The sequence below is a fragment of the Schistocerca americana genome, chromosome 4 (assembly GCF_021461395.2).
Source record: "Schistocerca americana isolate TAMUIC-IGC-003095 chromosome 4, iqSchAmer2.1, whole genome shotgun sequence".
Classification (NCBI taxonomy): Eukaryota; Metazoa; Arthropoda; class Insecta; order Orthoptera; family Acrididae; genus Schistocerca; species Schistocerca americana.
Window position 1 is genome coordinate 328,615,861 of NC_060122.1, and position 144,179 is coordinate 328,760,039.

The 144,179-nt window shown below is 41.6% G+C and overlaps 1 pseudogene; it reads right to left on the reverse strand.

Annotated features, from left to right (window-relative positions):
* Positions 1–90,175: 90,175 nt before the first annotated feature.
* LOC124614454 lies at positions 90,176–90,294 on the reverse strand (annotated as a pseudogene).
* Between the last annotated feature and the right edge of the window lie 53,885 nt (positions 90,295–144,179).

Sequence of the window (144,179 nt, forward strand, 5' to 3'; positions counted from 1 at the left end):
GGTATCAGATCAATTCTGAGTCCGCCGCGAAAAATTAAAGAAATGACCTTTCAGGAAAAAACCTAGTTGGTATAAAAGAACTTGTTGGTCACAGTGTGCCATACGAACGTGGCGGAAACTACGTATAGCAGACAGTCCGCACAGCTTCGAAAACTGTACTGAACATAAATGTCTAACCAAGTACAGAATTCTGTGAAAAATGAGAGAACAGCGGAATGTAACCTTCGAAACGACAAAACATCTCCTGTGATGATAAGATGATTTAATTTTATAGTTCGACGTGCTTGTACACTCTAACAAAAAATAAACGATCGAAACACAGATAGCCGTCACTTCCATCAACTAAGTAACTGTAAGTGGAGCCCTGTGTTGGGCTTAGAAACGGATCGTTCACAGGTAAGTGACTTAGCTATGCATGGCATCGTTCACCATGTGTCAGTATGGTTTGTGTACTGTGTATCTAGAAGAACCAAAATAAAAAAACTGATTTCAAAAGTAGGTTGTGATGCTTGTGAAGGGTCTTCTTTCTGGGTTCTGGAATCTGGTTTAGATTACTGGGTAAGAACCCAGTTCTAAGACAACGCACATTCTGCCACAGGTTGAAATATTCATTCTGATCAATGTTCACCGTAACTAAGAGTGCTGGATGTAGACTGGATTTTTTATTTATTTTATTTTTTTGAGTCTTCATTCTTCCGACTAATTTTATGAAGCCAGTCATAAATTCCTATCCTATGCTAATGTCTTCATCTCAGAGTAGCACTTGCAACCTACGTCCTCAATTATTTACTGGATCATGTATTACAATCTCTGTCTTCTTCTATAGTTTTGGCCTTCTACAGCTCCCTCTAGTACACTGGAAGTCATACTCTGATGCCTTAAAAGAAATCCTTCCTTCTTCTGTTTTCCACGTATTCCTTTCCGATTATTCGCAGAATCTTCTCATTCCTTACCTTATCAGCAAACCTAATCTTCAACATTCGTCTGTAGCGGACATCTCGAATGCTTTGATTCTTTTGTGTTCCGGTTTCGCCAAACTGTATGTCTCATTACTTACAATTCTGTGCTACAAACGTACATTATCAGAAATTTCTTCCTCAAATTAAGACCTATGGTTGATTCTAGTAAACTTCCCTTGTCCAGGAATGCCCTTTTTGGCAGTGCTAGTCTGCTTTCGATGTCCACCTTGCTTTGTCCGTCTTGGTCATTTTGCTGCCTAGGTAGTAGAATTGTTTCACTTCACCTACTTCATAACCATCACTGCAGATGTTAAGATTCTCGCTGTTCTCATTTCTGCTACTTCTCATTACTTTCGTATTTCTTCGATGTATTCTCAGTCCATATTCTTTACTCATTAGACTGTTCATTCCATTCAGCAGATCATGTAATTCTTCTTCATTTTCACTCAGGATAGCAATGTCATCATTAGTATCCTCTCATCTTCAGTTTTAATTCCACTGCTGAACCTTTCTTTTATTTCCATCATTGCTTCTTCGATGAACAGATTGAACAGTATGGGCGAATGACTACATCCCTGTCTTACACCCTTTTTAATCCGAGCTCTTCGTTCTTGGTCGTCCACTCTTATTATTCCCTCTTGGCTCTTGTACGTATTATGTGTGGTGTCACCGCCAGACACCACACTTGCTAGGTGGTAGCCTTTTAAATCGGCCGCGGTCCGCTAGTATACGACGGACCCGCGTGTCGCCACTGTCAGTAATTGCAGACCGAGCGCCGCCACACGGCAGGTCTAGAGAGACTTACTAGCACTCGCCCCAGTTGTACAGCCGACGTTGCTAGGAAAGGTTCACTGAGAATTACGCTCTCATTTGCCGAGACGATAGTTAGCATAGCCTTCAGCTAAGTCAATTGCTACGACCTAGCAAGGCACCATTTATCCTTTGCTATGTATCTAATGAAGCATGTACAGTAAAATGTTCACCAATTGTGGATTAAAGTTAAGTATTCCAGCAGCTACGTACTTTTCTTTATAGCATTCATTACATATACTGTTTCAGACCTCACGCCAGCCCGCGTGAGTTTAAGCGCGTGCCTTTCGGTTACCCGTCACTGTGGATTGGCTGTCTTGCCAGTCCACAACATTATGTACTACCTGTCCCTCTCTACGGCTTACCCCTATTGTTCTCAGAAGTGTTATTTTTTCAACTACTGTGGTTGCCCATTTTAGAGATGTCCATTCTTCTTCAACTGTACTGCCTACTAAGCTATATCTTATTGCTGTATCTATAGCCTTCTAGAACTCCAAGCGCATCTCATCATTCCTTAGAAGTTCCGTATCCCACTTCTTTACGTATTGATTCTTCCTAACTAATCTCTTAAACTTCAGCCTGCTCTTCAACACTAGTATATTGTTATTGAGTCTATATCTGCTTCTAAGTGCGCCTTACAATCCACTATCTGATTTCGGAATCTCTGTCTGATTATGATGTAATCTAATTGAAAACTTCGTGTATCACCCGCCCTTCTCCAAGTATACCTCCTCCTCTTGTGATTCTTGAACAGAGTATTCGCTATTACTAGCTGAAACTTGTTACAGAACTCAATTAGTCTTTCCCCTCGCTCATTCCTTGTCCCAACCCCTATTCTCCTATATGCTTTTCTTCTACTCTTTTCCCTACAACTGCATTCCAGTCCCCCATCGCTGTTAGATTTCCATCTCTCTTTAAGTACTGAACCCTTTCAATATCCTCATATACTTCTCTGTCTTGTCTTCTTCCGCTAGAGACGTCGGCATGTATAGCTGGACTATCGTTGTCATTGTTGGTTTGCCGTCGATTCCGATAAGGACAATCCTATCACTGAACTGTTCACAGTAATACACTCTCTGCCCTATCTTCTTATTTGTAACGAATCCTACACCAGTTACACCATTTTCTGCTGCTATTGCTATTACCCTATACTCATCTGACCAGAAATCCTTGTCTTCTTTTCATTTCTCTTGACTGACCCCCACTTTATCTAGACTGTGGCTTTTCAGATTTTCTAGCTTCCCTCCTCGCTCAAGCTTCTGACGTTCCATGCCCGACTCGTAGAATGTTATGCTTTCATTGGGTATTTAATCTTTTTCTCATGATGGATATGGGAGTGCTAAGGGGGCGGGAGCGGGATACGATGGGGAGAAGCACTGTACTCTCTTCATTTCCTAGCTCGATAAACAGTAAGCCACAGCCTTAGTAACCTACCAGTGAAAAGCTTTAGATCAGGTATCGCAACTATGGATTTGTGGTTAAAACAATGATTTCGGTTTGAACATTCTAGCGTACCCTCGTTCTGATAATGAAACAAGTATAAACACGTAAAGACTAAGCGCCTCTGTCGCATATTTTACTGACTGTTATCAGAGACCGGCTCTGACGAGTATCCACGACGACACTGGCATGCCTTTATCTAAGACGGTTCCATTCGAAGACGCCTCATTCCTTCAGCTGCCTGCCCGGTAACCAGATCGTTTTAGTTTACAGTACACTATGTGAATCCAGCAGAGCGCTTGTATGTGTGACAAAGTTCATATTAGCTCGTAACTGGATGGGAGCAGGAGACTGGGACTGGAAAAACGTGCTGTAATTGTAGCTCCGTATCAGGAAAGCGATTCTAGTAAGACACCAGCAACAAGCCTCTCCATATCCCTCTTTACCGCGGTATATAAATTGCAGTCGTTCAAACAAACTTGTGTCAATGCAAGTGTTTCGCTATTTGGATAACCCTGAGTAACATCATACAGGAGGATCAGTTCATATGTTACAGAATAAATATCAGATGACTCGTACAGCACCTGAAACACGCGAACAAGTAAATAGTATGCGATCGGGAGGACGACGGTTCAATCCTACGTCCAGTCATCCTGATTTAGGTTTTCCGTGATTTCCCTAAAATCGCTCCAGGCAAATGCCGGGATGGTTCCTTTGAAAGGGCACGGCCGACTTCCTTCCCTAATCCGATGAGACCGATGACCTCGCTGTTTGGTCTCCTTCCTGATACAACCGAACCGAAATAGTATGCGAGCTGCTCCAATCTCAACATCAACAGCACAACGCCGTCTTCATGATAAAGATTTTAAGGGGTACATACCGGCGAGAATCTTGCATTATGCAAACAAAAGAAGGTGAAATATTTCAGTGGACGCAGCAACATACAAGCTGGAACGTGCAATAATGGTCTAAAATTTTATGCAAAGATGAATCTAAATTTGAAGTATTTAGGAACAAAGAACCATATCACACAGTAGTGATGAGGAATGCTGTTCAGTCTTTTTGCGAGAGACTTATTGGTCGCGTGTTTGTTCTGCACCAGGACGACGCTCACAAACATGCTTCTAAATTTTTCAGAGAGTATGTCAACAGAACAGAGAAATGTGAGGAACTGAAGAATTTGATTTAGCCTAGTCAGTCATCTGACTTGCATCCCATTGAACAAATGAGGTGAGCGTCACAAGGAGTTCAGAAAACTTAGGTCTTCTAATCTTTAAGACCTACAGAATAATTTATAGGTGTGATGGACTGAAATATCTACGAAAACACAACAAAATCCTCTCTCCGGAATGCCAAAAGGTTCTACAGCTGTTCTGAGGGAAAAGGGTGGATACTTGGAAGGGACTACTATGCAAAGCGTATTGTATCGTACTTAATGATGGAGCGACAGTATTTATTTTATTGGTCCATTTAGTGTGTATGACGTGCTTGTACACTAAAGTAAAGTATACTGCATTTATCGTGGGAGATCGAAACCTTTTGGCCGGTAGTGTGTATAAGAAACACGTTCACACTGGTGAGTCAGCACCTGAAGCCTGTGATATTTTAACTCGTACATGACCCTCTTTGAACCCCAAGAAATTTTTTTCATTCCTACTATTTGACTTAAGTCAGTGTCCGAATAGTTCAAGTCTTACATTAACATCGGACTACCTATTCGTTACTGTACCTAGCGGCATAGTAATTTCCTCCTGGAACATTCTGGACTATCCACTCCATACAGGCACATCTTACATACTATTAATACTACACGTATACTGCAATAAACAAACAAAATCGCTACGTACAATATAAACCCGTTCCTGGAGAATGATCCCTCAGAAATAAAATATTAAGTTTGAAGTTTAGACCTAAACCCAGGAGCTTCCTCCCTCGTGTAAGCTTAATGTTAAGTTTCATGTCAATCTCAGTAATTGCAGACCGTGAAACAAGGTAGATACGTCAGAGAAGTGGTGGTACTAGGGGCAGTAGTTAAAAGGTACACAATGTTCTCCGTGAAATACACTGATGACCCAAAACATTGTGTCCACTGCCCATCGCAGTGTTTACTGCCATCAGGTGGCGTTGCGGACACTGGGGTGGTGTGGAAAGCGTGTATACAGTCCAAAGGCGAATGAGGAATCATTCTACTGACGATACGAGCCACAAATGTGGAGATCTATTGACATAAGCGATTTTGACAAACGAACGAATGTTCTCGTGTGACGACTGGTATCTCACATCTCGGAAACGGCGATGCTGCACCACTGTTCGCGTGCCACTGTCTTGAGCATCGATGTAAATTTGTTGAAATACGTGAGAAGACGACTAGGTGTTGGACGTACTCGGATCATCGCAGAACATGGAGGTCTGAGGCTAGACCTCATTGTAAAGTAGAACAGGTGGCGGTCTGAGGCAGATCTGAAGACGGACTACAATTCTGGGGTGGCACAAGCATTTCGGGCACACGGCTCAGGGCACGTTGTCGGACATGGAGCACCACAGCAGACAACGCGCATTTGTTCCCATGCTGACCCAATGACGTCATAAGTTACGATTGAAGTTGACACGAAATCATCGAGACTGAATAGTGAAAAAGTAGAAACGCGTTGCCTGGCCGTATGAATCACCTTTCTTATAACCAGGGCAGAATTCAGAGTGTCATACGCAATAAAAAAGGATTGTGAATAACGCAATGAGATGAACTTGTCCGTCTAGTAGGAACGCACCGTCTGACTGGTCCACTGCGGAAAGCGCGGGAGCGGCGCAAATGATGAAGATCTGATTGCTGCTCACTGTATAAACACGTTTGGCAATGCGTTGCTCGATGGTTCTGTGAACCACACACGGCTCAGATTGCATTGGGCACATGACGACATAGCTGTGGTGCTGAGAAGCAAGATGTAGTGATTTCCTCATGAAAATGGCACACACAGAGGGCTGCATGCGCGTTAGACACTTCCGCTCGACACCAAACTCCCCAGCCATGAACATTATTGAGCAATCTGCGATGCCTTGCAACATGTGCATCAGAAGAGATCTCCAACCCCTCGTACTGTTAGGGATTTATGGTCAGCCCTGCAGGATTCATTGTGTCAATTGCCTCCAGCACTACTTCAGATATTAGTCGAGTCCATACCAAGCTGCGTTGCGGCACCCCTGCGTGCTCGTGGCGGCCCTGCACGATATTAGGCAGTTGTACCAGTTTCTTTTGCTCTTCAGTGTATGTATGACGCAGTTTGTTGAAGTGCAAAAGGCCTTGACACTGTGGTAACATCGGTTCTCGTTAGATCACCGAAGTTAATCGCTGTCAGGCTTGACCAGCACTTGGTTGGGTGACCACCCGGGTCGGCTGAGTGCTGTTGACAAGCGGGGTCACTCTACCCTAATGAGGCCAACTGAAGAGCTACCTGATTGAGAAGTAGCGGCACGAAAACAGACCACGGCCGGGAGAGCGTGCTCGTTGACCACGATGGCACCGAAACAGAGGACGACCGAAGAAAGGCAGAAATACTGAATTCAGTGTTCCGAAACTGTTTCACTGCGGAAAATCGTAACACGGTCCCTGACTTCAGCCGTCGCACGGACGCCAAAATGGAAAATATTGAAATAAACGATATCGGAATTGAAAAACAACTGCTATCACTTAGTAGCGGAAAAGCATCCGGACCAGACGAGATACCCTTGAGATTCTACAGTGATTATGCTAAAGAACTTGCCCCCTTTCTATCAGCAATTTATCGTAGATCGCTGGAAGAACGTAAAGTACCTAGCGACTGGAAGAAAGCGCAGGTCGTTCCCATTTTCAAGAAGGGTCATAAATCAGATGCGAATAATTATAGGCCTGTTTCGCTTACGTCAATCTGTTGTAGAATAATGGAGCATGTTTTGTGTTCTCGTATTATGACGTTCTTAGATAATACAAATCTCCTTCATCATAACCAACATGGATTCCGCAAACAGAGATCATGTGAAACTCAGCTCGCCCTATTTGCCCAAGAAATTCACAGTGCCGTAGACACTGGCGAGCAGATTGATGCCGTATTCCTGGACTTCAGGAAGGCATTTGATACGGTTCCGCACTTACGTTTAGTGAAAAAAATACGAGCTTACGGAATATCGGACCAGGTTTGTGATTGGATTCAGGATTTCCTAGAAGAAAGAACACAACATGTCATTCTTAACGGTTCAAAATCTGCAGATGTAGAGGTAATTTCGGGAGTACCGCAGGGAAGCGTGATAGGACCTTTATTGTTTACAATATACATAAATGACTTAGTTGACAACATCGGTAGCTCCGTGAGGCTATTTGCAGATGACACGGTTGTCTACAAGAAAGTAGCAACATCAGAAGACTCGTACGTACTCCAGGAGGACCTGCAGAGGATTAATGCATGGTGCGACAGCTGGCAGCTTTCCCTAAACGTAGATAAATGTAATATAATGCGCATACATAGGGGCAGAAATCCATTCCAGTACGATTATGCCATAGGTGGTAAATCATTGGAAGCGGTAACGACCGTAAAATACTTAGGAGTTACTATCCGGAGCGATCTGAAGTGGAATGATCACATAAAACAAATAGTGGGAAAAGCAGGCGCCAGGTTGAGATTCATAGGAAGAATTCTAAGAAAATGTGACTCATCGACGAAAGAAGTAGCTTACAAAACGCTTGTTCGTCCGATTCTTGAGTATTGCTCATCAGTATGGGACCCTTACCAGGTTGGATTAATAGAAGAGATAGACATGATCCAGCGAAAAGCAGCGCGATTCGTCATGGGGACATTTAGTCAGCGCGAGAGCGTTACGGAGATGCTGAACAAGCTCCAGTGGCGGACACTTCAAGAAAGGCGTTACGCAATACGGAGAGGTTTATTATCGAAATTACGAGAGAGCACATTCCGGGAAGAGATGGGCAACATATTACTACCGCCCACATATATCTCGCGTAATGATCACAACGAAAAGATCCGAGAAATTAGAGCAAATACGGAGACTTACAAGCAGTCGTTCTTCCCACGCACAATTCGTGAATGGAACAGGGAAGGGGGGATCAGATAGTGGTACAATAAGTACCCTCCGCCACACACCGTAAGGTGGCTCGCGGAGTATAGATGTAGATGTAGATGTAGATCAGCATCGAATAATGCCTATTATCTGAGGATGACGTGCCGGTCTGTCGGTGCCATTGGCTATTCTGAGACCTGTTCGGACGGACTTAAATTTTAGTTTATATGCTCATGTCTCCAGTTTGCACCGTTCTTCTTTGTTCCCAAATATCTGAACCTTTCTTGTCGTACCGATGAAGTTTTACCTGCATTGCAGGGGTTGTCCTACCAGTTCACTGCCAACGTCAGACTGAGGAAATCCCACATATCGTCTACATGTCGACAAGTAAATATGTGAGTTGTTGAGGAAAAATTCCTATATATAATGTATTCTGACTAAGGTGTATTTTGCAGTTTTTCATTGGTCGGAAAATTCGTCATTGGCGATGGTGTCCAACGAGATTTCACTGCCGCCGTGAGATGAAAACTGTGCACATTCCTCCAGATGATTTTCCATTTCAATCGAGAATATTTTTCTTTGATTCAGTTTCAATGGACTCTAGCTGTCAGAAAATTGTAAATGTCTGTCTTGATACGGAGTTCGGATGTACTGCCTGGTGTGTCAGTTCAGCTAAGTTTATCGGTGTCTTGGTGCTTCCTGTCTTATGCCTACTAGATGTTTAATTAGATTTGGATTTTCATTCCTGACTTCCCCTTTTTATGCTATCATCTAAAAGAGTTGGCCACTTACGTCTCACGCACACAAGATTAAGGGCCCCTTTCCTGGTGCTAGAGTAAACATGTTGAACTGTACTTTAAAGACGTTGCCCTTCGATAAGACGTTGTTTGCAAGTGGACTTGGGAAAGCCTGGTGCCATGTACAACAGTTTAATTGCTGTGCATACGTCTGTCATCTACAGTTTTTTTAGTAAGCCGATCTCCCCGTTTGAGTGAATTTTCAAGATGGCTCTTATTTTGTTAATATTTCGCTCCAGTTGTAGATTATCGTCGGAGCTGGAAGTGCATTGAAGTCGAGACCAAGTTACGTATGCGATGTGCCGGATTTGCACCAGTCTGTGCTGCAAGCTTTTGTGATGTCTGTAGCGTGAAATTATAAAAAATAAAGGCTGTTTACACTGGCGTGGTTTGTTATGACTGTCAGTATGGCATGAAAAACACTTGGTGAATGATACCTCTGTCTTAAACACGTTGTAGGTTAAAAATGCATATTGTAAAAGTAATGACTTCACTTTTAAATAAACTTTGCGTAGAATTACTTTCAATAATACCGTTAAATGCCGTTGATGTGGAATTGTTAAGTTACACGCAATCCTTTTTCCTGATATCAGGAACTGAAATTTCTTTAAAACACGAGCTCTGTTATTTATCTCAGGTATATGGTTCGATGTGTATGTAGACGTTACACATTTTATTTGGTTAGGCTCATTGAATATCATTTACTGAACGTAGTGTAAAATTAACCGTTGCAGCTGCTATTAGGTGACGAACTCGACATATGCAGCCCGGTACGAGTGAAAGTTGAAGGAAAATCTGAAAATTCTTACGACTATTATTCAGTATTTCATAAGACGTTAAGAATTTATCACTTCCTTTTAACAAAACTTCGCTCTCCGGGCCGTATTTTACAAAATTAGTATTATTTTCCGGAAAGGCGGCCAACGATGGGAATAATCCACTAATCTTACTACTTTTACACAAACAAAAAGAAAATATTACTTTAAACTTTAAAATAGTAAATCTATTTTGAAACACAAATTATTAATTGTAAAAGACCTTGAGAGATATTCATCGAGTATTCAGTATAACGTCTTTGGTTGAATACGCCTAGCGGATTAGACATGAATATTTTTAACCTAGATTTAACGTATTTACTGACGTCAGTTTCAGGAGATGGTACAATGCCCCCTGAAAAATTTAAGGCAGAAAACAAAGTGTTGGGGCTCAAACGTATCGTCGAGTTAGTAACACATAGTTACATAAAGAGAATATCTCATTTTTGCCCTTTCACTAATAGACAATTCGTTCATATTGCTACGATAAGTATATAAGTAATTAGCTGAAGCATGTGTTATAGATCATTTCCTATTCTAAAATGGTTACGAAGTTGTCTTTGAAAATGTGGGGTAAACTACTGTGTGCTGTGTGCCAGAACGGATTTAGTTCAGAAAAGACTTTGGCTACTTCTCGGGATGTAAGTAAATTAATTCTTCCCAATTTGGATTACAAGCCATGTAAAAACCTGGGATGGAAAACCTGCCTGGATCCCTCAGACTACACCACCTAATTTGTGTAAGGTGTTGAGACCTGTATGTCTGTGATTCAGATTACCTTAATATTAATGACACATATACTATCACAGATAAAATTATGGCCATTGTAACGTTCCCTGGCAGCACACACGCTATTAATAAACTAAAATTTAATTGTACTATATACGCCGCTAAGAACCAATTCGTATAAACTGTAATTGTTTAACAAAAAATATTATTTAATTTTGTATAAAGGACGTTGGTTATTATTGTAATATTTTCTGTAATAATATTCTCGATGTATTTATGATTGTAATATTTCTATACTCATAATGTAATTACGAAATATGTTAATATCTGCGATGAAAAAAATGTAAAATACAGCCACAGAGGAAAATAATGTTGTAAGATTACAAAGAGACATTCACAATCAGCAATAGTATAAATAGGAATACATAATGTGCATTCTTTGTCGTCTTCCTCGAGAGCTGAGAGGGAGAGGAACCTGTGACGTAGCATTATATGAATGAGTAGACTTCTTTTGTCTGTATCTATCTTTAGCCGCCATTAGAGGAGAAATTATAAAGGTGTGTAATTTTAATTATTGTTATGGTCTAAATACATTATATCAAAATTGTGTATTACTAATGTAAATTAGCTTGCCCATGTCATCTATAATATTTCTTTAAAGAATTTTCAGCATTTTTAGCGATTATCGTTGATGTTGCTGGGCTGTGCCGCGACCGAACGATTTGCAGCGGCGGCACATTTAAAAAATTGTTCCGCTATAAAATTAACCAAACCCGTAAATCGGGAGCAGGTAAAATTAGCAGTGAATTACGAAATATTTTTCTTTTACAGCGCTCCTGAGGCTGACAGAATTAATTACTGGTTTTACATTTGTGCATTTATAGGCGGATAATTAACGTTGAAGTTGTTAATCTGTTGGTTCTTTCAATTTCTAAAGCAAATAACTTAAACGTATAGTGAAGTGTGTTTTGTCAATAATAATTAAACGTTCAGGTCGGCTTGGCAATATTTAACCATTTTATGCTAACAGAGACAGTCTTGTGTTCCATAGCTAACGCCCGGAAAGAATTTAGTAAACATTTAAAACCCACTGAATCTAGAAAATATGTGCCAAGGCCGAAATACATAAAAAATATAATTTAAATAATTTTCAAAGTCATAAATGTTATTATTCAGTTAGTTTGAATTTATCAGCATGAGAGGGTTGCTAAAGTTCACGTAATTTTAAATGTGCTTAATTCTGTCTAAATGAATTTTTATTACCACACGTAAAAAAAGGGTTTTACAACAAAGTTCGTACTGAAAGAGTAAATAACAAAAATATTTAAAGACATTTCTTCCCCATTTTCATCCATTCATTTTTTACGTAATAAATATATATTTTTTTCATTAAACCATGACTTGGGAAACACATTGATTACGGCTGAAAATTTCAATTTGTAAAATATCTAGAACATTTACGCAGATGTTGCTTAAACACTTGTAAATTTCAGTGTTAATTGACAATTTGAAAACATTCCGTACAGTGGAACTGTATTCTTTTTTTTACGTTACCTAGGTTGTTTTGTCCTTGTGTAAAGCCTACATCCTTCGGTACTGAAGACATCGTTTGGCTTACAAAGCCGTAGGTCTTTGGTGTGCGACGCACGCCTGGCCGGTCCATTCAGTGAATTAGCTGCGAGACAGAAGGGCTGAAACTTGCGTCACCGATAAGGACACAACGGCAGTAGCGCATCTTAACCACATCATATCGGCATGTTCCAAGTACACTTCTGCCCAATTAGACATGTATAGGAAAGTGGTTGCGGGACAATACCCCCCCCCCCTGCCAGTACTCCTGAATTACTCCACCGTTTTGTTAAATATAAGATGCTCACAGAACATTCGAAAGCCACCGGCATCCAAATTTAATTTATGAGTGGCCGTGGTCTCCATTTTCAAATGGCATCATCCCTGTTAGCAATCAGACTCGTAATTTTGTGTTTTAATTTGCGTGCAGTCCTGTATTTGTACATTAAATTTTCATTGTTGCTCTCTTGTGCATTTTATGTCTCTGTTCTACTGGCACTATTGAACGTACCGTTGGTTGTATTGTTTCTAATTTTCGGTTTATCTTGTAAGTACGTCTATCTGTATGTGATAATTCTCACATTGTTATATGATAGTATTTGCAATTCTGTTCTTCAGCTATTGTTGTAGTTACTATATGATGTACGGTGTTTGCCCTTTAATGTGTTGTCCTTTCTCTAAGGGCATATGTATGTTTGTCATAATGTTGCTGTATAGTACTGTTTGTAACTCTGCTCCAATGTCACTGTCATCACTGCCGTCGGATCTCTGGCGTCTGTCTAATTGCTCTTTTATTTTACTTTAAGAGCGTGTTTGTATACTAATTTTGTCATTTTGAGCTCTTCTGCTTTTTTGCGATTGTGTTTCTTTGGCACTTCATAACCGTTCCTAGCTGTATGGTCCTCATAACCCATAGCGAAAGTAAAGAAATAAAAAGAAACCTTGTGTCCCTCTCCTGACTGCGAATTTCAGGCTCAAGCTCCTAACACTTATGAACTCGCCGAGTGGTCATGAAAAGTAAAGGCTAGCATCAGATCACAAAATACACACTTAATAGCACCTGTAAAGAAGTGGTTAATGTTGGCCAGTCACATTACTTTCAACTTTTATTGTAGTAACCCTTTTTTTGCATTGTAAAATGCAGCCTCTATTCGGCATACTGCTATTCATTTGCCGCTAATCATAGTCTCGATTCTTTTGCACCACGATTTTTCACGTAAATCAGTATACCTAGCGATGCACGAGCCTGTTTGTTTATTTACATTTTGCTTTGTCACCTTCCACGGTGCTAGCCGCTTCCGAGTTACCGTTTGGAATGTCAGTTGTTGAGCACTGCACCGACACAGTCTATCCCACAATTTTCGACACCGCATTTACTTTTACACACGGAATATCACATCTCTCACGTCTGACTGTACCGGCTTATTATTTATTTACACAGGTATTATGCGGACGTCCTTCCTTTAAATTTACTTACTTCGGCTGTCACGACTGTTAAAATTTGGTTAGCCAATCCCTTAAAATCATCACTAAAATAATGGCATAAAAGTTAGAATAGCAAGAATAATCTCGGCGCTCATTTAAAGGTCAGACTAAAATAATGATATAACAGGTAGAACGGGAAAAATAATTCAGCGCAGCTTGCAACGCCAAACACAGACTTACGCACCACTTAGTTACACTTCTAGCTACGTGTTTAGCCACGCTTCGTGTCTGTTTGGTGGGCGTCGTTGCACTTCCTTAACTGCTGTCAAAATATCAAGTTACGACACCAAAGTCAGTGATAAGCAACAGGAACAACTCCAAATGTTTTTAGTACTCTAGACTATTTAGTTAATATGAACACCACCCTCCTAAGCAACTCGACGATTCCAATTCAATCGGCCCGTGTAACTTGTAACCAACTCGATGGAACTTGTCCTTTCAACCTCGAGGAAGTCCCCATCACCATGGACAGAATATCTGCACTGTAACGGTTAAACTCGCTATAGCGGCTGGCCACGCTCCTTCGTCATGCCGACTCGGTCTCTCGCCGTGCTGCATACAAACACAGTCCCACGTCATTCCACCTCACACCGCGGATACCCGCACACCAGCCCTCAGAAAAGCGCGCACACTGCGGTTAAAATCCCCCACCGCCAAAGATGTGAAGAAGACAAATAAGCATCGAAGTCGACTCAACGATGAAAAGACAATTGATGGAAACTGGCGCCAGCAACGCACCAGCTCAGTATGCATGCACTTCTGTTCTTCACACTGAAAAACAAACTCGAGAGCGAGGGTAAATGGCGATCTTACCATGTACAACAACAACCCAAGAAAGCAAATAGACAAATACGGGCCGATATTCGTAAGTTTGATTATGACATTGAAGCAGTACCTGGAAGTTTACGCTGCATGCATTTAAACGTCAGTGATACGTTGTCTTGTATTTGTTTGTTAACTTCCATGACATATTTTAATAAACAAGTACTACTCTGGGTTCTGGACATCAAGAAATGAGATGTGCACAAAATGAATACTTCCATAGAAATAACACTAATTACTATAAGAATAACGCCGGCCGCGGTGGCCGAGCGGTTCGAGGCGCTTCAGTCCGGAACCGCGCGACTGCTACGGTCGCAGGTTCAAATCCTGCCTCGGGCATGGGTGTGTGTGATGTCCTTAGGTTAGTTAGGTTTGAGTAGTTCTACGTTCTAGGGGACTGATGACCTCAGGTGTTAAGTCTCATAGTGCTCAGAGCCATTTGAACTATAAGGATATACGAAAAAACTATTTAGACTTACCATCAAGAAGTTTTTCTGCCTCCTTCAGTACTCTCCTTAACGTAGTATCTTTTCTCAAGGGCACACTCCTTAACATTTATGAAAAATCTTAACATTCACCTTAATTATGTACATCCATCCATGCACTTATTTATTACACATATAAGTAACATACACAAGGAATAAATTCCAACTACTGAAAGAAAGGAATCGTTACAACTACTATTATCTGAGAAAACATTTTTTTCTGATCTCCTTCATCATGACTTCCTTCGGGATCCACGGTTCAGTATAGGCAGCACAATAGGTTTGTTGTTTATAAACGTGCTTATGATAGGCGTGTCCTCGAATAACATCTGGTTTCTCCGAAGATACGTCTCGACAATCATTCAAAAACTTAGAAAGTTCTTGCTGCTATGGGAGACTCAAGTAGTCAGATTCGACTACTTTTGGTTCTGTATACTTAGTAATGGAGTGTGCTTCGTCGTTGTGGTTAATTTTTACATCACAGTTACCCTTCTTATGAACAAAACATTTGATCTGGTACATTTCACTCTAATTTCATAACAGTATTTTGCTATGTACGTCAATAGCCCTGACCATTTCCAGTGCTCTCTCTTCTCCTTTGTTTACCAGTCAACAAGGTCTTCGACTCAAATCACTACTGGCCGTTAGTGTTGAATTAAAAGTTGAGAAAATCAAAACACATCATGTCATCTAACTTGTCTTTAGTGTCACATTCAGATATCCTTAGCCTGTTTGTCAGATGGATCCTGGTCATGGTCTCCCAGCAACACTGCTGAATGTACATTTTGGATCTGATTCACCAGTGCTTTGGATCCATTGGCAGCTAGACAACGCTGGCGCTAGGAAAAGTGTACCGGTTGTATTCATGTTCCTGTCCGTAAAGGCAGCGCATTTTTATTGACCTACGACAGCCATGGTGATATCCTTCACGTAAATTAACTCTTTGACCCGTTAAATGACATTTTCATTCGAACCCAGTTGCATTAGTGAGCGTTTTCACTTTGAAACACAATGCCTTGCTTCACAAGTAACTGTGTATCCCTAGTTCCCTTTATAGTAATGAAAATTAGGTGATTTAAAACATTTTTGGGCAATTATTATGTACAAAAAAGAAAATAACGTAGTCTTGTAGCAGCCGGTCTCAGGTATCAGTTAAGAGAGCAGGATCATCAATAAGATTTAGCACTTAACAGCAGAAGCCTGTTCAATTAACACACAGGAAAGTACACACAGAAATGAAACGCCTGCATCAGCAGACAGGGCTACTAATTTTTCAAACATAGAAATATCTAGGAATGTACAGTTTTGTATATATTGGCAAGTCCCAGAAATCACAAACGTTAAGTAACTGAAGGACAATGTAGTGGTTCCACCACGGCTGTTGTTTACATGCATTATGAATTATTGTCAATGACTGAAGCGATTTCATAAATTCACTGTAGTTACATTAATTGACATATTGTCACAAAACCGGACCCTGATATAGAGAGACTCATAAGATTTTGTACTGCTGCAGCTGTACTTCAGATTTCTGCAACGGGGGTGCAGCAGTGAGCAGGTAGGCAAGATGGCGACATGCTCCGAGAAAAGCTCTGATGTGCTTGAAATGCATTCTCATCCGTCTGCCGTAACAGTGCAAAGACACTTCAAAACGAAGTTCAACAAAGGCCGACCAACGGCCTACTCCATTCTGCGATGGTATGCGCTGCAGGACGCCTCTGCAAGGGGAAATCAACTGGTAGGCCTTGCAGTGAATGAAGAAGCGATTGACCGCGTGCAGGCGAGTCTCGAATGTAGCCATAGAAGCAAGCAGAGAGCTGAATATACCACAACCGACCATTGGGAAGGTCTTAAGGAAACGAATGAAGCTGAAGCCTTATCGCTTGCATTTCTTGCAAATCCTGAGCCCCGATGACTATTTGAGATGTTTTTAATTTTCGGCACAATAGCAACAGCTTATAAAAGAGGATGGGTTTTACGAGAAATTGATTTTCAGTAATGAAAGATCATCTTTAGTGAATGACACAATGAACTGGCACAGTGTTCGAATTTGGGAGACAGAGAATCCCCACGCTACCGTGCAGCACATACGCGATTCACCAGAAATTTATATGTTCCGTGCAGTCAATTTTTTCTTTTGTGAAAAGATCGTTATGGGACACATGTATCTGGACATGCTGGAGAACTGGTTCATGGCACAGCTGAAAACTGATAGTGCTGACTTCATCTACGAACAAGATGGTGCTCCACTTCACAATAATGATTTTGCTGAATTCTTAAACAGGAAACTGAGAAAGGAGTGGTCGGTGTGGAGTTGATGATTACCTCGACGCTGTCCTGACCTAACTCGATGTTAAAGAATCAGTGTCGAAGCCTCCCCTAGCGACAAACCAACCAAAACTGAGAGCTCGCATCAACAGGGCATTTGAACACACTGATAGGCACATACTGCGCCCAAAATGGGAAGAACTTGATTAATGACTTGATATCAGCAGAATCAGCAAGGGGGAAGGGTCATACATGTAGCACTATGTAAAAAGCTTTCTGAGTATTTATGTGTGTGTGCAAAGCGCTGTGACAGTATGTCGAGTAATATAGCTGCACCTAATGTATGAGGTCATTTCAATCACTTATAATAACCTCGTATGTACATAGTTAATTTTGCACTCTACGACAAATTCGGCCATATTATCCGTTCTGAAGTACTGTAGGTGCCAACGTATAACAGATCCGATTATATAGCAATGGACACGGCAGTTTTGAAAGCAAGCGAAAATACACTTTAATTATTGCTTGCAGTGTAATAGATTGTCGAAAAGATTAATACCAAGGTATACATAAAGAAGAAAGCAAAAATGGCGAGTTAAGAGAGTAACGCATCCTAGTCATGAAAACCGCTGCACACGTGACAGCTATTTATATGAGGTACAATAGTGCCTGCTACAGTCAATGGTCAGTTTTTTTTTCAAATACGGAGCGGGTAGAAGCAACTGTTTGCGTTCCTTCGGTATAGGATCCAGTACGTCTTTTCGAAATTTCTTAGAGTAACCCTATAAAAATGCAATAATGCTCATGCGCAGTGTCAGAAACTGGGAGACAACACGAAGAGATCGAAACTCATGTTGTAAAAGGCGTCAGTGGCTTGTGTGATAACCATCCGATGAACGATGTATCACGATTTACAGCACAAACAGCCAGCGTTAGACCAATGAACGACCATTTGCCTTGTTGTTTGGTTTAGAGTTTACGAATAACATGCTGTAAGTGTTACGATCTGACGAAACTACAATCGTCCGGTTTAACTCGGAATTCATTGATTGCTATGCAAGATGATGGAGAGGAACTAGAGCATATGAAATATTACCTCACTTTATTACAAGAGATAAAAATATTTGCTTATCCTTATAGAAACCATTGCCACAGGAATGTAGTGAATATTTACAACTGTTGCGATCTTAGAACATCACTTGATGCACACCTTTACTAAACACTTCTCTTGAAATACAAGGTTCACGAAGTTCAGAATGACATTTCAGTCTAAAACATCAGTAGCAAATGTGTCCTAATTAGACAATGTCGACTATGTTGTCCATATGATCGGATGTCACGAACATTGCCGAACGTTCCTCAGTATGTCAGCACAGAGTATATCCTTGTCTGTGAATTCGGCCTCCTCGCATAGCGCTACGTAGCTGCGAGAGAGGGCGTGTTTCCCTAGCGCCTCCCATTCATCGTTACGGAAAGCGGCGAGGCGTCGTTAACTTCAGTGGTATCGATGCGAGGTGCCGACTTTTTTGTTGCGCCAAGACCTTTGGGCAATACCACAGTAAGAGTGTTTTAGGTTGTATCTCATGTAAACAATCGGTGAAAGTGTGACGTCTAGAGCCATTTCCACGGAAACCATGACTGGCATTGTAGAGCATCTGTAAATTACAAAGCGCTAGGATTTGTCGGGGAACAGTTCACAACAGACGCAGCTGCAAGCAGGAAGTTACAAGCGCTTTATCGGAAGAATCTGTTGACGTCGCGGAGGCGTTATTAGTTAGCAGGAAGAGGAGAGAGAGAGAGGAAGGGGTCGTCATTGCAGGCACGCGTGAAGACAAACTACGTTCTGCCGGCACCGTTTCGCAGCTGCGTAGAGGATGCCGTCTCCGTAGTTGCAGAATATTTGTCGCTGAAGCTGCTGGAACCACAGACGTTACGGTAGGAGTTTCAGATGCCACAGCTGCATTTTTTTTTAATATTTACCAAATATTTTTGTGCTTTTATGTTCAGATAATGTTTGTATTTGTGTGTCAGTGTCTGCATTTGCTTAAGTTTCCGACTTGTAATTTGTCTGTACCGTGATCTATATCTTTTTGTGTTAGTATATTATATCAGTGTATCTGGATCTCTAACTGCCCATCTTTTTTCTTGTATCTGTGTTTCTGGACTTTTACCTATTCGTGTTTGTGCTTTGCATCTGCGTATCTGGAACTGCATTTATTTGTATTTTGTGATTTGTATCTGTGTACTTATTTATTGGGTTTGTGCTTTGTACGTTTTTCGATGTATGTCTATCTATACTTTTGTTGGTGTACGTATCTGTGTCTGTAAGTGGTGACTCAGAAGATAAGGCGAAACCTTAATGAGCTACAGAACTCAAATTAATTACGATATCCAGATTATATTTGGCTTAAGTGACACATTATCTCACAAAGTTTTTATGCCGTTCAATCACTATCAACAAACTCAACATCCAGTTGTACTCAAGCTCTATCCACACTCGGAGCAACGCATCTACATCCACTGTAGCATAATGGCAGCAACGATTCGGTTTTTTAAATCACTGATGTGGTTGACGCGCTCTATCATTGATATAAACACACAGAAAGACGTCCATCCGTGTTATGTCCAGCGACCTAGGACCTCAGGGAATTGTACCGATCTGGAAAAACCTGGTGCAAAACATCTCGCACCGTCTGAGCCCACAGCGGCAGCGTAGCATCTTGCTGAAAAACGACTGTTTATTGGCAATCAGCTGGTTGTGGTAAAGCCGACAGCTCGAACATATCAATATTATTGTCAGAATTAACTGTTCTTTCTGAGAAAAATTTGTACCACAGTGAAATCAGTCATCAAACAACACTACACATTCTCTACCGGAATAAAACGTTTGTCTTCGGTCACAGTACGAGAATTGGTTGTGCTCCAGATGAGAACTTTGTTTTCGCTTACCTTACCATACACGTGGAATGTTACTTCGTCAGAATATTCTAGGTAGTCTGGAAAATTTCCATCCTCCTCTAAACTATGATAAACTTCCACAGCGAATTTAGTAAGTTGTGGCTTGCAATCTGGTGTCAGTGCAAGAAACAGTTCCATTAGATATGGACACATCTGTACTTGTTTCCGAAGAACCTCGTGCACGTTCACCATAGGGATTTGCAGCTCCTGCGGCTATCTTCTAACACACGTCTGAAGTGAAAGTTGAGAAGCCAATAGTATCCATACTCTATCAGCTTCATATGTTCCAGATCGTCCAGTACGATGCTTCACATCTACTGATTTTCCTGTACCACCAACGTATCGACGTCCGTGAGTGTGGGTGCTTCCCATATCGTGTTTAGAAGTTAATTTAACCTGTGTGTCCAATTTAGTTTGAATAAACCATTCCAGACAATGAGCCTTTGCTTGAACCGTTGTCATTATGTTTCAGCCACTAAACCTAGAACACTCACAAACAAAACTTTGAGAATATGTCTGTCCCTTATGCCAAACATGGTATGGTTATCTTAATTATTTTGAGTGCATTAACGCACAGACATTCTAGCGTATTGATTAAGCCATCCTGCGTTTTATTTTATCTATTTGATGTGTGTTTACTTATTTGTGTTTTGCACTGCACTTTCGTTGTTGTTAATAAAGTTTCAGTGAGGAGTTTGCCAGCCTAAGCGACGTACAGGGGAGGCCTCATCAGTTATGAAAAGAAAACCCCAATCTCAGATCGCTGGTCTATAGTTTCGTGCTTTTTGATGGACTATCACCCTACTATTTCAAATTTCAAGGCCGACGAACACGCAATGAGAATCTGGAAAAATATGATGGTAATGATTGATGAAATAGCAGTGCATGAGTTTCAATACGACGTTTGAAAAACATGAAGTCTGTGAGTATATTTACGTGATAGTTTCACAGTCCGTTCATATTGATGTGACCCTCTATCAAATGCCTTTATTAAGGACCTTTCGTAGAGCGGACCACCTCGAGACGTGAAGAAAGAGAGTCAGTGACGTCCTGGAAGATACCGAAGATATGAGAAGTCATGCCGACTCCAGTGCTGTGGCTATCTGCAATAGGTTTCTCTGTAGAGGACCCCCCAGCTCGATAGAGGTGGTATCACAGGTGCCAGATTGGTTTTAATTCCAGGGAGTTTGGTGGCTATGGGATTACTGTAAACTCATCCTGTGCTCTTCGAACAACGCACGCGCACGGCGAGCTGTGTGACACTTTGCATTGTCGTTCTGGTAGATGCCATCCTGCCGATGAGAAACAAACTGCATGTAGTGGTGTACATGGCTCTTAACGATAGTAAACACTTGTGTTAGTCCATCGTGCCTTCCAAAATGACAAGGCCATCCGGAAATACCATGAAAACATTCCGGAGACCGTAAAGTTCCCTCCTGCGGCTTGGACCCTTCCGACAATTCTTGCAAGGTGTTTGCTTTCAGACGTTTCACGCCGTACACGCCAACGGCCGTCCGTCGACTTAAAAAGCCGATTTTCGCCACTCAGTTGACTTCCAATTGCGATACTGGCGTGTAAATTCCAGCTTTCGTCGCCGACGAGCAGCAGTCAGCGTGGGAGCATGAACCAGGTGGCTCCTGCGGAGGCCCATACGCAGCAGCTCTCGCTGAAAGGTCGCTGAGGAGACGCTATTGGTAGCACATTGATTCATCTGGGCGGTCATCTGGTCAACAGTTGCACGTCTATTCGGCCGCGCGCATCTCCGCAGCTGTCGTTCACCCCTGTGATCTAAGGTTCATGTTGCACTGCAGTGGCCTTGGCGACAGTTTTGGTTGACATTATTTTTCCAGGCACAGTATACTTTATCCCCGCCGGTATGCCATTTCGTAAATGGTTCTACCCTTGGCTCGAACACCAATAATCATCTAATGAAATTGCAATGAAATCTTGATCATGAGCTGCTTACAGGCGTTGATGAATATCAACGGAGACCCTTGAAAATGTGTGGCCCGACTGTGACTCGAACCTGGAATCTCCTACTTACATGGTAAACGCTCTGTCCGACTGAGCCATCGAGGACACAGAGGATACTGTGGCTGCAGGGACTTATCTCAGGTACGCTCCCCTTAGATCCACATTTTCAACTTACTGTCCGCACACTACATATGTAGTGCGCCTACCCACTATACTCAATACTCGTGGCAGTCAGTCTACCGATTTGCGTAAGAGTTTGAGCAATGTGAGTGCATCCGCACTGAAGAAGATCATTGGCCAGTACACCTTATCTATATGAAGTGGTATCTGTTCTATCGTATCTTCATAATAATCATCTAATCTAACCTCCAGTAGGTCAGATAAATCGCTCTGTTTAAGTATTACGAGGACGACTGCACTATTTCATCATACCTTCGATACGCTTTATAAGCCCTGCGCTGCTAGTGCTGCCAACCGTCGTCTGTGAGTGGTTATTGCGCGTTGACGTCGAACAGAGGCGGTGTTTACATTAATGTGACTGGACAGTGCAGCTTTTTGATGTGCTGGAATATTTACCAAAAAAATTTCTCAACTGGGACGGTCAAAAGTGGACAAGTTCTCATGCAGGATCGTGTTGCACAAACTCACGTACGTCGCTTTTACACGACCCCTCTCCCCTACGTAGAATGCAGAATGAATTTATGCATGTGCAGTTATATCGTTTATATACAGGAACTTGTGCCATCTCTTTTCGTAACAATGCGCTAATGTGCGCCCAAAAACGTATTGGTAGATAAGATTAAAAATTAGGCGTTTCTCCACAGAATCGGCGAGATATGTGGTAAGCTTTGACAAGACAAAGAAATAGGCTGCAGGATAAGAGTCAATACCTCAGGAAATAACTGCCATGGCACTAGAGGACACCGCCAAAGATAAAAAATTTAGGGAACGAGAGACATTAGAATATTTTCAAGTGAGCGAGTTGGACACACTTTACATTCTGAGTAGTAGCAGAAGAGGTAGTGTTTGGCCGTACCAAACGAGTCAGGAGATTGAGTACCCTCCCAAGAGTCCCTTCACCCCACCCGCCTACCCCCCCATCCCAAAGAAAAAGCAAAAGCGGAATGAGCACTGAATATTGCCACAGAAACACAAGTGCATGCTGATAAAATGACATAGCAGATCACATTCACGAAAATGAGCTTGGAATTATATTTCACAAGCTATTGTCGTCGATGGCCATGAGCCCTGGAAGTGAAGTGTTCAGTCCCGCTTGCGGGTGGGGATATTTTTTCATTCCAGTCCTTACAGGACGGTCCGAGGTCAACTCAACCTCCTATAAAAAAAGTACCGGGGAACTTCCTTGGGAGTGGAGGGCACCTGGAGTGCACGGGCAGCCACCCACCGACTGCAAGTACCGCGGGGAAGTAGGGTTAATAACAACCCAGTCAATGTCTTGCGTGACAGATTTTACCTTTTCTTACTGTCGACAGGCTCAGCAGTCTTGTTTGGAGTATTATCATAAACTGAAGTACAAAATTTAAAACACTATTCCATACAGTGGCTTGAAACTTAGTATCAGCTCGGATCCATTCATCGTGAGGTCGAAGCAGGCGGAGGGGACGTGGCGTCGGAGAAAATACCTACGTGAGAACTGATTAGGTATCAGTGATGTAGCACACCGACCAAAGGATACCGTTGACAGCCACACGGTATTCTGCTTTGCCACTTGACGATGGTAACGAAGTTCTCACTGAAGGTTTTGTATCACAAGACACATTTAGTGCCCGAGAATATTATTTCTGGGAAAAACTGTCAAGAGCCGAAAATACACAAAAAAGAGGTTACATGTTTCGTGAGCTTTCTGAGATTTCTGTGGCATCGGGAGGAACATAGTGTTGTAAAGGCATCCATCATTTTCACAGGTGCCTAATACGCATCATGTTAGAACCCTGCAATGAGAAACTGTAACGAAATATTGATAGTTATCAGATTAGTATTCTCTGATTTCGAAACAAGTGAGTCTGAATCATTACAAACCATATTTTGCACAGCAAGCGTGTATAGTTGTTTGTAGGCCTAATTTCGTCTGTTGCGATAGTCCTGATAATTATACAGTTTCGAGTTGAAAATTTCTCAAAACTAATAGCAGTAGCAAAAATCAGAAAATCTGTTTCACACATAATGAGTTTTCCAATATTTGTGCTCAGATGAAATAACTTTCAAAGTTTTGATTTAGTTGTTTACTTTATCTACATTGTCAGGAAATTTAATTTCATGTTTGTCTCAATTTTGAAGGATTCACTAACTTAAAATTGTGGTTTTTATGCTTTTATCTGAGTAATAGCTCGTATGTCTGCCACACAAAGATGAGAAATGTTGATAGTCTACGTTTCAAGATATTTTCTTCAATTTTGTGGTGCAAACTGGTTTAATATTAAGCAATACCGTTGCTGCGATAAACTGATACAGGAAAATGTAGTCCTATGAATGTGCACTAACGAGAAGTGTGGTAGCAACAAGGATGAATGGATATATACCTACCAGTTTGAGTGAAACCCTAAACGTCACCGACATGTAGGCAACCGCGCAAGCGGCTCTGCTGTGCGGGCTCGTATCGACAGGCGTATTCAAGACAACTGTATCCGCTGGAACAGGAAGCGAACTGACACCGTGGACGAATCTGGCCGGCCATAACAAGAATAACTAGAAGAGGTACCTCTCGTAACTCCTGGAAATAAAGTGTTGAGTCGTGGAACTCGTCGAAATTTTAATATTAATAGCTGTTCCCATTTCACAGCAGTACCCGCATGGACCTCCCAGCCAGCAATGCCATACGATCAGTTCATTTCATTTTTTACGTAACAGATGGATTATTTCACAGCAAATTCATTATGTACTATTTAACGCTAAGATCTTACACACAACTAACTTACATTTACTTGCTGTTAAGAATACGAACGATAGCAAGTAACAAGTAGTTGTCTGGGGACTGTATTATTATAGCTACTGATAGTTCACTTGTGCCTAAGCTTAGCATATGCTTTTAATGTGCTTAAGTGGTGATATACGGATGTGAACTCACTGTTCATAAACCTACTGATAAAGTTTTGTTAAATTTCACTTACGTGTGACTAATCTTCATTACAGCTGTTCCATGGCGTTTTTTCTACCCTGAAGTGTTTGTTACATGACATCAAGACCGAGTCTTTATATCGTGTCTGGAAGACTTAATTCTTGACAATTTCAGTCCGCTATAATCTAGAGGTGTAAACAAACGTTTCAAGAATGTGCCGACTTGTATAAGTCTCTTTTTTCTTTGTTTTTTCAGGATACAAACATAATCTTCCTTCACCAGTAAAGTCCTAAGCTGTTCAGCAAATGGTTGGAAAAAGTTAATCCAGTTTCATTCATTCGATTCAAGCGGCTTAAAATCAAGCAAAGCAAGACACAAACTAGGAAAATTTGGCACCAGGCAGAGCCTCCGTCCGCCACGAAAAACTAAAGAAACGATCTTTTCAGAAAAAAGCAAGTTGGTTTAAAAATACTTGGTGTTCGCAATGTAGCATACGATTCCGGCGGAAAGCAGGACAAGCGTCGATTTAATTCAGATCTGACGACAGACTACAACTGTGGTGGTAGCACAGGCGTTTTGGGCAAGCCGTTCAGCGCACGTTGTGGGACATGGGGTCCCACAGCACATGACTCTTATATTTTCCCATGCTGATCTAATGGCATCTCAAGTTACGATTGTAGTTGACACGGGATCATTGATACTGGATGATGGAGCAATGGAAACGTGTTGCCTGGTCGTAAGAATCACATTCCTTTAACTATGTCGACGGTCGTGTCTCGATAGGTCGTCAATTAGGATATTGGCTGCTCAAAACTTGCTCGCGCTTAATACGCTACCTGGGTGGAAATTATATACTACGGAGGACATTCACCTGGACTTACATGGATGCTGTGGCGGTAATCGGAGGCACAAAATCATGCAACAGCGCTTTGAGGAGCGTGATACCGAACTCACGTCGATGTCATGGCCACCAAATTCGTCTGGTCTGAGGTCATGCTGACATATCTAGGCCCAATCGAGGAGCAGTTACACACCTAAAAACCACAGGCGCATAACTTACGGGAATTGCATGACATGAGCATAGGCAACTGATGGCACATACATCTGGAAACCTGCCAGAGATTTGTCAAGTCCAAGTCACCTGGAATCGCTCCTTTCGGCGTTTCAGAAACGGACCAGCACCTTACCAAGCCGGTGGTCACAGTGTTTTGGTTCGTTAGATTGGCTTTGTTATACAGGGAATTTCGGACCCTACAAGACGCTGTGCTAAGACATGTCAGTCTTATCCTTAAGTTTTGGCCATTACCTTTTTTCTCTAATAAGGTAGTACTGCACACGTAGGGCACACATATGACATTGTATAAAAGAGCTTAAAACTAAACACAAATATACACAGAAATTGCCTGGCTGGAAGCGGATTGTATTGAAATAGTTGAAGACTGTATTTACTACAGGTGCTTTTGACGTGATCCTTGCAGCAACTGTTACTGCCAGTTTAAATCGACTATTGATAAATAAACAATGCATGCACCGCAGGCTCACTACTACACGTCCTGGAATTTCTCAATACATGCTCATAAGTTCTTACCTTGAGTAGATTCTGTATGTTATTGTTGTCGTGTGGCTTTTAGCTGAGTTTTTCTTCACGTATCGTTCAGTACAGTGTGTACCTCAAGCGCTTGCTTCATCGTCAGTCTCACTTAATTCTTTTTCCAAATACATGGAAAAGAAAACATAATTGCCTTGATAAACCCATAGATTATGTACATCTACATACACATGAATCTGATAAATGTATCCAACAATGTTTATTTATCGAAGTCCAACGTTATGGGGTGCCATTGTAGCGTGAAATAATAAAAAATAAACCCTCTCTACTGAGGTGTGCTTTGTTATGACTGTCAGTATACCATGAAACATACTTGGTGAATATTGCCTTTTCTTTAAACACGTGTATTAAAAATCCGAATGGTAACTTTGATTATTTCACTTTTAAATAAACTTTGAGCAAAGTCGTTGAAACATATGCTCTGTTATTCAGCTCAGGTATCTGGTTCGATGTGTATGTAGACCATACATATTTTATTTGGTTAACCTCATGAATACCATTTACTTAACGTAACGTAAAATTTCCTCGTAGTAGCTGCTATTAGGTGACGTCGTCAGCACATGCAGTCCGGTACTCACGAATGAAGGTTAAAGGAAACTCTGAAAATTCTTACCACTGTTATTCGATATTTCAGAAGGTGTTAAGAATTTATCACTTCTCTTTAGCAAAACTTGCCTCTGTGGACTGTGTTTAACACAATTAATGTTATGCAAGATAAAGGCGGCCGACGATGGGAACAGCCCACTAATCTTAACATCGGACTACTCAGGAAATGTCGCTACTTTTACACAAAAAATAGAATATTGTTTTAACCTCTACTATATTAGATAAATTTTCAAACAAAAACCAAGAAATTATTAACTGTTACAGACTTTGAGAGATATACATCGAGCAAAATGTTAGAGTGTGTATTCAGTTCAGCGGTACAAGCCAGAGAGGTGAAACATTTTATCAAACAAAACATTTACCACCTACTTTTCGTAATGTCTTGGTCTTTTACGTAACACACATTCACGCTACTCAGTACTATGTCTTGGGTTCAATTCGCGTTGCGTTTTGGGCATAAGTACTTTTAACGCACATGTAATGTCTTTACTAAAGTCAGTTCCAGCAGACCGTAAATGACTTTTCCTATGTTTAACGGAGTCGTTTTTTTTGTACTGAGCTTGCCACTTGTCGCTGTTGTGAAGTTTTTGAGAATATGTGCCGCCTTCCTAAGATCTCTAGGCGATGACATTGTTACACAGATGTCGTGAGCGTGCGGCATCTCGATATTTTGATGCGTTGGACTATCTGAGAGCATAAATCGTCACTGAGAAAGAACTCCCCTTCCCCAAACAATCGTAGATGCCGACACACTCGACCTGCTGACCACCCATTGCGTCGCATCAACGTGTGGCAAGTAACGAGTCACCAATGCAGTATTGCACCTGTTGTCCGTACGCGCCTTGGCCGCCTGGAGGCAAAACAGCTTGATGCAGGAAAACTATAAATAGGCCGGAACTATGATCCACACAGCAACGAAGAGTTCGACAACAGATCCCAGCAGACCTATGTATCAGTTTAGACAGTCTTCGTTTGACAGCCACCGGCCACGCTTTTTAGTTTCCGTACCGTCAGTGGAATCCTGTGAACGCAGCAGACTTTCGCCAAGTCGCCACCTGTCTCGCTAACCACAGCCGAGCCAGTTTGCAAGCTATGTTGGCACCAGCTGGCCGCTGCCCCAGCGCATCGCCTGTGCGCGACCTCAGAGGTACGAAGACGCCGTGGGACGCCAACAGACAGCAGGCAATGACATGGTCCGACTTCTTGTAGGAATAAAGAGTTCTGCTGTAGACAACTCTGTAGATTACATCGAGAAAACAAGGGCCACACATTAGGTATCCTGGAGGAGATCGAAATTATGGGACCCAATCGTTTTCCACATCAAACCCTTAATGGCCAAACGGAGTTGAGACACCATAGCATTTTGGTAAATTTCGACTGCCCAAGTTAGTTGACTTAGTGTACTTTCTTTACCTAGTGCCCCTTTGTTTGTCCTTGGTCTTTTCATTTTCCTCCCCCCCTTCCCCCCTTTTCACCTCACCTCCCCATCTCCTATGCATCCGCCTTGTTATCTTAGGTTTTTCACGTCTTCCTTTCAAGGATGTTTTAAAACCTTTATAGATTTGTTAATTTTTATCTACTCTTCATAAGCATTAAAATTCAGTGTTGGGTCTTTTTAACTGTCAAAGTGAAGAATTTTTTAAAACATTTTTATGAAATAATAATATTTAGAATTTTAATGTACTTAAAGTTTTTTAAAGTTGTAAGGTCTATTCAGTGGACTCTGCCGGCAGATCTGTTTCTTTGCCGTAATACATGCATATGATATTTCTCTTTTATGCTCTAACTTTAGCATAACTTACCAGCGTTAGTAACGAAAAATATGTCAACTGTCACCATCTCAGTGCTATTCTACAGGTTGTTTTTCAAAAAAAGATTTTGTACTTTTTTCCTAATATTCCTTGTTCTCATTCACCATTCGTGTAATCCGCAAAAGACCACCAATCATTCGGTCGAGCCCGCTCAGAGCATGCGCGAGCCGTCCGCAGACTAGTTATTTACTTCCCTGCCGTTAGCGTCACAAGACACGCGACCGCGTCACTTGATCGCGATTCCGTATAGGCCGGAGAAGCTGTAAGTGCGGTTTTTAGTTTCGGTTTTTCCGCCAATAGCTACTTACTTGACGATTTTGTCTATGTACAACATCTCTCCATTTTGTGCAAGCACTTCTTGGTTTTTCATTCTTGATCCAAAATTTTCATTTATTTTCTCCTTACCAATGAATCACGATGGTTTGATTTGTTAAGGACCCATCCACTATATTGGAATTCAGCTGTTTTATTCCACGAAATACCCCCCTTTAGCGGTGTTTCGTTCTGATAGACAACATATGTTGGGTAAAAAGTTTCCGACCTTTTCCACCTTAATGTTTTAGTCATGTGAATGGCCACAGTTTGGTATTCTCTTGTAAAAGTTTTTAACATTTTTAATTTCTTTTTAAATCTTGATAATTTACCATACCAGTGTATATATCAGGTTTATTATCGCTTCTGGATTCATCGTTATGCAGATCTTCACTTGAAGATGTCGCTTATAGTGCCATGAAACCGACAGTGATCCGATAATAAAGGACTAAATACAGCTGAAGCGATTATTAATACCCGAGATGAGTTTTACTGTAGTTCATCTGTCCTCACATTCGATGGAATCCCATGCCCACCGATCGAACTTACTTTGGAAGCACCCATTACATCTGCGACAACTTTTAGAGGGCCTGAGATATCAATATCAGATGCAAAATCTAGAGAATCGGGATTCTAATAGCCTTGACTGGCCATTGCTTTTACAATTTCCATGATTTCCTTGCATCACTGCAGAGTAATGCAGGCGTGGTTTCTTTAATCAAGAGCGTTTTTGATTCCTTTCACAGTCCTTGTCCACTTTGTGGTTATGATCCGTCAGCTTGTATTCTAGCAACTCACTGCTGACACTCCTGAAGCATCTACTTAAAACCCCTCTCGCTAATTTGCCTTCTGTATAAAGTTGCTGGAAGCTTTATACACTGACTATAGTATTACTCTCTTCTCCTTCAAAACGGTTACTTTGGTTTTGTAGTTTACTGGTGAAATGCAGTGTGTTTTATAAACAGGATTATGTATGCAAAAGAATGGCAAGTATAACTGCAGAACCGTTCGCATTTCGAAAAGAGAAAGCACAAAAAAAAAGGGCTCTGAGATCTATGGGACTTAACACCTAAGGTCATCAGTCCCCTAGAACTTTGAACTACTTAAACCTAACCAACCTAAGGGCATCACACACATCCATGCCGAGAGAGGATTCGTACCTGCAACCGTAGCAGCAGCGCGGTTCGGTACTGAAGCGCCTAGAACCGCTCGGCCACAACGGCCGGCAGAAAGCGCAATACAGGCAGTTCTGACGCTGCGTTTAATAATGAAAGTAACACTGTAGCCAATTTAAGACAGTTTCAGAGGAATCGTCGAGATGAGAATAACAACGTAAAATAGTGTGACATTTATAATCTCAGGAAAATACAGATAGGAAAAGGCGAGTAACGTACAGTGCGTGGAAGAATCAACAGGGAACAATAACAATGAAAGACCGGAAGAGATGAGCTCGGGTTAAAAGGGTTTTAGTTAGGGATGCTTTGTTTATCCTTCATTATTCGTCCTCTACATTGAAGACATAACCAAATATGATTCGTGAATGGGATTAAATAAAGGGAAAACGTCATCAGTGATAACATGCGCTGATGTTGTTATCCTCTGTGAAAATGAGGAAGAATGGGTTTGTTGAAAGTAATGAAGAATCAACTGAACATGAATAAATAGTGAATAAAAGAAGGGCGAAAGTCATGAGAAGCAGCAGAAGTGGGACTGATAGCGAACTTAGTATTATACATTTGAAAAAAAAAATGCAGACCCAAGATCAAATTTAAATATTTATTTTGAATGACCACTTTCAATAGTACTTTGCTGTCATATTCGGGTTTTCAATACGACGTTGTCACACATTGCTTTTGTAAACATATTTTCTATACCAGTCGTAATCAAATTCATAAGTGTCGTAACTCATCTTTTTCATCATTACTCTCTATGTTTTGACAACATTGAAAATTGAAATAGAAACGCAAGCTCTAGCAGCAGGTAGATCGCTACCAATCAGCAAATTATTAACAAAAATATTGTTTACAGTCATGTTGTCCCATAACATCCACCGATTACGTGCGGCCATACACAAGCTCGTCTGGAGCCGTACTGAGTCGCGCATCGTGACAGGCAAGCTACCTCACATGTCCGCTAGGCGGCAGTGTGGTAACAGGTGTTACTGCTTGCATTTACATTAGATAAATTATATAATTCGCTTATCAGAAACCTGTACTGTAATTAAAGTTGAACAAATCTGAAGTTAAAAAAATATTACGGACTGCTGAGAACTTCCTCATTCCTTGGCGTAACAGTGAATCTCATTTTCGTCATTCGTCGGTAGCATCACATCTCAAATGATTCGATTCTGTTCTGTTCTGGTTTTCCCACAGTCAGTGTTTCATTAGCATACCGTAAGGAGCTCCAAACGTATTTTGTCAGAAATTTCTTCCTTAGATTAGGACGAATGTTCGATACCAATTGACTTCTATTAGCCATAAATGTATACAACAGATTACTGACGAAGTTGAGTGTAAGTTCCACACTGAAGAGGGGAGGTTGCCCAGGCGCTGAATTTGCTGCGAGCAGCACTAAATCAGTCGGAAAAAAAATGGTTTCCAGTCGTAAGTCCTCGGATTTTTCTTTATTGTTCAAAAGTTAGTTTCCTGCGTGGGGCACGAGGTTGCTTATCCTCTGAACAGAAAATATTGCTGTTCTCCCCTTCCTCTTATAACGCGCCAACAACAAGATCTAAGTGAGTATGAACGTGAGTCTGAACGTGACTCACGAATGACGGGACACAGCATCTCCGAGGTCGCGATGAAGTGGGGATATCCCCATAATACCATTTCACGAGTGTACCGTGAATGTCAGGAATCCGGTAAAATATCAAATCTCCAACATCGATGCCGCCGGAAAATATGCTGCAAGAACGGGACAAACGACGACTGAAGAGAATCTTTCAACGTGACAGAAGTGCAATCCTTTCGCAAAATTGCTACAGATTTCATGCTGGGCCAACGACAAGTGTCAGTGTGCGAGCCATTCAACGAAACATCATCGATATGGGCTTTCGGAGCCGAAGGCCGACTCCTGCACACTCGCTGACTGCACGACACAAAGCTGTAGGCCTCGCCTGCGCCCATCAACGCCGACGTTGGAATGTTGATCACTGGAAACATCTTTCCTAGTTGGACGAGTGTCGTTTCAAATTATATCGAGCGAATGGACGTGTAGGTTGTGGAGATAACCTCATGAATCCATGGACCCTGCTTGTCAGCAGGGGACTGTTCAAGCTAGTGGAGGCTCTGTAATGATGTGGGGCGTGTGCATTTGGAGTGATATGGGGCTTCTGATACGTTTAATTACGACTCTGACAGGTGATCGTACGTAAGCATCCTGTCTGATCGCATGCATCCACTCATATCAATTATGCATTCCGACGGACTTGGACAATTCCAGCAGGACAATGCGACACTTCTTACGTTGAGAATTGCTACAGAATGGTTCCAGGGATAATTTCCTGAGTTTAAACACTTCCTCTGGCCACCAAACCTTCCAGACATGAACATTATTGTGCACATCTGGGATGCATTATAACGTCCTGTTTAATTTCCTCGTTATCTTACGGATTTATGGACGGCCCTGCAGGATTCATATTGTCATTTCCCTCCAGCTCTACTTCAGACATTAGTCGAGTCTATACCAGGTCGTGTTGCAGCACTTCTGCGTGCTTTCGGGGTCCTACACGATTTTAGGCAGGTGTTCCAGTTTCTTTGGTCTTCAGTGTACAGTCAGTATCTCTTCGTAGCACTGATGCGTCAGGTACTACTTGCGCAGTAAACTATTGTATATATTCTCGGTCTCCACATTTAACCTAGTTTCATTACGGCTCTGTGTTAACTTGCTTCTAATTACCTTTTACTAATGTAAATTCGGCCGGTGTATATTCCAGTCCGCAGTCGTACACCCTGCCGTAAGGTTTTGTATGCGAGGGCCCATGCTGCATCACGCGTGGGTGGTCACTGTACCGGCGATGCGTGACGCAACTTCACAGCCGTCCGACAATGATCCAGGCCCGTGGGCCCACGCGGCCAGTGACCGCACCCAAGGACACGCCGCCAGCCCACTGACCGAGCATCCACTACCAGCAACCTGCGCCTGCCAGTACCCGCACTGGCGCCATTACAGTCGGCGCTGCGTCTCTTCCCACTGTCTTCGTTTGGTGAGGTCGACCACTCACATAGATGCAGGATTTGGTTCTCAGGGGGGGGGGGGGGGGGGCGGAGATGACAGGTTGCATCTCACCCCCCACCCTCACCTTCGAATGTAGCTTCTTTTCATCACCACTGTGAAAAACAAAACGATGCTTTTTTTTTGAGTCATGAGTCATCTGACAGATCTGATGTACCCCGCCACCAATTCAACTCTTGTGTCAGCCTCTTCATGTCAGAGTAACACTTGCACCTTACATCCTCAGTTATTTGAAGAAATTATCCCAATCTCTGTGTTCCCCCACTGCTGTTATCCTCTACAGTTCCCTCTAGCACCATCAATATTTTCCTGGATGTCGTAACACATGTCCCATCATCCCGTATCGTCGTCTTTAAAGTACTTAGCATGTCTTCCTTTCTTCACCGAGTCTTCAGAGAACCCCCTTATCCCTCATCTTACCAGTCCACCTAATTTTCAAAATCTTTCTACAGTACGTCATCGAAAACTCTTCAAATCTCTTGTTTTCCGATTTTCTCACAGTCCACGACTCACTGCCGTAAAATCCTGTGTTCCAAACGTACATTTCTTTCTCAAATCAAGGTCTATGTTTGATATTAGTCGACTTCTTTTGCCCGTGAACGCCGTATTCGCTTGTACCAGTCTGCTTTTTACGTCGTCCTTGCTTCGTCCGTCTCGTGTTAGATGGCTTGCAAGGTAGCAGAATTGCTGAATTTCGTGTACTTCATGGTGCCCAGTTTTGATGTTAACTTTATCCCGCTTCTGCTACTTTTCATTACTTTCGTCTTTCTTCGACTTACTCTCAATCCATATTCTGTATTCTTTAGACTATTCGTCGCATTCAACAGATCCTGTGTTCTTCCTCGCTTTCACTGACGACAGCAGTGTCATTAGTGAATCTTATAACTGGTATCTTTTAACTCTGTTATTTAATCCCACTCTTAAACCTTTCTTTTATTTCCGTCGTTGTGATTTTGGCGTAGTGGGTGAATTGTAGTCGCAAAAGACTGCATCCCTTTCTGACACTCTTTTAAATTCCGACATTTCTTGGTCTTCCGGTCTTATTCTATTCTCTTGCTTCTTGTACATATTATATATCACTCATATTTCCCTATAGCTTACTCCTATTTTTCTCAGAATTTCGAACTTTTTTTCACTATTTCGCACTGATAAACGCTGTGTTAGGTCGACAATTCTTAAGTATGTATCTCGATTTCACTTAAGCCTTGCTTCTATTATGAAGCACAATGTGAGAACTGCCTCTCTTGTGCATTTACGTTTCGGAAAGCCAACCTATTTCTCATGTAACAGATACTCAGATTTCTCTCCCATCCATCCGTACATTATTCTTGTCAGTAACGTGGATATACGAGCTATTAAACAGAACGTGCCGTAACTTCCACACTTATTGTACCTGCCCTTGCTATCGTCGAGATTGTGTGGCTGATGCTTTTCCGAAAATCTGATGACATGTGTCCATTCTCATAGATTGTACACATCATGCAGAATAGTTGTTTGGTGATTTAATAATCCCTACTGCCTTTTTTGATCATATGCGTTCCAAATGCCTGTTAAACTCTGTAACACCGGATCTACTATATTCTCCATATTGACTCTGACTTCATCTTCTGTCACGTCTTTAGTTAAGTCTTCCTCTTCCTCGTAGAGGCCTTCAACACCGAACGTTCTTCCGACTCTCCCGGCAACTTTTTCTTTTTCGAGTGCTTCACTGAGTTCCTACAGCCATTTCACCATTGCATCCCTGCACTTCCTACTTATTTCATTCTTGACGACTTATATTGCTGAAGTGTGTCTTTTCGTGATCATTTTTATGTTTCTTTCTTTCGTCAGTCACTTGAATTACTTCTTCTTTTACCTAAAGACTTGTACCCTTTTTGTCAGTTCAACTTCAGTGACTGCTCTTTTTAAAGATGTGACTCCCTCTTCAATAGATTTGTATACTGTTATATTAATTTTCGCAGTTTATACTGGCTTAGACAATTTCAAACATATTTCATCATTCCTCAGTACATTAGTATCCTAGACAAGAATAATATACAGAAGAATGGCAAAGAAAATTGAAGATCTGCAAGATGACGATCAATTTGGCTTCAGGAAAGGTAAAGGCACCAGCGTGGCAGTTCTGACGTTACAACTGATAATGGAAGCAAGACGAGAAATATCAAGATATGTTCACTGGATTTGTCGACCTGGAGAAAGCGTTCCACAATGTCAAATGGTGCAAAATGTTAGAAATTCTGAGAAAAATAGGGGTAAACTGTAGGGCAAGACGGATAATGTAAAATATCTACAAGAACCAAGAGGGAAGACCAAGAACCAAACTCTCGGCTTAAAGAGGGTGTAACAAAGAGACGTTGCCTTTTTTCCTCTACTGTTCACTCTGTACATCGAAGAAGCAATGAGACAAAATAAAAGAAAAGTTCAACAGTGGCATTAAAATTTAGAGTGAAGGGATATCAACAATAAGATTCATAAATGACATTGCTATCCTCAGGGAATGTGATGACCAATTACAGCATCAGTTGAATGGAATGTTCCGTGTAATGGGTACAGAATATGGATCGAGAGTAAATCAAAGAAAGACAAAAGTAATGAGAAGTAGTGGACTTAAGAACAACGAGAAACTTAACATCTGAAATGGAGATTACGAAGTAAACGAAGTTAAGTAATTCTGCTACCTCGACAGCAAAATAATCCATCACGGACGGAGCAAGGAGGATATAGGAAGCGGACAAGCACTATTAAAATGCATTCCTGACCAAGAAAAATCTGCTAGTATCAAACATTGGTCTTCACCTGAGGAAGGAATTTCTGAGAATGTACGTCTGGAGATTCGTGGACTGTGGGAAAATCGGAACAGAAGAGAATCGAAGCATTTGCGAAATGGTACTACAGAAGAATGTTGAAAATTAGGCAGATTGACTAGGTAAGAAATAAGGAGGGTCATCGGCGAGGAAAGGGATATATGGAAAACACTGATGAGAAGAAAGGACAGAATGATGGGACATCTGTTAAGACACAGGGAATAATTTCCATTGTACCAGAGGATAAAAATTGTTAAGGAAGACAGAGATTGGAATACATCCAGTAAATAATTGAGAACGTAAGTTGCAATTGCTATTCTGAGATGAGGATGTGGCACGGGAGAAAGTTCGTGGTGGGCCGAATCAAACCAGTCAGAAAACTCATGACATAAAAAAATAGTAAAAATATGCAGTGGCTGAAGTGAAACGCGGGAACCACAAAGGTTTACTTGTTACAGATACTTGACCGTTTCTTGTACCTCAAACCACGTGACCTTATGATTTATGTAATAATAATAATAATAACAATAAAATTTTAAATGATTCGGAATTAAAACAATAATAACAATTTCTTTACACTAATTGTTAGTACAACACTTTAGCATAATGTCCAAGAAACTGAATTCAGAAGAATACGTTACTTACAAGGCATTCCTCCGAAAAATTTAGAAGTTCACGTGTAATGCAATTGATTTAAGAACTCTGATAGCAACAAAATTGCATAACTTTGGCAGATTCGTAGTTTGCACGAACTAGTATTTGGCACTATGACTCTGAAGACAAACCTGCAAATTATGACTACATGGGTGTGGAAATGGATTGAATGCTATGTTTTTAATCCCAAGTTTGGGAGAGTCAACCTTTCTTTTACTTTTTTCTTCTGTTACTTTTTCATTAGTGAAGGTTATTTCCGTTTCTGTTTTGTCTAATTTTCCTGTAGTTGGTTTTACCACCTCTGGCCTCACGAACCGTGTCGGGTTTGCTTCTGGCTGCACCTATCGTAATCCAGTGAATGGGCGCCTCTTTCTGGAGGGAATGTTTCCTGCAACCGGTCAAGCAGCAAGCTGAGGCATCTACACTCCTGGAAATGGAAAAAAGAACATATTGACACCGGCGTGTCAGACCCACCATACTTGCTCCGGACACTGCGAGAGGGCTATACAAGCAATGATCACACGCGCGGCACAGCGGACAGACCAGGAACCGCGGTGTTGGCCGTCGAATGGCGCTAGCTGCGCAGCATTTGTGCACCGCCGCCGTCAGTGTCAGCCAGATTGCCATGGCATACGGAGCTCCATCGCAGTCTTTAACACTGGTAGCATGCCGCGACAGCGTGGACGTGAACCGTATGTGCAGTTGACGGACTTTGAGCGAGGGCGTATAGTGGGCATGCGGGAGGCCGGGTGGGCGTACCGCCGAATTGCTCAACACGTGGGGCGTGAGGTCTCCACAGTACATCGATGTTGTCGCCAGTGGTCGGCGGAAGGTGCACGTGCCCGTCGACCTGGGACCGGACCGCAGCGACGCACGGATGCACGCCAAGACCGTAGGATCCTACGCAGTGCCGTAGGGGACCGCACCGTCACTTCCTAGCAAATTAGGGACACTGTTGCTCCTGGGGTATCGGCGAGGACCATTCGCAACCGTCTCCATGAAGCTGGGCTACGGTCCCGCACACCGTTAGGCCGTCTTCTGCTCACGCCCCAACATCGTGCAGCCCGCCTCCAGTGGTGTCGCGACAGGCGTGAATGGAGGGACGAATGGAGACGTGTCGTCTTCAGCGATGAGAGTCGCTTCTGCCTTGGTGCCAATGATGGTCGTATGCGCGTTTGGCACCGTGCACGTGAGCGCCACAATCAGGACTGCATACGACCGAGGCACACAGGGCCAACACCCGGGATCATGGTGTGGGGAGCGATCTCCTACACTGGCCGTACACCACTGGTGATCGTCGAGGGGACACTGAATAGTGCACGGTACATCCAAACCGTCATCGAACCCATCGTTCTACCATTCCTAGACCGGCAAGGGAACTTGCTGTTCCAACAGGACAATGCACGTCCGCATGTATCCCGTGCCACCCAACGTGCTCTAGAAGGTGTAAGTCAACTACCCTGGCCAGCAAGATCTCCGGATCTGTCCCCCATTGAGCATGTTTGGGACTGGATGAAGCGTCGTCTCACGCGGTCTGCACGTCCAGCACGAACGCTGGTCCAACTGAGGCGCCAGGTGGAAATGGCATGGCAAGCCGTTCCACAGGACTACATCCAGCATCTCTACGATCGTCTCCATGGGAGAATAGCAGCCTGCATTGCTGCGAAAGGTGGATATACACTGTACTAGTGCCGACATTGTGCATGCTCTGTTGCCTGTGTCTATGTGCCTGTGGTTCTGTCAGTGTGATCATGTGATGTATCTGACCCCAGGAATGTGTCAATAAAGTTTCCCCTTCCTGGGACAATGAATTCACGGTGTTCTTATTTCAATTTCCAGGAGTGTAGGTAGCCCTCAGCCAAGCAATCGTAAACCCTCCTAAGCTAAGTCCCGCTTTTTATTTTTTATATTTCCTTGCCATTATTACCTTATCTTCTTAAATTCAGTCAAGAAATTATAAAATTGTTATACTATATGTAAAAAATATACGCTTTCGGTAAAACATTCTTTGGGTGGGATCATGAACTTCCGGTTGATTCCGCTTCCCTTTGGTTCTGCGGCTGTTGTCTATACATGTCCAAAGCACAACCAGCATTAGGCGATACAGGCGATATGTAGCAGCCATCTGCGTGATTAAGATGTCATTGCCTTCGTATGAGGGGCTTTCAATAAATAATGCAACGCATTCTTTTTCTTGTCCAGTTTCGGTCGAAAGCATGCGGAATTTGTTGTGGGACATAGTGGAATATTCCTGCTTCTGTCCTTAGAGTTTCATGAAGTTTCGACAGGCTGCGGTGCCATACGTAGCCTTCAAAATGGCGTCTGTAACGGAGGTGTGTTCCAAGCAGAGAGCTGTCAATGAGTTTCGTTTGGTGAAAATCAGAGCATCGCAGGTATTCATAGGCGCTTGTAGAATGTCTACGGAGAGATGGCAGTGAATAAAAGCACGGTGAGTCGTTGGGCGAGACGTCTGTCAGCATCGCAACAGGATCACAGGAATCTGTCCTATCCCGCGCGTGTCGGCCGGCCGCACACAGCTATGACTCCTGCAGTGTTGGAGCGTGCACACAGTTTCATTCGAGGTGATCGATGGATCACAACTGAACATCTCGTTGCACAACTACACGTCTTTGTTGGTAGTTCTGACAGAGTCACCCACGTGCTGGAGTACTCAAATGTGTCTGCTCGCTGGGTTCCTCAACGCCTAACAGACCATGAAGAGGAAAGAAGAACAATCTCTGTAGAATTGCTCCGCATTATGGGTTGATCATGATAATTTTGGTCGAACATCGTCACGGGAGATGAAACATGGTTCCCTCACTTCTAATCGCAAACAAAACAGCAATCCATGGAGTGGCGCCAAACCACCTGCCCTGCGAAGAAAAATTTCAAAGTCGCAACCTCTGCCGATAAAGTCACGGCGACGGCCTTCTGGGACCCTGAGGCTGTTTCCTGTTTAATGTCCTCCCTCGTGATGTAGCGAGCAACTCTGAAGTGTATTGTGCTATACTCAGGAAGAAACAACTTCAGCGACTTCGTCGCTATAAAAATGCAAACGAAATTCTCCTTCCGTCACACAAGTGTGCGCGCTCGAGAGGAACTCACAAACCTGAACTGGACTGTTCGTCCTCACTCACCCTACACATCAGATCTCGAATCTTCCGACTTCCATTTGGTTAGACCAGTGAAGGATGCACTCCGCAGGACACTGTACGTGGTTTATGGGGAAGTTATCGTTGCAGCAAGACGGTGACTCCGATGTCGACGAGTAGAGTGGTACCATGCGTTCATACAGGCCCTCCCAGTAAGCTGGCGCAAGGCCGTCACATTGAACGGATATTATGTTGAGAAACACTGTTTTGTAGCCAGAAGAGTGGGGAATAAATAACAAAGAAATGTCGTGTGACTGGGCCTCCCGTCGGGTAGACCGTTCGCCGGGTGCTAGTCTTTGGATTTGACGCCACTTCGGCGACTTGCGAGCCGATGGGAATGAAATGATGATGAGGACAACACAACACCCAGTCCCTGACCGGAGAAAATCTACGACCCTGCCGGGAATCGGACCCGGGCCCCTAGGACTGACATTCTGTCGCGCTAACCACTCAGCTCCCGGGGGCGTTCAGTGGGGAATAATATGGTGTATTGGAACCAACCTGCTTACAGAAAAATGTGTTGCATTAGTATTGAATGCCCCTCATACGTTGCCACAAAACTGAGCCGATGTTGTCTCTAGTACGACATTAAAAATCTTTTGAATGCATAATACAGAATTTAAAGAAAGTTTATCGTGGATGGGATTTGCACCAATCAGGTGACAAACATCTGTCTTCTGTCTGTACGTATACACGGTGTTAAGAGGTGTAAGTGCAGATCATTGATTTGTACCCACTTCAGTGTATTAGATATTTTTCTCTGCGTCTCACAGTCTGCCCACAAACACATCTCATAACCTGCCACTTGACGTGTTCCGCACGGTCTTAACTGCACCACTAAGTGTACTACGGCTGTCAGTGTAAACTCACTGTTTTGCGTCTACGCGTCCACACTATTGTAGTGTGAACCTGACCTGCTGCCCAGGGGAGTATAAGCAGTAATGGCTCGCAGTTGCCGTGTGCACTTGGAGGTACTAACCTACCAAAAAACGAATTACTTGTGTAGCTATAATTATTAGTCTGAAGTAAATACTGATGTACTATCGTTCAGTATACTGTTCCAGTCACCAATAAAAACATCTATAGTTACAGCCATAAAACCCCGTATTAATCTAAGTCCCTTGCTGTGGTTTCCGTCGATATACAAAGTGGTCCAAAAAAATGTATCCACTGTTTAAGAGTCCATAACTTGCAAACTAATTGACGGAGTTGTCTCATTTTTCGTGAAAGTGTAGCTTAAAGTCCAAATTAAAGATATCACTGTAGGTGTTCGAAATGGTTACCATTAACATCCACACACAAACGATGCCGCCGAACTGCAGCAGGAACTACTGACTGCAACGTGTTCAGTTGGATATTTGCACATGAATGTACGATGGATTCTCGAAGTTCATCCAATTTCCGTGGCTTTTGTCGATAAACGGCGTCCTTTAGTGTTCCCCACAGGTAAAATTCCAGAGAAGTTAGGTCTGGGGAACGTGGTGAATACTCCACAGCACCTCTACGGCCTATCCATCTTCCTGGTAGATTTTCGTCGAGATACGACCTAACACGATTTTGGTAGTTGGATGGGGCACCATCTTGTTGAAAGTAAACTCTTCCGTCTCCATACAAGTCTCGGACGGCAGGTAAAATGGATGTCTGAAGCTTCTGAAGGTAAACCTCACCGGTACCTGTGCGTCAAAGAAAAATGGCCCAGTCAACCCCGGTAAGACAACCCACACCACTCCTCGCAAATTCACTGCTTTGTCTACATGGACGTTCGGATTTTAGGCGGCCCAATAGATGCAATTGTGGCGATTTACTGTAACATTGAGTTTGAACTGTTCCTCATCAGACCACACAATCATCTCTGCAAACTCTTCATCGTTGCCCACCATGTTTGTAAACCAGTCGCAGTACTCCATTCTACGATCTGGGTCGTCCTCGTTCATTGCATGTAGCAATCGTAGGATGTAGCACTTATACTTTGCTGTCTTCAAAATTCGCCGAACACTTGAGCGACTGACTCCAGTTTCACGGGCAGACTGTCTCACGGACTTCGGGGGTGAGCGAGTGAATTGTTGTAACACACGACGGGAGTTAGCTGGACTTGTTACTGTTACAGGTCATCCAGATCGTTGTTTGTGTACATTTTTAACACAGCCTTCGGCTTCAAATTCGTCTCGAATGCGACGAATCGTTAAACGTGTGGGTGGCTCTGTTTGATACTCATTTCGCCATTGACGTTGAACCTCATAAATGTTTTCGTACTTAAAATACCACTTCAAAACTGACTTCATTTCATCGAATGTAAGCCTTGCGCCAGCCATGTTTACTCGAGTAACTAGGTGCAACTAAGATGAAAAAAAAAACACTGACTATCTGGCGACTGTCATCTGGCAAAACAAAACAACGCAATACAACGCTTGTGTGGCGAGTGCCGGAACTACAAACTATTACACTACCAAAGACGAGACAACTCCGTCAATTAGTTTGTCAGTTATGGACTTTTAAACAGTGGATACATTTTTTTGGACCACACTGTATTCGGACTAGTCTCAGAAAGTACTGCAGTGATTTTGATATTGTTTTCGTTGATAAATAGAGTGATTCACGAGGTAGGTAGGTAGAGGCCACCTGACTGCAGCGTCAGGCCAGCGCTAGCTGCTGCTACAGTGAGCCCGCCGTGAGCTACAGCCGACTTCCTAAATCACCTGCAATGAAGGACGTATCAGATAGTAAGAACCGATTATGTAGTGTTTAAGAGGTAGGAAGGGGAAATGTGGGAAAATGTCAGGCAGAAAATGTATCTAGCGCCAGACTGGTGCCGGAAAAGAGTGGTTGGGAAGTGATGATAGCTCGTGTTGATTATGTCGTCTTTGGGCAGATCACGCAGTCGGAAGTCCGGTTGTCAGCAAATGAGTAACTGCTGCTGAATTCGAGTTGCAGCGGGATGGTGTGGTACCTCGCAACTCCAGCCATTGCCTAATGGTGTCACGCCTAACACCAGTTACATCTGGAACAGATAATTTTCGTGCCTCCTTGGAGCTTTCCTAACATGCGTTGGTTAAACAGTTTAAGTTATACATCGTCCAATCACGTTAATGTGACTACCGCCTATGTTCGGCGTCAACAGACCACTCACAGACGGCAGGTTTCAGTACCAGCAGCCGAAGCCATACAGGGTGATTAAAAAAGAAACGACAAGTTTCAGTTGGGTATTACATCAAGCTGTAAAAGATGCGAACAGATTGTGAATGTCACTGGATAGAGGAGAATTAAAAGTTTTATGTTCGCACAGACTCTATACCATACATCAACATGAGCAGCATGCGCCGCTCGAGGGCATCGAAACAATAGTCCATTTCATTCCAAACATAAATGAACAGGTTCTTGTTTGTGGAGTCAACAGCTTCAACAATTCGATTTCTCAGCTCTTGAATAGTAGCTGCCACAGATGGAGTAAAGACTATCTTTTATGTGCCCCCACAGAAAAAAATCGCAAGGTATAAGGCATGATGACATGGAAGGCCAAATTCAAAAAATGGTTCAAATGGCTCTAAGCACTATAGGACTTAAGATCTGAGGTCATCGGTCCCCTAGACTTAGAACTACTTAAACCTAACTAACCTAAGAACATCACACACATCCATGCCCGTGGCAGGATTTGAACCTGCGACCGTAGCAGCAGCGAGGTTCCAGACTGAAGCGCCTAGAACCGCTCTGTCACAGCGGCCGGCGAAGGCCAAATTGCTATGAACAAGATTTTGTTGTCCACTTCTTCCAATCCCAAGTTATGGAATGATGTTGATAATATAATGCTGCACCTCGGCGTGAAATGGAAACAGGGTGCCATCGTGCATAAAAATGAAATCATTAGAATCGTCATGAAACTAAGGACACAACCAATTACGCAGCATGCCCAAGTATGACATTCCTGTCACAGTTTCGTCCACAAAAAGGAAAGGTTCATAAGCATTGTGATCAGAAACTGCACAAACCACATTCACTTTTAGTGAAACTCTTTCATGTTCAACGACAACGTCACGATTTTCTAACCTGCAAATTCTTACGTAATGGCGGTTTACTGTACATGAAAGATGAAACGTCTATTCGTCCGAAAATATCAGTCTTTCGGAGAAAGTGTCCTGTGTCATACCCTGGAAATTGAATAGCAAAACTCGTACCTTGTGTTACGGTCGCCGGGATGCTATTTCTGGAGCAACTGCTACATGTAAAGCTTCATACGAATGCGTCGTTTCAGAATACGCCACACAGTTGTTTGAGGAAGGTCATGTTCCTGGCCTGCCAGCCTTTTGGATTCCCGAGGGCTCCGTGTGAATGCGTCTCAGATACCGTTTCTGGATATTTTCATCAGACGTGCATGGTCGACCAGTGCTCTGCCTTTTGGAGATGCAATCAGCTTTCAAGAATATTGTATGTCAGATACGGTGTGTTGAAAAAGTATTTCCGCAGTGCCGTACGATTATTAGCCGCGCGTGCAGTATGCCGCAGTGAATATACCGAAATGAACCGTTCACGTTATAAATGTACCTAAAATTGACAAATTTAACATTGTAAGTACATAAAGTACAATCTCCCCTTAAGCCGGATACTTAGTGTATTCACAGAGGAGGCTGCGCATGTCGTTTCCTATGCCCCATTGAATAACGCTAGCATGTGTTTAATAAACTATAACACCAAAGTTGAAAAATGACTTTTGTGTCCTTAACACACCACCTACAATAACAGTAAACGACTGTCAGAAGAACTTTGGTTTTTTGTTGTCGAAGACACAAGAAGTCTTGTATATAACGTAGACCAGCGGTCCCCAACCTTTCTGAGACTATTACCTCTGCGTGGATCAGGTATAATAAAATAACGACCATCACCCCTTTCCCCTCTCCCCAAATTAAGTAAACCATAAACTGAACGAGAATTTTATTTGAACATTTTTGAGTTTTAAAATGACAAAAGACAAATGATATTTAGGTTTTGTGGATGTTTCGTTACACCAGAAACTTGTCACTCAGAGAGACAAAGGTACGGTTCTTTTTCTGAGAAACTTTGGTATAGGAAGACGAAGTCATTCTCAGTGCATTCCGACTGTTATATGAAACTGGTTCCCCGAAAAGGAAGCTAACTGTCCGTAAGTGCAGGTACCTGCTAACAAAACATGCTTCTTCAGCACCACCTTTCCTCCTAGCGACACTTGCTTCGCCCACACAATGCATTACAGTTTAAAATCACGCAAATTAAAGTGAGGACCCTATACAGTTGCCGACTGTTTGTAAATTACTTAATTACTTGGTTTCTTACGTCTGAATTGGCAGAAATTAAATTATTTCAGGCAACAAATAGTTTTTGTCTGACCACTGCTAATAATAATAACAATTGTTACTATAATCATTAGAATGCGTCACCTTACTAGCCATTACATACTACTGTGCTGTCAGTTAGTTTTTTATTGTCGTAAAGTGAATAATGAAGCAATTTCTACTCTGCTGGGGAATCACCTACATCAAAGGGAAGACATTTTCATGAGATATTTACTCATATGTGTCTCGCGTCCGTCGGCCGTCGTAATTTAATATATTATTATTATTGTTATTATTATTTTTTGATTGTTGCCGACTTACGTGGTGGGCCTTAATAAAAATTATATTTAAGTTGAACAATGTAATAAACTTTTCATATTAATTTCCTCGGCTAGTCAGTTCACTTTAAAGCAAGAAATCTTTAGTTATTAATTAAAATTGCGGCCCACACACGCGCGAGAGTATTTTTCTTACCTCCGTTAACCTTTGTATTGTAGTCGGAGTCCTGGCTCTGGCTCTCGGCTATGGTACTGAAAATAAGAATCTTAAAGCTAAGTATTTTCTGCAACGTCGAGCGGCTGTGGAGAAAAATTAATATTATGCTAATAACGGGCGAGTTTTCCGCTTCCGCTAATTTTTCATAAGTTAATATCGCCACGTAATGGCGTCGTTGGCTGCATCGGTCGCTGCGATTGTTGAGCTGTGAATTACTTGAATGCAGGTTAATTCAAGGAAGGCGGACATGAAATTGGGATCACCTCTTACAAATTAAAAGTGCACAATAATATTAAATCAGTATATTATATGCTTAACTCATACAAATATTCTTACATTTGCCAGCACTCGCAAGATGTCCCTCTACGCACATTCAAGGCAAAAGAGGAAGTGCAGACGACTAAAAAATTAACAAAAGAGCGTATCTTGTCGTCTCTTTAGATCATTCTGTCATAAATTATTTCTTTGCAATCTAAACCTACACAGAGAAATTATTATTTTACGGCTACATGATAAAAATTTGGCACTGGGGACGCTATATTGCCCCCCGAAATGTTTATGTCATAAAAAATGTTCGTGTTTTTTGACATAAATATTTCCACTTTCATGTCCACAGTGTCCACACGCAGATTGTTCTTTCACAGTCTATATATGTCACATCGTATATTGTAATTACTGAGGTGTGTTGCACACAAAGTGTAATACAGATGAAGTTATCTACATAACAATATAATATACAATTGGTTACGTATACAGTCATGTACAAAAGGACATAGAATACAACTAGTTTTATTTCGGCTGCTTCTTCTTAGGGTTGCAACTTTTGCAGTGTTCAAAGGTATACAATCACGAGTTAGTCCCTAAACTTGAGGTCCCAGGGGTGTCAACTGTTCGCTCCCCATTTGGCGCGGTCGTAGGGAAACCTGGGGAAAACCTCGGCGGAGCGACAGACTAACTGCTTTGGTCACTTTCACTTAATTGTTTCTGGAATGTCATTGGAGTACAGGATATGCATACAAATATTTTGTTGCACTATGCAAAAAATGAGGTCATTATAACACTTGATTGCGGTGTCGTTGATGATCTACGCCGCGGCGTTTAGCTCGCGACGGCGTCGTTTGGTGTGCTCGGTGCTCGGCGGTCGCGGCGGCTGCGGAGAGGTCAACGCCCGCTCGACGCCAGCGTGTCTCTTGCCGTCGCGGAACGTCAGAATCAGCTGATCGGCTGCACCGTTGGCGATGCGCTTCTGTCTCGCCCAGGCGTGGCGGAGTGGGATGATATTCGCCCCCCGCTCTTGTTGGCAGGAGTCAGCTCTGCTACGCATCTCCGACGTAGTACATGAAACATACACACAACCAACGTAATATTTGTTTCCCGCTGCAGATGGTTACGCTAGTGGGAAAGAAGCATTTATTAGTGCGGCAGTTGTTGTTAAGTTTTCGCCAGTTTCCGAGTGTCAAGCTAGCACTGTCTTGCAGAATACATGACATGGACTTCTCCCGTGAATGCAGTTTTGATGCAATACTGTTTCCATCACACGTCAGTTTTTGTCTTGACAAAATTATTTGTTTTCGCCGCACTCGCAGGCACTGGTGAGTGTCACAATACGAGCTTAGCACAAACATTCGCCGTTTCTGCGGTCGCTGTTTTGCAACATCCCACGCATCGCATTCCAATCTCGCATTGTTGTACTCACTGAAATTACAGTCTGTCCCAAAAATATTGACTGTGGGTTCACCTCACGTTAACAGTTCACATTTATAAGCAAATTCACAGTTTTTCGTGCGTTATATTGGCGTTTGGCGTCCTTACCGCTGTTGAACGTTCAATACTAGCACTTCACTGTCCATATCACAGTTTCACCTTCACAGTTTTTCACACTGTTTAAAGTAACTGTTTCGATTAGTTCACAAACACTAATGTATTTCATTTAGTCTGAACTGGATTTTGGCTCGTGCTGGATTTTACCAGTCTCTCGCACTAATTATCTCTTTTCATTTTCCACTTAGAGTCGTACTTGCCTTCAGATTTTTTGACTATACAATTGTATTTCCGTCTCATCTGAGGTAAGTCCCCATGTCATGTCTGCCCACTCATTGCGTACTTGCCCTCCAGAGCCAGGCTCGACTTTACAAAACTTTGCCTCTCGCATTATCGTACACATTTTATAATCTAGGCCTAGCGTGCAAGTTCCTAGATTAGTGTTTGATTTGTGACTTTTGTTTACACGATAAATTCGTGTAAATCTCTGCCTTAGCAGATGGCAATATATTTTAACAGTGCTTAGCGGTAGTCGCGTTTACTGATTTGCTTTGTACCTTGTCCACAACACATGAGGTACCTTGGGTGATGTACACCCTGCACTCATATTGTTAAGTAAATTATGCTTGAGCATATTTCAAGATCGGTATAGACATAAATACATGGAACAACATATACATTATAATATTAAATTTTCATAAGTTTCATTACTACTACAGTTCAAAAATATTCATGACACTCTAATGAAAAATTCTGTCATCACTACATGCTATCGATTTTTTTTAAATATTTTTTTTAGCGTTTTTCAACATGAAATTTTTAAAATATTCTTAAATCTACGTTCATTTTTTTTCCTTCAAAATTCAATTGTTTAAAAATACTATTATTCCTTAACATCTACAAAATTGAATCGCACTAATCTTGTGTGCCTCATTGTCTTTAAATGTTACACTAAAATCTGAACATTTACTCACAAAAAAAATACGCTATAAACTTAACCTATTATTCACATATGTAAAAGTTGCTCTACTGAGCGAACAGCTTTAAGTCTTTATATGGATAGAGTCCTTTAATCTCTTCCGATTCTACGTCACCCAACAAATAGCTACATCCATGTGGTATGTCTATGATTTTGTAGGGCCCAGCATACACCGGTTGCCATTTCTTATTCTTTTTCGCTAACAGAGATGTCTTGGGATGAGTCCTTATTAGCACCAAGTCACCTGGTTGATACACTGTTACCTTCTGTATTTTCTTGTCATACTTCTCCTTTCGGCGCTCCGCGCACCTCGTTAAGTTATTTAAAGTCTCAGCTATAATTTGTTCGTGAGGTATAACTTGTCGTGGTACAGTTGGTAATGGTGACAGCCAGCTGTCGGTTTCATTCCTTCCAAACATGACTTCTAGTGGAGTATAACCGGTGGCTGAATGTGGCAATCTATTGTGGAGTTCCTCAAAAGTCGAAACGTATTCTGCCCACTTGGTGTGGCGATTTGGAATGTAAGTTCTCATGAACCTGTTCAACTCTTTAAAGGTACGCTCTACAAGGCTGCTCTCCGGGTGAAATCGAGCTACAAAAATGTGTTTAATATCTTGCTCTTGTAGAAACGTTTTCCATTTGAGACCAGTAAAATAGGTGGCATTATCAGATAATATGATCTGTGGTTTGCCAACATTAACAAAATAATCTGTTCGTAATTTCTGAATGAGGGGTGTGGCCGTTGAAGCTTTTACAGGATACAATTTTAGAAATTTGGAAAAGGCATCATATACAGCAAATACATATTCCACACCACCTCTGCCAGCAGGTAGTGGCCCTAGAATGTCAACAGAAACTAGTCGCAATGGTTTGTTAGGAACAACAGGGTGCAATTCACTTACAGTGGGCAGATTTGTAGGTTTCGTCCTTTGACAAACTACACATGTCCTTATAACATTCTGAATTATTCTTTTCATATTCTTAAAATAACATTGTCTTGCGAGAAGTGCTCTACATTTTTCAATACCCACGTGTCCCCACGAAAGGTGCACGTGCCAGATTAAATCACTGATACATACTTCCGGTACACAGATACACCACAAGTCCTTGTTAACATCCGTCCGGTAATATAATACCCCATTTTGCACAGAATAATGGCTACCTATCTGATTTCCACCCGAAGATAGGAGTTCTTGTTTGACATTTCCCAAGGCGGGATCTTCGTCCTGTAAACTAGGCAGTTGCTTGCACGTCTGCAGGCACTTTTTCGACAAGTAGGGTCTTTCATAACTAAAATTTTGTGCTCTGTTGCCTGTTCTAGTATTGTTGTTAACTCAGGCAGACCTTGCGGCAAGCGTGACAAAGCATCAGGTACTACGTTGTCACTACCTTTTATATACATTATTTGAAATTGATATTCCTGCAGAGCAAGCACCCACCTAGTCAACCTGTCGTGCATTAACTTGCATGTCAGCAAAAAACTTAAGGCCTGATGATCACAGAAAATTTTTACATTTTTTCCGTACACATAGTATCTGAACTTCTTCATGGCCCATACTACTGCTAGTGTTTCGAGTTCGGTGACTGTATATGATCGTTCACAACTTGACAACACTTGGCTTGCGAAACCGATTATTCTTACGTTCTTGTTTCCACCATCCTCATCGATTTGAAACAAACACGCGCCTAGTCCGACAGTGGAGGCGTCTGTAGCAAGGCAAAATTCCTTTGACATGTCAGGATGAGACAGAAGATTAGCATTTATAAGGGCTTGTCGTATTTGCTCAAATGACTGCTGGCACAGTTCATTCCATATCCAGGGTGTATTCTTCCTCAACAAGTTTAACAGGGTATTATCATTTAAAAGCTGGTCAGGTATGAATCGTCTGAAAAATGACACGAGACCTAGAAATGCCTTTAACTGTTTCTTGGTTCTAGGAGGAGGGAAGTTCTCAATTGCTGCCATTTTCTTCGGATCGGGTACAATAGCTGTAGGTGAAATTACATGACCAAGAAATTTTATTCTCTCCCTGCCAAATTTGGATTTTGCGAGGTTTGCTGTTACGCCTACCTCAGTAAATCTTTTTAGTACGCATCTCAGCGTGTCCATGTGGCTTTCCCAATCGGGAGTAGCTATTAATAAGTCATCGACATACAACGTTACTCGGTCCAACAAATCCGGTCCTAATACTTTATCGAGCGCTGCAATGAAGACACCTGCACTAACATTTCAACCAAATGGTAAAACTTTAAATTAGTAACTTCTGCCGGCAAACACAAAGGCAGTGTACTTTCTTGATGATTCAGTTAGTGGGATTTGCCAATACGACGAAGGCATATCGACAGAGGTCAGATATTTAACTCCATAAAACTTCTGTATCTGTTCATCCAGGTTTTCTGGTCGCGTTCTGACAGGTACAATTATTTTGTTAATATCGCGTGCATCAAGCACGAGACGTATACTGCCGTCCGCTTTCGCTACGGCCACGAGCGGACTGCTGTACGGGGATATAGATGGTTCAATTATCCCCCAATCAAGCATTTTTCTTATTTCCTTCGTAACTGCCTCCTTCTTTGACCACGGGATGGTGTAGTTTGCGTGACAGAAAGTATCGTGAGGTACCACTTCGATGTTATAGGTGTAGCCCTCGATAACACCGGATTTTTCCGAAAACACATTCTCATAATCTGTAAGTAGCTGAGTCAATTCGTTTTGTTGTGCTTCAGTCAAATGTTCTGACTCCCTAACCTTCATGGCTATCAGTTTCCTTTTTTTCTCTTTGTCTTCAGTAATAAAATCTTTAAAATATGCTTGTCTTGTACTTAAATCAGAATATAAATTCATTACCTGTATTCCTTCGAATCTCGACTGAAAGTTCCGGCAATATTTACCGTGCACTTCCCGTGTCCTCAACAATGGCAAAATTACACGTCTATCCTCATTCATAAGGCTTACTTCCCCGCACAAGAGGTCGATTTTTGCGTCCCTCTGGCGTAAAAATTCCATCCCCAGGATGCAAGCAAGACCTAATCCCTTAACTACTAGGAACGAGCTTTTCATTGCTTCATTTCCTACCGTAAACTCGACTTGCACCTGGTGCTTTATGATATGAGATTGTGCACCTATTGCACCTGTAACACGACAATTCTTCACTGGCAATACTGGTATTCTATTATTTTGACTCAAGTACTTGTAAAAATTTGCACTCATGACATTGGTTGACGCACCGGTATCGACTATTATCTGTATTGGTGCTCCGTACATATCTGCTTGCAATATAGCCTGCACAACACTTTTGTCGGTTCGGTTACATTTCTGCGGTATGTCTACAAGTTCCTTTTCTATTTTTGTTCCTTCGTTGTATCTCAGCATACAAAGTTTATGGCTGTCATCCGTGAATCTGCCCTCACTACACCATCCTGCAGCCAACAACGGAGAGCGTATTGTGGCTGTCTTTAGTTTAACGGATGAGCATTAGTGGGTTGACAGATGTCTGTCACTTCCACTAACCTCACATTGTGGTTCTGGTTGTAGTTGTTGCTACTGTTGGGTTGGCCGCCCTGCCTCCCCGATGGTGTATTTTGATATTGTGTATGGCTCTGGTTTTGCGGTGGTCGGTTGTAACTCCCTGACATATTCTGTGACGGACCTGGGTTGGCGTTCCATTGTGGCGCTGTGTTTTGTTGCCACTGTGGTGTCGGTTCGTTACGACCACGCCACTGGTTTCGGTTGTTCCGCCATTGCGGATTGCCGTTACCATTATATTCATTACTCATGCGTCCATCATGATGTCTCTTTCGATTTTGACGATTATAACCGTTGCCGTTATAACCATTGCCATTGTTTGTGCCTCGATTCTGTTGCCGGTGCTCTTCCCTACTCCCGTTACCATTTGGTACTAAGTTACTACCATTACTGTGGCTGCTATTGTAATCGGCTTTTTGTTGATTACAGCCTGCATGGTTCCACTTGTTTTCGGTTTTCATATCTTCGATCAATAAGTCAACAGAATCCACTATTTCCATGAATTGTTCTATATCGTATTCCGGCACATTGATGAAATATCTTTTAATTTCACTGGGCAACTTCATTTTTATCAATCTGATTATGTCACGATCGGACATTGGCTCGTCCCAGTACCTGGTTTTGTTTATATACTTTTCGAAATATTTGAGTAACGTTCCCATCTTAGGATTGTACATTTCTGGACTGTACAACTCCTTTCGTAGTCTTTCTTGGACGCTATCGGACCAGAATTTTTGCAAGAATGCACCTTCAAACTGTTGCATCGTTAGACATTTTTCGGACACGTCGGTGGCCCACAGTGCCGCGTCACCTTGAATAAAGGAGACCACGAACTGTATTCTTTGTCTTTCCGTCCATGTCCTGGGAAACACATTCCTGAAGCTCTTAATAAATACAACAGGGTGGACATTTCGTTTTTCGCTATTGAAGGGTTGGAATGTCCTGTGTTTTATTACATTGTCCTCTTTTTTGCACGTCTGATTGCTACATTCTGGGACATTCATCACTTCGTGATGTGCGCTGCACGGTATCGCATGTTGTTCGTGCTCAAAATTCGCATTAGGTTGCGGTTGCGCACTCGTACCCTGCCTACCGTCAGTATTATTATAGTAATCAGTGCGCGGAGTCGGATTCATGATCTGTCCGCCACTGTTTACATTGCTTTCCAACGCAGACAGTCTTCGCGCGACCTCCTGTTGCCAATTTGGCAACTCCGCTGTCACACGGGACTTGATCTGTGCTAATTCGGCATGTAGTGCGGCAGCGCTAGCGTCAATATTTACACTCGCGGTCGCAGTCGCTTGTTCTACAGCTGTTTTTACATCGCTTTCAATCTTTGCAGATATCTCGCGATCCTTTACTTCTAGCCATTCATTTAATTCTTTTTCTACTTTTTGAGCTTGTACTTCCAAATATGCGTCAATACTTTTCCGTGCATCTATCTCCAAATTATCCACGCGGTTGGTTAAAGTCTGGACATTATCTTCAAGCCTAGCCTGCGATATCTGTAATTTTTGCATTTCGCCGGCTAAGCTTTGCACAAGATCGGGTATTTCTTTGCACGCGTCCCGCATCTCGGCAAGTTCGCTTTGGATACTGTCTAGTTTTGCTTCACTGCGCTGCTCTTGCTCAATGAGCTTTTGCGTTAATTTTTTCTCCTGCTCATGCAGCATCTAAGCCAGTTTTTCGTCTCTTTGTTTTTCCCTCTCTTCTAACATTCTTTCTTTTTCCCTATCTCTTTCTTCTAACCTGCGCAGAAATTCTGCAAATGGGTCTGCAATCGGTGAGCATACTGGTGCCCCACTTAATCTAGCACTCGATTGGCCCCCCTGCCCAGGCAGTGGAGTTGTTACTCTATTCCCATCCTGCTGTGGAGCGTCATTCACCGTCCACAGATCCTCGCCCCCCGCTCCGGAAATTATGTTATCCGAGGCGGTGGCTTGGGATTCGTTTACGTATTGCAAATGACCCTCACTTTCCATATTAACAGAATTTTGTTCTTATGGTACGGATGCTTTAGGTTGTCCTATCTTACCCATACTAAATTCACTTTAAGCCACTGACAAATCTTTAACACCGATACACACAAAATTAATTATCCCCTCCAAAAATAAAAATATAAATTCACAAAACGAATAATTATCCCCTCCAAAAATAAACACATAAATACACAAAACACCGAAGGTATCTCATGTGCACATGGGTTCGATATTCCGCACAGAGCTACACAGGATGCTTGCACAATAGGCCTTACCTTTATTTTTCTTTATCGTAATCCCTTTTCTTTTCTACACTTTTTCTTCTCCAGCTCTCCTCAGGGTGTGGTTTTGTTGTTGTACGTGTAAAAGAATTCATATAAGCATTAATATTTTACAACAATTAGACACATATATAATTACATTCAATACAATAGAATCATATTAATCGGGCCCCAAAGTTGTGGCGCCAATCTCGCGTCCGTCGGCCGTCGTAATTTAATATATTATTATTATTGTTATTATTATTTTTTGATTGTTGCCGACTTACGTGGTGGGCCTTAATAAAAATTATATTTAAGTTGAACAATGTAATAAACTTTTCATATTAATTTCCTCGGCTAGTCAGTTCACTTTAAAGCAAGAAATCTTTAGTTATTAATTAAAATTGCGGCCCACACACGCGCGAGAGTATTTTTCTTACCTCCGTTAACCTTTGTATTGTAGTCGGAGTCCTGGCTCTGGCTCTCGGCTATGGTACTGAAAATAAGAATCTTAAAGCTAAGTATTTTCTGCAACGTCGGGCGGCTGTGGAGAAAAATTAATATTATGCTAATAGCGGGCGAGTTTTCCGCTTCCGCTAATTTTTCATAAGTTAATATCGCCACGTAATGGCGTCGTTGGCTGCATCGGCCGCTGCGATTGTTGAGCTGTGAATTACTTGAATGCAGGTTAATTCAAGGAAGGCGGACATGAAATTGGGATCACCTCTTACAAATTAAAAGTGCACAATAATATTAAATCAGAATATTATATGCTTAACGCATACAATGATTCTTACATTTGCCAGCACTCGCAATATGTCCCTCTACGCACATTCAAGGCAAAAGAGGAAGTGAAGACGACTAAAAAATTAACAAAAGAGCGTATCTTGTCGTCTCTTTAGATCATTCTGTCATAAATTATTTCTTTGCAATCTAAACCTACACAGAGAAATTATTATTTTATGGCTACATGATAAAAATTTGGCTCTGGGGACGCTATATGTGACATAAATGTCTCTACTTTACTTCATAGATGTGGGATACAGAGTACAAAGTATGTGAGTAGTGGGTGGACTATATGAGGGAGACGTTCATATATCAGTTTCACAAACTGTAACCTCCACAACATTGTGCAATTAATTAATGGCAATATTTGAAAAAAATGTAGTTATCATGAGCATTACGGCCTTGTGAAGTAATAATAACAGTAATGATCTTCTAAAAGAACTTGGTTTATTGAACGAAAAATAATTGAACACCTCGGGGGCTAATTATCCCTAGGCTGCGAACCACTGACGTACACAAAGGAATTAAGGCGGTGGAAGGGAACCCGCAAATTCCACTACTTCAGTTACCAACGCCATTCGGAACTTCAATACATGTAGAGGACTGCACATGAATAAGCAGAATGTAGACGAGCAATGAGTGACATGCCGGAAGAAAGGATGTTTATTCTACATCTTCTCCAATAAGAACAATATGATGCCAAGCGACAGAGCAGAGCAACTGCAAGTGATTCAAATGAAAATGTGAGACCTTAACTGTAGAAAGAGACTGTTGATCGTGATTATCAGTTCCACGGTATGATGTCTCTTTTTAACCAGCTTCGCATCTACTGATGTCTTTCGTTTATACGCACCGGAGACACACTCTTACGTGAGGAAGATTTGACTATGATCAGTCAATAAAATTCTTCTGGGTTTGAGGCCGCATTGTCATCTGCAAAATGCCGACGTTTCGGCGACTGTTTCAAGCCGCGTTCCTCAGATTGTATTGCTAATTGCTGAATGAGCACTAGTTTGGATACTTATGTATCTATCTTATATACTATGGAGGAGTGCTGTCATTGGATGTGAGGGTGAGAAGGAAGGGTACTATGAGTTCATTTTATTGGTCTTTGCATTGCGTGTTGTGTTTGGCGGAAAGGGGCATTTTCCATTGGAGTTTCCTTTACTGCTTGCCATTCATGGAAATCGCCGAATAGGAGACAGAGCGGCGGCTACACCGTAGCATTGTTTACTAACTGCCTAGTATCGACTGGGCCGCGTCAGCGCTCCGTGTACCCTCCACCGCTGTGGCCTGCCGCGCGCCTGTTGCTCTGCGAGAGCTGTCATTCCGCAAAGCTGTCACAGCTGGCAGCCAAGACGCTGGAAGTCGGTACCCGTCTTCTCTATTCATGTTGTCAGGAAACTAACTGCGATTAAAAAATCACTTTGACGCAGCTGTTGCGGTTTTCATCAATTGAAATATGTCATCCCTGCTGTGGCTGCCCTTTATACGAAGTGATTTGAAACGCAAAATAGCTTACGCTTTCTGCGCAGTTAATAACATACGCTACTGGCCATTAAAATTGCTACACCACGAAGATGACGTGGTACAGACGCGAAATTTAACCGACAGGAAGAAGATGCTGTGATATGCAAATGATTAGCTTTTCAGAGCATTCACATAAGATTGGCGCCGGTGGAGACACCTACAACGTGCTGAGATGAGGAACGTTTCCAACCGATTTCTAATACACAAACAGCAGTTGGCGTGCGTTGCCTGATGAATCGTTGTTGTGATGCCTCGTGTAAGGAGGAGAAATGCGTACCATCACGTTTCCGACTTTGATAAAGGTCGGATTGTAGCCTATCGCGATTGCGGTTTATCGTATCGCGACATTGCTGCTCGCGTTGGTCGAGATCCAATGACTGTTAGCAGAATATGGAATCGGTGGGTTCAGAGGGTGGAACGGAACGCCGAGCTGGATCACAACGCCCTCGTATCACTAGCAGTCGAGATGACAGGCATCTTATCCGCATGGCTGTAACGGATCGCCAGCCGCGGTGGCAGAGCGGTTCTAGGCGCTTCAGTCCGGAACCGAGCTGCTGCTACGGTTGCAGGCTCCAATCCTGCCTCGGGCATGGATGTGTGTGATGTCCTTAGGTTAGTCAGGTTTAAGTAGTTCTAAGTCTAGGGGACCGATGACCTCAGATGTTAAGTCCCATAGTGCTCAGAGCCATGGGAACCACTTTTGTAACGGATCGTGCAGCTACGTCTCGAACCCTGAGTCAACAGATGGGGACGTTTGCAAGACAACAACCATCTGCACGAACAGTTCGACGACGTTTGCAGCAGCATGGACTATCGGCTCGGAGACAATGGCTGCGGTTACCCTTGACGCTGCATCACAGACGGGAGCGCCTGCGGTGGTATACTCAACGATGAACCTGGATGCACGAATGGCAAAACGTCATTTTTTCGGATGAATCCAGGTTCTGTTTTCAGCATAATGGTGGTCCCAACCGTGTTTGGCGACATCGCGGTGAACGCACATTGGAAGCGTGTATTCGTCACCGCCATACTAGCGTATCACCTGGCGTGATGGTATGAGGTGCCATAGGTTACACGTCTCGGTCACCTCCTGTTCGAATTGACGGCAGTTTGAACAGTGAACGTTACATTTCAGATGTGTTACGACCTGTGACTATACCCTTCATTCGATCCCTTCGAAACCCCACATTTCAGCAGGATAATGCACGGCCACATGTTGCAGGTCCTGTACGGGCCTTTGTAGATACAGAAAATGTTCGACTGCTGCTCTGGCCAGATCTCTCACCAATTGAGAACGTGTGGTCAATGGTGGCCGAGCAACTGGCTCGTCACATTAGCCCAGTCAGTACTTTTGATGAACTGTGGTATCGTTTTGAAGCTGCATGGGCAGCTGTACATGTACACGCCATTCAAGCTTTGTTTGACTCAATGCCCAGGCGTATCAAGGCCGTTATTACGGCCAGGGGTGGTTGTTCTGGGTACTGATTTCTCGGGATATATGCACCTAAATTGCGTGAAAATGTAATCACATGTCAGTTCTAGTGTAATATATTTGTCCAATGAATACACGTTTATCATCTGCATTTCTTCTTGGTGTAGCAATTTTAATGGCCAGTAGTGTAGTTCATTTAAGTTATTTTCCAGGGAGTTACATCAATGACATATTTTTTACTATGACATCTTTTTTTCTATTATGCAGCTGATGTATTTAAACAAACTGTGTACAGGTAAATTTAAGTGAAATTTCTATCAATTTTAGTTCGTAAGTTGAAACGTTCAAAGTTTTAGAGGAGGAGTAACATGTTGTATATAACTGGCTGTGTTTATCGGGCTGTTTTGTGGCGTAATGTTCGTTTAAGTGAGGTATTCAAAGGAATATCCATTTTCCTGGCTACGTAATGCAGCGCCACGTTTAGAAGAAAATTCAGACGAGACGAAAAGTTTGTAGAGTGACAGAGCGACAAGCTTCTTCGATGCACTGATGGGAGTCGTGTTACAAGAAGTTGCACCAGTCCCCGACATCAGCATTACATCTTTGTGGAAAAAAGTACACGGTCACAATTTCACACGTACCACCTGCCACTGACATAGGAATTGCATTGGAACGACTTCAGTCGGAGAATTCTGTGAAAAGGCTTTTAATAATTTCGCGATGGACACCTTACCAGGGATTATTTCTGTGATGAATTCACGTTCACAAATTACGGCGCAGTAAACCGTCATTAATATGCATTACTGAGCCACAGAACATCCTAGAAATGGGTACCAGTTTGAACGCCTCACTTAAATGAACACTACGCCATCTGTGTACGGCCGATTATGCTGCCGCCGCCCCTAAAAATCTGAACGTTGCTAATGCCACAGCTGAAATTGAAGGAAATTTTATTTACACCGATTGTACACAGTTTGTTTAAATACAATCGGCTATATGTTGAAAGCAATGTTCGTTTTAAAAATTTATAACTCTCTTGAAAGTAACTAAATAAATTATGTTCGTAAATTGTCAGAAATACAAACTTTTCTTACGTTTATCTAGCTAATAATACCGAACGAGAATATATTCACATTTAAATTGTTTTTAACATGCATTTCACATATGCGTGAAAATTTCATTATTGCTGCCACGTTATCTAACAGTGGATAATTCACACGCTTGACGGAAGAGCTGAGAGAGTTGTAATGTCGCAGTATTGTTATCTGTGTGTATATGAATGTCACATGCATGACATGACACGAATGCATGCTTAAGTGAGCCATTTCATTTCCGCGTCCATGGTTCTTTTCAACTGCGTTATGAATACAGCGTTATGCTGCATATCCGTGTTGTTTACAGTGTTGAACAGTTACCATATTGATCTGCGTGTACTTATTGTACTTTAATAATCATTCTAGACATTTCTACTCTCATACATGTACACTGCTAGAGTTGGTGGAGAAGTTATTTCGATTTTCATTGCACCTAATTCGAGAGGAACTATCATACTACAATTAATGCCATTTGTATTCAGTCAATTTTCCATGAGATCTGAACATTAGACCTACTTAATGCCGAAATCAACGCTCATGCATCCTTTATGATACAATCAGACAGCAAAGACGACTTGCAGTGGTCAAGTACAGTGGGGCGTGCATAGCACTAAAATTATCGTGACGGTAAAGTACTGCAAAACTAAGAGGTCGTCCTGTAGTTTGTGCCTATCCTAATTTACTTAAGTAAGAAATCTAAGACCTACCCCGGTACGAATTAAAGAGACAGCCGCAAATCTTCGTTAAATCTAATATTGATGGAACAGGTAATATAGGAACATGTATTAGTAAGCTCCCCGGAACTACGAACGATATTGTGTATAGTATAAGGTATTCGTTTCGTTAGACGCTGGAAAATTCCTATTGGACTTCCGTAAAGCAGAAAGTATATACAGTAGTAGTATATCTGACTCTGTGCAATCGATCTTAGACGGCAGTTAATCTCGGGGGACAATTTCCCTGTCAATGAAGCTGAGCGAAAGAGGTCTCCCAACGTCCCTCGAGCGAATCCCTCGGTTCCAATCACGAAACCGGAAACGAGAATTTATTTCGTGATCAAAGAAACAGTATACGATATGTAACAACGAAAATGAAATGAAAAAGTCAACTGAAAGCTAAAATTTGAGTTTGTATTTTCTCTAACTACTCACTTCTGAATTTCAGCCTTACAAATACTGCATTTTCATCTTACCTCTTTCATTCCCTAAAGGAAAATTACGTTCCTGAGGTCGCGTCAAACGTGTGAAATTTCTGTTGTAGTAGACATGTGCAAGAGTTATTTCATAGAAAATAGTCTCCTATACCACTCTGTGACACCAAAGTGATTGATAACTTTGAGATGAATCAAACGCGAAAGTTTCCAACAGAGTAGACCTAGTTTGACATAAATGTACAGAAAGTCATGTTCACGAAGGAAGTCTTAAATCTCAGTGATTATACTTTACATGGACAGGAGAGCAAGAATCCAAACCCCAGAGATGATTCTCGCTGTTATCCGTATTTCAGCACATAGCGGCTCTTTCTCTTCATTCATCAATAATCTGTGGTAACTTATACTGCACTGAATGCTGATACGAAAATTACTTCATTTAATATTCTCCACAAACTTCAGAAGTTTCATTAAAATATGAAATGTTACATTTACTACCTGCGGATAAAGTGCTTTTCAGTGGAACTGTATTGTTAAAATTCTTGAATCTACAAATGCGGTTTTGTCATCCCTAACGTTCGCTTTGAGGCGGTGTAAGAATGGAAAGGGTTACTGTCTTTTTTTACATTTAAAGCTATGAATTTCCAACACGCACAATACAAACAAGAGATATTTTTTATTATTTATTAATTTTTTTTACGTTTATTGCGGCTACGGAATCAGATGGTCTGATCCCTTGCTGCCTGCATACTTCTAGCATGACAGTTTTAACACCAAACGATGTTTGTGAGACGGAAACTGAGAAGGGGCCTCCTGTAACAGAAGTAAATTTTCAGAGAATCAGAAACGTTTAATAATTTCTAAAACTTTGTTTTCTTTTTTATATATATTGTAGTAATTTACTTCATACTTGACAAGCTCTTATCGATCTGAAAGTTGGTTGAATCCACCAGCAATAAAAACCATCAATAAAATCGATTGATGTCAGTGTTCTGAAGAAGGATCTCATTTCGTTATGGGGAAATAACATTGACCTGACAGAAGCCCACAGAAGCCCCTTTTAAATCTCGCAGCTGCGTATGCAACGTGTTACAAAATAGTATCTCCTAAATTTTGTAGGCATTTTAAGGAGCTCTGAGTAGCTTTGTGTAAAAGAAGAACGTTTAGTGAATACAGTACTGCCGAACAACGAAAGTGGTTCCTTTTTATGCAGGGCTTATAAATGCCTGCAGATGTTAACAGTTTGCAGTTGGTAGCCCTGAAATGCCAACTGACTGCTGACGTAACTGCAGCACCAAAAATCTGTACCTATGTCACATGTTAACTCTGCTGTAGTTGCTAGAAATGAGAAAACTGAAGTTGCTGTGAATACATACGACTGGCTAAATGTCTTGAAAAATAGTAGTTCTAAGGAAGTATCTCACATAATTAAATACATCCACTTCGAGTTAATCGTTAGCCACAAACACGAGTGTACATTTCAAAATCGACATTGTGGGAAAAGAATTTGCGCATCACATTTTTCGGGTAGAAAATGGATATGTAGGGTTTCTGGTGCAGTGATTCCAACAGGGATGACAGCACAACGAAAATATTATCTTTTGAAAACATCAGGAGGTGTTACAAAAATAAATAAAAAGACGTTCTGTATCGCGAAGGAAAAACAGAACCTCAAGACATTGACAGTTAGGATCCTGAGGAAGAATCTTACCAACCAGTTAATCGAGAAACGAAGAGGAAGAGGCGAAAATGGTGTTTGTGAACGACACAAATATTTTAAAAGTATAAACTCAAATTCTTTGGCCACTATAAAATATGGTCCTCAATAATCCATTTTTGGAGGTTTTGTTTATTTCAAATTTTTGGTGGTTTTGGGCCAATTAATGACTTCGAAATCTAATAGTGAATTAAAAATATTCCATAACACAGAGTAAAAATACCAGTAATTGGCCAAAAAGAAAGTGTTGTGAACGGTATGTTGATCTTTTCCAATTTCAAGTTTGTGAACACTATAATGTGCTATAGATCTGATAGGGTTAAACATTTAAAATGTAATTGTAGCTTTATAAAGTCTGCACCATTTGAAAATAACATGTTAAGGGCAATATATGTGCAAAATATGTTTCTTAACCATGTCAAATTAAACAGTTTCAATAATGTGATACTGAAACACATTATCTCAAATCATCTATTTTCCATCCACAGTATTCAACCTGTCAGAAACAGAAATTCTTCTTCTTATTCTTCTCTCTCTCCCTCTCCCCTTCCACTTTTTTAACGAATTGTTGAGAATTTTATGTTGACAGTAAACTGTGTACTGTATTTTCTGTGACGGTTGTTAGGGACTAGATCAGCGTTTGGCTAAATGAGTATGGAAAACCGCTTAAAAGCCACACTCAGGGTGGCTGACATACCAGACCAACAGTCGTTAATCAGCAAGCTAGCAGTTTGCGCGTTCAGCTGTACGACCAGATCAGAAATAAGACAAAATTAAAGAGTAAAATTATTTACTTATTTGCCTTCACCAGTTCTCAAATTAAGTTCAAATGGCTCTGAGCAATATGGGACTTAACATCTGAGGTCATAAGTCCCCTAGAACTTAGAACTACTCAAACCTAACTAACCTAAGGACTTGACACACATCCATGCCCGAGGCAGGATTCGAACCTGCGACCGTAGCGGTCGCGCGGTTCCAGACTGAAGCGCCTAGAATCGCTCGGCCACAGCGGCCGGCTCAAATTAAGCATGAACGGAAAATTGACTCCTCCTCGGCTGTGTGTAGGCATCAGTGAAACTCAAATTAAAGCATGCTATTTGGTAATTTAGATTATGTATCGTCTTTTATGACTTAAGACTTTTTACGAGATAAGTGTTTCGCTTTGTTGTAAAGGTTGTTGAAAGGTCGCTGTAAGAATATGATTTTTTTTTCCAAATCTGCTTGCCAAGATCGTAAACCCATTTCTTGTTTTTAATTAAAACACAGCTGCTTACGACCTTGGCAAAATGAGAACTGTTTACGTTCTGAAAAATCACATTATTGCAGCCATCACTAAAGATGCCTTAAAACAAAGCGAAACGCGTTATGTCTACCAAAGGCTTTTATTACCTTGTCAAAAGATGGTTTATAAACTAAATTATTTGTATAACTGCAGCTGCGCGACCTAAAGACAAAAATGACAACATATGTACCGTTTGGTATTCCAGTACATTCTTTTACGACATATTCCACATTCTACATACAACCCAGCGCTTTTATGGGACTCGGAAGGACTGAAGTCGCTATGTTCCATATTTGTTAGCAACGTCCATTTTTTTATGCACGGTATAAATGAATATTGTGGACTATAGACCACTTGTAAATGCCTAAAATTACAGTAAATTCATTTTAAATTGACATTATCAACTGAGTACCCACTGAAACTTTCAGCGACTACAAGAAATAATGAAGTCGCATTATCGAGAAGATACAAAATTAATGAACCCTGTCTAACGAATCTATCTTCCTCCACTAAAAAGAAAAAAAAATTACAGCAACCTACAGCCATTTGAACTTATTTATTTGTTCAAGCATTGTCTTCTTACACAACTTACACCCCGCATGCCTCCTTCAACTACCAAACTAACAATTTCTTGATGCCTCAGAATGTGTCCAATCAACCATTCCATTCTTTTAATCAAGTTGTGCTATAAATTTCTTTTCCTCCTACTCCGATCCAACACCCCCAATACCCCCCCCCCCTTCCCATTTATCATTCGATATACCCGTGTAATCATTATTCTTCTACACCATCACGTTTCAAAAGTTTCTATTCTCTGATTGTCTGAACTCCTTACCATCCACGTTTCACATCCACAGGAAGCTACACTCCAGAAAAATCTTCAAACAAGACAACGCGCCATTCCCAGAAATGCTTTTCTTTTTTTTTGCTGTTCCCAGTTTGCATTTTCTAATCTCTCTGCATCGTTTATCACCCAGTTATTTTGCTGCCCAAGTAACAAAACTCATTCAGTACTTCTCGTAATCTGTTTCCCTCAGCATTGACTGATTTTATTCAATCCTATCACTCTTGTGTCACTTTTGACGATCTTCACCTTAGAATCTCTTTTCAAGATACCATACACTCCCTTCAGCTGCTGTAGACAAAGTATTTATTCTTTCTTCTAGAACTTTCGCTTTCCAAGTTTCTCCTTGGTTTCCTTCACAGATTTCCTTATGTACAGTCTGAATATCATCGGATAGGCAACAACCTTGTCTCGTTCTCTTCTCAAGTGCAGCTTCCCTTTGATGTTCTTACAATTGCAGTCTACTTTTTCTTCAAGTTGTAAATAACCTTTCGCTTCCAGTATTTTATCCCTGCTACCTTTAGAATTCGAAAGAGATTCGTCCTGTTAACAATTTTAAGAGCTTCATCTAAATAAGAAATTCTCTAATCGTATATTTGCCTTTCTTGAACGCACTGCGCGCTCTTTCCATACTGTTACACCAACATCAGTGGGTCTCTTTCCATTTTTCTCATTTTTTTTTATTTTACTTATTCTTATGTTACTTGCCTGCTGACATGGATGTCTATCTCGAGTAGTGCAATCTTTTTTAAAGTTCTGTGCCTCAATCGGTGAAAACGGAACCCTTATTGGATTGCTTTGTTGTCAGTGTTTCTGTCTTTTCTTCCCTTTTCTCAGGAACGGATAGCAGTGTCAGGATGAAATTTATGTCACATACAAGGTCTATGGCCCCTTGGCAGTATAATGAACTTTAGCTTCTAAGTCAATGCATTGAAGAGGTACGGCCATTTCTGCCACATACTTCGATACTCGCAGATCCACTCATCAAAACCTAAAAGATATTTCCCGTTGATCACCAATTATGAAATTTGGCAAGAAGTATGGTTTCACAGTACAAGCGAAAGAAAAATTACGAAAATTGTTAACTTGTAAATTTATCAGTCGAAGATAATATTTCATTTATCGTTGCTACCACGACTGCACGGAGACAAGTGCGTCGCGTCGGCTCTCTGTCTTTTAGGTTGCCTTCCGATTTAGAGATTGTTGGTGAGGCTGCCTGTCTCGCCTAAACGGTTTTATGTGGGCCGTCACGAATCTCTCTCCTCTACCAACCTCGCCATCTCAGAGTAGCACTTGCAACTTACATCCTCGGTTATTTGCTATATATATTCCAATATCTGTCTTCGCCTACAGCTTTTACTCTCTACAGCTCCCTCTAGTACCATGGAAGATGTTCCATGATGTCTTAATCGATTTCGTATCATCCCTGCCCTTCCTCTTGTCAGTGTTTTCAATATATTCCTTCATTTGTTACTTCAATGATATTCACGGAACGACCTTGATCTGACGAACTGTTGGCAGGCGGATCGGCTGGCACCTGACCATGTCGTGGTTGGTTCTGTTTTGAATTATGTGTTATTACTTCTTTTTGTATTCATCCGGCGATAATCAGATCGTCTCACGTCATACTCGGGGTACGTCGGCTTTGACATCACAAAGAGACCGCAGAAGCAATTAAATCGACCGTTCCTGTAATTCTGCGCGCACGGCTGGTCGTCAGCGGCAAGTTATTTTCTGTAGCCTTACTATTTCTTTTACTGGCCTTCAAATCTTCGTATGTGATTTAAATTTAATTTGAAACCGACATAAGGTGTCCTAGGTCGTCCTTCGGTACGTGAACTAAATGTTAACGATTATCAAATGGCAACTTTTCCTTCAAAATTCTCAGCAAATCTTTGTGTGAGATTGGCTTAATTCTTTAACGGGTCTTGTTTAAACACTGTTAGAAGTAACGACGGAGACAGCATTCCTTTGAGGTGAATTGTTCTGGGTTAAAAACCTGCTTTATAATTTTTTCCTGATAACCTCATGATCAATGTTTCGACAGAAATGCTCGCTCCAACTGTTCATAAGTTTGACAGTACTCAGCCGTTTGTCTCGCTCATCTCCATCTCCTTACATGTATCCTATCCTGAAGCGCATCTTTTGCTGGTCCGACCCGGATGGCGACAACACACCATTAAAGTCTTAATGAGTGCAATCTGATGTAGAAAATTCCTTTGATACATAAAGCTAAAATTGTGTGAATTATAGTACGCTCTCTTGAAGCAAGACTCTGCAACGTAGATGTTGCCAGTTTTTTCTTTTTTTTTTTTTTTTTTTTTTTTTTTTTTTTTTTTTTTTTTTTTTTTTGTATGGTGCAAGTGGCTCTGAGCACTATGGGACTTAACTTCTGAGGTCATCAGTCCCCTAGAACTTAGAACTACTTAAACCTAACTAACGTAAGGACATCACAAACATCCATGCCCGAGGCAGGATTCGAACCTGCGACCGCAGCGGTCGCGCGGTTCCAGACTGTAGCGCCTAAACCGCTCGGCCACTCCGGCCGGCTTTTGTATGGTACCTTACTCGGTAACAAACCACTAGAAGTCATAGCATTACCACACAGCGTAGGAAGAACAGTGGAGTTAGCGCTACCATTACAAATTGTGTTTGCAGTCGGTGCTGCACCTCGAACTAAACCGTTGACTGCAAATATCTCTTGTTGCATGCTAGAAATGTTCGTAGTCATCGGGCACGACATTCTGGTTAATGTTTCCCTATAGTTTGTTTAATGTGTTCGAGCTCTGTTTGAACAGAGTCACCAGAATTGCCAGATTTGACACAGTGGCAGTGATTTCTTCACTCACAACTCGTTCGAGTACGGAATTTAATTTAGCATTGATTTATGTATCTTTCTTTGCCCGTCACTGCACTGATCTTTAAGCCGGTTTTCCATTTTCGCCCCCCTCCCAACTCCCCTCCCCCCCTCCCATCGACGATAATATTTACTTTATTCTCTACTTCCTTTACTCAACCACATATCTGCTTTTGGAGTTTTGTCAAAATGTCAAAACTGATACAACTTGCGGAATATCGCGAAGAGATATTTTCAAGTGTGACACATCATAGGTGAATTGTTTAAATTGGCTGTTAAAGTTGTTATTTAAATGGGCTGTTTTTCTGTTCTGTTTCAAAACTCTTAAGATCTTTATATAACTCTTTTTGTTCAATTGGCAAGTCATTATGTTTGGACAACACTGACATAATAGGTTGATTATTGGTTTGCATATCAGATTCATGGGAAAAATTGTCTATTGGAACATTTGCTTCACCTGAAATGTCATCCATTTCAAAGTCTGCGTTTAGTGTTGTGTTGTCTGCGTGAATATCGTCTTCACACCGATTTCCAGCTAAAACATGTCACTGCGTATCAGTGCTCGATTCTGATTCGGGCTCGGAAACATGAGAATTTTATACATCCACAGTGTCAAGCTCTCTTTGCTCAGCGTTCATCTCAACGGGCTTGCTATGATGTGCAGCTGTTTTGTACTTTTCCTAACTTCACCAAAATAAATATATTCAATATAATAATTTCAAAAAATTTTGAAAGAAATAAAGCCTTGAATAAGTATTTACAGTATTAAGCTGAGAATAATTGCTGGATATCATAGGCAATTTACTTCAGGGCGCACAGATGAAATTTTTCAATCGTCATTACACATAAATTAGGAAAATAGCGACCATATTGTGACACACAGCACGTTAATGATGTATGCATGCAATTTAATTCAATAAAGGGAAATCTACATTTAATAAGAAATTATGGACAAATGTTTTAGTGTTATTTGTTGTACGCAGGGAGCACTTGCTTGCTATATGTAATGACTGTACCTTAAACAGAGACGATGGCACGTCGTCTTTAACAATGCGTTTCACATTTACAGTACCTTTATACATCTGCGCCCAGTTTTGACTGCGAAGTAGCTTCACATATTTCCATGAATGATAATATTTTCGCGCAACACGGTTCAGGCAGAAACGTAGAAGAAAAATGTATAATTTTACAGTTCTTGACTCGCTCTCGCCCGTACAGAGTTAATTATTTAAAATGTTTATTAATGGAATGAAACAGGTGGCATCACAAGAATATGGTAACTAACCCGCTGCAACTATTTTGTAATTTTACCAAGTTTCGACACCGATTATAGGTGTCTTCATAAAAAAACGCCAGTTTATTGCCCTGAAGATAACTGAAAGTGAAATTAAAACTTTCCCAGCGTATAGATTTTTCCATTAAATTTCCCTGATTTCAGCAAATTTAAAATAAAATAATTACAGAAGCATATTTATTAGAAAAAAACTTAAATTCATCTGTAATATCATAATGCTGAAGCCTTGCAAAGTTTTTGGCTGTTTCGTCATGCTTCTAAATGGCGCCCATTTTACCATACTCAAATCTTACGCCATCAGTTTGTGTGAACTCTGTACGCCATCTACACATTCGACCAAATATAGGCCTAGTTAGATTCATCCGTCGGCGTATCCAACGCCTCGGGCGTGCAGCGCGAACCTTCCGGTACATCCTCATCCGACGATATACAGACAATTTCCTCCGGGGTAATTTATCGCAGGAGAGCTTCTGTAAAGCTTGGAAGGTAGGAGACGAGATACTGGCAGAAGTAAATCTGTGACTGCCGGGCGTGAGTCGTGCTTCAGTAGCTCAGATGGTGGAGCACTTGCCCGCGAAAGGCAAAGGCCCCGAGTTCGAGTGTCGGTCGGGCACGCAGTTTTAATCTGCCAGGAAGTTTCATATCAGCGCACTCTCCGCTGCAGAGTGAAAATCTCATTCTGGATTCAGCAAATTTGCTACCATGATAGTTCAGCGCAAAGTCTGACAGATTGGAGGGCACTCTCACTTCTGATTTGGTGTTATGCCACTTCATGTTCTTAGGGAATGTGATCTTTATTGCAATTGACTTCATACATCATGATGAAATGGTGGGCAGTATTTAATGCTCATGCTTGCGTGTTCTAGGGAAGGAATAATGGTAAGCTTTACCTTAACGTATAGGAATAAGGTGCCAATTTAAATGACTGCAGTAAAAGAGCACAGCGACGGTGGGCCAAAGGAAGAGCGTTTTTCCTGCAGAACCTGGGTGAAAACATTTCCAGACGGCCGAGTTCTGCGGTCTCATTGTGCAGATATGTTAGTTGGCACCAGTCAGGAGGTAGCCGCGTCCAGGTAGACTGACTAGCGCCAAGAGGTCGCCGCTGCAATGGCCAGCACGTTGTAGACCGCCAATAAAGCAGAGGTTGCGCCCTTGTCAGGCAGGAAGCAGACAGACCAAATGTGAGCATTCTGCGAATTTCCGTCGGATTGGTCACTGGCGGCCAGACGTCCAGACTCTGTTACAAAACATATTGTGAAAGCAAGAGGCTCTTAGCGAGTTTATGGCCGTTCATTGGAAACTTGGAAATGGATGCAACAGGGGAGATAACAAACTTTTTTATGGAGGAGTGTGGTTCCATCCTGGTCATGTTGTTAGCAAAAGACACAGCATAAATGCTTGGGAAAGTGGCTGCAAAGCTGAATCTTTTTTTTCTTTTCTCCCAATTAACTTTAAAGTCTCTGATTGATGAGATCGGTGTATGCCGTTCTCCAGCTCGTGATTGGCTTGTGCTAAAGTGGGGGAAGTCTCAGATGAAAACAAGTTTTTGCTACCGAGCTGCAGAGGAATGAGGACAGAAAGAAAAGAACTCTTGTACTGGCACTTTGCTAGTAAAGAACTGCAGGTCTCTACCTAAATGGTGAGACTTGTGTCCTTTGCTAGTGTGACACTTAGAGCTTGTGCCAGTCACCTTCTGAGCTGCCAGAGGCACTGCTTCTAGCGTCTCACACAGAATGAGTGATGATTGGGTGTACTTATTTGTCTTGAGTCAGCTGTCTAAACATTTGACATATTCCATCATGCATAGTCATGGCATGGAATAAAATTAGTTTGGCAGACCAGAAAATTGGTCCACCTGCACACTGGAACCCATCGGAGTTTCAGAGGCTCATAGGAAAGTACCTGCGTTTCGAATTAACTGAACGCGAGACCGCATACTTGCATTTATCGGGCGTGCACCATTAATAACAGATTGTGGCCGTCCATGACTTCAGTCGCCGAACGCATCGTGGTGTGCCTCCCTCACCAGCAGGAGGGTAAGTTATTCGCTGCTACGGAGTAGGGCTCCAATATATTTTTCTCAGAACCCTTTTCTTTCGAACCATATTTTTCTTTTTGAAACGGTAGAATATAGATGCTTGATGGTAGCGTAGTTTTTGTGCCATAACCCGGATTCACGTGTATAAAGTAAGATATAGCTCTTAGTGTTCCGGTTAGTGTCGTGTGTCGATCCCCAGCTGATTACTTTGTTCACCATAGACCTCATGTTATTGAAAGCGTTTGTCAAATAAAAATGTTTGTGCGATATTTTTTTAGTCATTTTTGTTTTCTTGTGAATAAATCTATTGCCATTTAGATCACAACTTCTCCCTGAGTTGTGATTAACAATACCTTCCCATTTTATTATTAAAGTCTAGACTTGAAACGCAAGTAGAAGGCTTTCTAGTCTACTAACCATCTTCGGGTATATCCTGCTGAAAGAAGTCTGGTCGCCCCTAATAAGACTCTGTTGACGCATGCATAGTCTGACTGAAATCGAAATTATTATATAAGAATCATTTTCAGCTCTCTTCATTGTGCCTTGGTCCACAATCCGAAGGTAATCCGGCTGCTATTCTGTGCACAATGGATTCGACAAGTCCTTGGTGGGTTTCCAGAGATAATTGGCACCAATGTCTGGCACAGGTCACGTAATTTCCCTAAATTTCCCTAAATTTGTGGGAGTGGAACGTGAAGTAGCTGTCATGCTCCTCAAACCAATGTATTACAATTCTGGCGAACAATCATTACGCTGAAAGATTCCATAACTGTCAGAGAAGGCATCTTACATGAAAGTGTCCAGGTGGTCCACAATAATGTTCACGTAGCCCACAAGTGTCATGATGCCTTCGATTGTTACGAGAGCTGCCACGGGAGGACAACTGATAGTCCCCAATAACATAATACTGCGCCTACCGGCCTGCGTCCATGGCGCGGTGCATGTTTCGAGCAGTACCCTGTCGTTGGATCAGCACTGATCGCTGCCTAGCCTGCTTTACATATCGGACAAGCTTCCTACCTCCTCGTTCTGTTGACAGGCGAGGACCTTCCAACTCTTAAGCCCCTATTACACGATGCGCGTAAGTGGTACACCTATGCACCAGCGCCTGGAGCGTGCATATCTGTAACTATAGGCTGATTCACGTAGACCTATTACGCCATCCACGTAGGATATACCTAGCGCACATGCGCAGTAGAGGGTGATAAAGCGCGAAACGCAAATAGAACTGTCTGATCTTGCGTAAAGTCATTCGTTCTATGGCGCGTAACAGAAGAGGGACCTTGTGACATTTTGGAGCGTCATTCGTTGAAGTTATTTATGTGAGCTCATGATTCCTATTTAATAAGAAATTGTTTTTTATCATTATTTATTAAGTAATTATTATTCTCTAATGTATGTTACTACTGTTATGAATTACAGACTCAACAGTTAGTTTTATATTAAGACATTTGGCTATACAGGTATATGTGTTTATACAGCATTTTGCACACAGAGGACCCACCTGTTTTTGGAGCTATTGCCCTGGCAGTGACAGGAAATCTTCGGATTAGAGAAGCACGAGGACGAAAACAAAAAGCCAGGCGTTGTTGAGTTAGACCCTGCTGAAATGAAGGGATGAAGGCAGGTGATTATATTCGATGCTTATGGAAGAACTGAGGCCTTAAGATCCGCAAGAATTTCGGAACTTCATGAGGAGGGACATGGCCTGTTTCGAGAAGCTGCTGTCTATGATAAAATGTGGAATTAGCAAGTGTGACACAGTCTGTCTCGCATTCCCGAAAGTAAGAATTAAACCATATGTTTACGCGGTTTGTGATCCTACCAGCACAAAAAAATGGCTCTGAGCACTATGGGACTTAACTGCTGTGGTCATCAGTCCCCTAGAACTTAGAACTACTTAAAACTAACCAACCTAAGGACAGCACACACATCCATGCCCGAGGCAGGATTCGAACCTGCGACCGTAGCGGTCACGGGGCTCCAGACTGTAGCGCCTAGAACCGCTCGGCCACCTTGGCCGGCCCTACCAGCACAGATCACGAATAAAATACCAGAAAATGCCCTGTTACGTTGCAGGCTGGTTGTAACATTATGTTTCCTGGTGACTGGGGAATCTTTTAAGAGTCTGGCTTCTAGCCACAGTATATCACAGCCCCCCATTTCGAAAGTTGTCATCGATATAAGAACTGCAATTTGCAACACTTTAAAGGACCAGCACTTAAAGGTGCACTTGTGTTATTTTTCCAAGTTTGGAATATATATATGTGCCACTCAGAGATTTGCAGTCCTCATCTGTCGCAGTGGGCCAAACTACACTGACCTTTGCCCCTATCACTGCCTGTTTCTCTTTTCTGGAATGCTGAAATAAAGCATGAGATGCAATAAAATCAAACGTAATCTTTCGTAAACTAAGCCATTACGATGCAAATTAAAAATCACGGTATAAAGATATATGCATATTACTCAGAATGAAACAAAATAGCCGACGTACCTTATGACACAGCTATATTCCTGAATTAAGACGCTTAACGCCTCTTTGCACCATTTCATTTCTACAATACGAATCAATCAATAGAAAAAATGCTTTCACAATCAGCTTGTATAAAGGAGAGTGTATTGGCAAAAAAAGTTTTTTTCTGCATTTATGAAACCTACTTAGTCAAACAATACGCGAAAAAATCCCCAAGAGAAAATCTGAAATTAGCCACTAGCCACCTAACAATAAGCAAGTAACAAGCAGAAAGCACCGTGGTACCCCTTCTGCGCATGCGCGAGTTATAGTTGCCTAGTGCGCACGGGAGAATCGACGGCAGTTTAGAACTGCTGTCTGTTCTGGCGCGCGGATAATGTGTCTGTTAATTTTCTTAGCTTCACCCTTTCTACCGCTAGATGACTGTCTCGCTGGACTAGTACCGTTCGCGGCGGACCGTGGTGTAATACCCATTTTAGTCTTTCAACCACTTTCCATAGATGCTCTGACTGTAGAAAGCGATGAGACCTTCGTCAAACTCGCTTACGCATCGTCGCTACTCCGCTTAATATACTTACTTTAACAAACCACGGGCGCCCCGAGCCTAACTGGTGACAGAAAAACTATGGGTGGGCAGTGGTCATAATACTTTGGGTTCATGTGTGTGTGTGTGTGTGTGTGTGTGTGTCTATAAGTCCCTCCAGATCCTTGAGCGCCATGCACTCCGACTCGCTTTCCGTCCCCCACGCGGATCCTCTATGACCTCATTCCTTTCCCCCATCTTCTCCCGTTCCTTGAACATATCCGCATACTCTACACCTCCCACCACCTTGATCCCCCTCACCCCCTGGTTGCTCCTCTCCTCTCCAATCCTCACCCCCTGCCACGTCTTCACTGTGTCCCCCCTACCCTCCATCTCCACACCCTTCATCTCCTTTCCCAAGGTGGCTTCCATCAACTTTCCCTCCCGGATGATGCCCTCTCTCCCTCCATTTATCCCTCCTATCAACTGTGATCTGCCGGCCGATGTGGCCGAGCAGTTCTAGGTGCTTCAGTCTGGAACCGCGCGACCGCTACGGTCGCAGGTTCGAATCCTACCTCAAGCATGGATGTGTGTGATGTCCTTAGGTTAGTTAGGTTTAAGTAGTTCTAAGCTCTAGGGGACTGATGACCTCAGATGTTAAGTCCCATAGTGCTCAGAGCCATTTGAACCATTTTTGAACTGTGATACTCACCCCCCCCCCCATCCTTTACTTCGTCCTTTTCCTGGGCTCCCTCTCCCCCCCACCTTTCATCCTCTTTTTTTCCCCACCTACCCACTCTCTGCCCCCCTTCTCTCCCCCAAGTCGTTTTGCATTTCCCTGCTCTGCCTTATCCCATTCCCTCTCGCATCTGCCCTGCCCCTCCCCCCCCCCACCCTTATGAATCCGCTCCCTCCTTTGGTTCCCTCTCTTTCGTTTGTCCTCTCCTCCCTCCTTGCCCCCCCCCCCCCATCTGCCCAGGTCCCCCCCGCAACCTGCCCTCGGCTATGGCGTGTTATCTTTGTGCCCACATTTTAGTACAGTGTTTACAGTGACTGTTCTGTGTTGTGTGTCTTCTGCGAAGTGTTGCGAACGGACATCATATTGTCGCTGGGTGTGATTTTTATATCTCTTGTGAACAGAAACCAGACTGTCGCCATGTTTTTTAATTGGCTGTCTGCTATGTTCCCTGTCTGCTTCCTGTATATTTTATTAGCTTTGCCAACCCTGGCTTTATGTTTTAACTTTTCACAATTTTCCGCCGTTTTACAATTTCAGTCACCGTTTTATCGCCTGCTTTTATTGTTTATTATCTTCTTTCTTACGTTTTAAAAAGTCTGTAGGCCGCAGAGCAGCATAATAAGCTGCTGCTAGCCCGCCCCCTTCGGCGGGAATCGAAATATAATAAAGGAAAAAAAAATGTGTGTGTGTGTGTGTGTTGTGTGTGTGTGTGTGTGCTCTTAGCAACTGTAGCAAAGACATTAGTCGTCACTGGAGGAGAAGATTAATGACGATTCCATTTGTGTGACTCAGATTTATCGTCGCCAGCTACAGTACACGGTATTTCGACTGGGAAACTGCCAGTTATGATCTTTCGAAAATTGACGAGCAAGTCCTCCATTCCGTAATATATGTGAGTATTTCGCTCATGTGTCAATATCATGGTGACAGACGGACCACAATACATAACAGCAGAATTACTGTCAAGTGATTCTACCTACAGGAAAATTGCTTACGATCCTACAGGACGTGTGCAGCGGAAGACTACTGCACTTTTAACTTTTCCTCTTTACCTTAAAAGACCATCAAGAGGTTACGACAACATGTTTGCACACCACCAAGACTGTATGACCTTCCTACAACTCACAAAGAAGGTCCACATTTATGGGCAACATTAAGCAACACTGGTTTCCCACATCTCATTTAGCCGAACATCTTGCTTCCTTGCTGAGACCCTTAGTGGGCAAATGCTCACATCACACACGAAACTTGGCCGATTTTATCTTCAGCCTGCGGACCGGTTAGTTAGCTTTCATGCAGTTCTGTTTCATACAAAGGTTCCTCTCACGTATTCTTTGGCAGTAATTTGCAATAAGTTTCAGGTGGACGCCACTGCTTTGATTCAACATGTTCTTTTCTCAATCTATTTCATGTTCAACCATGAGTACTTTGTGCCTTCTGCCTCCCTGGTAGCCAAACTTTTATGGAGGAATTTGAGAAGAAAGCGCCTGAATCAATGGCCGTAAATAAAATGTATTTTGGAGGTATGTCGACGATACTATCACAGTGTAGGCTCAATGAGGAGATAAATTAATGGAGTTTCTACATCAACCTCAACCCCATTCTTAAGAACAACCCATTCACTATGGAATGAGAGAAAGAAGGCTGGCTTTTCTGGAAGTTTCAGTTCGTCAGAAGAATGATGGCGCTCTAGGGCATTTAGTTTATCATACTACTTGAGCTACATTGCATTTACAATCGTCGATTTGACTCAGAAAATTGTTCACAGAGCTCATACAGTTTCAGTAACAGATAGTTTACCAGAAGAGCTCGCCCTCCTGAATACAATGTTGTGAGACTACCAAGCAGATTAACAGAATGTTACCAGTTGAAACCAAGAACCAAGAAGTGGATGAAGAGGAGTCTACGTTGTCAAATTCTTTGGCTTTTCTCCCATTTGTTGACAACGTCTCATTTGAATAACAACAATTCTCCCTACTTTCCAGGTGAACGTAGTTTTCTGTCCACCGTTTAAGTTTGCCGACCTGCTGAGTCACTGTGGTACGCCTTATGTAGGCCAGACGACAGGCACCGTGGAAGAACGCTGCACTGAACATAAGCGCTGCACTCGCCTTTTGGAATTAAGAAAGTCTGCTGTTGCCAAACATTGAATCTCCACCGGACTTTCACTGCAGTATCATAAAACAATAAATATTATCGCAGTAACAGCATTTTGAGCTCCGTTTTTAATGATTCCGTGGGAATAAGCATGGCGGAAAATCCAATGAACCATAGCACCAGCTATCAGTCGGCTAATGGGCAGAAACTTGTTATGTCCACGATTTGCTCTGATCGAAGACTACAAAGAACGCCGACGTTCAAGCCGAGCAGCAAAGCCAAGGGCAACTGAGTTTCACAGTCCCTCCGGCGAGGACGCTGCCGCCAGGTAATGTAGTCCGTCTGTCACCATTATCTTGATTTACGCGCAAAGTAGTCAAATATCACAACATGCTGCGGAATTGACAACATTTCCGTTGGTCTTCTGTGGCTCACTATGGCTCACATGAGGATGACTTCAGTGCCCAGTTGAAATATCGTGGAGTGTAGCTGACGACCGGCTGCGTGCCCGAAATATATTCGAACATAAACTCACGCGGAAAATTTTAAAATTCAGAATTAATTTACAGCTGGATAGGTTACACGTGTGACTGTTTCGACACCTTCAACTTAGTCGGTCTTTATTATCTCGCGTCTACTGTAAAGCACGTCAAAAATCAATAACAAATCAACCTTAAGCAGTAGATTTAGCGACTACTCCAGAAAGTGAAGCGCATCAACTATTTCGAACGTACTGATGTTTTAAGACTCCCCGTATAGACTTTTCCAAATTTTGCGGCTGCGTGTTTTACAATGTGACCTGGTAACCAAACAAATAATTTCTTTCAGGCAACTACAATCGCCTTTCTGCATGTCCCACTTATTTGCGATTTTTTCATTGAGGTAATAATTACATCTTCTGTCTCTTTCTCGATCAATATATTATTATAGTCAAACTTCAACTTACTTTACTTCTTTATTAACCGGGCTCGAAGTTCAACAAATGAAACCAGAACCTCAGAGATCAGCATCAGTATAAGATTTTTCGTTGACGACGGTGTTATCTTGTAGTGTGACGGAAATTCCGATCAAACCGCTGTCTTTCCCTCTTCAGCGACGTATGTTGTCTACGTGTTAACGCTTCAGAAAGACTGCATGATTCGTTCAAGAGAAGAGGCTTCACAAATTGAGCAAGTGAGCAATGTATTGGTCCACCTCTGGCTCTTAAGCAAGTGGTTCATCAGCTTGACATTGGCTGACAGAGTTGTTGCATGCCCTCCTGAAAGATATCGTGCCAAATTCTGTCCAACTGGAGCGTTAGATCGTCAAAATCCCGAGCTGGTTGGTGGGCTCATAATGTTCCAAATGTTGTTAACTTGTGAGAGGTACGGCGACCTTGCGGGACAAGGTCATTTGACATGCACAAAGACAAGCAGTAGAAATTATCGCCCTTAATGGACGGGCACTACCTAGCTGAAATGTGAGCCCAGCATGGCTTGTCAGTAAGAGCTACAATATGGGATGTAGAATATCGTCGACGTACCACTGTACTGTAAGGCTGTAGAGGAAGACAGCCAAAGGGGTCCTATTATGAAAGGTATTGGCACCCAGGAGCGTCGGTCCTGATTGTGGCTCGTACGGTGGAGGACAATGAAGTTCATATTCGACCTCTGTCTGTGAGCTGTGCTCTCTCCCAACTATGCGTTTTCGTGAACTTCGTTGTCTTTCTGTGTTTGGTTTCCCGCCCTTGTCGCCGTTACGTCGTGGTTCTTCTTCCTTCTACGCCTGGCAGCAGTGATGTGTATCGATCTTTGCGCCGTGTAACATCTTTGATTTGGTGCATATAGTTTCCGGCAAGGGGGTCTGGAGTGAATCGGTCGGCTGTTGAGGACGAGGGAAGTTATCTGCGCGCGGTGCAGTCGGCTGGGGCCGCTGGCAGCCCCTGCGCAGTGTCGGAGCGTGTGTGGAGCTGTCCGATCGCTACGAGCTTCGTGGTTCGCCGACCCAGGACGTCAAAGTTGAGTAGTGGTTTCAGCTACCCAAGCCACGTCTATTCTTGTTGTGGTGGTTCACTTCGGTGGTTTGCTGTTGGGGAGGTTTTCCGGTGAGCAACACCGAGTGGTTCTACTGCTGAGATTTAGAGGCCATGCGCTTGCTATTAACGTTTTGGTCGACTACAATTTGAGTGCACCTGTGGATTTTTTCTATCTTGTGGGCGTTAGTGTTCTAGTTACCTGCCCTGGGCGCTGACGTAAATTCAGTCAGTGTTCTTGTGGGCGAAGTTAACTACAACCGTGTTTCAAATTCTAATGTACTAGTGGAATTTTCTGTATAGTTGCCGTTAGTGTTCCGGTTGCCTGCCCTGGCCACTAACGTGGTTTCAGGCAGCGTCCTTTCCTCACCTGTTGTCGCTGTCAAACATGATGTGTAATTTTGACAGCTAATTAATACTCCATTGTGGATTATCACGTTTGTAACATTGCCGGTTTGAGTCCTCATGCACTGATTGACGGGAAGTAAGACGTTGTGTCGGTCGGTCTGTGTCTGTCCCGTGGTTGGGTTCCGACAGATCAAGTATAGTTGGGCTCACCACCTGTCTCACCTACGTGAATGAGGGCAGACCAACCTCCCTGGAGGCTTTCTGGGTACCACCAGTGTTTAATTATTTGTTGTCAGCTATTTTAAGTTTTAGGCTTATGGTTATATGTTTTGTTTTTTAAACATTTTTCAAAAATAATTTTTAAATTTATCTTTCAAGCTTAAACACTGCGGCTTTCTGTCTTTAAAGATTATGGTAATATATTTTAAAAATTTTGATGTTTAATTGTGGCCCTCAGCCATTGGTATTGCACCTTGCATGTGTTGCTTCTTTAAATTATTTTATTGCTATCTTAATTGGATTTTAAGATGTCTTGTTGTTAAACATGCTGGCCTTCTGCCTTTAAGGGTCTGTGGCAATGTATTCTGAAGTTCTGAAATGTGACTGTGGCCCTCATCCATTTGTGTTGCACCTTGTATATGTTGCTTTTTGGGGTTTAAATTATTTTATTGCTATCTTCGTTGAATTTTTGATATTTTGAGATTTCTTGTTGGGCTTTTGCCTTTAAAGGTCTATGGTAATATATTCTAAAATTTTGGAATTTCATTGTGGCCCTCAGCCATTTTTATTGCACCTTGCGTATGTTTATGAATTATTTTATTGCTATCTTAATTGGATTTTCATCATGTTAAGATTTCTTGTTGGAGGCCTTCAGCCGTGAAAGATTTGCATTTGGTAAAGATTTGGCTTTGATGCCGCTTTGGTTGTAAAGGTTATGTTGTGTACATAGTTCCGTGTAGTCAGCACGTACACAACTTTCCCACTAGAGAGCGCCCCGCTAAGCACAACAGCGTAGGCGCAGCGCTCGTCCGTCTCCGCACTACGAGATGGCGCTGCCTAAGAGACGGACCAAATTCTGCTTCCGCCGGTTTGCGTATTAATATGTATCGCAGCCGATCAGATTGTTGTTAACGTAGAACCTTTTCTCCTCACGGATCACACTCGCGCAGTGATACCTGAACGCACGAGGTATTATAACGAGCGTACAGACCTCCGATTAGTCAGTCTGCATTTGTCTGCACCAGTCTGCACCAGTCTGCATTAGTCGGCATTAGTTTGCATTTGTCTGTTCTAGTCTATAGTCAAGTTTCAGTCTGCACCTAATAAGATTATCATATTCCTGTGCATAGCCATGAAGAGAAATGAATAGACACTTTGTCAAGTATTAGAGATGTGTGAGAATAAGATTAGCGTACCAAGACCAAAGGAACATCAGATTGTCAATTGTAAACAGCATCCAGAATCAAGTTACGTAATATCTATGATTTTTATTATTTTAATAAATGTGTGTGAAAATTAATCAAGTTCTGTTTAAAGTTGGTCACCGTCAATCTACTACTCTAAGTGTACAAGTGGCATTTCTATCGTCTGACCTAACGGCAGAAGATAAAAACGCCACAATAAGGCCACAAGACATATTGCTGACACTCGCCTACTTCGTTAGAGCGACAAGTCAATAATCTGATGGTGTGTGTACCGAAGGTCTTACAGTACGCACACCACAGGTTATTAAGCTAAAATAAATGACAATTAGAAGCAGAAACTGACCTCAATCCTTGGCCCTTTCCTCAATCCTATTACCTGTTCTGCCCAGCGGGTTTAGCAGGCGTCTCAGTCTGGGGTGTATCCACACACGTCTTCGCTGATCATCGGGACTCAGTTGGAGGTGTAACTCATCATCGAAGACAATTATATTCCAGTTAATGAGATTCTACGCCGAAGACGTGTCTGGAAAGCCGCCGGGCAGCGATGGGATATCCACTTGAGCGTCGTCCGCCATACGGTCCGACAACCAGGGATGATGGTCTAGGATGACATTCCTTTTCTTAGCAGGACTCCTTTGGCTATCATCCGCTGCAGCCTTATAGCACAGCGACACGTCGGCGATATTCTACGTCCCGTTTTCTTACCATTGATCGCAAACCATTCTGGGGCTATATTTCATTAAGGTTGTAAGAGATTCACCACCCTGCTGGAGCAAATGTAATTTCGATGTATTGCTCACGCGCTGCCTGCGACACAAAGTATCTTCGCTGCAATAGAGTCGCAGGTCTGAGCACTCTCGGCAGTAGTTGCAGTCGCTCACTGCTACAGTGCAGTTGTAGTCAACCGCTGGTACAGCATACTTCATAACCATGTATTGTAAGGTAAATTTTATTATTTCTATTGGCATGCGTGTAATTAAGTCACTTGTCTCAGTTGTCAATACGAATTTGTTTCAATCTTTTTGTGATTCGTCAGCACCAGTTGACCCAGATTTGTAATGTTCAATTTTTCATATAATGGATTGCACATATTTATCAATAATGTAAAAGATTTTCAGAATATAATTTTTACCAGTCAACCAGAAAAGGAAGTAATAATTTTGCCTTTAGTCATTGCCAGTCCCGATCCAGTCATTTATTTAAATTTATGTATTTCAGAAATTTTCTCATATTTTAATCATGTTTTCTTTAGTAATCAGACGACCAGCTGTGCACCTATGTCAATAAGGAAAGTCATTTTTTTTTCTAATAATCCATATCTCAGACAAACGTTGTCCAGTATGAGTAGATAGGCCAGCATTGCACTAAGCTGTTCCATTTACGAGCAGATATATAGACAGCGTTATCCGGCGACACCATGATGTAAGAATTTTTCAGTTTATTTCTCACGGACGGATTGAGACTGATTTCACAGGGCCATGGCGTAGCGCTGCTTACGTCAAAATTTATCAGTTTTCGTGAGTTAAGATATTAAATATAAAAATCATTTTTATTATTTATACGGGAACGTTACTAGGTAATGTACGCCCGAGCACGGTGAGAATTTCTACCGCTTGTCGTCGTCATCGCAAAACCCGGCCTTGGTCAGTAAGGTCGCCGGATCTCTCTCCAATTGAGAAAGGCTGCGTGTAGTAACCGCGCAGTTTGAGGCGCCATGTCACGTAGAGCGCGGCCCCTCCCGCCGGAGGGTCAAGTCCTCCCTCGGGCATGGGTGTGTGTTTTGTCCTTAGTGTAATAAGTTACTTTAAGTAGTGTGTAAGTCTAGAGGCCGATGATCTCCGCAGTTTGGTCCCTTAGGTATTCACAGACATTTGAACATTTGAATTGAGAACGTTTGGAGGATTTTGGGCAGCACTCTTCAATCATCTCAAGAGTTTGACGATCTGACGCGCTAATTGGATTGAATATGGCACGATATCTCTCGGGTGAACTTCCATCAACTCTTCAATCGATGCCAAGCAAAATACCCTAATTGCTTTCGTATGGGCCAGAGAAGGGCCAATGTTATTTAACTTGCTCAATTTCTGATGCTCTTTCTCCTCAGTAATTCATCCAAACTTCCAGAAACTGTAATCGTTTGTTTGCCTGTTCATGTACATCACAGCACAGATTTCCGTCCCGTTCGAATGATTCTTTCATGGAGAGTAGGTTTTACTTATTTATTTCTCTCTTTGAGTCCGTTTTTTATGAGTCATGTTTGGTAGTGACATGAAATGCTGAGCGGGGAGTGGAGGGGGGCTAAAATTTTGTTGACTGCGGTAAAAAGGCGGGAATACGGTAAACGTGTACAAATGGATGAGTGCGGCGGTAGTTATTCAGAGATGAGAAGGGTTGCACAGGATAGACTAACATGGAGAGATGGAGCAATCCGTTCCTCATACTGAAGACCGCAAGAGAATTCATGTTTATTGAGATTGTAACCATCATGATTTCGGAAATAATTACAAAATGTTTATTGTTTAAGTTTCAAGTTAAAGGAGCGTGAATCGAAGCAACACAGTTTTATATCCTTCGTTGTGAACGGACGAACGCCGCGTCGGTCAAAGCGACGGACTAGGTGACGGCCAGCGGCCGTGACGTGATACGCTGTTTTGTTTTCATTCCCTTTGTTCATTTTTTAATACTGTAACTGTGTCCGCCACGACAGCATGACGGACTGCCGTCCTACGGGTCCGGGTTCGATTCCCGGTTGGATGGTAGATTTTCTCCGCTCAGGGACTGGGTGTTGTGTTGTCTTCATCATCATATCATCCCCATCCGGCGCGTAGGTCGCCCATTGTGGCGTCGAATGTAATAAGACCTGCACCAAGGCGGCTGGCCCTGCCCTGCAAGGGGCCTCCCGGCCAATGACGCCAAATTCTCATTTCTTTCCACTGCAACTGTAAAACGAAAAACGGTACGTAGAACTGAATTTAACGTCTATAAAAAGCAGTTTCATACTGTTTCACACAGGTAGAAAACTGTCTGGATTATGATCTAAGCCGGGCATGAAAGCAACGCCTTGCACTTCGATCTGCTCTACTGCAGAAGGTAGAAATAAATGATTTATTATTGGTGAGAAACAAAATAAACATTTCGTCCTTTGAATAATCTCACGTGAAGGTGTTCTTACTTCAACGGAGCTTAAAATGATAAACGATATTTCAATATTTTTCAAGCAACTATACTTCACATTATTAATGCGAAAGATTTATCGCGATAGACGATAACCAATGTATGAGAGACATGGAGTGTATTTATAGTACGTAAGAAATTCGTAAGAGACATAGATTATATTTATAGTAAGCGAGAAATCCGTAAGAGAAGTGACGTATTTTTACAGTGAGTAAGAAATACGTAAGAGACATCTAAGAACGACGTATATGACTAACTACAACAAAATATAATTTAATACACAGACTACTGAATCTGAGAATTGTCAACTGAAAAGAGCAGAAAGGTCCTCTCTGGTTGCTTCTATAGCAATACGGCAAATAAATAATCAAGAACCGATGTCCTACTTCACCGTACAAATTGTCACGACATCTGAATGCTACTAATTTTTCACGAAAAAACATCCAAGTAAAGGAAAAATACTCATAAGCATGGTGATCAGGAACAGCCTGAAAAGATTTTAAGTATGTTGTAGCGCAGGTAGTGCTGAAACGTAATTGTTAAGACAAAAATATGGTACATAGCGCTGTTTCCGAGTTAATTAACGCTGAACTCAGCCAATGACGCCGTCGCACGCGTAAATTCAAGAGGCTCACCCGATTCAATTAGTATCAATTGTTCTGTTAGCATAGACGATAGTGAACGAGATTGCTCTGCCGTTGACTCAGGTCGATCGTTACTAGCGTCCCATGACCATTTTTTTATTGCTCTCTTATTTGTTTTTAGGAAACCAAACTAAGTACATTTTTGCCCACACAATCTCTGGCGTGCCTCTTCAATTTCAGTGCTAATTAACTCGGAAACGGCGCAACGTATTGAATTTTCGTCTAAACAGTTATTTCTCAGCGCTATCCACCCTGAAACACCCCTACAAGCTATCCAGACTATTTCTAACAACACGGTATAGATCCAATACAGAGTGTAAAAGGTACAAGTGCAGATATTTCTATTGGTGATTGTGGACGGTGTACTGAACAACACTACATCCGTATTTACGTCCACTGCGCACTAATAATTACAGACATTACAAGTCAGATATTTTTAGGTTGGGTAGTACTTCCTAGTACATGTGGCATGTGCAATCCATTGATGGGTATTTTTCCCAAGGCTGCAGGTCAGGTTTACGTGTGGATACGTGAAGGCAAAACAGTTTAGACTATCCTGACAGCAGTAGTCCATTTAACGGTGCAGTTACAACCGTATACAAAAAAATTATCTCCTAAAGTTCCTGACATGTTTGTGAGAAGACTGTTCGACACAGAGAAAAAGCAACTAACACAGTGATGTGTGTACAAATTCAGGTACCACATATGAAAATGTCTGCGGTTATATACGTTACACCCTGTATCTAAATATATGGGGTGCTAGAGAACTCCACCGCGCGAGCCTTTCAGGGGTTGTTCAGCTGGTCGTTACGTTGTAACAGTGTAATCATGATTTATTCGGTTTGTTACCACAGTCAGCCTTGCCCTCGTAAAAATACTTTCACAACGGTGAAGAAGCCTATTATATGGAATTACCAACACGTAAAAAGACACATTGCAGAGTAATACGACAATCCTCGGACAAATGCGGAGGTACTGTTACGCGGTTGCCGTAGGTGCGTAAACTGTTTATCATAGCGTCGTTGTGCCGCTGTTTCTCTGCATTCAGCGAACCCATACAAGGGATGCATATCGTCCAACTAACAATAACCTATACCTTTCATGAATTACTTACCTCACAAAAATCTTCGTTACTCGTACTACTGCAATACAGCGAGCGCCAATACTTCCAACTTCAGCGCACAGCTAACGCAACTGGAAAAGAAAATCCTAGACAGAACAGAGTAGCACAGAATGAAAATCCGAGGGAAACGAGTTAAAAAACAGCGTTACTCTTATCAACAGCAAACACCGCGAGCGAATGGAGACATACAGCCGACAATTTCACTGTTCTGCACTATTTTCAGTGCAGTACAGATACAAAGGTAAGGGGCGAGAAAGCAAACGAAATGCAATAACTCCGGAACAAGTCACAGGAGACAGTTAGTCGCTTACACAAGAACACTCACGCATCCCGGAATAACCTCTGAAAGTATTTCGACAGAGTTCTGGTTCACCCTTTATATGTGTATGAAATACGACGTTCGTGGTGCGTTAGCTCACGTCCATGTATCAGTGAGGCTTATCGTGTCAGTCTACAGAATAGTATCATAATTGGACGAGCGTCAGGAAATGCAGAAAGACACGGAAAAAAATTTTAGGTTGCTGTAAAGAATAGCAGCCTTGTGTAAATATGGATAAATGCAATATAATGCATGTAACATACAGGAAAAGTCCAGTGATACTCTATTACAGGATTAATGGTGAACGTCGTATAGTTTAAGTATGTAGAAGCGATATGAAGTGGAACGATCACGTAAAATCAGTATCAGAGAAGACGAACGGAAATTTAAATTCGTTGAAAGGATTCTAAGAATGTACAACGCATTCATAAAGGAAGTCGGATTTAAGTCGCTAGTGCGACCACTTTCAGAGTAGCTTGGAGTGGGAGTGACGTCAGACATCGGACGAACTCACAGAAACCTTTTAGGGTCATACCTGGCCGGTACAGCCCACACGAAATTACTGCGGGGAATTTTCGGTGAATATAAGTGGGAAACTTTGGAAGAAACATGACGAAGTTCTCATGGATACCTTTTGTGTAACTACAGGAAGAAGACCATAAGTAGAGTACTGTATAGGAATCTCCTGTACAGTCGGAAAGAGATTTCGGGAGATTTTGAATTTATGTGACTTTCAGACTTACTTTAATTCCAAATGGTGCATTTCTGGGCAATGATTCCTTATCAGAACTTTATCTAGTAAGTCCCCCTATAACTCCTAGAAATCTGTAATAAGAATTGTGGAACGCCTTGTATAATTGGAAGGGATTGCAAGAATAAAAGAGATTAGGGCGAGTGCGGAGGAACATGGCAGTACTTTTTCTTTGATCAGTAAGCTAATCGAATAGGACTGAAAATCGATAACGTTGTAAACCATTGCTGTGCACTGTGTAGTGGCTTTCGGACAACGTACATAGACATAGAAAGTAATCGTAATTTGTGATAGGGGGATCGAGTGTTGACTGTCAATCTCCTCTACTGCACAGAGTTTGCAAGTTTAAATGAATTTCTTTGTACACATATGGGATGCGCCGATTTAATGCACCACGAATCCCTATAACGAAAATTTTACAATAATTTTTCAGCAATGAAATTTCTTCACCCACGGAAATTTTTCTTCTTCTCGACTGAAACGTATGTGGTGGATGAAATTGGTAAAATTTTACGGACTGTTTATTCGTGAATACATATGAATTTTAGACGTTGTTCGTCGCTACTTGGCACTTAGATAAGAACCTCCTCATTTTGCTTTAGTACGCTTATATCCGCTATGATCTGCTCCTGCTGTTCTTTACACATGATTAGAGCACTGGTGTGTCATACGCCCTGAATAGAGTTAAAAATATCGCTCGTATGTCGAGGACCTCTTCACAGCGGTGCGAGTGTCATACCCCCCACCCCACTTTCACACCGAAGATCCTGCTTCCAGGCAAACCGCCAAACCACAAGTGCATGGCTCAACACGTTACTCAGATAGCAGCGGGTTCCACATTGCATGCTGCACGCTTCTGCGGCCATTGACTCTAACGGGAGAGAAGAAGAGCCTCTTATATAGTATGAGAATAAGGTAAAATGGAGTAATCAGAGGAGTGATTCAGTAAGCTAAGGTCAGATGCCAATCTTAAATTGAATCAATGTCGAGTTCAATAATTTTCATTCCGTTAACACAGGGGAAGGTGGTTTTCCCGTCACCAATAATCCTTCGGCGATAATGAAGTTGGGAACAACTTTATCAAGTAATTACTCAGAGGCAAAAGTGTTAACATTCGAGAAAACTTTACAGGGGTGATGCGGAAGCCTCGTCTTCCGTGGAGTATGTGACAAGTCCAAAGAAATCACCAAAGTAGTAACAACAAGAAAACGGTTTCATACACAGTTTAGTACCATGGATAAAGAAAATGACATATTAGTGGTAACGGAATCGCCACACGTCAAAGCTTTATCGTCTGTATACTGCTGTGTCAGAAAGGGGGTTTGTTAAATCCGTGCTGGTACAAATGGAAGGCGAAGCACAGATTTAATCTTTAATCCGTTTTGTCGTTGGGTTCGTCATATACCGCAGTTACCCTAATTTCCTACCTAACACTATCAATTGCTCTCTCCGGCCGAATAACGTGTGATAATTTCCCTTTAAATATTATCTCCCAAGATGGTGGTGCTACATGAGAGAAGTGATATCTCAAAAATAAGTTCTTTAATAAAATAATATGATATATACCGAGTATAAAAGAGACGTGTAGGTTGCTTACAATGTTATGTGATGAATTTCAACTGTCATCTGTTAACTGTCAACATTGTATGTAATTCATTCTTTTCAGCTGAGCTGATACATTTTCGGGAATAGTCGGTACATATTCTCTTGTTAAAGCAAAATTTCACCCACAGAAACACACACATGCCTCGAGTTTGCTTAGTGTAATATGCAAGTATAATTACATACCTATAGGCCTATATTAATTTGATCAAAATAAGCGTTTATTATTTCTAGAAATATATAAAATCGCGCACACTTGCAAGCACAACGAGCCCTTCATATTAAATATTTCCCATCTAAATTGCCTGTGTTACTAAAACGTTTGCAGTTTGCATGTTGGTATTATTGATAAAAACTCTTAGATTAAGCACCACCTGTTAACGTACATTCGGTAGCTGTTCAATGCCTTTCGAGTTCTATGAATCTTCAAATCAAGTGTTTACTCATCTAAATTGTCTGTATAACTTATTAAAATATTGCCTATTGAGAACGTCAAATTCACGTAGACCATTACTCCTGACCTAAATTACAAAATACAGTCAGAATTAACAACGTAAACGAACACTAAAAGGGATCTCCGCAGAGCGGGAGAAAAAAGGAAAATACGGAGAACGCGGTAAAGGTAACGGCAAAGGATAATAGAAATGTGTCAAACCAGTCAGAAGGCTGATAGCTCAGTAATGAAATATCAAAAAGAATCCCTTTGTTACAGGAAAGTGAAGAATGAGTCAGTCTTTGGGGGCTCCCTGTTGGGTGAACCTACCTAACTCTATGACATACTTTATTTCATGATAGCAGATACTTTCTCTATCTTCAAGTAAAGTAGGCCTGCTAGACACAGCTACAATAGTCCTCAACAAATGACAGGAGTGTCTTCACACGAGTAAAACACTCGGAGCGGGAATGAACTCTCTGTCAGCAACAGGTAGTTTATTGTTTGTTGAGCTGGGGGAAATACGTCATATGCTGCTCTGATCCTTTAATAGAATTTCGTTAAGGTGAGTTGTTCAAGCAATTAGTTACTTACATGCAGTTGTATTACAAATGTAACATACTTACAATCAAAGTCATAGTTGGATTTAAAATCCTTCTTACTGAATCATTCGCTTGGGAAAATGGCAAAAACTCTTATTAAAGTTTTTGTCTATTTGAGAAACAATTGCTCCATCTCTAAGGAAATGTCTGAAGAAGAAGAAGCCAAAAATGAGATATGTGAACAAGAGAAGATAATCCTACTCAACTGATGACTTTCGTGGAGCGCTTGAGACGGTTTTGGAAGGAAAATGGACGATATACAAAGCAACTGATAATTTGCTAATGCCATGGAGTACTTTCAAAAACCATACATATCGCAGTAATGGTGACAAAACAATGTGGCAATTTGTAAAGTGGATAAACCGGAGCGTTATTACGATTAAGGGAAAATGAAGTTAGTTAATTTCATAACACAAATGTAAGAAATAGGGTTCGACCTGAACGTTAACCGAATAATCCACTAACAATTGTAGCACAGTGGTAACAGTGTACGAGGGAAAACCGAAGTCTAAGAACAAAAGAATAATGATTGAGAGCCACTTGTAAGGAGTTGTGGACGGAATAAAAGTGCCTGGACTCCGTATTGCCTTTGACTACAATGGTTCCATCAATGTGGGCAGTCCGGTTCATCTGATGCGTAATATTTGCCCACATGTTAGTGACAGTGACACCAATGCTGAAAATGAATGAAAAGTGCCTTAAGTTAACTTTAACTGTGGAAAACAAAATTACTGTGGAACCAAGTACATTATCACGAAGTACATAGTGTCACAGAACAAAAAGCACTCCGTCTTCAGGTCACAAGTGGCCCATCGGCGCCATCCGACCGCCGTGTCATCCTCACTGTGGTTCTAGCGCTATAGTCTGTAACCGAGCGACCGCTACGGTCGCAGGTTCGAATCCTGCCTCGGGCATGGATGTGTGTGATGTCCTTAGGTTAGTTAGGTTTATTTAGTTCTAAGTTCTAGGCGACTGATGACCTCAGACGTTAAGTCGCATAGTGCTCAGAGTCATTTGAACCATCACTGAGGATGTGGATAGGAGGGGCGTGTGGTCAGTACACCGCTCTCCCAGTCGTTAGGATGGTTTTATTTGATCGGAGCCGCTACTATTCGATCGAGTAGCTCCTTAATTGGCATCACGAGACTCACGAGACTGAGTACACCCAGAAGAATGGCAACAGCGCACGACGGCCCGGAAGGGTCACCCATCCAAGTGCCGGCCACGCCCGACAGCGCTTAACTTCGGTGATCTGACGGGAACCGGTGTATCCATTGTGGCAAGGCCGTTGCCACAGAATAAGGTATACTATAACGAAATTAGGTAGCATGTCCACTCTGTTTACTACATTTTATAACTTCCACAGTTTTTCATATTTTAAATGTTCTTTATGGGTTGGTAGACCATGTATTGGTCTGTTACACGTAAAATATAAAATTTCCCGATTGAATATTTGGTTTGCTTCATGATTTACGCTCGTTAATATCATGAAGTCAATTAGATTTACCATACATGCCAACATCACGACAAAGTAGAGCTCGTTTTCTACTTATATTTGCGGATAGAAGTGAGTGTCTGGTATAGCACGGCGACCCTACCAAACGTCCCTTGCAGCAGGAGATAAAAGCTCTCAGAAGAAATCCTGAAGAGGAGAGAAAAAGGCGGCGACACGTCTTAGCGGCCATCCGACAACTTTGTAGAAACACGTTGATCAGATAAAAGCCACCTTGTGGGACGTCCGTAACGTCGTTTGTCACTTTAATGCACAGCTCGGCACGGGAGTGGGGACTGGGTCTGAGGCGGCGGACGGCTGTCACATGAAAGACTGGCTACGGCAGCGGCGTCCTCGTGTGACGCACGGTGGGCCCCCCCACCTCTGATGCTGCCCGGGCAGCGACAAATGCCCGCTAGCGCTGTAGCGACAGCCCGCCCGCTGCCAACAGCGGGTCGCCTCTTGCGTCCGAGACAGAACCCTACTTAAGGCTGCGGTCGCAGCGGCACCGGTATCGGCTGATTCCGCCGACGACCGACATCGGCCGAAGACGCCCGATCTTTTCAAATAAGTGCGCTGCTACTTGGGTGGTCACAATACAGCCGGTCTCATCCCCAGAACGTTCATATTTCGGACGACAGGCGGTAAAATTCAGATCAGTTTTGTTTTCTTCGGTCATATCGGGCGACACGACACGAGACATGGAGCGTCAGAAACTGATACGGTTGTGGTATCCTGAGGGTGAAAAATCATAATCGTGGTATACAGAGGGTCCAAAAAAATGTTTCCACTGTTTGAAAGTCCATAACTGGCAAAGTAATTGACGGAGTTCTCTTAACTTTGGTAGTGCAATAGTTTGTAGTTCCGGCAATCGCAACAAAAGGGTTGTATTGCGTTGTTTTGTTTTATCAGATGGCAGTCGCCAGATAGTCAGTGTTTTGTTCTTAGTTGCACCTTGTTACTCGAGTAAACAAGGCTGGCGCAAGGCTTACATTCGATTATAGGAAGTCAGTTTTGAAGTGGTATTTTAAGTACGGAAACATTAACGAGGTTCAACGGCAATGGCGAAATGAGTATCAAACAGAGACACCGACACGTTTAACGATTCATCGCATTCGAGACAAATTGGAAGTCGAAGGCTGTGTTAAAGATTTACACAAACAACGATGTGGACGACCTGTAACAGTAACAAGTCCAGCCAACTCCCGTCGTGTGTTACAACAATTCACTCGCTCACCACAGAAGTCTGTGACACAGTGTGCCCTTGAAACTGGAGTGAGTCGCTCAAGTGTTTGGCGAATTTTGAAGACAGCAAAGTGGAAGTGCTACATCCCACGGTTACGGGGGCATCCGGCCACACCTTCAGTTAACCTTGCCAAATCCGATTAACTATGCCGACCCTGCGTCATTGTGGGAAACAGACTGAAGCGAAAGAAAGAATAATATAACAGAAACACCATCCACTTTCACCACTTACGTAAATCATTATGTGATCATAACCTCATTCGCTAAGTTTTTATACAACGAAGTCACACATCCTACCACTGCAGCATAGTAAACCGTACTCGGAAGAGAGTGTTATGGACAACTCGTTAATGCAACGAATCACTGAAGTTACGTATTTTCACAATACACGCGCATAAATTTCGAAAAACGTTGAACAGAGTATGTTAGCTTCTAAGAGGGTAGCCCTTTTTAACACTCATCGGTTGTGGGAGAAGGAAAGTGGCGTCACTTTGTTCACTTTTGTGCCATGGCATTTTTCCTTTCATCTCTTATAGTCGTAAAACTAGTCTTGTAGTTCCTGTAACTGAGAACAGAGTGTACTGTAACCGCCACGCTCTCCTCGAGACAGATACAGCTCATTCACATGCTTTCGTCACCTTTTTGAAAGCAAACGCCGCAAAGCAGAACTCGAGTCCGAGCACAGATGTGTCGCGGTATCCATACCACCCAGAGCGGCTAAAATCTAACCTACTTCATACATAGAATACATTATAATCTAACGTTACCTCCCTGACCCGGCCAAAAACTGACAAAGAAGTTTGGAGGCACTGTGACCAAACTATCAGTCGATGTTATCGGGCGACCTCTGGCGACGCCATTTGACGGCCCATGTCGGTGACACTGTGAACGCAGCCCAAGGTGCCGCATCTGACGAAACGGGTGACTAACTAATAAAACTTCTTCTGGAAAATGACGGTGAATGTACAAAAAATGGTGTTGAAATGATCGTTTAGAAAAGCAGACAAATGACATGAAAAAACCTTCATTTTGACTAAGGAACTGATTCACTATAGTCTGTTCAAAATGATTTTAGGACTGACATTTCGGAGAGAACACGTGATGTGACACGGCTAAATTGCCACGTCCTGCACAGAACTCTTGCATCGTCTTACACTTAATTCATATAAATGAAACTTGCGAACTCTTCTGGAAGAGCCGAACTGTTTTCACATTAGTTTTACCTGGAGCAACAAATCTGTAAAATGATACACGGGAATATTACGAAAATGAATTTCCTGACTTCGTTACAGAATTTTCAGCATGTCAGAAACTTTTTGTTATTGGGTTTCGGTGGACACATTAGGCTAACGATATCTTAATAATGCATCTTATTCTCAACTGCTCAAAGCAGATAATAATGAAAAGTGGTGGTTAGCCAATTTCATACAGCTAAATGAAATATATCATCTTTGTGTCATGCCAGTGACGCTGTATTGAGTGTGCCATGTAAATTTTGCATCCGGGAGATGGTACCAACAGCATCCTGGAAAGAAGATGGGGCATGAAAGAGTTTTATTTCTGACAGTTTCTGTAATTCCTCACTCCATTTGCGACTGCAGTTGGAAGATGGTATGGGCAGGTCGAATTTAATGCGTCGTAGTGGCAGAGGAAGGAAATATACAATGAGGGCGGAAACGATAGTTTGATTTTCAAATGGAATCAGAAACTTCTCCCACTCCGAAACTTGACGTCACTTTGAGGGTCACAAAGACTTGACTTGAGTGAGGAAGACGGCAAACTTTATTGAAAATCTGTACCCTACAGACGAGTTACTTTGGAAGTGAAGAAAGGCCTTCGTACGAAGGAGAGGATAATACGCGGGACCGCTAAGGAGAGAATTACTGTCGTTTTCTAATTTTAAGGAAAATTTCTCCCCACCGCTCGGCACAGATTGCCAATTTTCGACTGTAGAGAGAAACGCAGAACGGGAAAGAAAAAGAAAAAGAGTGTCCTGTGCGGCCCTTCGTTAAAAGTCGAAGTGTGAGAGAGACAGCGGTATTGCAGAACTGCAGTATTGTAGCCTTCTAATGATTGGCTGTTTCAAAATCTAATGAGTTTTTCCCCCACCTCTCACCCCCCCCCCCACCCCCACCCCCCAAATTGGGTGCGAAAGTAACACTTGCGAAACGATGCGGATGGCGAACGAGAGAGCAAGTTGTACGTTCAGAAGAATATAGAAAATTACCCATAAGGCAATAAAGATAATTATCGTGTCTTTCAGCTTTAACGAATTATCTTCCCCCACTGTTAAGTATCGCAGAATGACTTGACTTTCTCCGGTGTTTGTCGGTCGGGCGAGGAATGGTTCAAAAATGGTTCAAATGGCTCTGAGCACTATGGGACTCAACTGCTGTGGTCATAAGTCCCCTAGAACTTAGAACTACTTAAACCTAACTAACCTAAGGACACCACACAACACCCAGCCATCACGAGGCAGAGAAAATCCCTGACCCCGCCGGGAATCGAACCCGGGAACCCGGGCGTGGGAAGCGAGAACGCTACCGCACGACCACGAGATGCGGGCGAGGAATGGCCTTTATTTTTAGTGTGCAGCAGCTAAGGAGCGCAAACGATAGCTGGTAGTTGTAGGGTGGGTTTTCGAGGTTGGATAAAGTCTTCCGTGGTTCTCAGGAAATATGTATTTGGGTCGCACTCTGTCGCTTTCGAGTTTCGCTCACCTATTTCAGTCAAATATTGGATACGATCAGGGTGTCCTTACGTTTAAAATGACAGTAAAAAAAAAAAGAAAAAAAAGTTATCGTATGTCTATTCCTGCCCCGCTGTATTCTTTCCTCATTCTGGTTCCAGTGTTCGAAACAGTAGTCGGCAGCCAGCAGAGAAGCTTGAATCCTGGGTGTGTCTGCAAGTTATGAGAGAGAACCACCATCTGCAAAACCCAGTGCTGGTTATATTCCCAACCCCTACAAAATAACTGCGGACAAACCTCTCCCTCGAAATCTACCCTTTAAATTTCAGTTGTGCGATAAGGTAAATGAATAACGCGAAATTATGAACCTAGCCATAGATAAAGTGGGGAATCTGCATAAATCTGAATGTGATTAACGCTGTCTGATTATAATAATTTAATGCGAATGATTGACTATGATAAAAAAGATCTCCCTGAACACTGTTTAACGGCATCTAACTTGATGTAGCAGAAGTACCAAACAGAAACGGTGATCAGACAGATATTCAAATTTATCCACACTTTATCCATCACTTAATGACATGTAAATTCAAGTATGAAAATCGTGACAGTTCTGTTTCCAAATTTTGGTTTAAGTTTAAATGGACAGCTGTGTTACTTGCCCATCTAGGGATTTACTACTTGCCGACCTGAGAATTTACACTCAAATAAAGTACAACGATTATTCCAGTGTCTATAATCCTGCAAATTCAGACGGAAACAGTGACATTAAGCAGTCCACACATTCATATACATGTAATGAACTTATGACAATTTTGACTCCGCAAATGTGAAATCAAACTGAACTACTTTTCCAGTGCTGCGAATTTTGCTCACCCTGAGTATGGCGGTGTTGTGCCGCGCTTTACACGACAGAACTGCTAACCCTTTGTGAAGATGATGTTATCAACTCCCTGGCGCAATGCGAAGACGTTGCAGGGCTAACCGCAATACAATACCAAGTCGATCCGTCCTCTGTAGCTACCATCCACAGATTCGATCCAGACACATCCACGACCAAAGTGCAAGACGACGTGGACACCTAAGCCACAAAACGCATTGTGGCTTCTCCGTGACTCTGTCTTACCATCTTCTCATACCCTCCCGACAAAACAGTGCTAGTTGTCAAAAAATGGCTCTAAGCGCTTTGGGTCTTAACATCTGAGGTCGTCAGTCCCCTAGACTTACAACTACTTAAGCCTAACTAACCTAAGGACTTCACACACATCTGTGCCCGAGGCAGGATTCGAACCTGCGACCGTTGCAGCAGCGCGGTTTCGGACTGAAGTGTCCAGAACCGTTCGGCCACAGCGGCCGGCGGCTAGTTGTCAATTGCAAAATTAAGAAGCACTGCTGTCCAACCTGGAGGATTCCCTCCAAGTAGAGAATCCCGCCAAAACTCCTCAACTACAAATAAACGCCTGACATCGGTGCTGGGATCTTGACGTCACACACTATTACGCCTTTGGCGAGTTCTCCCACCTACGCTGTTAATCTCGCACCTCAGAGCTCGAGAAAGAAAGCACACACTATTACGCCTTTGGCGAGTTCTCCCACCTACGCTGTTAATCTCGCACCTCAGAGATCGAGAAAGAAAGCAGCAGCCATACGAGGATAGACTTCTTTTCCTGAAGCCCACAACCGGTAGATGACTATCCTCAAAGAAGGTTCACAAAACACGGAAAGGTGCCCCCGCTTTCTGCAGTATGCGCTTCACTACTCGCCAAACTGACATCAGCCTGTCGCTAGTATGCGCAGCCATATAGGAGGGCAATAGCTTGCCGCTCCTAGGCACGGGCGTTCCGAACTCTGTTCTAAGAGCTCACCACCCAGGTAGCTAGTCCTTGCCCCCGGGTAGGTCCCGTTTGGCTGTCTCCTTCCCCGCTCGCCGTTTCAAACGCAACACGCTGTTTTTCGCATGCGCACTAGAAATTTTCACAACCCCATAAGCCCATCGCCGTTTAAATCTGGAAAAATGGTTCAAATGGCTCTAAGCACTAAGGGACTTCACATCTGAGGCCATTAGTCCCCTAGACTTCTTATTAAACCTAACTTACCTAAGGACATCACACACATCCATGCCCGAAGCAGGATTCGAACCTGCGACCGTAGCAGCCGCGTGGTTCCGGACTGAAGCGCCTAGAACCGCTCGGTCACCGCGGCTGGCTAAATCTTGGAAAGGAATGACAATAACGTAGAGCAGCGTACTCCACTCACCGTGACTCCATTTCATCAACAATTTATCCTATGTATTTGAAAATCACACGCCGTATAGGCTGCCGCATTTCACGTTTTCTCTCTCCTACTTATCAACCTCGTCATTTCCCCTCCACCTGAAGCAATCTCATATCTTTATTCACTGAAGAGCTGTAGAATCTTGTACACCTGTCTAACATCGTGTGGGAAAAACGCGAGCACGGAGAAATGCCGCAACACGACGTGGAATTGACTCGACTAATGCCTGCAGTAACTATGGACGGAATTGACACCAAGAATCCTGCGCGGATGTCCTAAATACGTAAGAGTACGAGGGGGTGGAGATCTCTTCCGAACAGCACGTTGCAAGGCACCCCAGATACGTTCCATACTGTTCGTGTCTGAGGAGTCTGGTGGCCAGCGGAAGTGTTTAAACTCAGAAGAATGTTGCTGGAGCCACTCTAGAGCAATTCTAAACGTGTAGGGTGTCGCATTGTCCTGCTGGAATTGCCCAAGTCCGTCGGACGGCACATTCGATATGAATGGATGCAGGTGATCAGACAGGATGCTTACGCACATTGCACCTGCCAGAGTCGTATCTAGACGTATCAGGGGTCCCATATCACTCCAACTGCACACGTCCCACACCATTTCAGAGCCTCCAGAGCTTGAACAGTCCCCTGCTGACATGCAAACTCCATAGATTCAAGAGGTCGTCTCCATACCCGTATACGTCCACCCGATCAATACAATTTTAAGCGAGACTTGTCCGACCAGGCAACATGTTCCAGTCATCAACAGTCCAATTTTGGTGCTGGCAGGCCCAGGCAAGGCATAAAGCTGCGGGTCGTGCAGTCATCAAGGGTACATGAGAGGACCTTCGGCTCTGAAAGCCCATGTCGATGATGTTTCGTTGAATGATCCGGACGCTGACACTTGTTGTGGCCCTGCATTGAAATCTGCAGCAAGCTGCGGAAGGGTTGCACTTCTGTCACGTTGAAGGATTCTCTTCATTCGTCGTTTGTGCCATTCTTGCATGATCCGGTTGCAGCAATGTCGAATATTTGATGTTTTACCGGATTCCTGATATTCACGGTACAATCGTGAAATGGTCCTACGGGAATATCCCCACTTCATCGATACCTTTGAGATGGCGTGTCCCATCGCACATGCGCTGACTACAACACCACGTTCAGATTCACTTAAATCTTGATAAGCTGCCTTTGTAGCAGCAGTAACCCATCTAAGAACTTGCCCACACACTTCTTGTCTTATATAGGTGTTGCCGATCGCAACGCCGTATTCTGCTTGTTTACACATGTCTGTATTTGAATAAGCATGCTTATGGCAATGATTTTGGCGTTTCAGTGTAGATTAAATATGTTACGTAAAGTTTCACTAAGCATGCTAAAACAATACGACATTCTCAACCGCGCCGCGTTCCATCACCTGCTCATGAGAAGAAGTTTCCGTTGCACGAGAGTTCAAAGATTATTACCTGGGCTGTGATTTAATCGCTCATCCTAATTTATAAAGAGACAGAGACAGAAGCTAATCTGGAGTAGCATATAGAAATTAATATTCCATTGATTGATCGACAAAAATACTCTTAGGTAATCCTTCCTACTAGTATGAATATTAAAGGCGGAACAGTAGGCTTTCAATGTGTCGAAGATCCCTAACACGAGATAATTTAAATGTGAAGCATGAAGCTAAGCTCGCGTGTCAAAACTTCAGCAGCCGACCGGGTATGTTCATTGATGGAAAAAGAGCGGTGTTCATAATCAAGTTTAGTTTTCTGATAAAACTTTCTACTTACTTCTATCATAGGACAAAAAATTAAACCTCTCTTTCAAATTCTAAAGGTGGCAGGAGTAAAATACAGGGAGCGAAAGGCTATTTACAATTTGTACAGAAACCAGATGGCAGTTATAAGAGTCGAGGGACATGAAAGGGAAGCAGTGGTTGGGAAGGGAGTAAGACAGGGTTGTAGCCTCTCCCCGATGTTGTTCAATCTGTATATTGAGCAAGCAGTAAAGGAAACAAAAGAAAATTTCGGAGTAGGTATTAAAATTCATGGAGAAGAAATAAAAACTTTGAGGTTCGCCGATGACATTGTAATTCTGTCAGAGACAGCAAAGGACTTGGAAGAGCAGTTGAATGGAATGGACAGTGTCTTGAAAGGAGGATATAAGATGAACATCAACAAAAGCAAAACAAGGATAATGGAATGTAGTCTAATTAAGTCGGGTGATGCTGAGGGAATTAGATTAGGAAATGAGACACTTAAAGTAGTAAAGGAGTTTTGCTATTTGGGGAGCAAAATAACTGATGATGGTCGAAGTAGAGAGGATATAAAATGTAGGCTGGCAATGGCAAGGAAAGCGTTTCTGAAGAAGAGAAATTTGTTAACATCCAGTATTGATTTAAGTATCAGGAAGTCATTTCTGAAAGTATTCGTATGGAGTGTAGCCATGTATGGAAGTGAAACATGGACGATAAATAGTTTGGACAAGAAGAGAATAGAAGCTTTCGAAATGTGGTGCTACAGAAGAATGCTGAAGATTAGATGGGTAGATCACATAACTAATGAGGAAGTATTGAATAGGATTGGGGAGAAGAGAAGTTTGTGGCACAACTTGACCAGAAGAAGGGATCGGTTGGTAGGACATGTTCTGAGGCATCAAGGGATCACCATTTTAGTATTGGAGGGCAGCGTGGAGGGTAAAAATCGTAGAGGGAGACCAAGAGATGAATACACTAAGCAGATTCAGAAGGATGTAGGTTGCAGTAGGTACTGGGAGATGAAAAAGCTTGCACAGGATAGAGTAGCATGGAGAGCTGCATCAAACCAGTCTCAGGACTGAAGACCACAACAACAACAACAGTCGCCCACCAAAAGTACTCTCAGCTGATTCTTCCTATTACGATGAATATTAAAGGCGGCTCAGTAGGCTTTCAATGAATCGGAGATCCTTAACACGAGATACTTGAAATGTGACGCATGAACCTAAGCTCACGTGTCAAAACTTCTGCAGTCGCCCCCTTATTTCTCTTAAGAGAAAGAGAGAAGTCTTCAAACTCAAGCGAAGTTTTCTGAACAAGCTCAGTTTTCTACTAAGACTTTCTGCTTAATAGTACCACAGGTAAAAAATTAAACCTGAGGAATCTTATCTCATGGATTTTGAGGAAAGAAGGGTAGTGTTTATAAAATGTGCTATCGTATTGGAGTTTTGATCTCAGTTCTCGTGATTGCAGAAAAATAGTAATGAATTAAGGATGAGTCCACTTTTCGCAATTTTATCACCCAAACATGTTTCATGACAGTTGTGACATCCTCAGTGGTTTTTTTTATTGTTTCCTGAAGTAAATACGTTCGGATTATTTTTAGGTTAGGGAGTATGATACATAAGATGCTTTGTCATTTAAATTGTATGTGCACTTTACTTTTTATTTTACATTGTGCTGTCCTGCGGCTGCCAACCTAAATCAGCCGCAGGTGTAAATTAGTACACCATGTCGTCTGCAAACGTGCAGGATGTTACAAAATCGTATGCACTGAATATTTTTGTTTGTTATGCAATCTTAAAAATGCATGTTCTGGTAAAATTTGCGACATATGCTCGTTGTTGGCCATACCATTGTAGTAGTTTGCTAGTCCTTAGCAGTGACAAGTTTGTTTCTTATATATGAAAAGTGTATTTCTGTTGTTGAGTTGAACCTGCACACACAAAATTTCAGCTGGATGCATTTGTGATGAAGACGAACTCTACTGACGTTACTCTCGATGGTATCACACATGGCTCAGGTGACACTGTCACTCTCTTTAATAACGTGTCGTTAGCTGTAACGTTTTTTTTTTTTTTTTTTTTTTACATATCTGCAGTCTGCTACACTCTCCCATGATGCGTTGAGTGACGTTCCAAAAATGTTCGTTGGGGAGTGTGTTGAAACCCATCATCTCTTCTCCCCCCCCCCCCACCCAATAACCACCCCCTTATGCTATGGTAGGAATTTTGTCTAGAGCAGTTGGAGAGTTTGGGGGTTTATCAACAACAGTTTTTGACTTTGTAGGCTCCTAACTATTTTTCTCTCGAATTACATCGGACGACAACATTGTAAACAGTAGAACGATGTTGGGCATTTTCACCAAATAATATTTGACGAACTTGCTTTTGATATCATTGAGTATCACACAACGATACAAAAAACGAGTGGAAACATAAAAAAATTAACCCCGCAGTGCTGAGATGAGAAAAAAAGCTCTAAACGCAAAGAGAACAAGGAAACAAGCCGCCTCGAACTGCAGTAGATGGGGTAGGCAAGAAATAACGATAACTGTGACAAATTACGAGTCGTCGGGATTACCTGTTTTCGTAATGAAGAGTTAATTAGGATCTGGCGATGGTTTTAGTCGCCACTAGTGTGCGCGCCGTCTGTTTCACGTCATCCATACCACCATGCAAGCCACATTTCGACTGTTGTAAAGTTATTTAAACTGTTCTCAAGAACACATTAAGTAAAAACTAAAAGTAGTACTATAACATTCAGCATCGTGTGCCATCTACTGGCCGAAGTTCACACTTCTATGAAACTCCTTTCTGCATCTACATCTACATCTTCATCATAGTCCGCAAGCCACCTAATGGTGTCTGGCGAAGAGTACTTTTTGTACCACTGCCTGAGCCCTCCAACCCTGTTCCACCCGCGAATGGCGCGTGGAAGGAATGATTGTCGGTAAGCACTCATGATCATTATGCAAGACGTATGTGGGGGAAGTAACATGTCGTCCGATTCCTCTTGAAAAGTACTCTCTCAAAATTTCAATAGTAAATCTCCGTGAAGCACGAAGCCTCTCTTTTAACGTCTGCCAATTTGAGCAACTCCATAACGCTCTCGTGCTGACTGAACGATCCCTTGACGAAACGTGCAGCTCTTCATTGGCTCTTCTCTATTTATTGTATCAGTCCTACCTGGTAGGGATCACATATAGATGCACAATACCCGAAAATCGTCCGAAGAAGCGCCCTATAAGCCAATTCTTTCGTGGAGGAGTTACATTTCCTTAACATTCTTCCTATGACTCTGAGTCTAGCCTCTGCTTTTCCCGCTATTTGTTTAATGTGGTCATTCTACTTAAGTTCGCTCTGGATATTTACTCCCAGATATTTTACAGCAGATACTGTTACCAGTTGTTGGTCAACAATAGTGTTTCTATACAGTAGTCGATTTCTCTTCCTGTATATTACGTTCATGGTCAACTGCCAGAGCCTGCACCAATCATCAATTCTCTGGAGATCATTCTGCAAATCGTTACTATCATTTGGCGTTATTACTTTGTTACAGACAACTGCATCATCTGCGAACAGCCTTAAACAGCTTCGGACTCTTTCTATTAGATCATTTATATATATTGTAAACAGTAACGGTCCTATGGAAATTTTCCTTCTCCAAGAACGTCATAATTCTTGACCATAAAATATGTTCCATATTTCTGCAACAGATCGACGTCAACAATATAGATCTATACTTACGTGCATCTGTCTAATGGCCCTTCTTAAAAACGTGAATGACAAACGCTTTCATCCACTCACTAGGTACACTTCGTTGCTCAATCGATCTGTTATAAATTACTGCTGTGTTGGTGGTGGTGGTTGGGAGGGGGGGGGGGGGGGGGTGGAGGAGAGGAGGGGAGGAGGGGAGGAGCAAGTTCTTTCGCATAAACTTTGTAAAATGTAATAGGTCCTAACGCCTTTCCACTACTAAGCGATTGTAGTTGCTTTTCTATTCTGCGATCGGTTATCTGAATATCTGCCAATTTGACGTTCGTACGACGATTAAAAGGAGCGATTGTGTTATGACTGTCGCGATTAAACAATTTCGGAAGACCAAATTCAGTATTTCGGCCTTCTCCCTGTTATCTTCCATTTCGATCTCAGTATGGTCACGGAGTGAATGAACAGACGATTTTGACCCACTTACTGATTTTACATGCGGCCAAACCCCTTAAGGTCTTGCCGGCCGGAGTGGCCGAGCGGTTCTAGGCGCTACAGTCCGGAACCGCGCGACCGCTACGGTCGCAGGTTCGAATCCTGCCTCGGGCATGGATGTGTATGATGTCCTTAGGTTAGTTAGGTTTAAGTAGTTCTAAGTTCTAGGGGACTGATGACCTCAGTAGTTAAGTCCCATAGTGCTCAGAGCCATTTGAACCATATTGAACCTTAAGGTATTTACTCAGATCGGTTGACAAAGATTTTCAAAGTCATCGAACGCTTCTCTTATTGCTCTCCTTGAGATCATTTTCGCTTCGTGAAGCTCCTGTTTGCAGCTAGGTTATTACTTCTCTTGAATCTGAGATGTTCTCTTTGTTTACGTAGCAGTTTCCTAACAGGGCTATTAAATCATGGTGGGTCTTTCCTATTCTTTAAGATCTTACTCGAAACATACTTATCTAGGGCCTATTGCACGAGTCCTTGGAATTTTTTTCCATTTTTTTTTTCAGTATCTTCGTTCTCTTCACCGAATATTTGATGCTAACTGCTGAGATACTCTGAAGTTTGTATGCTGTCACTCTTGCTAAGCAAAAATATCTTTCTACCTTTCTTAACATTCTTTCTCAGTCTCGTTGTCAGAGACGGTGTCACAATCTTGTGATCACTGATACCTTCCCCTATGTTAACTGATTCGTTAAGTTCAGGTCTCTTTGTTGCCAGGAGGTCTAAGACGTTACTCTCAGTAGTTTAACTTTCTGTTCAGAGTAAATTTCGGAGAAGACATACAGAACAATGGCACACGAATTCTGCAAGTTCTGCGTGAAGCGCTTTACCACTAGAGCTCCTGACCCAGGCGGTTTGTAAAAACATCCGATTACCATATTTGACCGATCTTTGATTCATGACTGCACTAGATTAATGCACTGTCGGAATCCCTGACAACCTCACTAGATTTTATCGAATTCTTTACTGCAATAAACACGCCGCCACCTTTGGTGACTAACCTATCGCTACGATTGGTCATTACGATTTTGTTGTCATTAACGTCTAGTTTCAGCCAACTGTCTGTTACTAATACTATCTGTGCAATACAATCTTCAATAAGTGATACTAATTCCGGGACTTTTCCTTGGATACTCCTGCAGTTTACCAAAACAATACTAACCTTTTATATCTATGATCTGCGACGACGAACGTTCTCTGAGACAATGTGGCCAATTCACCAGGCAAATCGTCTTTGATCTAGAGTTTCGCTAAGCTAAAAAAGTCCCATGTGCACACCACACGTACTCCGCTACTTTAGTAGCTGCTGCCTGCGTGTAGTGCACGTCTGACCTATTAAGGGGAACCCTACAATTCTGTACCCTATAGTGGAGGTCTAGCATTTAACATCCCATACCATGGCAGAGTCGTCTGAGCCACTGGTTCAGACCTTCCACTCTGCTGCAAACCAGACGGCGATCAACCCTGGGTACGATGCTACACATAGACAGCCTAGCCTGCACCTCGCGAGCGATGCTAGTTGCCTTCACCAAATCAGCCATTTGCCGAATGTAGCCAAGGATACCCCCAGGATCCAAGCAAAAGGCATCATTCGTGCCGACATGTGCAACTGGTTGCACCCATTGCTCTCGGTAGCCGCTGACAGGGCCTCTTCCACATCGTGGACGAGAGCCTTGGGCAAACATACTGAAAGAACACTGGCATTCTTTCCCCATTCGCCTGCCATTTCCTTGAGGGGCTCCATCACCCTCCTAACATTGGAGCTCCCAATGACAAGCATACCCAATCTTTCCACTTGTCAAGATTGGTGCAACAGGAGAGGCATTCCGTACTGGCTCAGAGTACACTGGGTAGCACCTCGTAGCTGGTGCTGAAGGCGTAGGGAGCCTGCTGCACGACCTGCTCCCTCTTTCGCCTTCCGCCAAGTGACACGCGAACCCACCACTGTCCGCCACTCATTCTCGTGTGAGGACGGTCAGGCCAGATGTTGCGATCAAAAGATGCAGCGACACCCGGGTCACCACTGGATTTCAGCGGCACCAGAGATGTCACAGGTCTCTTCACCAGAGCCCCGATGTCGCCGCAACTTTTAGCACCAGCCAGAATCAGTTTGTAGCCAACGCTGCTGCCAACTGTTTACGGTTTAGATGTTCAAATGAGTGTGAATTCCTCATGGATCAAACTGCATAGGTCATGCGTCCCAAGACACTACTTAAAGTAACTGAAACTTACTTATGCTAAGAACATCACAGACACCCATGCTCGAGGGAGGACTCAAACCTCCGGCGGGAAGGGCCGAACTGTTTACGGACAGCAGCCAACTATCCTTGACTCCCTAGCTACATCGTAGTGTGTAAAAACACATGTAAGACCTCAAATGGCGCTACTGAGTTTGGAATGTACACAAAACATAACGAGGAAAATAAAGAAACACTAAAAACTGCTCTGCAGATTTATCATTATGCCCTGAGACGGCAAACTCATAAACACAAATAAAATTCTCTGCTCAAGTGGGTTTATCTACAGTTAACCTGTTGCTAGAAACTCTGCTTACCCGAAAGCTACTGCACGAGACAAGTAAGCAAACTAGAATGCCCTAATCCAACCTATAAGCTGTGTACCAGCACGAGATTTAAACTTACTGACGTGTCGTGGGGGTTGACGTCGAGAAACTTACACTAGAAAGACGTCTCACGCAAGGATATGCACCAAGTTTGCAGCTCTTGTATTTCTTCCGTGTTTGCAGTTAAATTATGGGATACTGGTTCCACCTTCTTTTACAAAATACCGTTTTTTCTTGTTACCTAAACGTATTTCAGCACCTCTGTGCCATCATCAGTGAGTTTTGTTTATTGTACAACTGTAAAATTTAACATATTTTAGGTTGTAACTTATCTAACAAAATGAGGCATAGGTACAGTTCCTGTTCGTTTCTGCTCTTACCTTAATTTTACATTATTTGGTTTTTCATGACCTTCTGTATGGCTTCTTGCACTGATAGCTTGCCATCTGCAAACCAAACGATGTAAAAGTGAATTTCATGTTCGCTTTTATATTTGTCCAGTAAACAAAACCCACTGATGATGGCACAGAGGTGCTGAAATACGTTTAGGTAACAAGAAAAAACGGTATTTTCAGAATAAAGGCGGAACCTATATCCCATGATATGCACCAAGATTTACGCAAAAATAAAAAGTTACAGTAGTTTTTAACCACTCGTATACAGTAAAATACGCAGGTATAGTTCACTTCTTTGTAGAAGTACGTGAAATAAAAACCAGAAGCTAAAGTGCTGTGTATCAGACAACTGCTGCTCTGCTACCGCTGCTGGTACGTTTGCTCGGCTCGGAGTCTGCCGGTACACACTTCCTTGGGGTACTCCGGAAATTACCTTTACATCTTTAGATTTTGTTCCGTTAAGTGCGACGTGTTGAGTTCTGTCTGCAAGAAAGCCTCGAAACCAGTCGCAAATCTTCTCCGATACTCGATAACCTCGTATTTTTTTCACTAAATGAAAGTTTCACGCTATTATCAACTGTTACAATGCTGTTTCGATTGTCCTCGAGAATATTATAAGTCAAAAGTAAAAGTTATCAGGTAACAGCCCACGAAGAACAGTTGCAAATACTATCAACATCATATCACGCAACTTTTTGTCTTTTGAGTTACTGAAAACACTGCCCTTGGGTCCTGCCTTTGCAGGCGAAAACACACCTCACGAAAATAGTAAAAATGCTTGACTTATCTTCTCCACATACTATAAATTAAGTTCCCCCATCGCGACTTCTTGTCTATATGGGTAGGATAGCCTCAGGAACTTCTGTAGGGATTAGGATACGGTTGTCACTAATAAACAGACTGTTTCACGAGACAGGTTTATGCACATAATTTACTACGGGTAAGCCAAATAAATCGTCCGGTCGTAGATACTTTGTGCTACCCTTGCTAAATCGGAGCAGGACGCTAGTTTCAATACAAGCACAAATAGAGGAGTGACATTTACAAGCACTGGAATGTATAGCCTTAAGTATACGGACACACAGAGGTGGCGAGTAGCTGAATATTAGGGGAATATTGCAAGATATCTGCAGAAAGTATGTAACCTAAGAAAGAAAGAACGTCTTAAACCAAATCAGCTCTAGCACTTAACCGTTAAAATTAATAAGAATGTAACCGCAAAGCTAGTTTCCACCACGCAAAAGTTGTTTTGAGTTAATTAACGTGGTCTAAACGATAGTGGAATAAATGATACATGATTAGGAGATACGCAAATTAAAAAAAAAAAAGAGTTTTGCATCAGCCCCGGTCCCCGAACTCCTGAAGATAGACGTTGACTGTGGATATTGTATCACAGACACGGTTTCTTTGACTGTTCACAGATGTCACTAAACCCGCCCAAAAATGTAAACAACCATGCATGAGCAGCGCCTAGACGGAGGCGCCCGACAGCCGATCAGTTCCAGCCATACCACCAGGAAGGAGCTACACGGCTCGTGTTGTCAGTAGTTCGGCCCTGCCTAGACGTTCAATACCGCGGTTCGACCGCGTCCGCATTGTTACTTTGTGCCAGGAAGGGCTCTCAACAAGGAAAGTGTCCAGGCATCACGGAGTGAACCAAGGCGATGTTGTTCGGACATGGAGCAGATACAGAGAGACAGAAACTATCGATGACATGGCTCGCTCACGCAGCCCAAGGGCTACTACCGTAGTGGATGACCGCTACCTACGGATTATGGCTGGGAGGAACTCTGACAGCAATACCACCATGTTGAATAATGATTTCGTGCAGCCACAAGACGTCGTGTTACGACTCAAACTGTGCGCAATAGGCTGCATGATGCGCAACTTCACTTCCGACGTCCATGGCGAGGTCCTTGCAACCACGACACCATGCATCACAGTACAGATGGGCTCGACAGCATGCCAAATGGACCGCTCAGGACTGACATCAAGTTCTCTTCACCGATGAGTGTCGTATATGCCTTCAACCACACAATCGTCGGAGATTTGTTTGGAGGCAACCCAGTCTGGCTGAACGTCTTAGACCCACCGTCCAGCGAGTGCAGCAAGGTGGAGGTTCCCTGATGTTGTGGGGTGGCATTGTGTGGGGCCGATGTACGCCACTGGTGGTCATGCAAGGTGCCGTAACTGCTGTACGATACGTGAAAGCCATCTTCCGGCCTATAGTGCAAACATATCGGCAGCATATTGGTGAAGCATTCGTCTGCATGGAAGACAATTCGCGCCCTCATCGTGCACATCTTATGAATAACTGCCTTCAGGATAATGACATCGCTCGACTGGAGTGGACAGCATGACCTCCAGACATCAACCCTATCGAACATGCCTGGGATAGACGTAACCCACCAACCAATCTGAGGGATCTACGCCGAATCGCCGTTGAGGAGTGGGACAATCGGGGCCAACAGTGCCTTGATGAACTTGTCGATATTATGCCACGACGAATACAGACATGCATCAGTGCAAGAGGACGTGCTACTGCGTATTGGAGGTACCGGTGTGTACAGCAATCTGTACCACCACCTCTGAAGGACTCGCTGTATGGTGGTACAACATGCAATTTGTGGTTTTCATGAGCAATATAAACTGCAGAAATGATGTTTATGTTGATCTTTACTCCAATTTTCTGCACAGGTTCCGGAACTCTCGGAACCGAGTTGATGCAAAACTTTTTCTGACAACAGCATTTCGTGGTTCTCCACGTTAATTTGCATAAACGAAAATTAAGATTTCAGTTAATGAGTAACGTCAGTCTGGTTACCTTTGCGTTTATTTACGCCTGACGAATATCATTTTTTTTTTAAAGTTATGAGTCTTTTAACGCGTTTGATGTTGTCTTCAGTACTTTCCTATTATACGCTATTGTTCGTATCTCTGCGTAACTGCTACGCGCAACATTCTCTATGGTATGTTTTCTGCATCCAAGTCTTTGGCTGCTTTATTTTCCCATGTGATAACTCAACGTTTGTAACAACCAAAGAGGTAAGGTGAAAGAGTATCAGTGATATCAGTGAAAATATACGCTGGTCACAATGCTATTCTCAGTGAATGTGATAAACAACTGAAGCAGTGAACAGTCTAAGGCTTATCCAGGACGAATTCAGAATTAACATAAGAAAGACGACTCTAAAGTGGAGTAGCAGTGTCATCAAACTTGGAGACCACGAAGAAAGGCTAAATGAAAGAATTCTGCTACCTTGGAATCAAAGTAGCTCATGATGGGCGAAATAAGAAGGCCGTAGCCAACAAACTATCACACACAAATACGGTATTCCTGTTTAAAAATAAGTCGTCTTGTAACAAATACCACCTTTAATTTGAGGAAGAAATTTCCGAGAATGTACGTTTGGAACACAGTATCATTGTATGAAAGTTAATCATGGACTATGAGGAAACCGGAACAGAAGAGAAGCTAAAGGTTTGAGATGTAGTGCTACAGAAAGACGCTGAAAGCTACGGGTACTCATAAGATGAGGATTGAGGAGGTTATTCACAGAATCAGCGAAGAAAGGAAAATGTGGAGAACATTTACAAGAAGAAGGAACAAGGTGGTAGGTCATGTGTTGTTAAGACATCAGGGAATAACTTACATGGTAGTAGAGAGGGCTGAAAAGGATAAAAACTGTAAGGGAAGTCGGGGAGTGGAATACATCCAACAAACAATCGAGGACGTTGGATGGACCTGCTTCCCTGTGATGAAGAGGTTGGCGCAAGAGGGAAAGTCGTCGTATGCTGCATTCAGATCTGTCAGAAAACTGATGAAAAAGAAGAGATAACTAGTACAATGTATGACTTAGCCCAGTGAAGGATTAATAGACATCCGGAGACTGTCACTTGCGTTCTGTACGGAACAGAACATCGATTATCTGAGGTTTTAATTGCACAGTACGCATCCTCCTTTATTTCTTCTTTTATTGAGGTAAGTGTTGGCCATCCTGGATAAACTTTTACTTACTTTCAGTAGGCGAAACATTGGAAACACTGAAATAAGTCTTTGTTGAATGGTTTGTACTTGTCTACTCTACTATTCGCTAAATGTTCAACTGATGCTTCGGTCAGCTGTCGTTCGGTCTACTGTGATTTCCGATGCGTTCAGCTTTAATTAAACCGATATCGCCACGTATTTCTATATGAGCGGTGCTGTCTCTCATATTCGTGAAATAAAAGCAACCGCATTTCCAATCCAATATTTCTGCTGTATGATTTATTTTTGAGTGTGACCTTCTTCCACGTACACTGTGTTCCTGGATGCTCATATCTATGACCTAAATTGGTTGTAATTGTTTCCCAAGCTGAACTGCTACACTATTAGTTTGTTTTTCGGAAAACGCCTGTGATTGTATGCCACCGTTAAATACAGCTCTATAGTAGCGGCACAGCAATCTCTCGCGTGCACCTGTCTAAATATCGGGTTGTCAAAGACGTCAGTCGGCTACGTTCCTGTAAGTTGTTTGAATATCTTTCTTCGTCGGGAGAAACTGAAGTTTCACAGCTCTGTGAATGATATCGAAACAGCGGAAAGCGATCAGCACTTCTTGGGGAAAAGTAGTCTGATCCGATGAGATATTGATTCAGTCCCCAAGAACCGTGAAACAGTGTAACTGTGTAATTATGTGCATATTAGTGAACTGATGTGCATAGTACTGAAATGTCATGTTGGAGAGAAAGAAGGTAAATATATGGGCCATTAACGTATGGTGCGGAATTCACGTGGAACGATTGTTTTTTGAAGGTATGCGCAAAGTAATGGAGTATAGCAGTTTCCTTTTTAGATTTCAGCGAATCAGGTGACATTTGAAATCACTAATGTTGCAATTTCCCACTGCTCTTCCTGTAACACTCCAGAGATGCCATTCACGTCTATTTATTCAAGAAACATCTGCACGAAATACAGGTGCAGAAATGCTGTCAACTAACGGATAATGTGGTCGTAAGTCACTTAAATTTTGTGTTCATTCTTAATGTTTCTTTAGCCACCTTTCAAATAACTAGGGGTGGATATCAAATGCATTCCTAAATACAAGACAAAAGAAGCTACAAATGTATCTCAGCTATGTTGGAAAAAGATGAATCCGCTACCATTGAAACCTCAGTTAATCTTTCTTCACTCTGAAGGAACAAGGAAATGCTAAACAACTTGTCAAAATGCATAGAAACAAGAATACGAAAAAAAGATCGAGACCAAGAAGGTAAGTGACATAAACCGGGAAAATAAATGTGAACGGATACGCGAGAGGCCGGCCGCGGTGGCCGAGCGTTTGTAGGCGCTTCAGTCCGGAACAGCACTGCGGCTACGGTCGCAGGTTCGAATCCTGCCTCGGGCATGGATGTGTGTGATGTCCTTAGGTTAGTTAGGTTTAAGTAGTTCTAAATCCTAGGGGACTGATGACCTCAGATGTTAAGTCCCATAGTGCTCAGAGCCATTTGAACCATTTTTGATACGCGATATGTCTACACAAATAATGCGGAACGAGTGTAGAATTGTTCTAGAAAAAGATTAACTGTATAATGCACAACACTAGTATTGCCACAACAAACCCAGCTGAAACACTATTAATGGTAAGGAAAACCGTACGAAGCAAATTAGATAGAAGGAGATATCAATAACTGTTCACAATCATGAAACAGGAAGACCAGTATTCAAGTTTGAGTCCTTAAAAAGAAACCTAAAACTTCAATAGAGCTCCCTCAGTTTGCGATAGCCCTATATTCATTTTTAACACAAGCAATTTTTCCTGTGTTAAAGGAAAACATACCTCAAACGAGGCATACCTCCGAACACAGAAACAACAGTCTTGACGCATGTCACGAGAAGAAAAAATATCTTGTAAATACTGAGAGAAAAGATCCCAGAGCTCTCCGTATTTCATGAAAAATTTTAATTAATATTTTGTAGCATAGTAGGTTTCATATTTTCTAGTACCTCAGTTTATTTTCGCTCCTAACGAGAATCAGTCAGCTACATTAGGCAATACTAAGTGCGTCATTTCATTAGAAATAAAAGGCCTATGCAAATGGGTGTTAATGCGTTACTCTAGCTTCACATCATCTGGACATACCACTTTACGACTCCAAGATGCTTTTATTTATTTTTTCTTTCTCTTTTTTGTAATCACAGTTGTTTTGGAAGATACGACAGAGTTGAGTTAATGTTTTATTTGGTTGTGTTGCTTTATCGATTAGTAGAGAGTATCACGATCTCAAAGCATGAATACGTAGTTCCTGGTTGCCTGGAATTAAAATGTAAAAATGCTTTCACGTATGAGAAAGAAGTCGATGTGATCTATATAAGGACCGCCGATTACTTGAACGGTTCTGAACCGATTGCATTCTATTATTGCTGTTTATCGTATTATCATATGAGAATATGAAGAAAAATTTTGTTGTACATGTCAGCCTTGTTTTGATGTTTTGGTAATATGTGAAAGATTAGAGCACTCGCTTTGATTCATGACGATTGCTGCATATTTGTTATGTCACCACAAAACTTTAAATGTCCCTCTACCCAGCGCACAGAAGCGCCTCGTAAACCCTTTCTGCTACTTAGTCTACCTATTGAACAAACATATTAGAGTCGTCATCTTAATAGCCTTATTTGCGTCTGTGTCTTTCTTCTCATAGAGTGACCTCTTCCACTAGAGCGAAGTGCACCTGCATAAACCAACTCATGTCACACTCTGTTGCGTAAAAACTTCTCTAGGTGTGTCGTATTCTCTGATTGCCACGGTGCCTTCCAGTGCGATTGCGATGTACATTTACCTCGGATGCAGGAAAGCATTCACTCGCTCGCTGATGCTGGCACCAACGTATCTTTCGTAAGGGAGCCTGAACATCTCAGCGGATCGGCGAAAGAGACTGCTGATGCCACTGCTAACTCATACTACCCAGGAATTACGTCAGCACAGTAGACGTCAGCGTTGCTATACTTTGGAACATTCTGTCACTCTGGGGCAAAAACTTATTGTCTCGGGGAGATTAAACCTCTCCCTGCGATCTGGTCGACATCCCTTCCTCCATCTCGACGCGAGGAGACAATTTTAACTAGGCTACTATTTTTTCAGCCATCATCAGCTGTTAACCGTTGACTCCGTACCATTTTGCCCTCACTACAACAAACTACGGACAGAGCAACATTTTCCAACCCATTGCTAATGCTTTAATTTCTTATTCTATAACATGTGCTTCTCATCTGAGTTATCCGAGTTTCTACTACGAGGGGCGTTCAGAAAGTAAGCTCCGATCGGTCGCGAAATGGAAACGACTATGAAAATCCGATAAAGCTTTGCACAGATGTGTTGGGTAGTGTCTCTAGTATAACCCCAGTTAGCATCACGTCGCTCTTCTCATTTCTGAGCTCGCAGTGAGTGCGTAAAGATGTCTAGAAAATAGTGTCTGCCGCCAAGTACGAGGGCCTGGTGAGAAATTTCGCCTGAAGCTATGCAGCTAACATTACATAACTGTCGTGCTGTTTCTTCTTCAAGACAATTCTCAGCCGCATTCTGCAGGGGCAATGAAGATGCTCCTGCATCGTTTTCAAATGGAAATGTGAGATTACCCACAATACAGTCCGCAATTGTCTCCCCCTGAGTTTCATCTCTGGTCACATGAACCGCTGTCTTTGAAGACAACATTTTGACACAGACAACGATGTGTAGGCCAGCGTGGAGAATTGGCGGAAAGCACTGGCGGCTGCCTTCTATGATGAGGCTATTGAAAAGTTGGTACAACGCTATGACAAAAGTCTAAGTCAGAACGGCGACTACGTAGAGAAGTAGCTGAAAGGTGTAGCTAATTGTTACAAGTAAAATATTTCTGATGTTCACTGTGGTTTCAATCTGGCAATCAATCGGAGCTTACTTTCTGAACAGGCCTCGTAGATACGTGTTTTACTCGTTACTCGCCATTGCAACATGATGAAGGAAAATTAATTTTTGAGCATGGGCACCAGTTGTCGTACAAACGTTTACCAGATGACCTCTTGCCATGTTAATGTAATTCTTCACTTTACCATTCTACCATGTTTTTTTCTGTATAAGTAGTGTGAAGTATTCACTATCATTATTAATACTTTTATCCCCTAGTAATTCAGTTCAGGGTCATCTTCAACGGCTAGAGAGAGATTTTTCTTGAAAATGGCCATTGGGAGTTCATGACCCGATCTGTTTTGCGCCATAAAGCTCCGAGAAACAAAATATGAACGACAAAAATTAGCAAGAGATTATAACTTAAAATTACAGTACCTAGCATGTTATCCTTATGCCATAATACCGCATACACACTACCTGTGTATAACAAGTCAGTAATCTACGAAACTGTGTGTTACAACATATGAGCCAACGCTGTGAATGCTCATTAAGTCGACTATCGTTTGGAGACAACACCGTAAATACTCAAAACACACAGAAAGATGCAAGCAGAAATTTTTCATGTCAGCGAACCTAAGAATTTTTCACTGTGTTTACTCAAGCAAATTTTAAAACAGAAACTGAAGGTCCCATTGAAACCAATTTGGTTCTTGTTAAATCACCGTTGGAAATAATATTTGCACCAGATATCACATTGCTTGTATTACCTAAAGCCATTACTACGAAGAACGTAAACTCCTCTGAAGAACTGCTCTCATAAAAAACTCAGAATACTGATTTCCTACTTCTAGCGTGTAAACAGATATGAATGTAAGTATATGGTAATAGAAGCAAAGCATACCAGCAAACAATGGTCCGTAAACGAGCCGTTCGTGAAATAATTGCAAAAGCATAGTTACGAGCCGACACTGATTGCAGTTTGAAATAAGCTCCTAACTAGTGTAAATGTATTTGAAATGTGAACTTTCCAATTAGGTCCCCATCTAACTGAGACCAAATTTAACCCATGCCCTATCTTAACAAGAAATATAATACTACCTCAACAGTTAAATGTTACAATTCACTGCGCATTCGTTTTTGTTAAGGGAATTGTTCTGTGTGTTGTGTCCACATTTGAATACAATACTACTCTCGTCCCTGTAGTCACAAAATCTTTCAAATATCCTCAGATGCTCTTGCAATCTTGTTCCAGCACTTAAATAGCATTAATAAGAATCCTGTGAACTTAACTTCTGAAGTGATCCCAGATGAATGTCGTCTTCCTTCAGTAGCAAAATGTACTGGTGTCCCAACATGTATTTACCACATTCTCCAACAATGGGCTATAGTGAAATTTGAGCCTAGTTAGATGGGGACGTTTTCGCTTGAACTATCGTATATTCTCATCTAAGTAAGTTTTCACTCTTTATTAAGATACACTGCACTGAGAAATGCTTGACATGAACACTATGGCCTCCACACTTGACATCTACACACAGCTAATATTTTCATACCGCACAACAATCTTTCGAATTCATTTCTGCTGTTCTTACGGCTGCCATGTAGAGGCCTGGGTTGTGTTATATATGGTGGTAAGCGAAAGCCAGGAACTAACATCGCCTCTTTCGCTGGCACAGAGGTTAACAGTGTTGTTGGTGACTGGAAGTGAGCAGCAGACTGTTAGTAAGGCATCTCGGGTTGATGTTACTTTTATTCATGTCAGGCACAGAGGTGTGGTAGTAGCTGCAGGAGTTGTACTTTGGCCTCCATGACTCATTAATACACGATTGTGTGCCTTCTTTAAGACTTTGGCCCTCAAAGCTGTGGGTATCACAACATGTGGCCCATACTTTTCCATCCTACACTACTGCATATCATATGTTGCAAAATGCAGCTGTGTCCGAAGTAACTGACGGTTTGTGTCAGTGGTCAGAAATTTTGTTACTCTGCAAGGCTTCTACAAATTGTCTATAAAAACCCAGACTTCCTGCTCAACCCATAGGCATTACCATCTTTCTTGCTGGGTTTCTGTACTATCTCGTAATGAAATTCACTCGAATGTAATGCACAACTGGTTAGTCTACTTGAAGCATCTTTGAACCCTAATAAGCGCAATAAGGCCATATTGCCTTTCGTACCATACAGGTAACAACAGCAATAGGTAATATCATGCACAACATTCAATATTTATTTCTCCATCGCTGAGTAACTCTATTTGGCTTTATTCAACTCTCTCATTGCATATGCCGCTGGGTGTTCCTTACCATTCATATCCTGACTCAGCACACATCAAAATCACTGGTTCTTGGGCCCCGGGCTGGATGAATTCTTTTTCATAATCCAGAAATATTAGTTCTGAGCTAGTTGTCACATGCTCTTTCAATTTCTTGAATGCAATCTGACAGATAGCTGTCAAGTGGGGTTTCACATGCTGTTTTAACAGGTAAGTCAATGATATAGTGATCTTAGCAAAATCTTTGACAAATTTTCTACATTAATGACATATATCTAAAAAATAATTGAATTTGTTTCCTTGTTTGTGGCAATAAGAAAGTACAGACAGACCATATCAACCTTTGATCAGGCTTCATGCCATCTTGGCTAAACACATAACCCACATCGTTTACATCCATAAATGTATAGCAACACTTTACAATACTCAACATTAAACGTGCCAAGTGCATCCTCTTAATCATTTCCTCTAGACATACTGAGTGTTCCTCCAGAACTTTCGAAAATACAATAATATCATCGAAATAGATTATACATTGACATGGATTTAATCCTCTTAGCACTGTATTCAATAATATCTGAAATGTGGTTGGTACATTCTTGAGCCTAAGTGGCATCTGTCAGTACTGATGGTGACCACATGGAACGGTACTAGAGATGGGCAAACTCGTTCATCCTTGGAAACTAGTTCACTGCTGATCGTTCTTTTTTGGGAACCGTTCATTTTTACTCGTTCGCCGTTCATTTGTGCTTGGTATATGGTTCTTATGAAAAACTGAAGACTAGTAGTGTAGGTGACTGAAGGATGGAGGGCACCAAGACGGGGCACTTGCCTCCCCCCTGGAGTATAGAGTTTTTATTCATTACAGAATACTTATACACTTTTATAAGTAATTTCTCTGATTCTGCAGAACGTCTCGTTTAGCCAACCGTAGCCCTGTGTGGCTGATCGAAGGGAAATAATATAGGGCGGTGCACGGAAAACCTGCCCCGAATACAGACTGCTCGCCAATTACGGGCGATGTGTTGCCCTTTACGAGCAGATACAACAAACAGACAAACATGTAATAACTAGGCAGTGAAGAAATAACAAGCTAATGTAAGCAACAATTGCGAAACAATCGATGACGATGTGTAGAGAGCTGGAGAAGAGAACATGAAAATCTCACGCGACGCGCATGGGCTATAGCTCATTTAGTCTTGCAAACCTGTTGGTGGCTGTTTCCCAACCTGATAGACCACAAGTGTCTTGACGTCCACTACATAGCTATGCTACGTTGTAAACAATAATCGTTTACGCCCTATAGATACTCCACGTTGTCTCTGAGTTCGTAGGCGAAGTAGAAACTTTATCGAAGCATAAAATAAAATGTGGTTTTCTCATACTTGCGTCACACGCTTAGTAAAAATGAGGTTTTTATGTTGCATTATTAAAGTTAATGCAGCAATAATAATAATAATTAAGATGGCAGTAATAAAGTTTTTGGTCTGAAAGCTCCTTCTGAACAAATGTTTTTGAGCTAATAAGTAAATACTATTTTATGGCAATCTATGTCTTTTCAAATGGAGAGGCACCGCTTTTCCTACTGAGCCAAAATGATCCACAACCCACTTTTTTTTTTAAAAGAAACCAAACTAGCAGGTAATGCAAATTGGAAACAACCCAACTTAAAAATAATTAGCGCCTTCCTAAATGTAATGTTTTGTATATGAGAGATACACGAAAATCATTTTATACAAGTTTTCTTAGACTAAAAATTAAGCAAATTATTGAAAGTTAGCTGCTAAATCAAGTCGATGAAACCAAAAAATATATGAATTTAAAAAAAACTTGCCTTGTTATGTCTTCTGCTGTTCATCGATATAATGAAGTGAGCTGATGTGCCCTTTTGTTACCTGAAAAGACGTACCTATTACATACAACGTAATTTTTATGTAATTTACGTAACTATAAAATACTTTTTGATTACCGGTCGTGGTCGTTGAATAGCCAGAACCAAGTGCAAGAACAGTTGGGAACACATGTAAAATAGACGATCGCAGTGAACGAAACGAGTAACTGGATACTGAACCAACTAGGAGCAGTCGGCAGTGGAACTGAGACAGGTGGTCATCCGAAGAACGACGAGTGCGGCCGAGGGAGACCGAGACTGAGACGAGCACGCGACCGAGGCTGGAACGAGAACTGCCGAAGTGACCGTCGCGACCGAAGTGAACTAGTGAACTATGAACCGATCGTTCCAAGTTCCCGGGAACTATAAGTAGACCGCCGCGACCGAAGTGAACTATGAACCGATCGTTCCTCGTTGCCGGGAACTATAAGTAGACTGCCGCGACCGAAGTGAACTATGAACCGACGGTTCCTTGGAATTCGTTCCTCGGTCCTTTCGTTCATCTTGGTGAACCGTTCCTTTGCGCCCGTTCGTTCGGGAACTACCCATCTCTAAAAGGTACACATCGTCTTCAGTCAGTCTCCTGAAACCGCTTTCTATTGGTGATTTCCGCTCTTTAAGTCCAATGAGGAGAAATATTTATAGTGAGCTACGTTGTGCAAAGCCTTTGTTATCTTCAGTACAGGATATGCATCAATGATTGTTCTTGCCAATAGGTATGTGTAATTGCAACAAAAAATGTGTTTGAGTATTCAATGAGCTCTTTCCTTAGAACAATGACAATAAATGGTCCCCATGGACTATCAGTCTCTTCAGGAAGTTCAAAGCACAACAGCTACCTAATGTCACACAGTGAGATATTTAACTGTGTACCTCCTTTTAGATGGAAACACTTACAGGTACCTGTTACTGATGTAACAAAAAGTCATGCTGTTACAGATAGAATTACGAGTATAAATGTCCGTAGTTGATAATAAAATTGAGATACATAAGTGGTGTCTCTATTACCTGAATCTATCTTTACAATTTTTCTCAGCTTGGGCAAACACATTACATCTAATCTCATTGAACAAGTAATAAGTGAAACTTTTTCATAGAATCATCAAGACAAAAAAGCTAAAATTTCCACTGTCCAGCAACAGTATATCTTTCTGTTTTGTAGCATGTTCAATTACTGCTCACCTATATTCCTTTGTACCTGTATTTATTGCTTTTGTTTGAATTGCTCCCTAAGAATTGTCCTCACAACTCCTGCTCAGCTAGCATCTTCACCTCTGCTTGCTGATCGACACGATGAAAAACTGTCACTTGCCTACTGACACATAATTTGTGTGTCCTGTACTGTTCCATCGCTCTGGCTCTGGCGTTTGGTAGAAAACCTGGTTTTGTGCGTTTCGATCACCTAAAATACTCACGTTGTCTAAAAATCAAAATATATAAAACAGAAACACTAAAATTTAACTTTATAAAATTGCCTCTTCGTACTATAGTCAGCCAGAAGTTTTGGGTGTCTTTTATCGTAGACTTGAAACAATTATCGTCCTAAAGATCACAACAGAATATGATTGCCTTTGATAAGGTTTTGGACAATGGACAGTTGTTGCCTTTGACGGCAGTGATTTAGTACTGCTTCGTTCCAATGACAATTAATTCTAGATGGTACGGAATATGCTATCAGATTATCTTGCAAAAATTGTACATTATTTATTTTTTAAAGTTTCCATCAGTGCAGATGCAATTGTTGACAACAATCTGCCATTTACTAAAATGTGTTCCAACCATAATCTTTTCCAGCAAAAAATTAATAAGAGCGTTACTCCTCACCAGACTGTGAAGGCACAAGGGATGTCTCCCTAGTGGCGACATGTGGATGCGGTATGGAGGAGCATGTGGTCAGCACACCACACCCTCGGCTGTTTTGTACACTTACCAGACCACTAATCTGTTACTACTCGGTCAACTAGCTGCTCAGTTGGCAACACAAGACTGAGCGCTCCCTGTACCAGTCCTCCCACCAAGCAAAAGTCATTGGCGGAGACCACACGGCTACAGAGGCAGACAAATGACTACAGTGGCCTGCCAAAATGTGAATATGTGCCTCAAAAAACTGATTACTTTTGTTATGCCAAATCTGACTTGCATTGTTGTACATTATGAAACAATAGATAAGTGATCGTAACTTCTAGCTGAGTATGAACTCTCTTATTCAATTGCTTTTATGTTTGTTAATTCAACGAGTTTACATGAATCGAATTTGGTATTAATGTGTTCGTTGATTTTAAGTGGTATAACATTTCCAGGAAATAGCCTGACTGATAATTAGCGTTAGACTTTCAGATACTGTAGGACTTCATTCACTTCCAAATTATGAAGAACAGTATAAGGCTATTAGCGTTCTGTGGATCATTCTATCGGAGTGCAATACTATACAACCCAGGTAATGTTGAATTATTCCCTTAGGTGTTGTGCCCTATTCTTATATTCTAAGTTTATACACGATGATTAGCCTGCCTGTAAGTAGGGGTGTTATGCAACCCGCAATGTCTTCAAAAGCTATGCCCGAAGTTTTCATATTTGTCGTTCACTATGCACAAACCATTAGCCTTACAAAAAAAATGAACAGGACTTTTTGTAGGAAATTTAATGCAGTTAAGCCTTGTACTGCAACACGTTTTTTCTGGAGGCCACAGTTTTCGAGTTATTGAAGAACACGCCATCTGAAGGTAGCTTTTGTAAGATTTTCTTGAATAATTCGAAAACTACGGCCTTTAATGAAAACATATATCACCACAAAATTAATCTACATTAAACTTACTACTGAAAGGTAAACTTACTACTGAAAGGTCCTGCTCATGTTTTTTTCTGTGGGACTAATGGTTTGCATGTAGTGAAGGAAAGAACACAGAAATCTTGTTGGTAGTGTCTGAAGGCGTTGCGGCTTACATAAAACTCATGGCTGAATCACCTCGTATAAGAAAAAGTGAGTATTAAAGTGTGGTTAAATGCAATGCTTTTAAACTGAAGCTACACGTAACAGTTTGTTAAAGTTTGTGTAGTGAACATGGACTGGAACCGTAATAGTCCTGTTAGGCAATAATACTTCACAAATGATTTTTCGATAATACTTGAGAACAGACGCCCCCCCCCCTCCCACTCCTGCCTCTGTCTCTCTCACTCTCCCTCTCTCTCTCTCTCACACACACACATACACACGAGCGCATATATGTTTCAGTGCATAACATCGACACAGACTACTATTATTACATACTCTTTTTGTCCTTTACTATACTTCACTACATCGTTTCACGTGTATTTACCACGACTGTATGCTGCAGTATTTGCGCTTAGACTCGCGATGTTATATTATCACTAATTGGCAGGCATTACCAACTGCTCGTAGATATTTTCCCACTCTTGCTCTAAGACACTTGGTATTCCACTGCAATTCCTATTAGCACTATAAGTGATATTCAATTCAGTTTTTACCCGTTGAAGAAGTATGAAACTTTAATTTTGTTGCAATAATTACACGTCTGCTGTCTGAAACTCATACACCATATTTTATTCAAAATAATCTTCATTGCTTTTTATACATTTCTCCCACCTCTCCAGCAGGTTTTGAATGCCATGCCAAAAAAACTGTTCTTCTTTCGAAGCCAACCAGTCAGCGAGCCACTTTCGTATATTGTCATACGAACTGAAGCGTTGTTGAGCAAGAGCGTGTCCCAGTGATGCCAATAAATGATATACGGGTGGAGCCAAGGCTGGAGAATAAGCCACATGCCCTAATATTTCCCAACTGAACGCTTCAATCATTTCCCTGACGCGTTTTGCTGTGTGTGATGAGGCGTTGTCATGGAGCGATATGACTTTGTATTGCCTTTTTCCATCTTTCGGTCGTCTTTTACGTAATTCTCGATTTAAATCGGTAGCGATCAGTGTTAACGGTTTCACCAGATGTTAGTAGCTCATAATACATGACACCCTTACGATCCAACCAAACACAGAGCATTGCCTTCTTTCCAAAGCGATTTGATCTTGCAGTGGATGTCGATGATTTTCCTAGATTCACATATGATTTACAACGCTTAATATTTTTGAAATATATCCATTTCTCAGCACCTGTGACTGAACAATGGAGAAACGAATACCTTTTGTATCAGGCGAGCAGCATTTCACAAGTGGTGTTTCGATTTGCTTGCTGTCCCTCATTCAGTTCCCAATTTATGCACCTTACCCATAGCTTTCAACCGCAGAGAAACGGCTTTCTGCGTCACATTCAATTGTTCAGCGAGTTTCTGTTGAGTTTGAGTATCATCTTCATTAAAATAAGGCCTGCAATTCGTTGTCTTCGAACTTTTCCGGTGGCTTCCCACGCTCGTCATTTCTCACATCAAAACCACAACTTTTGAATTATTTTTAACCACTCGAAACACTGTGTTTCTCCAAGAGCATGTTCGCCGAAAGTTTAGACAAGCATTCGATGCTATTCTGTAGCAGTTTTCTTCGAATGATAATAGAAAATCAATGCTGTCCGGAAATCGTAGTTCGTACCCAAAAAACTCGACATGTTTACGGGTTTGGAACAGATACCGATGTGTGGAACGTAGGTTACTGTGTGCTGACACTCGTCGTCACTCGTTACAGGAAGCCGATGGTGCTGCTGACGCTGTCTCACGGGCCCTACACTGACGGCTAGACCATTTATAGGGAAATTCCGGTTTCGTACTTCTACACCTGGTAATCTGTGACACATCTTTACTAATTCGCCATCCAAGTATGGTCAAATGATTCCTCAAGAGGAAATTTTTATGCACACAATACACTTCTAATATAGTTGTATGTAAGTATGCGGAAAAAGATACTAGTCACACCTCTTTAAAAGGGTACGCTGGTCGCCTTGAAGCACTGCAGATAGTGACTTGTGACCAAGCGGTCACCTCCACTACTGACGAAAGTCATAGCAATGAATTGGTATGTATATGCTAATCGGTTGAATGGAAACTGCGCAGTAGAATGGGTCGACGTGGAGACGTGACAGAATGGGTGAAAGAGGTATCATGATTGAACGAGCTCGTGACCACTCCGCCAATAAGGCGGACCGATGTTTTGAGACATCAATGCAGTTATCCTGCGTGTATACTAGTACCATACTCAGCCCTACAAAACGGCGTAAATACAGTCGCCGTACGAAGATCTTAATCTACAGGGACCAATGTCACGTTTCGTCAGTTATAATCATTTTCAAAGGAGATTTACTGCTGTCAATGACTGTGTGTTCATCTCTACCCCTTTCCAAGTGAATATTGCCAAATTAGATGCGTGCAATAAATATTTCGAATGGGACATCTCATACATGGTCATTGCCCACAGTGACATTCAGATCTGCACGATTTCACTATATCGAACGAAACGGAAACTGGACAGAGTCGATTGGAGGTATCGAGTGCTATTGGACGAGGTTATAAGCGATGACACTGTTTTAGCGTCATATCTCCTCAGTGATGACTAATCTTTTCTTAGTTGTGGTTGTGCACTGATGAGCCAAATATTATGACCACCTACCTAATATCCAGTATATCCACCTTTGGGACGGATAACAGCAGCGACACGTCCTGGTACGGAAGCAGTGAGGCCTTGGTAGGTCGCAGGAGGGAATTGGCGCCACATGTCCACACACGAATCAACTAATTCCCATAAATTCCGGGGAGGGAGATGACGAGCTCTGACGCCACGTTTAATCACATTCTATATGTGTTCGATCGAGTTCAGTCCTGGCAAGATTGGGGAACCACCACTACGTTCGTCGAACTACCCTAACACACTCCTGGCCTTGTGACATGGCGCATTATCCTCAGGAAACATGATCGTCTTGAAGAGGTGTACATGGTCTAAAACTAGCGCACGATACTCCTTAGCCATCATGGTGCCTTACACGAGCTCCATTTAACTGTCGGATGCCCATGTGAATGTTCCCCATAACATAATGGAGCCACCAGCAGATTATTATTATTATTATTATTTTTTTTTTTTTTTTTTTTTTTTTTTTTTTAGTCATCAATCTTCTGACTTGTTTGATGCGGCACGCCACGCCACGAATTTCTCTCCTGTGCCAACCTCTTCATCTTAGAGTAGCACTTGCAACCTATGTACTCAGTTACTTCATCATCTTCCTGGCGAACAATCCTGATGTTAAGTTTCTCGCTGTTCTCATTTCTGCTATTTCTCATTACTTTTGTCTTTCTTCGATTTACTCTCAGACCATATTCTGTACTCATAAGGCTGTTCATTTCATTCAGCAGATCATGTAATTCTTCTTCACAGTCATTTATGATAGCAATGTTATCGGCGAATCGTATCATTGATGTCCTTTCACCTCGAATTTTGATTCCTCTCCTGAACCTTTCTTTTATTTCCATCATTGCTTCTTCGATGTAAGATTGCACTGTAGGCGTGAATGACTACATCCCGCGAAAGACTACATCCCTGTCTTATACTCTTTTTCATCCGAGCACTTCGTTCTTGATCGACAGCTCTTATTATTCCGTCTTGACTCTTGTATGTATTGTATATTACCCATCTCTCCCTATAGCTTACCCCTATTTTTCTCAGAATTTCAAACATCTTGCACAATTTTACATTGTCGAACGCTTTTTCCAAATTCACAGATCCTATAAACGTGTCTTGATTTTTCTTTAGTCTTACTTCCATTACCAACCGCAACGTCAGAATTGCTTGTCTGGTGCCTTTACCTTTCCTAAAGCTAAACTGATGGTTACCTAACAACCTCTCAGTTTTCTTTTCCATTCTTCCGCATATTATTCTTATACGCAATTAGGATGCGTGAGTTGTTAAGCTAATTGTGCGGTAATTCTCGCACTTGTCAGCACTTGCCGTCTTCGGAATTGTGTAGATAATATTTTTCCGAAAGTCTGACACTATGTCGCCAGACTCATATATTCTTCAACCAACGTGAATAGTAATTATGTTGCCACTTGCCCCCAAAGATTTTAGAAATTCTGATGGAATATTATCTATTCCCTCTGCCGTATATGATCGTAAGTCCTGCCGCGCGGGATTAGCCGATCAGTCTAAGGCGCTGCAGTCATGGACTGTGCGACTGGTCCCGGACGAGGTTCGAGTCCTCCCTCGGGGATGGGTGTGTGTGTTTGTTCTTAGGGTAATTTAGGTTAAGTTGTGTGTGAGCTTAGGGACTGATGACCTTATCAGTTAAGTCCATAAGGTTTCACATACATTTGAACATCATAAATCCTCCAAAGATATCTTAAATTCTGATTCTAATACTGGATCCACTATATCTTCTAAATCGGCTCCTGTTTCTTCGTCCATCACATCAGACAGATCTACCCCGACATAGAGGCCATCGATGTAATTCTGCACCTATCCGCTCTCTTCTCTGCATTTAATGTCACCGAAGGTTGTTTTGACGTTCCTATATGCTGAGTCCGTCCTTCCGACAATCACTTCTTTTCCGACTTCTTTACATTTTTCATGCAGCCACTTTGTCTTAGCTTTCCTGCACTTCCTATTTACTTATTTCTTCAGCGACCTGTATTGCTGTATTCCTGAATTTCCCTCAACATTTTTGTACTTCCTTCTTTCATCGATTAACTAAAGTATTTCTTCTGTTACTCATGGTTTCTTCGCAGTTAGCTTCTTTGTACTTATGTTTTTCTTTGCAACTATTGTTATTGGTCTTTTTAGAGATTTCCACTCCTCTTCAACTTCACTGCCTACAGACACATTCCTCACTGCAGTGTCTTGTCCACATGCGAATGGGAGGTCACGAATCCGTCGTCTTCTGATATTAGTTCCACCACAGTGGCTGAGGAGCATCATCATTAGGAGTGTTCATTGTACTTTGTGTTCAGACACAACTGTACTCTGCCCATCATCAAAGCGATTCACCACAGCACTCGTCGAACACCCGACAGGTCGTGCAGTTTCCGAAACGCTCGTGCCGAGCCGCCGGGCTATCACAATCTGCCTTCTGTCAAACTGGCGTGCCTTCCCCGTTCTACACAGAGACAGCACACTCACTGATGCTAATTGCACCGAGCGTGTGTCTCACTAGCAGTCATTCCTCCCAACGTGACGCTGCTATCACCTGGCCGGGTTTATACCGATAGTAGGTTTGTTGTCGTAATGTTCTGACTTACCAGTGTATATGGTGCAACCGTCAACGCAACGAAACTTATTATAACAACGAGTAGATGGTGAGCATTTTTGCATAGTCGAAACGTGCAGATGCCCTGTCAGATAAATGAAGAAGAAGAAAAACGAAGAGCGTCTTTGTTTTTTTTCAGCCATTCGTATAAAAACTTCCATTCGAGTAGTATCACATTATTTTGTTTGTAATCTTCGGTGATGTGGTAGTTCCACATGAATTAGTGGTCTCACGTCAGAGAATCTAACCGAAACATTTCCCAGGCCTAACAACGACCCAACCCCTGGTGTTTTTCCAGGAGTTGTTGAAAGGTATTTGTACTTCGACTTCTTTCAGCGCGTCCGCTCTCGTCACGAGTCAGTAAAAGTGACTCACAGAAATAATGTTTCAGCCCCTAAGAAACAGAGGAGTGGTTTGGATATTGGCGAAAAAATCGAAGGGGAGTACAGTACTAGAGCGTCAGTGAAGAGTGGTTTGTATTGTACTTACGACACTTGCATCACATTTGTATGGGTCAGTGGCGGATGCTTTCTTGAAAGGGCACGAATGATGGAATTGGCTTCCCCGAAGGAAAGAAAGAAGAAAGGTAAGAGTTAAAGCTTCGTCGATGACACCAAAGGATTAGATGGTGCAGAAATTTGCAGACGGAAATCGGTTCCGTTGTTTTGAAGGGAAGCGACTAGTAACTAGCTTTAATTGATTAAAAAAAGCGGCATCGTGCGTGAACTTTTAATACATTTATTCTTTACTCCTGCAGTCGAGCCTACTTACGGAAATCCCCGACACCTGGCTGTACTTTCGACAGCCCTCAACTGCAAAATCGCAGATGGCTTTAGGCGAAAACTACAGCCGTCTATAGATATACAAAGAGTTACTGCCGTAGAGACGTTTACAATATCGCGTTGTAGAGACGGAAGATGCTGCGCCCAGCATACAGAAACTGCCCTGAATGCTGCTCTTATACATTCGTAAACTATACACATTTCTTTGAAGCACTGTTTAATAATTTCAAATGTCTTTTCAAGAATAAATGGAAATAAATTTTTTTTCAATATTGCACCACAAACATCGTTAATTTGTTTTGTTTTCGTTTGTAATGGAAAACTGATGATATAAATACCCAGGCAATGGTTAGTCAGCCGGTAGGTTACATACCGTGCTTTGCGAACGTAAAAACGTCTCCTTTAGAACAAATATGAATAAGACTCTTATTAAAGTCGCAAAAGACTGTATATGACCTACATTGCAAGTGAAATTTCCTTATTTGCTGTGCCTCCCGGTACTGCGGTTTCAATAGATGGCAGCGTAAAAGAGTCATACTAACGTTATGAGGCAGTGCTGTTCCCGCTTCTCTGTACCATCGCTGTAGCACAGCTGTGGGATGGCATACGTAAGCGACCGGAGCCAACGCATCGGAAATGTTAGCGATCTGTGTGCGCAGAGTTAGCAACGCACTCACTGGCCGTGGCAGCCACGCCCTTCCGGTCACCGTCCGCTCCTTCTCTCAGAGTCACACACGCCGCTCACTCTCGCATTTGACCTTCGCGACCGTCTTTCAGCTGTGAAACGCCTCTCTTGGTGTTTGTACTTTGCTTAAGGGGACCTGGATCTCATGATATGTATTTGTTACAAGCAGTTTAAAATCTAATAACACAAAAAGATTAATAGATACTGAAGTGACACATAAACAAACAAAAAATTATGTAGTGTGACCTCTACGTGACACAAATGTAAATACTGTGGAATTGATAATAGAGTGAAAATTAACTTTTATCATACATACTGAAGTATGTATAATTCTTATTTTAGGTACACTATACTTCCACACTTTTCAAAATAAAAGGTAAAAGAGGACTGTCCTATTTACCATAACGATTTTCAAGACGTTTTGATCATAAATTTAAATGAATTCAAGGATATGATGAACACAATCAACCTCTTTAGTATCGATTTAACCCTATTCTTTGTAAGTCAGTTCCTGAGACCATAGGTGTTGGTCAGAGGGGTCAGTTCTTTCGAAGAGAGTTGTAGTCAGTGTATGATAGACCGTCTGGGAAAGTCATTGGTTTGGAAAGGACGGAAGCTGGCCTGCCGTGTAGTGGATGTAACAGTATTTACGAAGGATTTTGTAATAATACGTTATGACGAAAAATTTTCAGTAAGTGAGATTGTATTAATGGGGGAATTATGTAAGCCAATGCGTAAGGTAATTCAGGTTATTATATTTCTAGTATCAATAGAACCTCTCTAATCCGACCTTGGATGGTCCGTCACCCCGGTTAGTCCGACTAGGCTGAGGCTCGCGACTCTGTGCCAACTTGTCACTGACTGGACGCCTGTCGGGCCATTGTTGCGGTGTCTATCGTTGTGCATATTGTTATACTGTACGTTATTGTGCAGTTTTATCCTTTGTTGGGATTAAAAAACTTCGTTGTTTGCTTTATTCCGTGTTCTCTACCGTACTTATTACTGTAGATTCACTGTGTGTACAGTTTGTTTTTGAACATGTCTGGATTCGAACGTAAACACGTACCTCTTTCACTGAATGAAAAATTAGCAGTGCTACAAAGACTGAACGAATGAGATTCACTCCAAAAAATTGCAAAGAAACTGAATGTAGGTGTTACGATAATTAAGGATTGGAGGAAGAATCGGAAAGACATTGACTCCTATAGAGTTGCGATTGATGATGAAAACACTCTGAAGAATCGCAAAACATTAAGAAAGCCCAAACTTGAACTACTTGATAACGCATTGTGGATGTGGTTTTGTCAATAAAGAAGGAAAGGAACTCCAATATCCGGGCCAATTCTCAAAGAAAAAGCGATAGTTTTGCACAAAAAACTGGAAGTCGAAAGTAAATTTGCTGCCAGTGAAGGCTGGATTGAACCTTGGAAAACTCGTCAAAAATGTATACTCGACTTTTTTCAAATAATTTGTTTTCGTTTTTACTGTGATAACAATGCATACAGTATAATCATTTCTTAGATTATACATACAGTAGTTTGTTTCTTTGCAAAAAATTACTTTTTTATATACAGTGCTATTTTTTAGTTTACAGTATATATCGTTTATACATTATTATTATCATCTACAGTACAGTACTGTCGTTTTTCCTTTTAAAACCAATAGGTATTATAGTGTGTGTAGATGTTTTTTAATTAATATACTGTTTAACACTGTGTAAAAAACCTCTTTTTATATTACTGTAGACATCTTTTAGTTCTTAAATCGTTTAATTTTTTCTACTAAATGTCTTTTTATATTTTTTGCGATAAATATTAGATTTTTCGGATAATACGACCTTTTTCTCGTTCCGACCATAGTCCCGGTCCCGAAGGTAACGGATTAGAGGGGTTCTACTGTACGTAGTTTCTTATTGTTAGAACATTGCGTGTGATTGAAGTTTGGTGTAGAAATATTACAATGCAACATACGCTTTTTTCTTATATTTGAAACAAGTATCAAGGTAAGTAATTGTGCCGGCCAGAGTGGCCGAGCAGTTCTAGGCGCTTCAGTCTGGAGCTGTGCGACCACTACGGTCGCAAGCTTCGAATCCTGTCTCGGGCATGGATACATGTGATGTCCTTAGGTTAGTTAGGCTTAAGTAGTTCTACATTCTATGGGACTGATGACCTCAGATGTTAAGTCCTATAGGGCTCAGAGCCATTTGAACCAAAGTAATTGTATTCAGGAAAGTTATTAAGAAATATTTTGATAACTTGCCTGGGTGTGTGAACTATATGAAAATGTGTGTTGTTGTCATGGCTTAACGAAGGATAATTTAACTTAGAGCCTTTCCCTCATTTATCAGTCGTTAAGTTTAGTTCCTCATACTTCATTCTTTACTTTTATGAATGTGTTTCTATACTGGAATTGCACATCGTGAGTTGTATGCTGCAGAAGCATTTTTAGGAAAATTGAAGAGATACCATCTTGGATTGCACATCGCAAGTATGATGGATGAAATTTGATGTTCGACACTCTCATCATTATCGTAATAACAGATTGTAGAACAGAGAAACGTTCCGTGCGCACAGGTTGGCCAACAGATATTATTATCATCGAAATTCATGTCCACTGTAAGGACAGTGATTTTTAGGTTGCGTCCCCACAAAAATATTAAAAAAAAATGAACCAAGTGTAACCTCCTCACGAAAATATTAATTATAATGTACCAAGTGTAACCTCCCACGTAAATAATAATTAAATGAATTTTATATATTGTAACCTCTGAACAAAATTGGCTCCCATTTATAATCTCAGTGCAGAAATGCATTCACATTTGATGTACTCACAAAAATTCAATTCCTAAATCCCCAAATAATAAAAAAATTCAGTAACGTGGTAAATTTTAGGACGACAGCAGCGCTTCGCCACGGCCCTGTATTCTGAATAAAAAAAAGCAAAAATTCTTACCTCAATAAAAACTGCGAATATATTTGCTCTTACCAAAATTTTTTTGTTTTTTTATTGTTTTTTTTTTTTGGCACAGCTCCGTGCAATGCTGACCTATACTTTCTGATTCGTGAAAGGAATGATGATGCATTGGATAAATTCTTTAAATTGAAATGAATGCTTTTTTTAAAAAAAATTACTTTATATTACAAAAAATCATTATTAGGGCATTTTTTTAAAAAAATTTGGATGACAGTTAACATACATTACTAGATATGCGCAAGGCTGCTGCTTTACCTTCTACAATAATACTCATCCTCCAGATTCTCGAGCAGAGCAGTCTGCCGACAAGCGCAGACACGCGCAGACAACTACCGACTCACGCAGACTACTCAAGACTAACAGACTAATGCTGACTAGCGACAAGCAACAACTAACTACATACTGCTCTCTGGTCAGAGACTCTCCTATGCCTTGCCTATTGCAGGCAGCGCATACATCGCATACCTCTTACATAACCCTCCACTGGGGGGGCAAAAATTTGGCAGCGATGGTGAGTCAATTGGACTTGCCATGAGCAACAAATTTTTCTTAATTAACTAAGTTTATAATCACAGAATATATACATATATATAAGTGCAGAACATGAAATAAAATATAGTGCACATGCACTGAGTACAGAACATATCAAGCAATGACAAAATGTATACGCAATGAGTACAAAACATATTAACAAATGACATAAAGTGCACACGCACTATAGTACAGAACATATCAAGCAATGACAAATTGTATACGCAATGAGTACAAATCATATTAGCATATCACATAAAGTGCACACGCACTGTAGTTCTTTTTTTTACTATTTTACAAGAACTAGGATAGGAAAGGGAAGGATTGCATCATGGTTGTAGCACATTAGGTTGCACGCAGCTGCACTGAAAGTCCATATCTTTCTACAGAAGCACAACACCAAGTGAGACAATCTGAAGTTCTTTTCCCTGAAGTATTAATCAGTGTAGCCAACACACTGAAATGTCTTAGTAATATTCTATGTTATCATTTCGGTAGTACATTAGGTACGCCAAACAGTGGGACCATAATAACATCTCCATCGCTCAAGGTGGTGGACAGCATGTCGTGTCAACATCACGTTCTTGTAAGGTACACCAACGTAGAATTAGTGCAAAAACCAAATATAGTGCTCCATGATCATGAGGATAGACAGGACAAACGGATATTGTAGTAATTTCTGGTAATTAGGTCAGAAGGTGAAGGACTTTAAGTCTTATGCCAGTCATCATTGATAATTACACTAGTCTATCAACTGATTTGAATAATTCGTGGCACTCTTCACCCAGTTACTGAACATTTCTGTACCATGTATGAAGTATTACAGAATAATGTTCATAAGTTATCTGTTTACAGAGAACATTGGCACTCATTGACCAGTTACAAACCATCAGAAGTCATCATTCAAAACAGGAGCTAATGAGTGTTGCATCAAGCTACTGGTATTCATATATATAGCATGAAAGTGACATAACATAAATTTAAAGTATAAGAAACAGTGGCATTCATTGGTCAGCAAGTATTGAATATTACAAAACATTTTTCATCATTCAAGTGACATATGACATAATTAAAAATAATTATTGGCACTCTTTGCCAGTTACAAAACATTAGAAGTCATCAGTCAAAACAGGAGTTAGAGTGTAGAGCATGCATGCATTATTACAAAATATCATTCACTATTACTCATAACTCATCATTCAAGTGACATATGACATATTTAAAAATGTAACACTCTGTAATTATTACTTAAGTCTGTGGTTGGAAAACATCATTCAGTATTACTCATAATTCTCTTAAACTAGTAGCATTATTTGGGACTGGTAATAAATTTTTTTTTTGTGCTAGCAATGCTTTGCGTTGGGATCGATAATCAATTGCTGGGGCATAACAATATTTGCTTTGGCTTATTGCTGCAAATGAGTATAGGTAACGTCATTCGTCATGAGTCAGCTGTAGCAAGGTTATGAAACAAATAGAGTATATGTGATCACATTCATGAATGACGCACACAAATGGGTAAAAAAATGCAAGTTTAATGACCAACTGCTTACAGCACATTAATTTTATGAATAGCTTCTCCAGCAAAAAATACAAAATAGATTATTATCCTGAATGAAGAAACGCATATTATGCTGAAAAGTAGTGAACTTCGAATTAACAGGTAATGAAATGTGTATTAAATATATATGTTCTCTAGCTGTCCTTTCCAAAACCTTCAGTCATCATACCATGCGACATAAGACATACCGTCAAAACGAACTGCAACCAATACTTAAATAACTAAATATCATTTCTTAACTAACAGTAAATATATAAACTTCATCTGCAAAGAAAAACTTCATTATTATCCATATCACTATATTCTTCATCATTATTCATCACCATTCATTATCATCTGCAAAAAAGTCACTTCATTATTCATTATACAACTATTCAGTATAGAGTTCCTTATTTCTAGCATATTTCATCACCAAAACTAAGATGTGAAGTTCTGTCTGACAGCCTGCATAAATCGCCTCGTATTCTGAAAGAAAAAATTAGTTAAGACTGCTATCATACGATGTGTATAGTATATTCTTGTTAATGCTTGTTAATTCTGATCCATTCACGCTTCGTGACGAGGTATTGCATCTTCTTTCGTTCATTGCGAAGGTGAAATTCCCATTATTTATTTCTTGTTCACGTTATTTCTTTCTGAAAATGATGAACAATGATTAATGTCTTGCATTTAAATCATATACCCATTAAATAAAAACTGGTTTATAGTGATATAATTGAGCATACAGCACAGCATGACAGAAAACGTAATATGTCAAAAACATAGACAGTGTGCAGGTGCAAAAGTGTACACAGAATATCATAATGTAACAGCAAAAAAAAAAAAAGTAAAGTAGTCATGATGTTGAGATATCATAAACAAAATGTCAAAGTCAACTGGTATTTGTTACATCTCAAATATTTCATAGTGCATACAAGCAAAACAATAAAACAATCACACATACATGAAGAATGGAAAATGTACACGGTCTGATGTGCAACGACAAGAAGAGCGACCTGCTAACCTTACCTTGCCGGGCACTTGCCAAGAAGAAATACGATAATCATCAGTAAGTGTTCATGTGAATATAATTGCATAAGTGTTCATTAAAAAAAATCACGAAATGTCATTACAGTGTGATAAATCATGAAGTATGTTCATTCAATAAAGGGTTTGATGTTGGAGATATGGTGATTGCCTTTGGTTTTTCTAGTTCTCAGAGTTTCGATGTGTACTACATTGGGGTGAGGAGTGCTGCGAATTCGATATGGACCTGCATATAGAAGCTCAAATTTACATCTACTTTTTCCTCTATTAGATAAATAATGTGTGCGTACTAATATCTTCTATCCATTGTGAAAGTCACGGCGTGTACAAACCTCTTTTTGCTGTCTTCTCCGGCGCTCTGCGGCACGTTTGATGTTGTTCAGCGCAATGTCAATTATTTCGTGGTGTCGTAGTCAACGAGATGTAGGAAAGGTTACTAACTCTTTAATTTTGTTAGGTGGTTCAACATTTTTTAATATAACAGTCGGAGATAGCATAGTAGATTCATTTGGTATGGAATTAATTACATCCTGGAATGAGAGTATGTGTGTGTCCCAATCAATATGTTTTTTATGGCAGTATATTCTACACAGTTTACCAATTTCTTTCATTAATCGTTCACATGGGTTCGAAGAAGCATGGTACCTGGATATATAGATCGGAGAAATGTTTCTAGCTCGTAACATACGTGTCCATATAGCAGATCGAAACTGTGGTCCATTGTCGGAAATTACTTTCAGTACATGCCCTACATGAAATAGAAAATGTTTTACAAATGCTTTCGAAACAGTTTTAGCAGTAGCTTTGCGTAACGGAGTGAAGGTAACAAATTTTGAAGTGAGTTCAACAGCGACAAAGATGTAGCAAAAACCTCTATTAGTTCTGGGAATCGGATCAAAAATGTCTACAGCGGCCATGTGTCTCAATTTAACACGTACAATGACATGTAATGGAGGAATATGTGAAGTCGTATCTGACTTAGCTTTCTGGCAGATTTTACATGACTCTAAAACTCGTCGAATACGTTTCTCCATGTTGGTAAAATAACAGTTCTGTCTCAGTATAAGAAAACATTTTCTGGCTCCGTAATGTGCGTAACTTAAATGAGTATACCAGATTAATTTGTTAACAAGTTCGTCAGGAATGCATAATAACCAACTGTTGCTGTCAGGGTGAGAGCGGCGAAACAGAATGTTATTGCGTACAGTGTAATGGTTTCTGATGGTAACATTATTCCTATCTTGCCAAAGCTGTTTAATTTCTTTCCACACGTTGTCTTTACTCTGCTCTTGTGCTATGTCTTGTAATGACGACGAAATGAAATTTTCAAATGCAACTTGTTGAATGTACATGACGCTGAAGTTTGCTTTGCAGAAGTTGGTTGCTATGTCTTGCTGATTGTTGCTGAGAGAACGCGATAGTGCGTCTGCTACAATGTTTTGTGTACCGGGAATGTGAACAATTGTAAAATTAAATTCCTGCAAATAAAGTTTCCTTGTGTTTAATCTGTCGCGTGTAAATTTAGCGGAAAGTAAAAACTGTATCGCTCTATGATCTGTGTAAACGGTGGTATGTCTTCCATAAAGAAAATGCCGAAATCTCGTCAATGCGCACACAACACATAATGTTTCAATTTCTGTAACAGAATAATTGCGTTCAGCAGGTGACAGAATGCGACTCGCAAAGGCTATGTTTTTAATTACTGTAGTGCCATCTTCAATTTCCTGAAAAATGTGTACGCCTAAAGCGGTGTTAGAACTGTCGGTGGAAATGGAAAAATGTCTAGTTAGATCTGGATGTGATAAAAGTGGTGCATTCATCAAAGCTTGTTTCAGGTTCACAAATTCAGAATGTGCTTGCTTATCCCAGGACCAAATAGTGTTTTTATCTGTCAATTGACATAATCTAGGGGTGTCTAAAGCAGAGTAATGAATAAATTTACGAAAAAAGTTAATTAAACCCAAAAAGCTGCGTAGTTGTTTCTTCGTCGTAGGAACAGTAAAGTCACGTAAAGCTTGAAGTTTTTCCGGGTCAGGGGCAATGCCTTCTGCTGAAATTACATGTCCAAGAAATTTTATAGAAGTTTTGCCAAAGTGCGATTTACTGAGATTTACTGTAAGTCCTTGTGCACGAAAAGTTCGTAACAGTTGTTCAAGAATCAGATTGTGTTCAGACCAGTTAGCTTCTGCAATAAGAATGTCGTCTACATACGTTGTGATGCTGTCTTTAAGTTCTGTCGGAAGTATTGTATTTAAACCGCGAATAAATGCTGCTGAAGAAATAGTTAAACCGAGCGGTAATTTACAAAATTGATAAGTCACCAAAACAGAGAAAAGCCGTGTACTTTCTGCAGTCCGGATGGAGTTGAATTTTCCAAAATCCCGATTTCAAATCTAATGTGGAATAAATAGCAGTACCATGAAATTTCTGTAGAAGTTCTTCTAGTGTCTGTGGGCGATCCGTTTCATTAATAATACTGTCGTTGATGTGACGCGAATCAAGTACGAGGCGAAGTGAATCATCCTTTTTCTTAAAAATATGGAGCGGATTTATGTACGGACTAACTGCCGGTTCAATAATTCCTTGGTCAAACATAGCTTGCAATTCTTTCTTAACTTGTTCTCTGTAAATATACGGTATGGGATAATGTTTGGCTTTAAATGTGTCGTGCTGTTTAACTTGAAATTCATACATAAAACCGGACATGGTACCAGGCAAGTTGTCAAAAACTGGAGCTTGCTGTAAAAGAATTTTGCGTACTTGCGTGCGTTCGTCGTCTGTATTTGCACTGCTCTGTTTAACTTTATCAGAAATCATCTGTGTAACGTCATAGTCGGCATCGTCTGGAGTATTATAGTTGTGTACACACGTATCTGTTAAAATTTGTGGAATGACAGTCTATGATACGTGATGCGGAAAAGACCTCTGTACGATTAATTGTTTGTTCTTCTGCAGATAAAGAGTGCTGAAATTCTAAAGCCAGTTGTACATTTTCATCCCTTAACATTAAATAGTAGTTTTGAAAGTCAATAATTGCGTCGTGTTGTACCAGAAAATTCGTACCTGAAATAACGTCTGTCGTCAATAAGGGAACAATCCAAAAATTTGAGTGAAATGTATGACCTGCAATACAAAATGATAAATGTGTCTGTAATTTTACATCTACTCCTTTACCAGATACTGCTCCTTTTACTTTAGTTTTGCCTAATGGTAACGTAGGATAGGTATTCTCTTTGTTACATTCGTTGAAAGTTTCCTCATTTATGACTGAGATAGGAGATCCAATTTTTACTTCGATGACAGGGTGTGAAACGGTTTTTTGAATAACTGGTGTTTCCTGCAAAAGAGTATCTCGGATGTCGTCAAAAGTAATAACATTTTCGTGAACAACATTCTGCGTGTCAAAAGTATTGCTTGCGTAGCTGGAAGATGCGACCTGTACAGTATCTAGACAAATTCTATCTGACGTGCTATTATTTTCGGGAGGATGCTGTGGCATTTCAACTATTTGTACTGTTCTGTTATTTCTTCCTGACGTATTACGTTCGGGATGATATCTACTGTCTGGTTCGTTCCTGATAATATGTTGTTGCGGATGACTTTCCTGCTTGTAAGACCGACTGTTATTAAACGTACGCTGAAAATTGTGCTCATTACTTTGACGTCTGTCATGATAGTCATTTCTATACGGTGCATTGCGATAGGAATTGAAATAGTGTGTTTTCTGTACGTACTGATTTCCTTGTTGCTGTGCATTACTATTTGTTGGAGCTGAAGCTATACGTGTAGGCGGCGAAACATTAAAGCTTGGTTGACCTTGTACATTACATTGTTGGTTAGGTATGCTAACCAGCTGCTTTTGTTGCTGTTGTTGGGAAAAACCTCTATTATTACCAAAATGTGGTTCTTGTTGCTGATAATTTCGACAATATTGATAATTAAAATTTTGTCTGTTATTAAAGTTATGCTGGTGGTTGTCGTTCCTGAAGCGTCTATTACCTTTGCTATTGAAATTGCGTGCCTGATCGTAATTGCTGTATGTTTGTTGACCTTGGTTATTATATAAAAAATTTTTGTTTATAAAGGAATAATCCGATTGCTGCACTTCCAAAAGCTGTAACAGATCTCTGAATGCCGAAATATTTTCTTTCTGTTGACCCATTAAAAGTGACACTCTTAATGATCGTGGTAATTTAGAAATACGTAATTGAATAAGTGTAGATTCACTGTATGGTTCACTTAAGTACTAGTTTTGTTGGCCATGTGTTCAAAAAATTGCGTGACTGTGGAAAAATTTGAGTTCTCATAATTCGGTAAACCAATTAATTGATCCTTGATTCCGCGCTGTGTCGTCTTCGACCAATATGCTGACAGAAAAGCATTCTGAAATTCTTCTACTGAGTAGCATTGTCTCACGATCGGTCTCATACGAGTTGCCGGTTCACCTTCCAAAAAACTGCAAATAAATTCAAGTTCATGTGTTACGGGCCAAGTCAGTGGAAAAGCAAAGCTAAATAGTTGTATTCAATCCAAGGGGTGGATCTGTGTTCTGCATTTTTAAATACTTTAAATTTTCTCACTGATAGAAAATGTTTATAATCAAAATTATCGTCTCTGTATGTCTGAACAGGTACAGGATTGTATGAGAATCTATTTGTCTGTGATTGTTCGGAATCTAAGTCACGTACTCTCCGTAAATTACCTAAATTATACTGGCTGTGTGAGTGTGACAAATGTTCGGAATGTGCCGTATGCTGTGACGTGTTATTGACTGAAATATTATTTATCTCTGTCACCTCTTGCTGTAAAGTCGACAACTTTCTACGTAATGTATTATTGGACGAATCTATCTCACTGATCGTCTGCTGTAAATTTTGGAATTCAGGTGTTTGATTACACGAAATCGGTGAAGTATTGTCTTATTTGGTGTCATTATTACTTTCAATAACGTCAATACGACTGGCCAATTCATCATATTTTTCAGTCAGTACTTTTACCTGATCATCGTTTTTAGTGTCACAAGCATTAATTTGTCTTTGTATTTTACGTGTGGTTTCGTTCAATTTTTTAACATCTGCCTTGATGACATCGGAATCCTGTATTAGTTCTAATTGTTCAAGTCTGTCGGTCACTGTCTGAAAGTCTACTGTGTGTGTATTTGTTTTTGATTTAAGATCGGAAATTTCATCACGCAATTCGGTGTTCAACTGTTTGATAGTATTAATTTCGTCTGATACTGTAGCAATATTGTTGTCTACGTATGTTTTTGCTTTCGTAAACAATTTACGTTTATCTTCCTGTCTCTGTGCGGTAATTGTTTCCATGAGTTGTCGCTTTACTTTATTCTGTTCCTGTATGAATTTGCGGGTACCGCGTTTCACTGTTTTGTAGGTGGTGATTAAAACGTTCGTCAATTTGACTGTTCTGTTGGTCAAATTTCGCGTCTACTTTTGCATCCAGTGTGCGTGAATGTTCTGCTGACATTAATTTAAACTCGTCGCGTAACTGTGTTGCGTTTTCAGAGCATTGTTTACCGACTGCGCTAGTTTCGTCTCTAAGTAATTTAGTTGTAGCTGCATGTCTATTATTTAATTCTTGTGCCACAGATCTAATTTCTTCACTACTGTTCCTAGCACAAGCCTTAATTTCCTCACGTAGTTGTTCCTTACTATCATGACATTGCACGGCAACGGCTGTAATCTGTTCACAAAGCTGTTTGGAATTGTTATCTAATTTTTCATTAAGTTGTTTGTTCTGTTCACTAAGTTGTTTGAAATTTTCATTAAGGTTGTCTTGTTTTTCATTAAGTTGTTTGTGGTTGCTGTCTTGCTTATCATTCGACTGTTTAAGACTTTCACTAAGTTGTTTATTCTGTTCACTAAGTTGTTTGAAATTTTCACTCTGTTGTAGCAATACTGCCATAATTTGATCCAAGCCAATATTACCTACTCTATTCTCTGTGCTGTTTGATGGCATACCTGCAATTGTCACGTTTTCTGTAACCATTTGGTCATTCTGTAATTGTTGAAAACGTTTGCCAATCGAATGTGCACTGTTGGTCACTAAATCGGAATCAAATAAATCTGTCGTACTTTGAGTACACTGTTCATTTTCGTTAGAAAAATTTATCTGTTCACAATTCAAATTTTGCAAATCGGGTGTGTTAAACTGGGCAGCGTTCATTGTAACAGAACGTCCCGCGTCATCAATTGTCGTTAAATTAACAGAAGACACAATTGAATTTATTTGTTCATCATTAGGATCAAAATCAGTACTAGTGGTCAGTACGCACTGATTGTCTACAATTAGGGGATTATCATCATTACACTGAGTGTCGCAAGTATTATCGGTCAAATTATTAGAGTCGGCTATTTCGCTCATTGCACATCGCGATGTACTGTTAACAGTTTTTCGCGGCATTTTTCACAAATCAAAATTAAGCACAAATGGAACAAGGACAATGCAAAAATGCAGCAAACACAATTACTACAAAGAGCAACAAATTGCTGATGATCTGTGAAAGAAAGAGTGACAAATTAGTAAATGCGTTGCGCCAGATGCAAACTTCGTTTATGTAAATAAGAGCAGATATATGACTATTTATCAGAAGATTCACAAAGAAATACGATCCTGGCCGGATGTCGCCAAGTGTAACCTCCTCACAAAAATATAAAAAAAAAATGAACCAAGTGTAACCTCCCCACGAAAATATTAATTGTAATGTACCAAGGGTAACCTCCCACGTAAATAATAATTAAATGAATTTTATATATTGTAACCTCTGAACAAAATTGGCTCCCATTTATAATCTCAGTGCAGAAATGCATTCACATTTGATGTACTCACAAAAATTCAATTCCTAAACCCCGAAAAAATAAAAAAATTCAGTAACGTGGTAAATTTTAGGACGACAGCAGCGCTGCGCCACGGCCCTGTATTCTGAATAAAAAAAAAGCAAAAATTCTTACCTCAATAAAAACTGTGAATATATCTGCTCTTACCTAATTTTTTTTTTTTTCACAGCTCCGTGCAATGCTGGCCTATACTTTCTGATTCGTGAAAGGAATGACCATGCATTGGATAAATTCTTTAAATTGAAATGAATGCTTTTTTAAAAAAAAAAATACTTTATATTATAAAAAATCATTATTAGGGCATTTTTTTAAAAAAATTTGGATGACAGTTAACATACATTACTAGATAAGCGCAAGGCTGCTTCTTTACCTTCTACAATAATACTCATCCTCCAGATTCTCGAGCAGAGCAGTCTGCCGACAAGCGCAGACACGCGCAGACAACTACCGACTCACGCAGACTACTCAAGACTAACAGAGACTAATGCCGACTAGCGACAAGCAACAACTAACTACATACTGCTCTCTGGTCAGAGACTCTCCTATGCCTTGCCTATTGCAGGCAGCGCATACATCGCATACCTCTTACAAGGTGTACTTGTGAAAATAATGTAATATCAGTTGAGAGGTTCCAAATCAGTAAAAGTGCTATCTTGTGAGTTTTCAAGCAGCTTTATCAGAAAGTGAGATTCGTTAATTTATACGTCCATATGCTCTGTAATTACAGTAAAAGTCGTGGTATAAAGATTGGTTGCAAGAATGAAGACAAAGGTTAGCTATTCCGGGCCAACATTCTAATACGAGTCATTTTGTTTTGCAGTGAGATGGCATATGTAAATTCTATTGAAAACGGATCGGTTTCTCGCATTTGAGTTATTTGATGTAGGCTTACGACTTAGTCTGATTTCGTATCGATTAGCGCGAGCTTCACACATTTCCGTTCAAAATTAAGTTTTCTCAGTTCTGTCACCCAGCACTGAGATTTACGTATTTCGATATCAAAATAAATTTTATACAATTTCTTCGATACCAGTCTGACACAAATACGAGTTTCAACAAATACAAACACCACTTCAAAGTGTTACAAAAAACTTTCAAAGGTCAAAACATTTTATTGTTCTAATTATTAACATGATATAAGAATAAAGCAGAAATATTTACCAATTTCTTGTTCTGCGTATTTAGAAACAATATTCTTTAAAAATCAAATTTTTTTCGTAGAAATTTAAGATCACTACTTAAATGTGTAGGCAAGCACTGTATTATTACTCATGCAAAATATTGTTTTTGTAGCTTCGATAGTGACTGATATAATTATAGCTAAGTATGCAAAAAAGGTAGATTAAGGGAAACAAACTGATGATTTTCATGTAATAGTTTTGTTAGTGATAACATTTCAAAACATTCCAACTCCACGATATTCTTGATTCATACTGTCCTTTTCATGTTACTTATTTTTCTTTCTTTTCTTTGGTATTCTGCCCTCCCCTGTTATTTTTTCAGACGCTTCTTCAGCTTCAGCAAAGCGTAGCCTTCTGCAGAAGCCATTTTCCATGTTAACCTCAGTTTTGATGCGTAGTGTGATCACAGTTTTTTATCTGCTAGTCACTCCATCATTAAAACATATAATGGCAGCCATCATACGATTCTGGAAAAGTGGCAAGCGCTACGAAATGCAGCTATTGAAACTTTCATTTGGATTCTGTGTTTTGACATGAAACATTTTTCCAACAGTTTAGACTCTAAAAGGTCCATATTTTTGGCCATAGTTCTACCACAACAGTTTGTGCTAAGTAATGAGACCTTTTAGGCACGTTTTGGAGTTTCATAGCAGTGTGACAGATAGGCACTTAGAAATATGCACCATAATGTCCTTTAAACACGAAAATGGTTAGGTAATATACATAACGTATATATATTTTTAGAATGCGGAAGAGGCACAGAATTTTATTAAATAAAAAACAATTTTAATGTTTTGAGCATTCATGACGTCCAGGTCGTCTTTAAAGAGGAATAATTGCTATCCATCCAATGTTACTTCCGAGCTCTTTCACACAGTACATGAAATTTTAATTTCAATATTTCTTTTCTGACAACAGTCTTATGTAGCCTAGAACAACCATATTCCATTAGCACATGAGTTTGAACACATTTTGCAATCTGGTCTGCTTCATGATGAATGTATGTACGATTTTTACCTAAAATCAGCTGCTACAGATGTGTGTATATGAGTATCCGTTGATTGCAGTCAGAGGTAATTCAGTATTTGACAAATATTGTTGTTATTGACAGCAAAGTGATTAACTTGTTTAATGGTATCTATATAGATTTCATCCTGCATTTTCAACGGGCAGCATTCTTACGCTACCAATGTATCTGAAGAGGAATGAATATTCAGCAGTGTTCTCGTACGTGACCGCCATAGAGGCTGGTGAAGTATTCAACACTCACTTGTGGCACGTTCTGATTTATTCACAAACTGAAACGAAGTTAACAGTACAATACGTAAAACAGTTGATAAGCCGTCTGTGGCTAGACAGTGGATTAGAACCGAAATGGTATAAGATGGTTCAACCAAAAGCTACAGAAATACGTAGCCAACTCTTCGTATGAACAACACTGTCTTCTCAAGTAGCAGTCCGGTAGTAACCCAAGACTGCAGGCCACGGCAGGTCTTGGCAGTCAGGCGAGGTCACAGTCTGCTAGATGATTCAAATTCAAGCTGCCGGATTTGTTGACAGCTTCTCGTAGCAAGGCCAAGTGCCACAGTGTATTCCAATGATAGTGTAGTCTCTACAGTAATGTGTCAGTCAGTGATCGTTAGGCCGCAATACAGGACATACACTCCTGGAAATGGAAAAAAGAACACATTGACACCGGTGTGTCAGACCCACCATACTTGCTCCGGACACTGCGAGAGGGCTGTACAAGCAATGATCACACGCACGGCACAGCGGACACACCAGGAACCGCGGTGTTGGCCGTCGAATGGCGCTAGCTGCGCAGCATTTGTGCACCGCCGCCGTCAGTGTCAGCCAGTTAGCCGTGGCATACGGAGCTCCATCGCAGTCTTTAACACTGGTAGCATGCCGCGACAGCGTGGACGTGAACCGTATGTGCAGTTGACGGACTTTGAGCGAGGGCGTATAGTGGGCATGCGGGAGGCCGGGTGGACGTACCGCCGAATTGCTCAACACGTGGGGCGTGAGGTCTCCACAGTACATCGATGTTGTCGCCAGTGGTCGGCGGAAGGTGCACGTGCCCGTCGACCTGGGACCGGACCGCAGCGACGCACGGATGCACGCCAAGACCGTAGGATCCTACGCAGTGCCGTAGGGGACCGCACCGCCACTTCCCAGCAAATTAGGGACACTGTTGCTCCTGGGGTATCGGCGAGGACCATTCGCAACCGTCTCCATGAAGCTGGGCTACGGTCCCGCACACCGTCAGGCCGTCTTCCGCTCACGCCCCAACATCGTGCAGCCCGCCTCCAGTGGTGTCGCGACAGGCGTGAATGGAGGGACGAATGGAGACGTGTCGTCTTCAGCGATGAGAGTCGCTTCTGCCTTGGTGCCAATGATGGTCGTATGCGTGTTTGGCGCCGTGCAGGTGAGCGCCACAATCAGGACTGCATACGACCGAGGCACACAGGGCCAACACCCGGCATCATGGTGTGGGGAGCGATCTCCTACACTGGCCGTACACCACTGGTGATCGTCGAGGGGACACTGAATAGTGCACGGTACATCCAAACCGTCATCGAACCCATCGTTCTACCATTCCTAGACCGGCAAGGGAACTTGCTGTTCCAACAGGATAATGCACGTCCGCATGTATCCCGTGCCACCCAACGTGCTCTAGAAGGTGTAAGTCAACTACCCTGGCCAGCAAGATCTCCGGATCTGTCCCCCATTGAGTATGTTTGGGACTGG